Source organism: Xenopus laevis, chromosome 2L (assembly GCF_017654675.1).
Source record: "Xenopus laevis strain J_2021 chromosome 2L, Xenopus_laevis_v10.1, whole genome shotgun sequence".
Taxonomy (NCBI): domain Eukaryota; kingdom Metazoa; phylum Chordata; class Amphibia; order Anura; family Pipidae; genus Xenopus; species Xenopus laevis.
The window spans coordinates 158,354,059-158,477,081 of NC_054373.1; the positions used below are offsets into that span (position 1 = coordinate 158,354,059).

Sequence of the window (123,023 nt, forward strand, 5' to 3'; positions counted from 1 at the left end):
GAGGGATACAGTACGTTGCTCCATGATAAACCGTACAAGCACTTCTGTACTTTTCCACTGGCCCCTAACCTCACCCAACCCTAATCCACCACAAATTCTACCAATGTTTTAATTTCATTACTGGAAATTGGATTACATAATTGGTCTTGCAGAGATTATACATAGCTTGTTGGCAGCCTTATCTTATATAGTGGTTTTAACATCTATATCTGGATATTATAAACCAATATCAAAGCAGCCAAATTGCTGTCCACTGTTACACTTTCACCACCCTTTCAGCTCATGTTTCTAACAGTATTAGTGCCAGTAGGTTTGGCAGTGTTTCATCATTGCTAATTCCTCTCCAAGTAACAAAATTGTGGAACAAAAATTACAGTAACAAAATTGTGGAACGCATGAGGATTAGGTTGAATGTGGACAGTATGGCTTATTTATAAATGCACATGGCAAAAAGCAGTCACTAATTTATTTCCCCAGAATTCCAGTGTAATTTTGGGAAACCACTAAATAGCATACACTCAAATATGCTATTTACAACTGTGGGAACAAATTAGAATTACAGTGCCAGTAAGTTTATTTGTGCATGAATGCTGCAGACTCATTGCAACAGGAGTCACTAGTAATACAGACTTATTGCAGCAGTTATCGCTAGTAATATAGACTCATTACAGCAGAAATCAATAGTAACACAGACTCATCACATCAGGGGTCTAATACAAATACATTGCAGAAAAAGTCACTAGTAATACAGACTGATTGCAGCAATTATCACTAGTAATACAGACTGATTGCAGCAGGAATCAATAGTAATATGATTTTATAGCCGCAGAAGTCAATAGTAAAACAGATTCATCGCAGCAGGAGTCACTAGTAATACAGACTCATTGCAGCAGGAGTCACTAGTAATACAGACTCATTGCAGCAGGAGTCATTTGTAATACAGATATATTGCAGCAGGAGTCACTAGTAATATAGACTCATTACAGCAAGAATCAATAGAAATATAGATTTATCGCAGCAGGAGTCACAGGTAATACAGATACATTGCAGAAAAAGTCACTTGCAATGCAGAATTGTTTCAGCAGAAGTCCCTAGTAATATAGACTCATCACAGCAGGAATCACTAGTAATACAGACTCCTTGCAGCAGGAGTCACTAGTAATACAGACTTATTGCAGCAGTTATCACTAGTAATATAGACTCATTACAGCAGGAATCAATAGTAATACAGACTCATCACATCAGGGGTCTAAGGTAATACAAAAACATTGCAGAAAAAGTCACTAGTAATACAGACTGATTGCAGCAATTATCACTAGTAATACAGACTCATTGCAGCAGGAATCAATAGTAATATGATTTTATAGAAGCAGAAGTCACTAGTAATACAGATTCATTGCAGCAGGAGTCACTAGTAATACAGACTCATTGCAGCAGGAGCCACTAGTAATACAGACTCATTGCAGCAGGAGCCACTAGTAATACAGACTCATTGCAGAAGGAGTCATTTGTAATACAGATATATTGCCAGGCCCAGATTTGTGGCGAGGCCCCATAGGCCTGGGCCTAGGGCGGCAAAAAAATAGGGGTGGCATGCCGCCCAGCCGCATTATGGGGACGTGTGCATCCCCATTCAATTACACTAGGGCCGTCTGTGCTTTTTCGCAGGCGCGCCTAGAATGAGAAGTGTAGGCGGGCGCTAGGACCGCGCGGCCGCCTCATCGGACCGCGCGGCCTAGGGGCGGCAGCTGAAGCAATCCGGCACTGTATATTGCAGCAAGAGTCACTAGTAATATAGACTCATTACAGCAAGAATCAATAGAAATATAGATTTATCGCAGCAGGAGTCACTAGTAATACAGACTCATTGCAGCAGGAGTCACAGGTAATACAGATACATTAAAATGTCACTAGCAATGCAGACTTGTTTCAGCAGAAGTCACTAGTAATATAGACTCATCACAGCAGGAGTCACTAGTAATACAGACAAATTGCAGCAGGAATCACTAGTAATACAGACTCATCGCAGCAGGAGTCACTTGTAATACAGATACATTGCAGCAGGAGTTACTAGTAATATAGACTCATTGCAGCAGGAATCAATAGAAATATAGATTTATAGCAACAGGAATCACTAGTAATTCAGATTCATCGCAGCGGGGGTCTCAGGTAATACAAATACATTGCAGAAAAAGTCACTAGTAATACAGACTAATTGCAGCAGTTATGAATAGTAATATAGACTCATTGCATCAGGAATAAAAAGTAACATAATTTTATAGCAGCAGGAATCACTAGTAATACAGACCCATTATAGCAGAGGTCTCAGGTAATACAGACTTGTTGCAAAAACAGTGCAGAAAAAAATCACTAGTAATACAGACTGATTGCAGCAGGAATCAATAGTAAGAGTTTATAGCAGCAAGAATCACTAGTAACACATACCCATTATAGCAGGGGTCTCAGGTAAAACAGATACATTGCAAAAACAAAGTCACTAGTAATACAAACTTATTGCAGCAGGAGTCACTAGTTATACAGATAAATTGCAACAGTAGTCACTGGTAATACAGACTCATTGCAGCAGGAGCCATTAGTACTACAGACTTATTGCAGCAGGAGTCACTGGTAATTAGGGTTGCCACCTGCCTGGTAAAAATGCTGGTTGATCACAATGTTATAATAGATAGGAAGGCTGGTATTTTTTTCCAGAAAAGGTGGCAACCCTACTGGTAATACCGAATCATTGCAGCAGGAGTCACTAGTACAGGTATGGAACCTGTTATCCAGAATGCTCTGGACCTGGGGCTTTCTGGATAACGGATCTTTCCATAATTTAGATCTTAAGTCTACTAGAAAATCTTGTAAACATTAAATAAATGTTTTAGGGAGATGTCCTTTATGTAACTCGGAGCTTTCTGGATAACGGGTTTCCGTATAAGAGATCCTATACCTGTAATACAATGATTTTATACCAATATTATTAATTACGAAAAAGTATGAAATATAGGATGACGGTATTTTTTTCCAGAAACGGTGGCAACCCTAAGCAGGAGTGGCACGGTCAGACTGGGAGGCTGTGCCAGGGCCCCCATCCGCTGCACATTTGCGTCGATGTGTTTGTGCGCATGCATGCCACCATGAGTGTGCGCATGCACGCACTATGTTTTTACCGCGACGGCCCGAAAAAGGGAGGAAGCGACAGGAAAGAAGCCACCAGAACTGGGATATGGGTGCGGATCTGGGCTGGCGGGGCCCGCCGGGTTTTTTCCTGGTGTCCCGTCAGCCCAGTCCAACCCTTGTCAGTAGTGATACAGACTTGGAGCTGGTATTCACAGTCAGTGCACGTTTCTGCTTGCAGAGATGCATAATGTGACAAGAGAAAATCTCCTGCACATTATCTGCCACTAGTAGGGCACTATCTGTTTTATTTTTGCCAGGCATTGCCACCTCTGAGACTACAGCTCTTAGTCTGAAGGGGATGATTGTTACCAAAGAATTCTGGTATTGCTGGCTGCCATGGTCACTGTCAGTAGGGAATTCAGAGGATAGAGGCTTAATGGATATGTGCACTAAGTCTTCATGTACAGCAATGACAGCATACGAGTGTGTGTGTTTCTTTGACTGCACAGTAGATAAATGTAGGTGACTTATTGTAGCTACTATCATCATTATTATTACGCTTCACAATAGTAGGACCGCCAGGCTGGGCCTCTTAAACTATGGCTTGTCTTAAATTAGACATTTTTGGAGTAAGGTGGAGAGTTTTTTTGATTCATAAACTTAAAATACCATTAAAACTTTCTCCATGAGGGGCCCCTGAAATGGCGCCAATAAAGCAGAATACAATGGTGCTGGGAACACTCCCTAATGGGCCCAAACACTACCTGCACTGTTTCATAACCAAAGTAAAAATAACACCCCTAAAAGTGACTTTTAACAAAAGTTTATTTTCACACACGATTAAAGTCGAATTGTGGTGGAAATGATGACAGAAATTGTGCCCTGTTGGAGACCCCAGGAAAGTGACATTTAGCAGCTCAAACTCGCATAGTCGCATATGAGGAGCAATGGCATAATTAGTGTCTTGTTGTTGCACTGGCGAAGTTGGGGTTAAGCAATTTCATGACAGAAGTCGCTGCCCCCAGGGATTAAAAGATGCTGTTGCTGCTGAGGCTGTTGCTGCTGCTAATAAGAGGGGATGGAGCGAGAAGAGATTTCATTCAACGCCGGACACAAAGGTTGGGGGCGGGGCTGTGGCCACTGCAGCCGGAGAACCTGAGAAAAACAGTCGGGGGGAGGGACAGAGGGTCAGAAGGCGGCGAGAAGGAGGGTGCGGAGAGGTGGGAAAGTATCGGAGTATCCAGGAGTTGGCCGGGCAGGGAAGAATAACAGAGCTGAGGGGAGAGCTGCAGTGTGAGATGGGCCCTGAGCTGCGATATGGACAGGAAGGCAGGAGAGGATGACTGGGAGGACTCGGGAGCAGAAACAGGGGGGTAGGTACAGACATCTGCACATATTCCTCGCTGCTCAAAGTCTTGACTGTGTTTGTGTTTCACGTACTCGACTGTGTGTGTGTAGCATCGCTCTTTCTGATGTGTCTGTTACACTATACTTGTCTTGTACTTGTGTGTGCTTTACTTCTCCTGCACCCTATGTGACAGTGTTTCACTTGTCTTGTTGCACTCTCGTGTGTCTGTTCCACGTGTTCTGCACAGTGATGCGTCTTTCTCACGTTTTGCACTGTGACGTGGGTGTTTTGCACCGTGTGTTGCACTGACGCGTGTGTGTGCCTGTGACGCGTAGTGTGTTCAACTTGTGACGCGGTGGTGTGTTTTGCACCTGTGACGCGTGTGTCGTTTCACTGTGACGCGTGTGTGTTTCACTGTGACTGTGCGTTGCCTGTGACGTTTGGCACTGTGACGCGGTGTGGTGTTGCACTGTGACGTGTGTTGCACTGTGACGTGTGTTGCACTGTGACGCGTGTGTGTTGCACTGTGACGCGTGTGTGTTGCACTGTGACGTGTGTTGCACTGTGACGCGTGGTGTGTGTTGCACTGTTGACGTGTGTTGCACTGTGACGCGTGTGTGTTGCACTGTGACTGTGCACTGTGTGCACTGTGACGCGTGTGTGTTGCACTGTGACTGTGTGTGTGTTGTGTGTGACTGTGACGCGCGTGTGCGTTGCACTGGACGCGCGAATAAACAGTGCGTTGCACATCTAATATAGAACGCGCGTGCTGCGTTGCACATGTGACGCGCGTGTGCGTTGCACTGTGACGACCAGATGTGCGTTGCACCTGTGACGCGTGTGCGTTTGCACTTGTGAACGCGAATGGTGCGTTGCACTGTGACGCTGTGGCGTTGCACTGTGCGCGTGCTGCGGTTGCACTGTGACGCCGTGTGCGTTGCACTGTGACCGCCGTGTGCGTTGCACTGTGACGCGTGTGCGTTGCACTGTGACGGTGTGGTTGCCACTGTGACGCGTGTGGTTGCATGGACGTGTGCACCTGTGACGTGTGTTGCACTGTGACGCGTGTGTGTTGCACTGTGACGCGTGTGTTGCACTGTGACGTGTGTGTGTTGCACTGTGACGTGTGTTTCACTGACGCGTGTGTGTTGCACTGTGACGCGTGTGTGTTGCACTGTGATGTGTGTTTCACTGTGACGCGTGTGTGTTGCACTGTGACGTGTGTTGCACTGTGACGCGTGTGCGTTGCACTGTGACGCGCGTGTGCGTTGCACTGTGACACGCGTGTGCGTTGCACTGTGACACGCGTGTGCGTTGCACTGTGACGCGTGTGCGTTGCACTGTGACGCGTGTGCGTTGCACTGTGACACGCGTGTGCGTTGCACTGTGACGCGTGTGCGTTGCACTGTGACGCGTGTGCGTTGCACTGTGGTGTGTGTTGCACTGTGACGTGTGTTGCACTGTGACACGTGTGTGTTGCACTGTGACTGCACTGTGACGTGTGTGTTGCACTGCGAGGCGCGCGTGTTGCACTGCGAGGCGCGCGTGTTGCACTGCGAGGCGCGCGTGTTGCACTGCGAGGCGCGCGTGTTGCACTGCGAGGCGCGCGTGTTGCACTGCGAGGCGCGCGTGTTGCACTGCGAGGCGCGCGTGTTGCACTGCGAGGCGCGCGTGTTGCACTGCGAGGCGCGCGTGTTGCACTGCGAGGCGCGCGTGTTGCACTGCGAGGCGCGCGTGTTGCACTGCGACGCGCGTGCAACTGTGAGGCGTGTGTGTTGCAATGTGACGCATATGCGTTGCACTGTGACACACATGCGTCACAGTGCAACACACACGCCTCACAGTGCAACACACACAGGCGTCACAGAGCAACACACATGCGTCACAGTGCAACACACACAGGCGTCACAGAGCAACACACATGCGTCACAGTGCAACACACACAGGCGTCACACGCGACGGAGAGAAGCGGATCTGCTCCTTCTGCGTTTTTGGACCAATCTCCACTTCCTCTCCACTCTGTGTAGCTAGAAGCAGTGGAAGCTGTGATTGTCAGTATAGCTACAAGGAGATACAGAAGGGAGCGTTTCCACTTCTCTCAGCTTGCAGAAAAAATGCAGCCTGAGAGTAGCGGAGCCAACACCCTGTGTGCTTCATAGCTCCCGGATATTTTGGGAGACTCACCTCATACCACCCTTCCCCCCCCAGTCTCCCGACATTAAAGATGATTGCACTGCAACCCCCGCCCCCGCACCACAGCTTAGTTGTTGTGTGTGTGTTTCACTGTGACGCGTGTGTGTTGCAATGTGACGTGTGTTGCACTGTGACGTGTGTGTGTTTCACTGTGACGCGTGTGTGTTGCACTGTGATGTGTGTTGCACTGTGACGCGTGTGTGTTTCACTGTGACGCATGTGTGTTGCACTGTGACGTGTGTGTTGCGCTGTGACATGTGTGTTGCACTGTGACGTGTGTTGCACTGTGACGTGTGTTGCACTGTGACGTGTGTGTTTCACTGTGACGCGTGTGTTGCAATGTGACGTGTGTTGCACTGTGACGCGTGTGTGTTTCACTGTGACGCGTGTGTGTTTCACTGTGACGCGTGTGTGTTTCACTGTGACGCGTGTGTGTTTCACTGTGACGCGTGTGTGTTTCACTGTGACGCGTGTGTGTTTCACTGTGACGCGTGTGTGTTTCACTGATTTCTGTAACCATAGTAGGATGCAGAACACTGGGGTCGGCCAGAAACACCTGATGATTGGTCAGATCTTTAGGGGCTCGCTGCCCTTGTCTAGGCAATAAATGGGGCAGCCATTATAGATTGGGAGTATGATATGGTTTCAGCAACACTGCTATCAGTGTCAAACAATTTGCAGGCTATTAGTTGTTGTTGTACTACAAATTTCCTATCCTAAATCATTAAAGGGGTTTCAATAAATTTACCTTTAGTACAGGTTTGTGATCCGTTATCTGAAAACCCGTCATCCAGAATCCTTCGAGTTATGAAAAGGCTGTCTCCCATAGACTCCATTTTATTGAAATAATCCATATTTTCAGAAATGATTTCCTTTTTCTCTATGATAATAAAACAGTACCTTGTACAAACTAAGAAACAATAAATCCTTATTGGAAGCAAAACCAGCCTATTGGTTTAAATGATTTTCTAGTAGGTTTAAGGTATGAAGATCCAAATTATGGAAAAATCTGTTATCCAGAAAACCTCAGGTCCTGAGCATTCTGGGTAACAAGTCCTATACCTGTATGATGTAAAGAGTGATATTCTGAGACAATTTGCAATTGGTTTTATTTGTGGTTATTGAGTTATTTAGCTTTTTATTCAGCAGCTCTCCAGTTTGCAGTTTCAGAGGCTGAGTTACTATATAGGTGCTAAGTTGAACCAGTGCAGTTACCCATGGCAACCAGTTTGCAAAAAGCTTTGTATTACAAATTAGCACTTCTGTGTTAGTATATCCGCCCCCAGTGGCTTGTGCCATGTAAGTTGCAATAAGCATGGACCTGATACCTGTATGTGTAGGTATTAGCATGCAATCTGTATGTTTGAGATATGCGCCCTTCTGTTGTACAGCACTGCACAATATGTTGGTGCTTTATAAATGTGCATGATAATAACCAAGGGCAGTCTGTGAGTGCTAAGCTTTCTGAACAAATGCAAAGCAAGCACTCAAACACTGGCGACTCTTCCTTACCAAAATAAATATAAAATCACTGCTTGTATTAGTTTGAAAGCATTTCAGGACACATTAAGGGGCAGATTTATCAAGGGTCGAATTGAAAATTCATATTTGAATTTTCGTTTTTTTTTCTTCGTTTTTTTTTTATGGTCAAAACTGTCAAATTCTACTAGGCGGTTATTCGAATTTGATTCGAGTTTTTAAAAAGAACTCAAATTCGACTATTCGCCACCTAAAACTTGCCAAATTGCTGTTTAAGTCAATGGGAGACATCCAGGGAGTTGTTTGCAGCCTTCCTGACATTCAAGTTTTGTTTTCGGAGAAAAAAACTCGAATTTAATTTAATTTTCAGGGTCGATTTAACTCATCCGAGTTTGAAAAAGAGATTTTTTTAATACATTTCAATTGGTCGAATTCATGGGAGTTTAGGGGGAGTTTTTAAAACGCACATGAATTTGAAATTCGAATTTGATAAATGTGCCTCCAAGAGTAGGCCAGTGAATGAAGCCCTTGGTCTCCATGGAAAAGAAAAACACATTCATTTACATCAGGAAATCAGTGATTAATTGCTGGTCTCCAGGTGCCAGACCCGGGATAAAACCAGTAGTCAGGGCTTAACCTTCATGATCTGCGACGGAGCCAGGATATCCATTGCTAAACAACTGCTAATAAATATGTCTGAGGCAGCAGTGTAAATATTAGCAGCCAGCAGAGTAGAACATTTGCCGGAATACAGGAATGTGATCTATTATCTGAAAATCTGATATCCAGAATAAGTCTGCCACATTCCTAGTGTCTTTTATGACACGGTTGGAAATGATAAAGCTTTTGAACATTCCCGTCTTTGTTGTAGAGATGTAATTGTCATCCATAGTAATGGACATTTTAGCAGGCATAAAAAGCAGGGATGTATGTAGCAAACCCTTGAGTGTACTTTTGCTGTGTATTAAGGCTGTGTGTGACCAGGCTAAAACTGATTGTAGTGTGCACTGGACCCCCCAGCCAGACAAGTTTCTTTGCAGTAATATAAACTTGTTTATTAACGGAGAACTGTTGCAATGGAGTAGTTCACAGGTACTTAGATGTTCACAGACATAATAGGATAGCTTCAAACAGCAATATTCCCTCCAGGGGGTACAAGGTGCTCCAGGTCAGCTAATATCTAATATATCAAAGTAACAGCAATAATAGACTTAGAAGATAGTTACCACTCTCAATAGGCACTATCCCTCCGGATGAACACTAAAGCTTGGGTTTCTCAGCTTGGGGTCTTGCATCTTGGCACCGGACTTGGTCCTCAACTCACCCACTGTATTCAGCCTGGAGTCTTGGCACCCTATCTGGTCCTCAACTCACCCACTGTAGTCCCTGATCTAGTGGTTCACATACCACGGGGTCCTAACCCCACTATTTCTCCTCGTTGGTGCCACATCTGCTCACTAGCTGCCCTGTACTGACTCTCACTCTTAGAGTGACTATTACTGTATTCACTATTGTTAACTCACACTTATCTAGCTTCACCGGCAGACCTGGACCTGTAGTACCTCTGAGGCAAAGTCCTAGGACAGACCCAGACCACATGGTGCTAAACCCCTTTATAGTATCACATAGTGCCACCTAGGGAACAAACTCCGTGAACTAATGTGGACCCAGCAAGGGACATAGCTTCACTCACTGAGGCATCATCGAGCGACTATGGAAAACGCATCGCCGCGTGTGCATTAGCGCAGGCGACTTTTCATTATAGCCTATAGGTAAACACGCTGAGGCAGTTCGGGGATATAGTCGCTCAGAAGACGAGGCGATTAGTCGCCAGGTGACAAAATCTCCCCAAATCTCCTCGTGTGAACTAACCCTTAGGTGTCCAAATACTAAAGGGGAACTGCCTGAGTAATTTAACCCAAATCTGAGGGTCCCTAAACGTATTATCCAGAATGCTCAGGACCTGGGGTTTTCTGGATAATGGGTCTTAATGTAATTTGGATCTTCATGCCTTAAGTCTACTAGAAATAAACCCAACAGGATTTTTTTTTCTTACAATAAGAATTAATTATTTCTTCGTTTGGATCAAGTTTAAGGTACTGTTTTATTATTACTGAGAAAAAGAAAAAAACTTTTTCTTAAAAAAGTTGGATAAAATAGAGTCTATAGGAGTTGGCCTTTCCATACTTCAGAGCTTTCTGGATTCCATTATTTCAGTGGCATTTCAAAAATTTCAGCATATTACCTACATTCAGACAAATGTCTGTGACTTCTTCCTATTCTATTAGGCTGTCGATACACACAGGCCAACGGCATGTACAGTATGGGATCCGTTATCCAGAAACCCATTATCCAGAACGCTCCAAATTACTGAAAGGCTGTCTCCCATAAACTCCATTTTTTTCAAATGGTTTAAAAATGATTTATTTTTTCTCTGTAATAATAAAACAATAACTTGTACTTGATCCCAACTAAGATATTATTAATCTTTATTGGAAACAAAATCAGCCTTTTGGGTTTATTTTATATTAACATGATTTTGTAGAAATGAAGCTCTAAATTAGGGAAAGATCCTTTATCCGGAAAAAAACCAGGTCCCAAGCATTCTGGATAACAGGTCCCATACCTGTATTCGCTAATGAATCGCAAGCAGCTATTTGCACGGTTTCAAATGTTGCCGGTTAGCCCACTTACCATACTGAGCTGGCTGTGTTGTGTACTGTGTGCAAGAAAAAGCCACTATCAGAGTTAAAAGTGCTAAATAGCACCAGTCTGGTTCGCCTGCATTAATAATTAATATCCTGACTGTGATGTCAGTCACTGCAATCTGCACAGGACATCATATAAAGGCAGCCATCCTAACACCATGCAGCAAACATATTTAAATGTATTTAGAAAATCAATAGGAATATTAAAATATAAACTCAAATTTTCAAGATTTATCAACTGCAAAAACATTTTAATGCCTTGTAATACAATTTGGCAACTGTTAACTTCTATACCAGTCAGTGGGAGGTGTATTTTCAACATTTAGGGGCAGATTAACATAGGGTCGAATATCAAGGGTTAATTAACCCTCGATATTTGACTGCCGAATGTAAATCCTTCGACTTCGAACGATCGAAGGAATAATCGAACGATCGAACGATTAAATCCTTCGAATCGAACGATTAAATCCTTCGAATCGAACGATTCGAAGGATTTTAATCCATCGATCGAAGGATATTCCTTCGATCAGAAAATTGTTAGGAAGCCTATAGGGGCCTTCCCCATTGGCTAACATTGGCCTCGGTAGTTTTTAGGTGGCGAACTAGGGGGTCGAAGAATTTTTTAAAGAGACAGTACTTCAACGATCGAATGGTCGAATAGTTGAACAATTTTTAGTTCGAATCGTTCGATTCGAAGTAGTAGTCGAAGGCTGAAGTAGCCAATTAGATGATCGAAGTAGCCATATTCGACCATTCGAAATTCGAAGTATTTTTTCTTCTATTCCTTCACTCAAGCTAAGTAAATGGGCCCCCACGACATTTATTTATTTATTTTGCTGTCTTCTAACTCTTTCCAGCTTTCAAATGGCCCCATATAAAAACAAATGCTCTGTAAGGTTAAAAATGTATTGTTATTGCCCCTTTTATTACTCATCTTTCTATTCAGACCCTCCTCTCTTTATATTCCAGTCTCTCATTCAGATCAGTGCATGGTTGTGAGGTTGGATTGGACCCTAGCAACCAGATTACTGAAACTGCAAACTGTATAGTTGCTAAATAACTCAAAAACCATAAACATTTAAAACCAACTGCATATTGTCTCTCTACGTCATACTAGAAGTTAATTTTAAGGCGAACAACCCATTGAAAGATCCAAGATGCAAAAAAAAATAAAAGCACTATGATTTTGTTTGCCATAACTGGTTGTGGATAAATTATCCGGTTATATTAATGTTCTTCCCAAATTGTGCAGGCCAAAAAAAAAATCCTTTTTTTTTTTTTTTTTGATATTGCAATTTACACTAAATAGTAAGGGCTCTTACAGACGAGCGTTTGAAGCTGCGCTCCCCTGCGTTCCGATTTTATTAGTTCAGCCGCAGGGGAGCGCAGGAGTAGACGCATTGTTTTTTTCAATGGGGCTGTACTCACACAGGCGCATGTAGGCGCCAAACGCAGGTTGAGACGCAACATGCTGCATTTTTCCTGTGTTCTGGACCTACATGCGCCTGTGTGAGTACAGCCCCATTGAAAAAAACTGAATGCGTCTACTCCTACGCTCCCCTGCGGCTGAACGCATAAAAACGGAACGCAGGGGAGCACAGCTTCAAACGCTCATCTGTAAGAGCCCTAAGAGTTCAACCTGCTGACCCTATTAACGAGTAGCTGAACTTGGCTTTCCCCTGCTTCTGTTTTGCTCATACCAGGGGTGCTGACCTCAGGCCATCTGCTAGTATTTAATGATGGTCTAGACAAATCACAACCCATTCCTGCAGAATCAGCTCTCTTATTTAATCTCTGTGACATTTGGTGGTGTAACATATTAATGGACATTGCACAAAGAAAGGAACACATTTACATTTAAATAAGTACAAATGAGTTCCATATGAACAATGGGAAGGGACAGACCAGCTGCAATGAGTTGCATGAATTGGTGTGTTGCCTAATGTGTATTTTAGGAGCCCAAACATAGGGGCTAAAATGCCAAAAATCACCATTTATTATCCTAAATGACTTTTGCAAGAAATCACTTGTTCAAGCACTTATCAGAAGGTTCTTTTTGGATTTATAAACTGCTACGTGTTCTGGTAGGAATCAACCAGGCTTCTAACCCTTGCTGACAACAAATCCATGGGCACAGTTGACTTGTGGCTCCAGTGGTAATAACGTTATTGACACAGTGCATGTTGCTGTGCCAGAAGTGGGGCTGTCATTAGAGGGGTATAGGAGATACACAGTCAGGGACCATGTGGAAGAGGGGACCCCAGGAGAAATAAAAGTGCAATTTTTGGGCTACAAAGGGCCAGGCTTGTGCCAGTGGAAGGGGATTTTGTGAAATTGGACTTGATTTGGTGGATTATGGGTGTGGTTATGTGTCCATGGTTCAGGAAATGTTGATAAGCGGATGTTGTTGTGAGGGGCACAAATAAGTGGGCACCAAATATTCTGCTGGAATTCTAGAGAAGAATAAAACTATATTAATCCAGTCACAAGGTAGAATGGCAATACTCATTGATTTTTATATTTTTTACTGTTTTGACTGATTTTTGATTTTAAGAACACCACAATCGTCTCAATAAGGGAATCAGTGACCCTTTATATGTTGCTGAGTTGTAGTTTAACAACAACAGTACGGTCATGGGTTGGCCATCCATGATCATTGTAGAGGATTCTGTTTGCCTTTTCTGAAGAACGACTTGAGTTCATTTTTGCACACGCTAAGGCAGGTCTTTATTCTGCAACAATGATTCAGTTATATGTTAAATCCCTGTTTCTGCATTCATTGTAAAAATGACTTCATGCTGCCACAAGGCCATTTAGACGGTTAGAGTGGCAGGCGCATAATAGGCCCAGAATAGGGTGAGAATAATAAGAGAATCCTATGAAAGGATGAGCTGAGGAAAAGTACAAATAAGCCCATTAGATTCCGGAATGCTCATGGTAAATATATTATCAGTGCAGGGATGATCTCACTCTGGTTGGAATACTCCGTTACTCCTCTCCGAGGCCTGGTGTCTCGTGTCTTCACGTCATAGCGTTGGAAAGTCATTTAGGGAAAGTTGCAGAAGAAAATACAGTTGCCTGGAAAACAAATATCATTGCACAGCTTGGTGTGGGGTGAAAGATGTGTCAGTGCTGGGAGGAATCTCATCTTCCCAACTGCCAGACAGTGGTGGCCACGTTGCAGATACTGTAATTACATTAGGATTTCCGGTAGAAAGAGTAGAGACTGGTAACCTTTGGCCTTCATGATATTGTTACTACAGCTTCCAATTGGCTATGGGTGAATACTGGCAGTTGCCCCTGCACCACGTTTCCTCTTCATTTCTACAGCAGCAAAAAAAAAAACAAAAAAACATCTTTTTGTCCCTGGGCATACCAACCTTTAACCTCACAGCATATCATACAAAGGGATTAGAGCAAGTCGGACTGCCCTTCCAATGATACTGGACCTTATTTAACTTAAAGAAACCGTAACACCAAAAAAATGAAAGTGTTTTAAAGTAATGAAAATATAAAGTACTGTTGTGCTGCACTGGTGCAACTGGCGTGTTTGCTTCAGAAACTCTACTATTGCTTATAATACAGGTATGGGACCTGTTATCCAGAATGCTCGGGACCTGGGGTTTTCCAGATAATGGATCTTTACGTAATTTGGGTCTTTACGCCTTAAGTCTACTAGAAATTCATTTAAACATTAAATAAACCCAATAAGATGGTTTTGCTTCCAATTAGGATTAATTATATCTTAGTTGGGATCAAGTACAAGGTACTGTTTTATTATAACAGAGAAAAAGGAAATCATTTTAAAAAATTTGGATTATTTGGATAAAATGGAGTCTATGGGAGACAGCCATTCCGTAATTCTGAGCATTTTGGGTTTCCAGATAAGAGATCCTATACCTGTACAAGTTTCTGTGTAGCCATGGAGGTGGCCATTCAAAACAGAAAAAAGAGAAAAGGCACAGGACACACACGGTAGATACGTTCTGAAGCATTGAATTGCATACTACAAAGCTTATCTGTTATCTAGTAAGTATCCTGTGTTTGAATGGCTGCACCCATGGCTACACAGCAGCTTGTTAATATAAACTGTAGCTGTGTTTCTATAGCAAACACATCAGTTTTACTAGTGGAGAGCAGCAGTCAGGGCCGCCATCAGGGGGGAGAGTTTTAGGGGGCCCGGAGGGTAAGGGGGGCCCAGCCGCGACGCACTTACTTTATTAGCCCCCCTGCTTTCTGAGAACTGCCGACTTCGGGAAGGCAGGGCAGGCGCACAGGGGGGAGGTGTCTTCTGTCCATTCCTTTTCCTTATTGGTCACAGAGTTCAAGTCCCGATTGAGCTGCTCGGATTGGATAGCTGGGGTTTGAACTTCCCCTCCAGCTCATCCAATCACCATGCAGCTTTACCGGGACTTGAAATTCTGTGACCAATGAGGGAAGAAAATGCTGTCACTGGAAGAAGATGCAGCCACCTGTGCTCCTCTCCCCCCTTCTGAAATTGGCAGCTCACTGACAGCAGGTGGGCCACACTAATGAAGTAAGTGCAACATGGCAGGTAACCCTTTGTGGTCCCTGTTGTGTGTGGGGGGGCAATTTTTTTACATGGACGTTTAAGGGGGCCCTGGCCACCAATATTTTTAATGGGGGACCCTGACCACAAATGTTTTTTTTTATGGGGGTGCCCTGACCACCAATATTTTTTATTAACATGTGGGGACCCTAGCCACCAATGTTTTTGTTTGTTTTTTTACTGTGTGGTAGGGAGTGGACCTGTGGGGTGTGGAGGGTGGACTTGTGGGTGGGGCTTACAGTGGGCGCAGCTATGGAGCCTCACTAAAGGGAGAATGTCCGTTTGGGAAGCATGCACCCAAACTGTAGTGGCTGCTATATAATTATATTCATAGACTTTACTATGTTTCCCTTTAATTTTCAAAATATAAACACTATTAGTGTGATTCTTCAACCTAACGTTTTTCAAAGTGCAAAACACTCACCCATGCTGTGTGTCGCAGGTTTTTGCTGGAATCGGCCAATAAGAAACTTATCAGCAACTCCTAGCATGCGTGTTTTGGAAAAAATGTTAGGTTTGAGGTACTCCAAAAAAAAATTGCTACATACTGTATATTCTACTTGTAAACAAGAGTAGGAAAAAATGATCAAGACTATCTGTGAAAGAGAGATGATGACCGAGTCTTCCTTTGGCGTCTAGAAGAATTCACACTAAGGGCAGTTTTTGAGCATGTACATAATCAAAGGGCACCCTACTCTTATTAATGGTGACTGGATATGCATTTTGGTCACTCCAACCCTAATATGAGTTTCTAGTGTTGCAGGAAACATAGATATTGTACTTGTTACGTATATTTGATGAGGTTTTGCCAGCATGGATCATTCTCATGTAGCCTTGTGTTTGCATTACAGGTCAGACTACAGTCGCTTGTCCTCTACAAGTAGTAAGTATATCAAAGTGCTTCCTTGCCTCCATAGAAAAATGTGCAGATAAACATGCAATCAAGTGGGTTTAGTGTGTCATTAGTTAGTGTAATAATAGAAATTATGAGGTATGGTATCCCTTTTCCAAAAAATCCAATATCAAGAATGATCAGAATAACAGGAAGGCCATAGATTCCAATTTAAGCAAATAATTGTAACATTTAAAAATAAGTATTACTGATTAAAAGGAAATAAATCAAACAGTAACTTGTACTTGATGGTAACTAAGCTCCATGAATACATATTGGCAGCAAAATAATCCTGTTGGGTTCATTTAATGGGCCGAAATCAGCCCGCTGAAAAATGCAGGCTGATTTCAGCCCTTTAACGTGAGCAGTATTCTCTTCTACTTTTGCATCTGGAACCCTTGTGTCAGCTCCGGGGCGAACACACTTGCAGATTTCAGCGAAGAAACGCTAAGACTTTGTGCTGAAAGCCGCCAGGAGTTTTTGTGATGGAGCTGACACAAGGGTTCTGGGCGTGAAAGAAGAAGAGGATTCTGCTTGCGGTGAGGAGCTGACATCAACCTTTGGATTTCAGCAGGCATTCAGCATTGTATGGCCCTAGTCAAAAGATGGCCATAGACACATAGATATTATCATATCGTACGATATTCAGTGCATGTATGGGGGAGACAAACCAAATGATATCAGCAGAAGACTTAAGGCCCCCATACTTAAGTCCCCGATCGATATCTGCCCGAAAGTCGTCCAGATCTCGATCAGGCAGGTTAAAAAATCCCGTCGGATCTTGCCTGCATCTATGTGTGTATGCGGTCCCACGATTCGACTGCCGTTTCAGATGCATTGTGATCCGATCGTTGGACCCTAGGGCCCACCATAGGATCAGCCCAATATTGCCCACTTCAATGTGGGCATATCTGGGAGAGCTCCGCTCAATGTTGCCAAACGAGCGGATCTCTGCGTCTATGGCCACCTTTAGATATCGGTCAGCTCATTTATCGGGCAGGTTGGAAGGTGCCCTAACATTGGCCACTGTTTACTGCTGAATCGTGATATAGATGTAGATTTCTATTGTTTCTACCTGTATATCTGACAATTCAGCTCTAAATGTCTGTATTGAAAGCAGTCAATCTTTCTTGCAACCACTGATCGTAGAAAATATAATTGTTACGGCGATGGCTACCTTTAGGGGCACACAGAAGTTGAGGTGGGCAGGGCTGTGGCCTGGGTCTAGCCTGCTATCTGCTGGTGAGCAACACTAAAGGTGGCCATACACTATAAGATCTGCTCGTTTGGCGACATCGCCAAACGAGTGGATCTTTTCCCCGATGTGCCACTAACTGTAGGGCTATATCGGGGGTAATCTGAATGTTTGGCCCTAGGGCCGAACGATCGGATTACGACGAGCGCAATGGGCTCCGACGGGTCGGGAGAAAAATCAAACCTTCCCAATTGATATCGTGTCCAGATATCGATCGGAAAGACCCGTGGGAAGCCTCCATACACGGTCAAATTGGTCTAAACTACCAATATCAGCAGCTTTATCTGCCCGTGTATGGCCACCTTAACACAGTATGCTAAGAGCAGGTTTTATTCCTGAATTCATTAAAAAAATATCCCATCATGCTTAGGAGGCCCATGTGAAAATGATAGACAGGTTTGACTTCCCGGTATGTTGCCTACTTTGACTAGGGAAAGGGGTCTCAGTGGGATGTGGTCATTGCTGGGGACCTTTGGTTGGCATTATAGTCATGGTGACTACTCAACTTGCTGGTGTTCCTCAAAGAACAATGGTGATGTTGGCCTGTAAGTCTGACATCCATGCCTATCTATAGAATGTCAGAGAGGAATTCTAGGTTGCACTGTTCTAATGCTAATAACTATATATATATATATATATATATATATATATATATATATATATATATATATATATATATATATATATATATACTGACTTTTCCCAGTGGCACGTGTACAAGAGAAATCTTTTCTATTCTTCTTTTGGTTGTTAAGTAACAGGCTGCAAAGATAGTGTTTTTGTTACAGTTACAGGCGTCAGAATGATATATTCTTCTTTTGTTTGTGCCCTGTTAAACCTGAATAGAAATGATGAAGCGACGTGATGCTCAGAGCTGACAGTCTCCATTCAGTGACCCGCTGCCATGCTGACGCCTATGCTTTATACAGTCGGTGTTACACTCATGCACTCACGTTCCGCTCTGAATTATTTGTCAGGCATAAAGAGCCGCTGCTGTTCTGGCAAATTGCTGTCAGCAAAAGACTAAAGGACTTGCAGGCAGGAAAGTTACACATTGATTTTTCCATCACATCCAGAGAGCACATTTAGCTTGGCAGTTCTAGTATTATTTCTAGATGTCGGATGTAGGTGAATAGTCTGGGTACTGTTGGTATATATTGGAAGAAAGCTTTACCCTTTATCAGCCTTAACAATACATGTCTGTGGGTTATCTCCAGTTCTTCAGTCCGCTTAAAGGGGTGCTTCTCCTTTACATTAACTTTTAGTATGTTATAGAATGGCTAATTCTAACCAACCTTTCAGTTGACCTTCATTTTTTTCTTTTTTTATAGTTTTTGAATTATCTGCCTTCTTTTTCTGATTCTGTCCAGCTTTCATAGATCGCTAACCCCATCTGAAAACAAATGCTCTGTAAGCAACACATGTATTGTTATTCCTATGTTTTATTACTCATCTTTCTGTCCAGGCCCTCTCCTATTCCTATTGCAGCCTCTTATTCAAATCAGTGCTTGGTTGCTAAGGTAATTTGTACCCTATCCACCAAATTGCCAAAATTGGAGAGCTGAATAATAAGCTAAATAACTCAAAAAACACAGATATTAGAAAATGAAAAAACAATTTCAAATTGTCTCAGAATATCAATCTCTACATCATACTAAAAGTTATCTCAGAGGTGAACAAACCTTTTAGGGCAGGGGCACACGGGCCTTCCCCCTGCCTTCCGCCTGCTATAAAACGTCAGTGCCAATGCACTTGCGGCACTTCGATTTCCGCCTGAAGTTGCCTTACGAGGAAACTTCGGGCGACTCTGGAAATCGAAGCCCTGCAAGTGCATTGGGGCTGGCGTTTTCTCATTATAACAGGCGGAAGGCAGTTCGGGGAGTTTGTCACCCCACAGAAGAGGCGATTAGTCACCAGGCGACTAAATATCCCCGAATCTGCTTGTGTGCCCCTGCCCTTAAGGCTCAAGGGAGGAAGGTGTAGAATGATTTCTCCTATACATGTTCCATTGGGAAAGGTCTAAAAACTAAAAATAGTTTATATAAACAAGCTGCTGTGGTGTAGCTATGGGGGCAGCCATTCAGAGCTGAAAAAGGAGAAAAGTCGCATGATACACAACAGATATGCTCTGTAGTATACAATGGGATTCTTCAGAACTTAGCTGTTATCTACTGTGTATCCTGTGCTTGAATGGCTGCCCCCATGGCTACACAGCAGCTTGTTTATATGAACTATAGTCGTCTTTCTGAAGCAAACACATCAGTTTTACCAGTGCAGGACAACAGTACATTATATTGTCAATCCTTTAAAACACTTTAATTTTTTGGTGTTACTGTTCCTTTAACCTCAAGTGTTTCAGCCTCATTTTATTTTAAGTGTCTTTTCTATTGTCTTTGTTATTTGACACTGGTTAAACGGTATGTGATCTCTTCTCAAGAAACCTCTGAATTACATAAAGGCCATCTGCCATAGAGTTCATTTTAAGCAAATAATACCAATTTCTTAAAATGATTTCCCTTTTCCTCTGTATTAATAAAACAGTAGCTTATAATTGATGGTATCTAAACTGAATGAATTGATGGCAAAACAATCCTATTGGGTTAATTTAATGTTTCAGTGATTTTAAGCAGACTTATGAAAAGATCCCTTAGCATTGTGGTTAAAAGGTCCAATACCGTTAATTTATTTCTCCTGGCTGCTTATTTGGTTAAAATGCAACAGGATTATTCCTTTCCATAAATTGGTCCATTTCTGATAACCGTTACAACCAAGATATGAAAGTACCTTATTGGCAGAGTGTAGGTATTAGTGTGGGTCAGGCAGGCAAGGGCCAACATCCACACATTATTTGCAGGTCACTTTTGGGTTCAGACAGAGCTTTTCCTTTGGCCCACTCCACCCGAGATTTTACCAAGCCCCACGTCTGCGCCAGCAGCCAGTATTTTATAGGTGTGCTCTTGGTTCACCCCCTTCATCAGCGGTGGATGGGTGGATCTATAAATACCAGTGACTACATGGGTCAGGGTTATGGTTTGATGCAGGACAACTTTTTGTTGACTCACAGATCACTAGTAGGCAGATGTTGTTAGACTACAATTATATACTGACAGCTAGAATTCTTGGAGTTGTAGTGTAACAACTTCTATACTATAGCAATAGTATTTCAGCTATCATCAACTCTTCTCTATCTGCGAATTAGGGTGGCGGCACGGGGGGGGGGATAAGTTTCCAATTGACAAATCTTCGCTACTGCGGGCGACTAATCACCCCAAAATGCCTTCCCACCGGCTAAAATGTGAATCAACGGCTGAGTGATTCACCAAACGTGTGGTTTCGTTTTCTGAAGTCGTCCCAAGTTTCCTCGTGAGGCAACTTCGGTCGACCTTGGAAAACCGAAGCGATACGTATGCCATGCCACCGGCAATTCCCATTCTTGCTGGCGGTATTTCGGGGAAATTAGTCGCCCGCAGTAGCGCTTGGAGACTTATCCCCCCGTGTGCCACCACCCTTAGGGTCTGGCCACATGGGCAGATTCAGGGAGATTATTCGCCAGGCAACAAATCTCCTCTTCTTCGCGGCGAATAATCTCCCCGATCTGCCTTCCGCCGGCTGCCTGGGGGCAGGCATGCGGAGCATTTTGTTTTCCGATATCGCCCAAAGTTTCCTTGTAAGGCAATTAGGGGGGACTTCGGAAAATTAAGCGCTCCGTGTGCCTGCCCCCAGACGATTTGACTGCACTTGACTGAAATGCAGCCTTTCTCTATAGAATATCACATGCTGCTTGTGAATTGGTTGTGTGTTGTTTCTAGATATGTAACTGTTTGCCACTCATTAAGTCTGTGTTTGTCCATCATGCTCATCATTAGATAAGAGCTGCTGTTCTATTCCTACGGAAGCAACCATTTTCCCATGGGTACTGGGATGGAAATGTCTTCCTCTTAACAAAACCGTGTTATATACAGCAGCTTTCCTTCCGTGTATAAATATTGGATTAAGAATGTCTCAGCACAGCGGCGTTCTCTATACAAACTCACCCTTAGCTAATCTAGGTGGCCCTTGGATGCAGCCAATATATATTGAATACATCATTATACCTATCACATATCACCATACCTGCCATGGAAAATGCTGGATGTACTTTGTACAGTATGGTTAATATTAGCTTAATGTAGATAAGTACATAGAACTCGTCACTGGTGGGTTAGTATATTTGCATTCAATGAGAAACTGAATCAAGTTTAGACACAACTTGATGTTCTCCCCACATACCCAGTTTCATCTGTGTTTTCAGTTACAATAAGTTCTCTTTTGTTTAGTATACAGATATACTAAAGTATTTCCTAAAGGTCACATGGTTCTAGAAAGATAATAACCCATCTCCACCCCAAACATGGGCATCCACAGAAAAATTTTCAGGGTGGGGCAAGTAGCTAAAAGCATCACAAGCAAAATGTCTACAAATATTTTCAAGGCAAAGACACACATCTAGCAATGGAATTGTTAATAAACTTGAAAGAGAGAACTACTGGTGAGCTAAAATTCTCTGTGGTGCAGAGTCATAACTCTCAACCAATGTGGCCATCTTTATCCACTTTACAAGCAAATCATACCTTGGGCTCACACATATTAGCAGGTGAATCAGTGGATCAAATGCAGTGGCCAGTAACTGTAGTTTTACTTACACACTTGCATTGACTCACACACTTGAACAGTCTCGGACTAATGAGAAACAACTGATCTACTGGAGCCCACTCACTTTTGCCTCTACATTGACAGGCATGGTGTTGGCCTGGGTACATATACACAGAGCAGATTTTGGATTGAAAACATGCATTTGTGCTTAAACCCATTCTGTGTATATTTACCCAGGCTGAAACAGTGCCCTCTTATTGCTGAGATATCAGCAGAAGACTTGTTATCGGTCGGCTCGTCGATCGGGCTGGACGGAATATTATTGTCAGGTGCCTTTGAAGGCAGGCAAACATGGGCCATTGTTAGTGCTGAAACGTTATATACAAGTAGAATTCTATTGTTTCTATATGTATATCTGACGATTCAGCTCTACACGTGTGTATTGAAACAAACAATCTTTTTTTAAAGATCTTTTCCAAGAAGGATTGTAATTGTTATGTCTATGGCCACCTTTAGACACTGAGATCGTATTTACAGGCAGTGGCTTGAAACAGCTTCAGTTCAGGTCAAAGACTCCAAGGGGGGGCAAGTTCCCTCCCTTGCCCCTATTTGTGGACACCCACGACCCCAAATCTCATTTGCACCTAGGCCTCTCCTTCCACGGCATGGTTAAAGGAACAGAAACATCAAAAATTTGTTTCAAAGTAATACAAATATAATGCAGTGTTGCCTTGCACTGGTAAAACTGGTGTGTTTGCTTCAGAGACACTACTATTGTTTATATAAATAAGCTGCTGTGTAGCAATGGGGGCAGCCATTCAAAGGAGAAAAGGCTACACAGCAAATAAGCTCTGTAGAACATAATAGTGTTATGGGTTATCCACTATTTAACCTGTGCCATATAGCCTTTTTTCAATTTCTGCCATTGCTACACAGCAGCTTGTTTATATGAACTAGAGTAATGTTTCTGAAGCAAACACATCAGTTTTACCAGTGCAGGGCAACAGTACATGATATTTTTATTACTTTAAAACACTTTCATTTTTTGGTGTTACTGTTCCTTTTATTCTTCCTCCCTTTTGTTATATCATTGAAGAATCAGTAAAGTTGTGGGAAAACATCAGCCTTAAAATGAAAAAGTATGATATATACAGGTATAGGATACATTATCTGGAAACTCTTTATCCAGAAAGTTCCAAATTACATCTCCCACAGACATTTTATCCAAATAATCCATATATTTTTTTTTTTTTATTATTTCCTTTTTTCTGTAATAATAAAACTGTTCTTTGTTCAAACTAATATACAGTTAATCCTTAAATGAGGCAAAACCAGCCTATTAGGTTTATTTAATGTTTAAATTATTTTCTAGTAGACTTCAGGTATGAAGATCCAAATTACGGAGAGACCAGTTATCTAGAAACCCCCATATCCCAAGCATTCTGTATAATAGGTCCCATGCCTGTATTTATTCACAGACGGAGACACCTAACAGTGTTCCTAGAAATATTCAAATGTTGGCATTAATTCTTAACTGTGCACCATTATCCAGAAATGATCCCCATAGTGTTTAAGGTGGATCTTCATGATCTTCTAAGTTGTAACATGTCACTATAATAAGGTACAAATATCAGTCTTTACGTTATAAAGATAATTCTTCAACTTAATCTGGCCATAAACATAAATGTGCAGATTATAGAATAAAGTTGGAAGAAAGATCATCCGTGCCAATCTTCCGACCTGCAACTAACCATTCAGATAATATAAAGTAGTAAAGAGAAGAAATCACACAATTCTCTGGTCATTTATTGACAGGCAACAATCACACGAAAGTTATGTCCAACAAATAGTAGTGACAGTCTCCCATTGATATGATATTGATATGAATAGTGTTGGGACATGCCACAGACGGTCCAAAGTTCATAAGAATCTTCATTTTGTATGATAGTATCTTTGCGTCTATGGCCAGCTTTAATTTGGGTCCCCTGAATAAAAAGTTTTAAGGGGATCTAAACCCAAAAACTCATTCGGCGTAGATCATCTCATTCAGTGGTCAGTTCCAGTGACTGCATCTTGCCATTGATGCCCAAATTGAGAATGTCCACAATATTCAGTTTCCATAGATGCCATGTTTTAATTTTCTGTTGATAAATAAATCATTTCCCCACATTTTCTTTAATACTATTGACAGGACAATGAAAATCAATCTTATAATCCTCTTGATTCTATATTATGGTTAAATACCATTTCTAGCATCTTGTATTGGGTTCACCAACCTTTTTTTTACCAGTGAGCAACATTCAGCTTTAAACAGTGGGAGCGACACAAGCATGAAAAGTGTTCTTGGTGGTGCAAAATAAGTGCGTGATTGGCTATTTGGTAGCCACTATGTGGACTGGCAGACTACAGGAGGCTCTGTTTGACAGTACACCTGGTTTTTGTGCAACCAAAATTTGCCTCCAAGCCAGGAATTCTAAAATAAGCAACATGTTACTCACGAGCCACTGTTTGGGTATCACTGCTGTAGTGAATACTGGACTTAAGAATTAAAAGAATGTGCCCATAGGTCTCTGTCAAGCTAAACAATTTTATTACATATTAGTCACATTGTGGTACAAATGCACTGGAGTCATTTAATAAATATATCTGTGTTCTGCCTACAAATGACTCATTTCCAGGTACCCTTTAGTCTAATGCTGGGGGTGCCATGAATACTGTTTATTTTCTTCTGTTCAATACACAGTCGTTCTTAGAGATCAATGGGAAGTCACTTAATTGCAGGTGTAAGAGTGAAACCCAGAGCGGCAGCTGGGATTTTCTGAAGTGGACAGTACTGCTCTTGACAAACTGATTAGCTAAGCCGCTCTTTTATTTGACTTGGTTTTTCACTTAATGCCAAGCTCAACAAAGGCAGATTTTCCCTGCGGTATCGAAACTCGAGCTCCTAATGATGACTTTGTGCAGAGCACTGGTGGTCCTCCCAAACTATTTATTTTGCCATCTAGTCACAATGACACAATGGGTGAATAGCGATTCTGCTGGTGCATCTCACAAAGCTCCGCTTCTTATCCAGCCAGTAGAAAACTTACGTACAAGGACAGAGCTCTCGTTATGAATAATGTCTGTGTTCTACATCTGAGCCCTGCCTGGAGATAACTGGAAGGATCAGACTTGCTGATTCACGGGCTGCTTTGTTTGTAGCTTCAATTGTCACACTTCATTGTCCTGTTTATTCCTGTATACATTATTCTATTAGAGTATTGTCGTCATTGGTTGTGGCATGCTAAGCAAGAATATGGAGGAATGCCTTTTGGTTCAAGATAACCGACATGATTTGATAGTGGACTGTATTCAAAAGTAATTAGAGGTCATTTATGAAGACCACGAGCAGAGGCACCATGGAAACATGTAAGAACATGTTTTGCCTCTCGGTGCAGACACAGCAGTGAGCAGAGGCCAGTGGATAAGCTGGTTCTCTGCCGACATTTATCTGCAAGCCAAGATTCAGATCCGTGTGGCTGAAGCCTTAAAGGGATCCTGTCATCGAAAAACATTTTTTTTTTTTTTTAAACGCATCAGTTAATAGTGCTACTCCAGCAGACTTCTGCACTGAAATCCATTTCTCAAAAGAGCAAACAGATTTTTTTATATTCAATTTTTTAATCTGACATGGGGCTAGATATTTTGTCAATTTCCCAGCTGCCCCTGGTCATGTGACTTGTGTCTGCACTTTAGGAGAGGAATGCTTTCTGGCAGGCTGCTGTTTTTCCTTCTCAATGTAACTGAAGGAGTCTCAGTGGGACATGGGTTTTTACTATTGAGTGTTGTTCTTAGATCTACCAGGCAGCTGTTATCTTGTGTTAGGGAGCTGTTATCTGGTTACCTTCCCATTGTTCTTTTGTTTGGCTGGTGGGGGGGGAAAACGGAGGGGGGTGATATCACTCCAACTTGCAGTACAGCAGTAAAGAGTGATTGAAGTTTATCAGAGCACAAGTCACATGACTTGGGGCAGCTGGGAAATTGACAATATGTCTAGCCCCATGTCAGATTTCAAAATTGAATATAGAAAAATCTGTTTGCTCTTTTGAGAAATGGATTTCAGTGCAGAATTCTGCTGGAGCAGCACTATTAACTGATTCATTTAGAAAAAAAGAAATTTTCCCATGACAGTATCCCTTTAAGGGCAGTGGCCGATGGGGAGATTTGTCGCTCATAAAAAAAGATTTTATATCAGTAACTGCGGTGACAGATCACCTGAAAATGCTGCGGAGGAAACTTTGGTGATAAAACTAAAATTTTTTTGTGATATGTTGGTCATACCACCAGCAATTTCAAGTATTTGCCATGGAGAGGCATTTTCTGGAGATTTTCTCGCCCGCAGTCTCATAAAAAATCACTGCTGCAAATCTCCCCGTCAGCCACTGCCATTAGGGCACAAAAGCATTCCACTTAGTGCTCATGCAGAGAACAATTCTATATCACATGGGATAAAAAATTTAGTGTGAGGTGTAGAGAGCAGTATTGGTTGGCACAGGCAGTAAGTACAGGGCCCTGTTTCAGTCTGTGTCCACCACTCCCTAATTTGTGTGTTTAAATAAGTCACAAGTTAAGCTGGGCATAGATGCAAAGATCCAATCATTCGAATCCTCAAACAATCAGACTTCCCCATCTATTTGGTCAAGCTGTTTGTGGACAGTGTCTTGATATCTACTGATCACCAGCAAAAGGTCTACTGGTATATCCTGATCTACCTTTTGGACACTCCTGGTCTAGCTAAAGAAGCATTCTGACATTTTTCATTTTCATGATAGGTCTGTTTGATTTGATGAAACCAGTGTCAGGCTGGGCCTCCTAAGAGCCACCAGTGAACTTAACATGCAGGGCACACTGAGAGCAGTTAGATGGAGACAGTGCCAAATGGTATAGAGGTTATATGTGTGTGGTGGAAATAAGAAAGGGCTAATGAGAGTTTTCTAAGACTGGGTTCCACCAGGAAATCCAATGATAGTTTGGCATGTCAATCTGACCCTGGATGAAACAAAGCCTGCTATGACTACTCTTCAACCTGGGGACATTATCCTATGCAAACATATTTTTCTGCACACTTAAAGGGACATAATGTAGTAGTTGCCTCTACTTATAAATAAAGTATACAGATATGCCCAAATCTCACTACAAAGGTGGGACTTTTGTATAGCAGATCCAAAGTTTTATATCTGAAAGGGAAATATGTTTTTTCTATTTATGTGATGATTATGATTGCTTTATAATAAATAAATATATCCATATTTGATGTATTTTGAGCGGAAACTTCTTGCTGTGGTTATTTTAACAGGTGAACTGTCTGTAGATGACACCCAGGACCCATTCCTTGTAAGCATCCACGTTATCACTGACCCTGGAGAATCCAGGTGTCTTCAAGAAGCAATTGATCGACTCTTAGCCTGGATACATCCCGACCTGCAGCTGTTCCGTGTTTCAGAGAGACGGGTATCAAAGAAAAGGAAACCTGTCAAGAGCTTTGTCTCCCATCCTGCCCTTGCCATTATTCTCTTTCTACAGGAAGCCTATGGGGAAGATCAGATCCTACACCTACACAAGTGCTTTCAGAAACCACCTTGGCAGTTCCACCATACTGAGCGCGTGCACGGAAAGTTCCTTCCCTACATGCCTTGCAACCAGGACTTTTTCATCCTGGCAAACGGCACACCGCTGTGGGCCATCAGGCAGGTGCATTATGGGAAGGAAATTATCCGCTTTACCATCTACTGCAGTTACGAGAACTTTGCCGACATGATGAAAATGTATGAGCTGATCTTAAAGAAAAGAGTTTGGAGGAAAAAAACGGATTTTTGTGTCTTTCCAGTTTATTCAAATATGGATTTTGACATCGAGTTTTCTCTGAAAAGACTTGCAAAAGGACAAAAGCCAGTGCCCCTGGAATCCTCGCTGCTTGAATTCCGAGTCAGAGACTTTGGCCAGCTGATCCCTCTCTTGCCCAACCAGTGTAGCCCCATCAGCGAAGGCCGATGGAAGACTGAAGATCATGATGGGAATAAAATACTATTACAGGTAAATCTGCCTAGATAAACATTCTGTATGCACAGTTCTGTTTTGAACTTCACACCCCACTGCTGAGCCATGCTTTTGCTTCTGCTCATAATAACTGGATCTAAGCAGTTTAGCCCAAATGTACATGGCCACAAGTCTCTCTGTGCCTCTCTTGTACACACAATACACTCATTCACACCAAACAAGAACATTAGAACATTTATTTGGATATATTCATGTCTGAGAACAATGAAAAATGAATGGACGGAATACTTTTTATAAATGAGGGATAATCCCTGGTTTTATAGTAAAATATGAAGGCAGTCTGCACACAGAATTTTCCATCTTCAATATATTTACCTCTACTAAAACAATGGAAGCAGCCATGTTATTTTCGTTGGCGCTAGTACTTTCAAGAGGTGTCACCAGACCTGCCTGATAATGTCACCATGTCTCTACAGAGTCAAATGTTAACTCCAAAGGACATGGCATGTACAAAGTAGAAATGTTATTTGCAAGCTGCAGGGCTCATTTATTAAAGGAAAACATGTAGGTCTCTATAAAAAGATATTGCATAAAACAGCTCATATGTAAAATCCTGCTTCATGTAAATAAACCATTTTCATAATAATATACTTTTCTAGTGCCATTGGGTAATCATAAATAGAAAATTGCCATTTTAAAAAATAAGGGCCGCCCCCTGGGATCGTAGGATTCACTGTACTCACAAACATACCAACAAACCATACATGTTAGGTCACATGAGCCAATTAACAGACAGAGTTGTGTCTTTTGCTTCAACACTTCTTCCTGTTACAGTTAGAGTTGTAGTATTTCTGGTCAGGTGATCTCTGAGACAGCACAGAGACCATCACAAAATGGTGGCTCATGACAAGAGATGTAAAAGGGCAATATTTACTTAAATATATATTCCAGTTTGGTAAGATTCTTTAATATGCCACTTAATATGATATGAACTATCTGTTGCTTAAGTGTTCATTTTGGGGTATAGTTTTCCTTTAACATTTATTGACAAATTGCACGGTTACCCCTAGCAACCAATCAGGAATTAGTATGCTTAAAGCAGCATGGCAGCAGTAGTTTGGACATAGTAACATAGTACGTTAAATTGAAAAAAGACACGTCCATATATATATATATATATATATATATATATATATATATATATATATATATATATATATATATATATATATATATAACCTACCTAACGGCTAGTTGTTCCAGAGGAAGGCCAAGACCCCTTCTGAAGTCTCTCCGATTTGTCCCAGAGAGGAAAATTCCTTCCTGACTCCCAGTCCCTGGATCAACTTAACATAACCCTGTATTCAGTCACTTGCTAAAAAGCCATCCAACCCCTTTTTAAAGCTATCTAATGTATCAGCCTGTACCACTGATTCAGGGAGAGAATTCCACAATCCCTCCTAAATATTTAGATGGTGCCAGTTGTTCCATGGGCACTGATGCAGAAGGCTGTAGTGGAGTGAGATGAAGACCTATTAAACACGTCTCCCACCAGGGACTGTCTGGCTGATTGGCATTATGACTCAGTCCCATAATGATTTCTCCATTCCCTTTAATTACGAGAATGGCTGAGCCAACTGTGAGTTGACGTGTGGGCAGAGCCAAGGAGCAAGCCTCCGCACTCAAAGCTTGCTGAAGGTGCACTACGTTACCCTAATAAAAAGGATGAAGTTTCTTTACTGGCCACAGTTCTGGGACTGCTCAATTCTTATTAACTGCCTCCCCTGTGTGTGTGCAATTTTAGTAAAAAAAAACCAAAACCTGTAAATGGCCTGGGGTTAAAGCTACTTACCCCCGTAGCTGTACAGTGTGATTAAATTCACGGTACGTTTGCAGATCAGATGGGCAGCAGTTATTTTTCTTTTTGCCAATGACAAATACATCTGGTAATTTTCATGCATAGTGCTGTTTGCTATGGGGTTGAAAGTAATTGCAAATGGTCTAAATCCATTAGTATTGATATATCAGTTATTCCTATCTGGTACCTGTAACTCATGAATTTTATTGGAACATGTTACCTCCTATCTATAGACATCTTTACCCTAATTTAAATACAGCTCCCTTAAGCTTTAAGCCAGAGGAGCTCAGGAGCCCCCCAGCATATCTGGATGTAGTGTAGTTAGCCCCAGTGAGGAGCCAGCTTTATCATACAGAGTTAAAGGGGTTGTTCTCCTTAAAATAACTCATGATGTAGAGAGTGATATTCGGAGAAAATTTGTAACTTGTTTTCGAGTTTAGCTTTTTATACAGCTCTTCTACAGTTTCCATTTTCAGCTGTCTGGTTGCTAGGGTCCAATTACTCTAGCAACCATGCACTGATTTGAATAAGAGACTAGAATAGGAGAGGGCCTGAATAGAAAGATGAGTAATAAAAAGTAGCAATAACAATTGCTGTAGCCTTACAGAGCTTTTGTTTTTCAGATAAGGGCCGGGGAACCCCATTTAAAAGCCAGAAGAAGGCAAAAAATTCAAAAAAGTGCCATTTTATAACATACTAAAAATTAAAGGTGAACCACCGCTTTAAGTGCAGTTGGTTACATTACAGAGTATTATGTTTTTAATTAGCTCACAGTTGTGCTTTCATCACCCCAAAAAGTCCCCTGTGCGGGAAAAAATAAAGTCTGCAGTGCAGGGTCCAATCAGTGTGTCCTCCTTTAAAAGGGATAGGCTCCCAAAAACATCTATTGAAAAATCCCAGGCCAAAAGGCTCTAAAGGTAATCCAGAGTCTTCAGACTCATCTTCGCCCAAAGACCCTTGTATCCCCAACCACCAGGCCAAAAGGCACTAAAGGGCAAGGGTTTTCAGACCCACTTTGACTCACGGCTACGGGGAGTCCCACCAAAACTTCACCTGAGGAACTAGAGCCATACAGTCCTCTCTTAGATCTTTAGGGCAGAGACCAAAAGGCCTGTTCTGCACCGCAAATTCCCAAGTGAAAAAGACATGCATGGTGACAGGACAAATAGTAAAAAGTCCTTAAAAATAAGTTATATGAATTGTAGTACTTTCACTACTCATCTGCCAATATGATCAGCACTGGCATAGCAAGAACTAGACATAGGATAATCAGGGTTTCACTATTGAAAAGCAATAACCATTGGGGTGACGTTTAGTAGTGATTGTACTTTCCAAATTTTTTAGAATCAAGGCCCTTTTAGGCCACTCCTGCTAATCAGTCATGGCCTCTTCCCACTTCTTCTTGCACTTTCCAGTAAGAGCTTTCCCACTTTGGCTCTGTAAAGCTGGCCATAGATGTAAAGGTTTTTAAAAGATCTTTTCGTTATCGTAAGACCACGATTATCTCAAAACGATCGTTTAAATGTACGATTTGTCCATCAACTAAAAAGACAATTTCAAGCGATATTGCCAGGAAAACTGAGGGTAGCTGCCTGCTTGGCTCTGCAAACATAGATAGATTGCACTGGGGCCAATACATTTTTTTTAAGATGGCCGATCTATTTTCTGACAGATGTCAGTTGAAAAATCGTAAGATGCGCAATCGTTCGATTCCCACTAACTTCACGATAATTTGACGGATTGGTTGGATTGCACTGAAATCGATTGTTCATCAACGAAAGATCTTTGCGTCTATTGGGACCTTTAGGGGCACCATGCAGTGAATATAGGGACTTTTAGCAAATGAATGGCAAGTTTAACTTTATAGCTCTTTATAGAAGTCACAAGGTTCTGTTAGAAAGAGCCTGTTGCATTGTAGCCAGGTGCTAGTCATGTGGGAGGCAAATTAGAGCTGAAAATAAATAGGAGGGGAAAAGAAGCACATCTAGGACAAGAGCACATCTAGCCATTGGTACTTACTGCAGCACTTGCACTTAAACCAGCCTAATTGTGCACTTAAAGGTAAGTTACCATAATGCAATAAGGATGCCAATGTATTTCCTAGTAATAATCTTTCCTTTAACAAATATGGTTTTGTGCTAAGCAGATGTAGGATACCCAACTGGCAGCCCTCCAGTTGCTTCTCAACTAAGACTTATAGGGGCACAGGGAGTTGTAGTTCAGTAATGTTGACATAGGCTGGAAGGAAGGAATTATAAAATTGTTGGTGTTTAAATAATGTCTGACAATAACATGGTTCTGTTAATTACAAAATTGGTATTTTTAGTTTATATTTGGGCTTAGAGTAGTGATACTTGTATATTCCCAAAGACTATTATCCCCACTTTTACTATAGGCACCATCTCTTCCTACTATACCTGCTATCTCACAGTCACACTCCCTTCCCAGAGACTATTATCCACTGTTACTAAAGGCACCATCTCTCCCTACTATACCTGCTATCCCACAGTCACACTCCCTTCCCAGAGACTATTATCCCACTGTTACTATAGGCACCATCTCTCCCTACTATACCTGCTATCCCACAGTCCCACTCCCTTCCCAGAGACTATTATCCCACTGTTACTATAGACACCATCTCTCCCTACTATACCTGCTATCCCACAGTCACACTCCCTTCCCAGAGACTATTATCCCACTGTTACTATAGACACCATCTCTCCCTACTATACCTGCTATCCCACAACTACTACTCTCCATGCTGCCATAACAAGATGAAAGCATTTCTAGCTAAAATGAGGGCCACTGTCACATGTTAGTGATGTTGATGGGTTACCAGGGGACAAGAGGGCAGGAAAGATACAATAAATGTCCGAGCAATACAATGTATTGATTCCACAGACTCTGGATTAGACAATCCGCCCACCTGGTATTTGTATCATTGCAGAAATTGTTTGTCACACAAATCCCTTTCATGTCCATGTGTTGTGGGAGCTGCTATAGATATTATTGTCCGGCTGCTCAGGTTGCCTGGAATCTGCTGAATATATTCCGAAAATTGGAGAAATATCTATTCCTTGCAGCTAGAAGATTCCAACCGGCGAGTAAGTTACTAAGCAGAAGGGAGGGTTGCACTGAGGGCTTATTAAACTCTTTGTCTAAATTTATTAAACTCTTTGTTATTAGTAGATTTTTGGATTTCTTTAATTATCTCACTTTCCCTATTGATCTTCTACTTTGAAATTCTGCCTGGTTGTCGTGGATTGTTAATTTAAAGGAGAACTGCCTCTTGCAAAAAAAAAATACAGTGATGGTACTTGTGGTTCAGTCAGTTAAACATTAGAGCAGTGAAAGTCACGGACGCTGTACTGGGGATGGAGATTTTTTTTATATCCCCTGGAGTATCAAATTGTTGGGCACAGTGTAGCATAAGAACCCCTGTTTGTCTGGTGAAAGGAAGACATCCATGTGCAGCTCCCTGTAAATATATTTTCCAGGGCAAAATATGTTTGTTCCATTTTGCAGTATTACCCTTAGCTCATACCATGTTACATTCTAGCCGTTATAGCACCACCTACTGGAAGTCATACAGTAGGGCAGCCATTGTTTCAGTTTAAGGATTTATCTTTGTATTAGTGATTATTGTTATTGCTACTTTTTATTACTGATCTTTCTGTTCAGCCCCTCCCCTATTCATATTCCAGTCCGTTATTCAAATCAGTGCATGGTTGCCAGGGTAATTTGGGCCCTAGTTACCGGATTGCTTAAAATGCAAATTGAAGAGCTGCTGAATAAAAAGCTAAATAACTCAAAAACCTTCAATATTAAGAAATGAAAACCAATTGCTAATTATCTCAGAATATCACTCTCTACATCACACTAAACGTTAACTCAAAGGTGAACAGTTAACTTTTAGTATGTTAAATAATGGCCAATTCTAAGCAACATTTCAAATGGCCTTCATTATTTATTTCAAGTTTTTCAAGTATTTATTTGCCTTTCTCTTCTGATTCTCACTAGCCCCATCTAAAAAACAAATGCTCTGTAAAAAAAACTTTCAAATATATGTTGTTGTTACTTTTTTTTACTCTTATTTTTATGCAGACCCTCTCCTATTCATATTCCAGTCTCTTATTCAAATCAGTGCATGGTTGCTAGGGGAATTTGGACCCTAGCAACCAGATTGTTGAAATTGCAAACTTGAGAGCTGTTGAATAAAAAACGAAATAACTCAAAAACCCTAAATAATAAAAAATGAAAACCAATTGCAAATTGTCTCTACATCATACTAAAAGTTAACTCAAATATGCACACCCCCTTTAAAGAGTTATCAGCTGTAGTACCTTGCAGCTTTTATTTTATCCACAACTTTTGCAGCTGGAAAGCAGAGATTAGGTTTAACTTGACCTTGTCATTCAGCTGAACAAGAGACGCCCATATAGGATGTTGTAATGGAACCTTGGCATTATCTCCAGAACTCCCCCCTGTGATGACTCCATGTGTAGAGCTTGTGGTTTTATGAAGAATTGTTTGTCCTGTATAAAATCCCCATTTGTATGTGTGTTTCTGCATCTTGCAGTCATTCCTTCAGACCTTTTGAACTCCAAGGTCCCTTCAATAACATACCTCCCAACTGTCCAGTTTTTAGCGGGACAATCCCGATTTTGACAGCTCAACCTGCAGTCCCAGATTATTATTGAAATGTCCCAAGTTTCTCTTTGATCCCCTGCGTGGAACAGCCAGAAAAAGATACAATGTGTCTAAATCTTTATTAAATAAGAAGCTTTTGACAGAGAGCCCAAATCTTTTTGTCCCTTTTTCTATTTTCCAAATGTTGGGAGGTATGCAATAAGGAAAGGCTGTCAGTGGATGTTGGGGGTTGTAGTTCAGCAGGCTCTGCAGGTTACAATGCTTGCTAACATTAACAGATCCTTACTGAAGCATATTTATGTTTTGTCTACAGCAGGCGCAGTGTCTGGCCAGAAAGACAACCTGGAAGCATCAGAACTATTTGTCAAGGAACCCGGCAATGACCCAGCCCCTCAGCATCGCTCCCCGCAACCGCAAATTCAAATCCGGCAAACACAAAGGCCGCGCCGGCAATGGCCAGGTTCAGCACTTTGGTGGCTCTCAGATGGACTTCCCTAGAGGACAGACGGACACGTTGAGAAGTTTAAAGGTTCCCAGTGAAAGTGTACAGCCCTTTCAGCGCAGCAAGTCTCTGTATTGTTTGCCCACTACGAGCGATTTCCCCTCCTGCGACTCTTTTCCCATAAGTGAGACACATCTCTGTTTTGGGCAGGAGACGTATGAAACGCCAGTGTGGAGAAGCAGCCCCAGGATCAACATTGATGACCTTGAAGGGGTTGAAGAGACGGATGTAGATACAGGGATGAAGCTTTCCAGTTCTGATCTGTCCGTGATATCTGCTTACACCCCACTTAATGGTCTGTGTAGTGACTTGGAGGCCTCCCTACCTTCTCATGGAGCTCTGTCCCACAGCAATACATTACCCTATGATTCCCTACATTCCCTATCCCATATATCCTCCAGCTCCTGCTCCGTATTCCCCAGTGCTACGGGTGCAAGTACTCTAACACAGGCCCATATCCTTGGCCATTACCACCAGTCCTCGGAAACCACAAGCCATCTCTCAGAGACGCTGAACGTTCAAGAAGAAGAAGAAGAATTTTATATCTGAGCCTGACGTTCCAAGAACAATATTGCTATAAATATTAATTGTGCCACATTCTAAGGTAGAGAGACTGGAAAAAAAGCATAAATATATAGCCGTGTCCTTGAGCATTATTGCCTGTGATACAGGGACATAACTACAGACCCTGCTGCAGGGGGGCCCAGGAGGTATAGGGGCCCCATATGGCCCTAAATAATGAGCAATTTCAACATATTGGGGTATATTTATCAAAGAGTAAAGTTAGAGATCACCACAGTCCTCTAGAGTGAAATTCTACCACTCTCCATTCATTTCTATTGGATTTTTAAAGGCATATTTATCAAAGGATGAACTTTTACTTTCACCCATTGATAAATACTCTTTTAAAAATCCCCACTGCTGTGATACTAACCTGCACAAACGGTGGTCTCACAAGCAATATAAGCACAATACAGGTAGGGGATCCCTTATCCAGAAAGCTCCAAATTATGGGAAGGCCATCTCCCATATAGTCCATTTCAAGCAAATAATTAATTGTTTTAAAAATGATTCCCTTTTTCTCTGCAGTAATAAAAACAGTATCCTGTACTTGATCCCAACTAAGTTATAATTATTCATTATTGGAGGCAAAACCAGCCTATTGGGTTTATTTAGAGGCACATTTATGAAAGGTCGAATTTCGAATTCATGTGAGTTTTTAAAAACTTCCCTAAATTCCCATAAATTCGAAATTCGACCAATCGAAATTTATCAATGAAATTGAATTTTTTCAAACTCGGATGAATGGAATCGACCCAAAAACTATTCGAAATTTAAAAACTCGATTTGAGTTGTTTTTTCTGAAAAAAAAACTTGAGTGTCAGGAAGGCTGCAAACAACTCCAAATTGATCCCTGGACCGCTCCCATTGACTTAAACAGCAATTCAGCAGATTTTAGGTGAATAGTCGAATTTTGAGTTCTTAAAGGGCCAGAGAACTAATTCTAACTTTTTTTTTTTTAAAAAAAACTCAAATCGAATTTGAATAACTCCCTAGTTAAATTTGACAGTTTTGACCATGAAAAATTCTAATTTTCAGTTCGACCCTTGATAAATTTGCTCCTTAATGAATACATGATTTACGCATGGTGATCCAAATTACAGAAAGATTCCTTATCTGGAAGACCCCAGATCCCATAATAGATCCAATACCTGTACCAGCCTCCTGCATCCCGTCATTGCATTTATAATCTGTCTGTGCCGTCACAGAACCTCGCAATGCACAGAAGGATCTACTGACATTCATGTGGTTTCTTGAAATAGTGGGGAAAAAAGTGTAACACTAAATCCGTTCAGTATATTTTTGTATTGACGTAAGTCCTTTAGAGAATCTGTAGAAGCCAGAGATGCGTTTGGCTGTGGGTTTGTATCTGAGCAACAGCTGTTGGTTGAGCATCTGTTCTATAATATAAGCTGCTAATGAGACAAGAACAAGGGGGAGCCCCAATGATGGAGCCTTATTATACGTGTGTAATCTGGTGACTGATCCGGGGCAATGAATACGGACGGCTGCTTTAATGTTTTCTGGGGCATTTTCATGTTTACCTGTTCACTGCCAGCACTGATTGTAGTGTATTTCTGGCAGTGGAAAGGTTAAGACACTGTCGGCATTGTGTTGGTTAAAATAAAGTGCAAAAGCCAAGAGCTGCCTGTATACAAGCAATTGTATGTGTGTTGTATAGTATGGGGCAGATTTATCAAGGGTCGAATAGTGAATTTTAATTCAAATTCGAATTTTCAAGTGTCAAAATTCACACACCCTATTCAAATGTAAATTCAAATGTGAGATTTATCTCACCTCAACCGTGGAAACAGTCCTAATTCGATTAGTCACCACCTAAAACCTGTCAAGTTCATGTACAAGTCAATGGCAGAAGTCCGTTGAGCCATTTGGAGATGTTAATAGCCTTCCTGACATTGAAGTATTTTTTTTCAGGAGAAAAAAAATTGATTCATACTAATCGAATACGATTTGAATTTTAGGTCGGAATCATTCAATCGAATATTAAGACATTCAAATTATTTCCCAGTTGAATTGTGCGTATATTTGAATTTAAAAAAAATCGTGTGAATTCGAAATTTGACCTTGGGCACGCAATATGTTGGACCTTGGACTGGGCTACGCAATATGTTGGCGCTATATAAATAAATGTTAATAATGGGCCTCTGTGTTGTGTGCCCATGCTATAGGTATAATAGGTTTTCTGGATAAGGATCTTTATGATGCACAAGAAACAGCAGAGGTAACCGGACGAGGAATAAATATCTAATGTAAATATGGAGCAAACAAGGTTATGCACAGTTAATTGTGTCGGGCAATGCAAACCAGGGACCCGCCCTCTCTCCACCCGCGCCCGACTTCCCTTCCTTTTATAGACCTGCGCTATGAAGCCGGCAGTGTAAGGTTGCGGGCGGGGAGAACAGTCAGAAGAGCTCAACCCGGACCCGCCTGCGACCCGCAAATGGGGGAGCAAGTTCGGCCCAAACCTGCCCGACCCGTGGGTATCGTGCCGGCCCGCACATCACTACAAACCTGCTAAGGAAGCTTTGTTCATATGGTCCTGATACCTGTGGATTTGTATGTCACACCTCCTCCTATACATACACTTCTCCTATACATACGCACCTCCTCCTATACATACACTTTTCCTATAATTCACTTCTCCTATACATACACACCTCCCAGGTACCTGGGGAAAAAATAATAGTAAAAAGTGGTAGTTTGCACAAAATATATATTTGCATCTGTCTTTACCAGGATTAAAAGCTTATTGCATTGTCTATAACACCTTACCAATAGGCAAGACAACTTATCTTAACCACATGTGTGCCCCCTGCTCCTCTCGTTCACCCCCGCACCCCCGGGCATTGCTCTTATTGCTTCTGAGGATTCTAGTGGCACTTCAGTGCATTTCAGTGCTGAAGGTAGGTTACTGGGCTGCTTCTGTGGGTGCCTAGGTGAGGGGGTGCTGTAAAGAGGAGCTTCATCTTTATGGTAACTGTTTACTATATTATAGAATGGCTATTTCTAAGCAACTTTTCAATTGGCCTTCAATTGTTTATATTTTTTCAATTGTTTGCCTTTTTCTTCTGACTCTTTCCAGCTTTCAAATGGGGGTCACTGACCCCATCTAAAAACAAATGTTTTAAGGCTACAAATGTATTGTCATTGCTACTTTATATTACTGATCTTTCTATTCAGGCCTCTCCTATTTATATTCCAGTCTCTTATTCAAATCAGTGCATGGTTGCTAGGGGAATTTGAACTCTAGCTACAGATAGCTGAAAATGGAAACCGTAGAAGGGCTTTATTAAAAGCTAAACAACTTGAAAACCACAAATAATAAAAAATGAAAACCAGTTGCAAATTGTCTCCGAATATCACTCTCTACGTCATCTTAAAAGTTAACTCAAAGGTGAACAACCCCTTTAAATCAGGGAGAAAAATGGGGGTGAACAGAAATGACATAGAACTTGGTTACTAATAATACAAATTCAGGTTCAATATAAAGGAGGAGGTGTGGGTGCCTGAACTGATTAGTAGCAGACTATACGTAATAAATAAGTATGTAGCATTATTATTGAGTATATACAGTATTATTGTGTAATATAAACCTGGGCTTGGGACCACCCTAAAGAATACTTTAACCAGTCTATAATGCACAGCTCTGTTGTACTGTGTCTGTACACTGGATGCGAATAACCTTCGTAGGGATTCTTTAGAAGCAAGTTCTGCTGTGATACATCAATTTGTTGAACACTTTCCTGGCAGTCAGGAAAGTGTTTAGTAACTGTCATAAAATTCAATCTACAAGAAATCATTTAGCAGTTGGAATTCTAATAAATTGGTTCTGGTATCACTTGGAACTGTCAATATCTTTTGGATTGACACATACACCTTGATGGTCCTACTCGGTCAGGGATGGGTTGAAAAAAAACACTCCGGTTACCAGAAATCCTTCTTTTCTAGTGCAAGAGAGTGCAATTGTTCAGGCAACAGTTTTGTGCAGGGGGGCTGGCTACTGTTGGAGGAACAGGGTACTCACAATGATTTATAGGCACTTCAATCTGTGTAACTACAGGACAGAGCCTTTCATCCAACAATGTCTCCTGGCACTCTGCTTTGTATATTTCTACTTATTTATATATAAGTACAGTATGTCCGCCCTGTGTGTACTCTTCCAAGCTGTAAAATTGTACAGAGGTGTGTATCCCAGTAGTGTGTTATACATTAAGCTTTATATACATACAGTAATGGAAAGAACAAGGGGCCGATTCACTAACTTCGAGTGAAGGATTCTAAGTAAAAAAAACTTTGAATTTTTGTGCTCCTCGACTATCGAATTGACGTAAATTCACCTGAGTAGAATGATTCGAATAGATCGAGCGCAAAAACGCTGCGACTATTCGCCATTTGATAGTCGAAGTACTGGATCGAGCGCAAAAACGCTGCGACTATTCGCCCATTCGATAGTCGAAGTACTGTCTCTTTTAAAAATACTTTGACTGCCTACTTCGCCACCTAAAACCTACCGAATTGCTTTAAAAGCCTATGGGAAAGTCCCATAGGCTTGTTTTCCAAGTTTTTGATCGAATAAAAAGGCATTCGATCGAATGAAAATCCTTCGAGCGAATATTCGATTGAGCGCCTATTCGCCTGGCGAATATTCGGCAGTGCGTAAATTCGCCCAAATTGCCTATTCGATTCTATTCCCCAGTCGAATTTCGAGGGATTTAACCCCTCGAAATTCGACCCTTGATGAATTTGCCCCTAAGTGTTATTGCCCCAGTAAGTTACCAAAAAATGTCTTCCACATTTCCGTATTTTTTTAAAGGGATTCTGTCAAGGGAAAACATGTTTTTTTACAAAATGTATCAGTTAATAGTGCTTCTGCAGGAGAATTCTGCACTGAAATCAGTTTTTCAAAAGAGCAAACAGCTTTTTTTATATATTTAATTTTTAAATCTGACATGGGGCTAGACATCTTGTTAGTTTCTCATGTGCCATCAGTCTAACTAATCATCTTATGCAGGCCCTCTCCTATTGATATTCCTGTCTCTTGTTCAAACCACATAGAATTAGTAATGAATGGAGGGCACACCAAAACTTTCAAAAAGTAGTAAGAGGTGCAGAAACAAATGTTACCCCTACTGTAGGTAACCTATACCAATATATTATATCTGCATGTTTGCACACTCAAAACAAATACAATTTAGAGAGAGAGTGGTTCAAAAAAATCGTTTTTACTTTTATGCAAAGAAAAGCATTGTACATGAACAACGCCATACAACACATGGCATAATTTATACAATGTTAAAAATAGCATAGAATATCAACCACCCATTAGTTGTACATAGCAAGCAAGATATCAGCAAGGAGCGGATACACCTACCAGAAAAATGAGAGTGGCCCCAATGTTTCGGCACCAAGGCCTTTGTCAAGGGGATTCACTATCAGGTTCCTTCCTATATCTCACACTGTTTTCTAGCTATTTTCTTCCGAAACCATTTAATCTCTGATACAAACCCCAAGTCCACTTCTGTCTTCCCTGTTGGAGCAGTAAATATAGCTGGGCTTTTTAAATGGGCCAAGTTCAGAGCCAACAACACCAATATTCCAAAACTTGCAGTTACAGGGGGTACACACAGAGACATCTCAGCTGTCATAGGGTTGTTTTTATTTGCCGCCTTCTGACTCTTTCCAGTTTTCTAATGGGGGTCACTGACTCTATATTGTTATTGCTAAGTTTTATTACTCCACTCCGGTTATCCAGAGAGCTCTGAATTACAGAAAGGTCTTTCCCATCGTCCCCATTTAATTACATAATCCAATTTTGTAAAAATGATTTCTTTTTTTCTCTGTATTAATAAAACAGTAACTTGTAATTGATCCAAACTAAGGTATAAAGAATCCTTATTGGAGGCAAAACCAGCCTGTTGGGTTAATTTAATGTGTACATGATATTCTGGTAGACTTAAACTATGAAGATCTGAATTACAGAAAGATCCATTATCTGGAAACCCCTAGATCCTAAGCATTCTTGATAACAGGTCCCATACCTGCATTGGCCCGTTTTGAGTTATAGTAACTTTCATTATAGTTATATGAACTTTCATTGTATTATTTATTTCATTATTTGGATGGATATACCCTTTAAAGTGTTGATGTTTTATAAGGACGTCACAATGCATAGGGGCCTGTATAGTGCTATACAAAGAGTAGAGGAATAGAATGATTGCACTATGGAATGCAAACCAAATGAAATTATACTCATGGGTACAGCATTGGCACAAGCTTGTTACCGTTCATTCTTCCAGGTGATATTTACTGAGCACTTTCTGCCTCTGAGCCTTTGGCATGGATCTGTGCAACGGCTACGAGATCTTAACTCATTAGGCAAAGATTTCCCCTTGGAGCAGAGGAGGGAAAAACATGAAAGAGAAAAACTGGAACATCTTAGCATGCCTGCGCCAGCCACCAAACTCCAGATTAAAAGCTTGAAGCAGAATATGATTAGGCCGGGAGGGATATTGCGCTAAGTACTTCCCCGACACAACAAAATAATTGTTCTTGAAAGCAAAACAAATTCAGTTGGAAGTAGTTTTTTTTTATATATATACGTTGGTGGTTATTATATCATACACATAAATACATCGTATAGGCCCACCAGTATTGTAATAAAGAGAATGATTGTTATAATATACTATTGGTATCATATAGTGACATGTAGATGGTAAATCTGTTGTGTGTTTTCTTTCTGCATCACATAATAGGCTTAAAACGCAAATAGTTACATAGGTCATTTGAGTTGAAAAAAGTCCATCAAGTTCAAACCCTCCAAATAAACCCCAGTGACCTATCTATATACTGATATATATAAACTGTATATACAGATCTCTTTACTAAACCAACTGTACATTTTAGTATCACAATAGCCTTGGATATTATGTTTGACAAGAAATCATCCAAGCCCCTCTTAAAGGAGAAACAAACCCTTAATAAAAAAAACCCTACCCCCCCCCAACCTACATAGACCCCCCTCCCTCCTTCTGTCTCCGGAATGAGACCGGTGAAGCGGCGCATAGGTAGTTGGAGCAATTGTCTGTGAACTCCACTAGACAGAATCTGCACAGATGGGTAAGTAAAGAGTAAGGGCCATTTGCCTGGGGGGGCAGCTAGGCTGGGGGGTCTATGTAAGGTAGGGGGGTAGGGTTTATTTAATTAAGGGTTTGTTTCTCCTTTAAAGGCATTAACTGAATCAGCATCACAACATCACCCGGCAGTGCATTCCACAACCTCACTGTCCTGACTGTGAAGAACCCTCTACATTGCTTCAAATGAAAGTTCTTTTCTTCTAGTCTAAAGGGGTGGTGAATATGTAGTAGTTGTCCTAGATATTCTTGAACCTAAAATTGATACACCAACATTTTCCTGTATCTATACTCATATGACAAGCTAAGGGGGCCATGGCAAAGTTGACCTTCAAGTTGGGCTTGAACTTTAAAAGAAAAAAAACCTCACAAGCACAGTCTTAGATAGAGAGAATAGATCATATGGATCCCACCTTGAAGCTTTACATAACAACAAACATTGTCTGACCCAAACCTAGATGCAGTTACTTTTACTTACATTACTGAGCTTGCTGCTGGGCTTATAAGGGCAGTGATCCTGACCTAGTGAATGTACCGTCACTAACTAGACACTGCTGCATATCTAGCCCTTTCATGCCAGGCTCTTGTATCTTCTGACAGATCTTTAATATTCCACCATTATAGAGACTGTAAAGAAAATTCCCCCAAACCATCTTTCTATCCTGATAGATTCTACTCCAAGCCAAGCTACAGACCTATACAGTACTTTGCTACACAAATGCCATCATTCTGATCCAGATCTATACAAACAGGAATGAAAAGGACTCAATTGTCAGACATATTGCTCCATATGCCGCTGGATTATAAAAATGCTGTTTATGATTTCTGTAAGTGCTCTAAGCATTCTGCATACCCTTCATTCTTGTGTTATTACACAGACATACGTGTGCCTAACAGACAAGCTCTGTTGAAAGATAATACAGATTAGTGATGGGCGAATAAATTCACCAAGTGCAAATTTCCGCGTTTCGTCGCTGGCGAATAAATTTGCAAAATTGCCATGACGTGTGTCGGAAAAGTCACTCGCGTCAACATTATTTAGACTCGGGAGGCAAAATTCGAGTTGATTCGTAAATTTTAAAACATTTCACAAATTTTGCAGAAAATTCGCACATTTCTCGGCGAAACGGGACAAATTCGCCCATCACTAATCCAGATCAGTTTAGCTCAGGGTACCTGTCAGCTCACTCCTGTGCAACCTCCCAACATTAGTGGCTTGTTCATTAGGATCACATTAATCCAGGGCAACAGAGATGGGAAACTGTTAAGCATCTTTTTCTTTCTACCGAACAAAAATTTTATTAGAAAATCAAACTGAACATTTTCATTAGAACTTTCTGATTTGATGTAGTTAAAAGAGATAGTTCACCTTTAAATTAACTTTTAGTATGATGTAGAGAGAGACAATTTGCAATTGGTTTTCATTTTTTTTTATTATTTGTGGATTTTGAGTTATTCAGCTTTTTATTCAGCAGCTCTCCAGTTTGCAATTTCAGCAATCTGGTTGCTAGAGTCCAATTATCCTAGCAACCTTGCTCTGATTTGAAAAATAGACTGGAATATGACTATGAGAGGGGCTGAACAGAAAGACGAGTAATAAAAAGTAGCAATAACAATATATTTGTAGCCTTTGTGACTAGGAAAAGGTGGAAAAAGGTCATTCTAGCCTTTAGTTTCTCCCCAGGTACCGAGATAGGCTCCAGGAAGGGAGTTATTGAACGGAGAATTAGTGCTCTGTTTAAAGACTTTAGTAGCCAGGGACTCCATTCCATGAAGTAGAGGGAGCCTGTGACTCTCACAGAGATATTGTGAAGAGAGTGAGGAAGCCAGCAGGCTGAATATTACCTGGGAGAAAGTCCTGTGAGTACAGGGGTGAGCCAAACTATTTGTTGTGCTGGTTGTCCACAAGGGGCCCAGTCTAGTCAGGGACTGCTTCAAAGTGTGAAGATAGTGCCCAGTGGGCTAGGTTTTATTTTTATGATTTATGTTTTGTATGATACAATGGTCACCCCTGTGTCTGTGCATTATTGACAGTGTTTGTTGGAAAGTGGGAAAATAAACCTGTGTTTTCTTTGAAGAAGCTGTGTGTCCCTGTCTTTCTGCTCCTTTGTCCTATGCTGCCTGCCTACCATTGACTAATTCCCCTAAAAGTTACGTGTTCAAGCCGCCAGCTTGCCACAGCTTATAGAGCATTACTTTTTTAGATGGGGGTCAGTGACCCCCATTAAAAGCTGGAAAGCGTCAGAAGGCAAATAATTAAAAAGAACTTTCGCTAGGCACAAATGAACGATAGCTCATCTTCACTATGAAATACTCACACTGCTGAAGTAACAATAGCGAAAAGTCGCCAGCATTTGGCGCCCAGGGCACAAATTTGCATATTAGCGAATTAGCGCAGTGGTAACGAAATTTGCGCCTGGCGATGTGGTACGATGCGTGCAAAGCAGTCGCTGGTGACAATTCGCCCTAAAGTGAATCTGCCCCTAAGATAGAATGAAAGTTTTATTCAATGTGGCGCCAAATGTTAGGCACCCTCCCAGTCATTATAAATACCTGATACCCCAGGTGGTGCTCCTGTTAGCAGAAAACTGCACTAGGTAAAAAACTGGGTAATTTTGAGCGAGCACCACAAAGCTATTGTTTTCTTCCACTTCTCCTTTCTTCTGTTGCCCCAGGCCAGTGCATGTGCCATAGAGTAAAAAAGATGAATTTTTGCTCAAAGTTTGGTTTTTAGTAGGGATGCACCGAATCCACTATTTTGGATTCGGCCGAACCCCCGAATCCTTCGCGAAAGATTCGGCCAAATACCTAACTGAATCTGAATTTGCATATGCAAATTATGGGTAGGAAGGGAAAAACATTTTTTTACTTTCTTGTTTGGTGACAAAAGGTCACACGATTTCCCTCTCTGCCCCTAATTTGCATATGCAAATTAGGATTTGGATCCAGGCAGAAGGATTCAGATGAATCCGAATCCTGCTGAAAAAGGCCTAATCCTGGAAGAATTTAAAAGTCTAGCTCAAGCTAGGGAGTTGCAGAGACAGAAGCCAGAGAGAAATTGGGAATGAGATGAAGTGATGAGGTGAAGAGAGCGAAGGTCAGAAGCCCCCCAGGAGCCTAGTGGTTAAAAACCAAAACAGGCATTGTTAGACAAAGATCCTAATGGTTTCAGGTTCTGCATTAAAAAGAAACTTATTTCCAATATACATTCATTAGAAAAAATCTGTACCATTTTTATAAAAATTGTGACCCCCATGCATTTACTTCCCCCTTCACTCTACTAGCTCTGATCACTGACTGCACAAATCTTTATATGACTACTACTGCTACTGGATGGCAGGAGAGCTATGTGCATGTTTATTTCTGTCTAGCTAGTGAGAAGGCCAATCAGGGTTGGGGAAGGCTGGGCCAATCAGGGGTGGTGTGTGCCCAGGATCATCTAAGTGGGTGCAGCACAGCCAGGCTCCCCTTAAAGGAGAACCAAACCCTTTTTATTAAAATCCCCTACCCTACATTGACCTATCTCCAGCTCCCAAGCAGAGTCTGGCACACACAGGGAGCATAGGGCAGGCAGAGTATGGCACACGAAGGGAGCATAGGGCAGGCAGAATAGAGGAGGAGACAGGGAAATCCATCAGGACCAACAAGATAAACAGTTCATACTGTACTACATACAGTGATACAGTGCTGGTGCCCCTCCATCAGTTTGAATGAGGTGTGAACAGGTGAACAATGTGGGCAATTTCAGGCTGGATTTGAGATGTGAACATTACAGGGCTTTAGGGGTGTGAACAACTGAGGTGTTTCAAGTGTGAACAGTACAGGAGTTTATAGTCTGAATTTGATGTCTAAACAATGCAGGGGCCAGTTAATCTCACTTTTTAAATCTTACACAAGGTAAGTAGTCACAGCAGACAGACTTTCATGTGGGGGCCACACAAGGGGGGAGTTGTAGACGTCCAGTTGGACAGCCCTGACCTAGATAATGAATTGCTCAAGAACAGTTATGTTGGAACTGTAATAAAGACATGTCTATATGAGCTATGTCTCTACTTGATGACCACAAACCCATTTTCAATGCTTCTATGAGATGTGTCAGTGTTAAAGGGCGACTATCCAAAAATCCATTACAGACAAAGGTAGAACAAAACATAACTCAGCAGTAGCTCAAATAGCTGATATTTTTGTGCGCTAACAATGGGGCATGCATCCTCCCATTAGTTCTGACCCAATAAAAGAGTCTCTTCCTGACGCACTTAAGTGATAACATTCCAGACTATTTCCCATGGTGTCTTTCCCAGCAAACAAGGTCAGGTATTTTGATGGATTTTGCAAAGTATGTTCTTATGCAATTACTGCTAAAAAGGATTTCTGAATATTTCAGTATCACAGACGCACCCAGGAATGTTGAATCAAGCAAATACCATAAACTATTTTTACAGAATAATGAGCAAACACAATAGCTTATGTCTCACTTGGGTACATCTTCTGTTGTGGCCTTTCTACTAAATAAAACAAATGTAACTGTATAGCGAGTCAGTAGAAGGACATCTGCCATTGTGCCCTAAGTAAGATTTCCCAATCTATTATGTCAGCAGTCAACATCCCAACTACTGTTTAAATTTCTATTCAAGAATTATGAAATTTGCTCCACCTTGAATCCCTAAAAAAATCATTACTCATTATTGCCTTTTCTGTGGACCTCAGCATTAAATTTTAAAGGTGACAGTATGTTCTTTTTTTTCTATCACTCTTTAGACAATAATAAATAATATATTGGGACTGATTCATATTTGGGCTAAAAAGGATCATTATCTACTAATGCCTCTTAGTGTCCAGAAGCACAGTAGGATTTGGTTAGTCAATAACAGGTCTACTTTTACTCAAGGAAGATATACTAAAGTTCCTTGTCAGGTCATCTGAGTTACTGGCTGCCCACCTATGAGATGGGTAATGACTGGCATCCTACAGTGCCAAGTGCTGAGTGCCACCTTGAACATCCCAGGAAGGCAGCCATCAGAAAGTGGAATGGCATGACTATGTTAGCAAGGTGAGAACTTTTTTAGTACATAGTAATGTACTTATTTAAGACACGTCCATCGAGTTCAACTTTTTCATGTAAGACCTTTAAGAATTTTAAGATTGAACCTCCTTTCCTCTAATCTGAATGGTTGACCACATATCTGCTGGAAGGACCTGCTAAATAAAGCATCAGAGAATATTTTTTATGGTCTCCTTATATATTTATACATAGTTATCATACCTCCCCTTAAAGGAGAAGGAAATTTACGGAGGCATTTTATTGCCAATAGATTAGCTGCAATAGTGCAAGCTAGAATGCTATATTTATTCTGTAGAATGTTTTACCATACCTGAGTAAAAAGCTCTAGAAACTCTCTGTTTGTTTAGGATAGGAGCTGCAGTATTATTAACATGTTGTGACATCACTTCCTGCCTGAGTCACTCCCTGCTCTGGGCTCAGATTACAGTAGAGAAGGGAGGGGGGGGAGAAAGAGGAGCAAACTGAGCATGCTCTTGCCCAGGGCAATGAGGTTTAAGCTGAAGGCAGGAAGTCTGATACAGAAGCCCATGTGTACACAATAGAAGGAAAGAAATGCAGTGTTTCTTTTGACAGGGGACCCAGAGCAGCACCACTTTGGGGGTTTACTGGTATATTTAGATGGACCTTTCTGATAAGGCTTACTTAGTTTTAACCTTTCCTTCTCCTTTAAAGGAATAGTTCAGTGTGAAAATAAAAACTGGGTAAATAGATAGACTGTGCAAAATAAAATGTGTTTCTAATATAGTTAGTTAGCCAAATATGTAATATATAAAGGCTGGAGTGAACAGATGTCTAATAAAACAGCCAGAATCCAACTTCCTGCTTTTCAGCTCTATAACTCTGAGTTAGTCTGCGACTTGAAGGGGGGCCACATGGGGCATTTCTGTTCAGTGAGTTTGTAATTGATCCTCAGCATTCAGCTCAGATTCAAAAGCAACAGTTATGGCCCATGTGCCCCCCCCTCAAGTCTCTGATTGGTTACTTCCTGGTAACCAGGGTAACCAGTCAGTGTAAACCAAGAGAGCTGAAAAGCAGGAAGTAGTGTCCTGATTGACTTGTTATACATGAAATCACTCCAGCCTTTATACATTACATTTTTGGCTAACTAACTATATTAGAAACATGTTTTATTTTGCACAGCCTATCTATTTACCCAGTTTTTATTTTTACACTAAACAATTCCTTTAAGCGCCTCTTCTCCAGTGAACAACCCCAACTTGACCAGACTTTCCTCATAGCTAACACTTTCTATACCCTTTCCCAACTTAGTTGCCCTGGTTTGGACTCCATTCAATTCAGTTATGTCCTATTTGAGAGCTGGAGTCTAAAACTGCATGGCTTATTCTGGGTGGAGCATTTCCAGTACTTTCGTCTCCTTCTCCTCCCAAGAAAATATGCCCATTTTTTTTGCCAGCTCAAAACCTTATTTGCTCTTGCAGCTTGGCATTACTTGTTACAGCCAAGTTTATTATCTACAAAGAACCCTAGCCCCTTTTCCATTATAGAATTACCTAAAATAATCAATTTAAGCATATTGGATATTTTTACATCCCAGGTGCATGACTTTACATTTATCAACATTGATTCTCATCTGGCACTTAGCTGCCCAGATTGCCAGTTTGTCAAGATCCTGCTGCATCCTGGATAGAATTAATTGGGCTGCATAGTTTTGCATCATTTACACACATTGATACATTACTTACAATCGTCAGAATATGTAAAATTTAAATGCCATATTCCTTCTGTAAGTTGCCAACTTTGGGCAACTTCGGAAAACAAATGTACACAAATATTGTGTATTTTTTCCCACCAGCAATTTACGTTTTTTCCAATTGGAGAACATATTCAGAAGATTTACAACTCCTGCTACTGGTATCAGTTGACTAATGTACTGCTAGTGACTTGAGGGGGGCACATGGGCCATAACTGTTGCTTTTGAATCTGAGCTGAATGCTGAGGATCAATTGCAAATTCACTGAACAGATATGTACCATGTGCCCCCCTTCAAGTCGCTGACTAACTCAGAGTTAGAGAGCTGAAAAGCAGGAAGTAGTGTTCTGGCTGTTATGTTACACATCCAGTCACTCCAGCCTTCATACATTTTTTATTTTGCACAGCCTATCTATTTACCCAGTTTTTATTTTTACACTGAACTATTCCTTTAAAAGCCACAAGAAAGCTTGAGAACTTCAATGCCACCAGCCAGCAGCATTTTCATTTCAATTTTATACTTACCAAGCTTAAATAATAATTCAGAATTAACCATTGTAATTGGAATGTTATCATATAGGATATTACTCATGACATTGCTCCCCTATTGCAGATAAACCAGTGTGTGAGCAGTAACAGGTGGTGAGTACTCACAATGCCCATTGCTTGTATTAAATGCACATGAAACACACTACGTTCTACTGCCCTGCAGCCCAAAATTGGAAGAAAAAATGGTGTAGAAAGCTGTGTAAAATAAACGGCAAATTTATCAAGGTGTGTGTAATTTTACACCATGGGAACCTCAGATTTGCATTATTTTAAATTGCTTCCGGCGGAAATCACTGTAAGAAAAAATGTGTAAAAATGACACACTGTTTTTTACACGGTGAAGCTGCCGTATGGTGATGTGCAGATCTGTCCTATTTTGCTTTCCCGAAAAATTCAAGAAACGCAGTCAGTGGGCGTCAAAATTATTTTGACGTGTAACAATTTTGATGCGAGTGACAATTTCTATACGTGCGACTCTTTTGTCCAAATGCATTAAAGTCAATGGACGTCAAAATTATTTTTTGTTGCAGCGAATTCTTCCACAGCAGTTTAGTGAAAACGAAGTGCGGAAATTTGCTGCAAATCCACGGCTGGCTAATAAATTTGCGCATCACTACCGACGTATTATCCAGTTGTTTTTTTACACAGCATAATAAATATGCCCCTCAGGGTATACGAGTGGCACTTTCAACTTGTGTTTGGCAACTGCCAGTGGGCATAGCACAGCTGAAATACACACTCATAGCTTTGGCAGAGAAGAGGATAGTGGGATACCAAGGGACAGATTTACTAAAGGGTGAAGTGGCCGCCGCTAGCGAATATTCGCGAAAAATCCCATCCGCAGGAACATCACCAATTTACTAAGAGGTGTAGAGAACAATTCGCTAGTGAAAGAGACTGTAGCTAGTGCAGTTTCACGCCATTCCACCACGTGAATTTTTGCTCAGTCAGATGATCGTTAATCTGCAAATTCACTAAAGTGCGAATTTTACAGAAAGTTTTCTTTCGCCAGAGTTTCCTTCGCCAGCTTAGATCTAGCGAACTGATAAGATGAAGCTACATCCTCCTCAATCTTATGTCAGTGACATCATATCCTGTATGCCGAAAAGTCATAAAAGTTCTAAAAAATGCTGTTTTTTTCATATTTTAAAGCGGGGTTGTCTTTAAAAGTTGTAACTAATAAAAAAATGTTATTATAACTTTTTTTTTACACCATTTTAGGATCTCTTTTGTCTTTATTTTGCTTCCTTGGACATTTGTAATAATAAGCGGCCCCTTCAAGCATAAGAAATGATGTCTGGATATATAATTACAGATGCTGGTTTTATTTTTGTCCTTTAAAAGGATGACACGGCCGTACTGATGCTGTTGGTGGTCTTGGTCCCACATATGTGAATGATATTTTCTGTGTTTGACCCTCCAGGTGGGATACAGACAGTGGTACCCCGTGAAAACAAAGTTCTCTTTCACAGACACTCAGCCCCTGCCATTTATCAGCACTGATGGATCCACTATCAACGTTCCCATGATGCACCAAACCGCAAACGTCAATTATGGTGAGCAGCCATTACTGAGCCGTGCATTACGCTGAAGAGCATACATCAGTATCTGGATCAGCAATGAATGGTTAAAGGGGAACTATTGTGAAAATGAAAATTTAATACAAGCTTTTAACATACTGAAATAATAAACTTTCTACATACAATCAATATTCTGTACTGTTTCTGAAATAATCAAGTTTATCTTCACTATCCCTCTCTCAGCATCTGTTTCTCTTCATTCTGTCTTCATGCAGCAATTGGGTGTCAGATTTCCATTGACAGTTATATATTTTATAGGGGGGCTCCTTTTGCCTTGAAGATGTATTAGTGCTCACTCTATTAAATCACCAGACCTCATGTCTCTCTACATGCAGGATTTGTGCAAAAGGCAGTTATTTTGTTAGATTTTGTTTGTACTGGAATCAGTTATTTGGTGAGCGCTAATTCATCTGCTAGAAACAGAAGCACTCCCTATAAGATATATTGGATCTAACTGTCAATGAATATCTGAATATCAGCCCAACTGCTGCATGAAGACAGAATGAAGAGAAACAGATGCCGAGAGAAGAATAGTGAACATAAACTTGATTATTTGATTGTATTAAGAAAGTTTCTTATTTCAGTATGATGAAGCTTATATTCAATTTTCATTTTCACGATAGTTCCCCTTTAAAAGGGACATGTGTTCAAACAAAAGGCACATCCTTTTTTTGCAGTGAAACGGATTTAAAAAGTATCACATTCCCACCAGTATTTTTCCCACAGCGCTGCAATAAGAGAGAAACCCTCTAAATGACAGTCGATATAAACTCGTTGCTATTTTTCCTCATTACTTTGCTTGGCCAGTTTGAAACTCCTCCTCTGAAAAGGTTTACAGTGATGGAGCTGCCGTACATTAATGATACAGTCGGCATGTTTGTGGTACGGCCCTCTGACCGGAACATACCACTGTCCTGCACTGAGACAAACCTGACAGCCAATTGCATTATGGACCAGCAGCATGAAGAGGATACAAGTGGATGTTTTCCTTCCTAGGTAAGAAACCGGCCAATGTATTTATTTGCATTTTATTAGTACAGGTATGGGACCTGTTATCCAGAATGCTCGGGACCTGGGGTTTTCCGGATAATGGATCTTTCCATAATTTGAATCTCCATACCTTAAGTCTACTAGAAAATCATGTAAACATTAAATACACCCAATAGGCTGGTTTTGCTTCCAATAAGAATTAATTATATCTTAGTTGGGATCAAGTACAAGTTACTGTTTTATTATTACAGAGAAAAAAGAAATCATTTTTAAAGATGTGGATTATTTGATTATCTATGGGAGACAGCCTTTCAATCATTCGGAATTTTCTGAATAACTGGTTTCTGGATAAGGGATCCTATATGTGTAGTTGCCAAGTTGAAGTGTATAGTGGTTCAAAACATTGGTCTTTTAGCATTTTCACTCTGCATCTTGCACCTGAGACATGTAATAAATTACAATCCTATTGTACAGCTCATTTTAAGTTTTGAGTTAGAGATATGCAATTTACTATTTCATTCTTTTTTTTAACCATAATGTACAGGTATGGAACCGGTTCTCCAAAATGCTCAGTGCCTGGGGTTTGCCAGATATGGGATCTTTCCTTAACCTGGAACCCCATACTTTAAAGGTGATATTTGTTAAGGTTCAAGTTGGGTTTTCAACGAAAATTCACGTTTTCAAGGTTATTTTTTTGGTCAAAAACCAATTTTTCAGATAAAAAAAAAAAACTAAATTTTTCCCATGCTTTGGAACCATGTTTTGCTCTTGAGATTTCTATTGTCATGGAATAGCCTATAGGCTAATTAGACTTTTAAGGCACAGCCTGGTCAGCTGCTGATCATATCCAGCTACATATGTGCTCCCCAGAAACCCTTTACTACATGGACAAGCCCCAATAATAAGCACCAGATTTATTCCCAGAGTAGGCACAGCCTCAGTCCTGTCAAACACCCATCCAATCAATTGTGTAGGAGAGATCTACCACCGGTCCCACATACAATACTCCTTTCTATGGCAGGAAGGCCTGGTAAAGTGTATTTCCAAAAATGGTAGACTAAAACCTAAGAGTCCTCTTGATCTCTGGTCCCTTTCCCTGACATCTGATATAAAAGAGAAGTATTTAAAGAATTCTTTTTTTGTGGCTTCTTTTATGTATTTTTTGATCTAAATAATAAATCTAAAAAATAAATCATGAAACGGCTTGCTGGAAGCTCCGTGTAAATGCACGGCCCTCCAAGCTGATAATAGACAACTACAAGAAATGATTTATTCGGTTTCCTTCCCTGCAGGTTTAGACTACAGAGCCACAGTGATTTACATAATGTTTTGCCAGCCCTGGGGGCAGCAGATCTGTTCGACCCATGGAAAGCAAATTTTAAAGGAATATCTGTATTCAAAAAAATCTAAAGCAATAGAATGGCATTGGCAGTACAAGTATTGGACCTCGGACCTGCTTGGGATCTGGGGTTTCCCAAATAACAGATTTTTCCATAATTGGATCTTCATACCTTAAAGGGATACGGTCATGGGAAAAAAATATTTTTTTTCAAAATGAATCAGTTAATAGTGATGCTCCAGCAGAATTCTGCACTGAAATCCATTTCTCAAAAGAGCAAACAGATTTTTCTTATATTCAATTTTGAAATCTGACATGGGGCTAGACATTTTGTCAATTTCCCAGCTGCCCCTGGTCATGTGACTTGTGCTCTGATAAACTTCAATCACTCTTTACTGCTGTACTGCAAATTGGAGTGATATCACCCCCCTCCCCCCCCCCCAGCAGCCAAACAAAAGAACAATGGGAAGGTAACCAGATAGCAGCTCCCTAACACAAGATAACAGCTGCCTGGTAGATCTAAGAACAACACTCAATAGTAAAAACCCATGTCCCACTGAGACACATTCAGTTACATTGAGAAGGAAAAACAGCAGCCTGCCAGAAAGCATTTCTCTCCTAAAGTGCAGGCACAAGTCACATGACTTGGGGCAGCTGGGAAATTGACAAAATGTCTAGCCCCATGTCAGATTTCAAAATTGAATATAAAAAAATCTGTTTGCTCTTTTGAGAAATGGATTTCAGTGCAGAATTCTGCTGGAGTAGCACTATTAACTGATGCACTTTGAAAAAAACATGTTTTCCGATGACAGGATCGCTTTAAGTCTACTAGAAAATCATGAAAACATTAAATAAACCCAATAGGCTGGTTTTGCTTCCAATAAGGATTAATTATATTTGCATCAAGTACAAGGTTCTGTTTTCTTAGTACAGAGAAAAAGGAAATTATTTTTCAAAATTTGGATTATTTAGATAAAATGAAGTCTATTGGAAATGGCCATTCTGTAATTCAGAGCTTCCTAGATAAAGGGGTTTTCAGATAACAAATCCAATACCATTTTTAAAAATTTGGAGTCGATGGGAGATGGCCTTTCTGGAATTCAGAACTTTCTGGATAACTAGTTTCTGCATAATGGATCCCACACCTGTATTCACATAAATAAAGCACAAAGGATATTATATTGGAAGATTCATGCCCGGGACTGATTGCTCCCCAGTAAATAGGAAGGTTGGCCAATAAGTACAAAATGACCTGGTACTTGGCATGTGATTGCTGCAATCCCTTTACTCTGTTTGGGGAAACATCGACACATCTTGGGCAATTCCCTTTCACATGTGCTTTCTGCATGCCAGTGACCTAGTGTGACATTTATTTTTTGAATCCATATTCCTAAAAAGTAGTAACGAACAACATTTTTTTTGGCCCAGTTTCGCCTCGAAAATGACCCCCATACATTTCAATGGGTGAAAAAAATAGTTGTGTGTCCAAAACAATTTGTTTTGAATTTCGGTGAAGCGAAACGGGTCATATTCGCCATCACTACTAAAAATCCCTTTAAGGCACTAAACGGCTATTGAAAGCAAATTGCCTTACTAAAAAGAAAAAAAAAAAAAATCATAGAAATAGTGGTTTGACAAACAATAAAATAGAGCTTTTTTTATTGATGGAATAACAAAAGTGCCTCTGTTTAAATAGCTTTCAAAAAACGCCTGTACAACTTACAATAGTATATTCAAAATAACTATGTACAAAATATTACCTTGATAAACGGATGTGCTTCCTTATACTTAATTAGAAATGTGGAACTACATGTAAAGGTCTGTCCATGGCCGCAGCACGTCCAGTCCTATAAAATGCTTTGTCTCAGAAGAAATCTTTCAGTGAGCCCTTTTTTTTTTTCTTTCTTTCGTTTTGGCAAACTTTCTTTAGAGTCAGTGATTAATGTGAACGGTAGGTGAAGAAGATACACTGTAGAACCTGAGAATATCAACGGAGTTGACCAAAGACCGTCCAGATATTCTTAAAAGCCTCGTTATTTCATTGCATGTTAAAAAAACAAACAAAAAAAAAAACCCATATATTATATGCAGTTAGATATACAGTCACTCCATGGACCTGGTGGATTCGATTCTCCAATCACATGACTGCATGAGGAAAGTGTTCCGTATTGTACCTCCCAGCAGAGCAGCATAGAGATTTACTTAACAGCTACTTAAGTGGTTGACTTGACTGGCCCTTCTGTGAATTTCTTCCAAGAATCCTTCCAATTGCTCGATTAAGTTTCTTTTTTTAAACCTGCACACAAAACATAGTACAAACATTATTCATGCTCTGATGAGCATTTACGAACAAAATGTCAAAAAATTATTCATATGGGACACCTCTGCTCCCCATCTTTAATACGGATATTACATTTCATTAGTCTGTTGCACTAGTCCAAAAAAGTGAGTGCACTGGTGAATGACCAATTACGTGAATTAAATTACTTTTTAAATGTGTAAAAATGCAGCATAAAATATAGAAACCAACCCTTCTACAGGATCCAGATACAGATTTTAATAAAATCAAAAATGATGCAGCCCTTGATTTATGGGAACTTTCTATACAAACATGGAGCGTAAAATATGCAAGGGCCAAATGGATTAGCTTCTTAAAGGGATCCTGTCATCAGAAAACATGTTTTTTTTCAAAACACATCAGTTAATAGTGCTACTCCAGCAGAATTTTGCACTGAAATCCATTTCTCAAAAGAGCAAACAGATTTTTTTTTATTCAATTTTGAAATCTGACATGGGGCTAGACATTGTCGATTTCCCAGCTGCCCCGAGTCATGTGATTTGTGCCTGCACTTTAGGAGAGAAATGCTTTCTGGCAGGCTGCTGTTTTTCCTTCTCAATGTAACTGAATGTGGCTCAGTGAGACATGGGTTTTTACTATTGAGTGTTGTTCTTAGATCTACCAGGCAGCAAGCTGTTATCTTGTGTTAGGGAGCTGCTATCTCGTTACCTTCCCATTGTTCTTTTGTTTGGCTGCTGGGGGGAAAAGGGAGGGGGGTGATATCACTCTAACTTGCAGTACAGCAGTAAAGAGTGATTGAAGTTTATCAGAGCACAAGTCATATGAATTGGGGCAGCTGGGAAATTGACAATATGTCTAGCCCCATGTCAGATTTCAAAATTGAATATGAGAAAATCTGTTTGCTCTTTTGAGAAATGGATTTCAGTGCAGAATTCTGCTGGAGCAGCACTATTAACTTATGCATTTTGAAAAAAATTTTTTTCCCATGACAGTATCTCTTTAAAAATGAATCAGTAATTCTTAAAGGAGACATTTTGTGTAAAAAATAATAATGTACCAGTGCATTATACTCATTCAGATAAGGAAGAATTGTGCTTAAAAAAGTAAGTGTTTCCAGTTGATTTATCGAATATTTCTGCAAAAACCCTAATAATCCCTACATTCTATTCCACTTCCTGCTCCCTAAATTCCCAGGCTGTGCAGGGGAGCCGGCGGCACTCAGCTCACTGCACTGTAGGACAGGAACCAATCAGCTGCTAGTAAGACCTGATGGGGAACTAAAGCCTGTCTGCTTGTGTGACTGCAGGGCTGTGATTTGCTGTCCCCCTCCTACTGTGCTTCTGGCAGGGACTGTTAGGACACGCCCAGGGACAAGTGAACATCTATGGAGAGCTCCAATAAAGGGGCTATAATAATATTAATTTTTAGCTCCATGTAAAAGCAACACCATATATTACTTAGAATTGCCTACAAAATTAGGGGTTTTCATTTATCCTATAGGTCTCTTATAAAACTTTTATGAAAAAATGCAAAAAAACAGTAGCGGAACTAGCAGGGGAGCAAAGGGTGCGATTGCACCAGGGCCCACACCCCCTCGAAGCCCGCCAGTGGTTCGCACGCATGTGAATTTGCTGAGAAGATCATGCCAGGAGGAGGGAGGTCTGGCTGCACCTTTGTTACTGGCAAAAAAATATAAAATTGCAAGCATTTGCATAAAAAAAGGCATCGACGTAGGATTCTGTTTAACTTTATTGCAGTAGGAGAATAACTGTATGCACTAGACATTTGTCTGGACAGAAATATTGTGATTGCCACTTTGATGCAGAGGATAGCTTCTCCATAATAAGTGCCTTCTACTGAAAAATAGTTTCTGGCAGACAATCACAGGTGTAGAGTTATTCGTGGCTCTTCCTATTGGCTGTCAATGGGTATCCAGCTACAGAGATCCTCGGCACATTGAAAGAAGCAGTAAAGGTACAAAATGTGTAGCATGTCACAAGCCCTGAAGATTTGACATTTCTTACCTGGCTGCCTCTTTGATGACATTCTGCAGAAAAAGAAGGCGCGTTTGTAGATCACCTTGAACATCTTTCAGCAAAGTGAAAATGATTCCATATTCTAAAAACAAAATATACTGTTATTGCACTTAGCAGATACGATTTTCATTCAATGGAAAGACAGACCATACAGAACTTACTTCTCCCTGGCTTTCGAATTTCTTTTAGGATTTGTGCTTTGAGCTCAATGTTGGCCTCTTCATAGCTCCGGCATTGTTGTAACCGCCTTTTTCTGTGTGTAAATGCTGCGTTGTTGTTTGGTAAGCAGCTTTCATTATCGCCAGTCTCTTTTGTATTTTCAAGAAACACATCACTAGTGTCATTTGGCCTAAAGTTAGAGTCCTTCTCGGCTGCATAGCCTTCAGTTGCTTCTAAAGCAGCACTGGACAATGTTCCAAATGGCTCTGATTTAGTAATCAATAGGTCATCACAAAAATGGTCAGCAACATGATTTTCTGTAGCTTCATTTACTGTGGCATTGTTGCTCAGATCAGTATCTACAGTAAAGAAAGAATTTAATCAACATACATTTCTGACACAGACCACAAACAGCTGTATGAACTGCCATGGGCAATGTAAATCAAATAACCTACATGAGCTGGGACTACAGGCTATAGACGGAGCTTGGATATGGAGCTACACAATTAAAAATTGAAACCAATTACAGAAAAAACGACCTAAAATGCATATGTTGTTTAAAGTGGCAAAAGCAGAAAAAACCCAGTATGTCAACAAAAGATTAACTTTTAGGGTAAGTCCAGATGAGGAGATTCGGGGAGGTTTTGTCGCCTGGCGACTAATCGCCACGTCTTTTGCATGACTGTAGCCTATGGGGAAAACCGCTGAGGCAGTTTGGGGAGATAGTCGCGCAAAAGACGTGGCGATTAGTCGCCAGGCAACAAAACCTTCCCGAATCTCCTCGCGTGGCCTAACCCTTAAAGTGGCAAAAGCATAAAGAAACCCAGTATGTCAACAAAAGATTAACTTTTAAACTTTGCCCATTTAATTATTTAAATCTCAGTTTTGCCTAGTCTAGTAACCCATAGCAACTAATCAGCATTTCACTTTTAGGCCAGTGGTACATGGGTTGTTTTCTCCACTGATGTAAATAAGCCATTGAGAAAACTGCCTTCCGCCCCTCTATCTGTGTGTGCTGACAGGCACAGGATCTGTTTATTAGGGCAAGCACAAAGTGGATTTCAGCACAAATAAGCATGCTTTTGTTTTTCCACCACCAAATCTGTTCTGTGTGTGTGTTAACAGGCAGATCCTGCGTCTGTCCTTGCACACAGAGGAGAAGAAAGGCAGTGGATGGCTTTTCTCCACTTCCATTATTCAAAATTCATATTGTATTAAAAACAGAGGGGGAAAAAAAAGTCAAGAGCTTTTGCCAGGTTGTGTCAATCAAGCAGCCGCAATCAATGTTACAAAAGATCCCCTGCAGTTCTGCTTCCTGCCTTAATCCAGTTTGAAGTTGTGGCACTGCTGTGCTCAGAGTCCTCTGTGAATGAAAAGCTACTGTGTCAGACTTATTTCGGACCATTCTGCTACTCCGACATAAAAACACGCATACTACAAAGTTACACATCCATTCCAATTATCCAAATGGAAATAAATTTACTGACGTAACCATAATTCTTACTTTTATGTACAGCCACGGGTTTTGGCAGGTCAGGGGACACCTGGTTAACTGAAATGGGGGGATCTTTCCCTCCTATGTGGTTGTTTATAACTGCTGGAGATTGGGGTCTGCTGCGCAACAACGGGGACATACACCGCCTCCTCTTTGGGACTCCTTGCATGTTTGGTTCTCCTGTGCGCTTGTGTTTGTTCTGGTTCCCTGACACAAACTCATCAGCTTCATCAATCATCATCCCCTAAAAAGAAACAATAGTCGCATATATATGGAAGTTCTACAATGTCTTATTTTTGTGGTTCTTGAAGAATTCGCTGTTTAACTCGTGTTTACAGTTACCTGGCTACTGACCCCAACAGCTAATGTGCATATTACATTTCAGGATGCAGAAAAGATGAAAGAATAAACACTTTATGGGACAGCTGTAAAGTTACTTGAACTTATGCTGTTTTATGAGACGCAGATATTTTGATTTTTATTAGCTATGACTTACAAAAGAAAATGTTATTAGATTAACGTTTTCTTTGCATGCAAAGCCTCAACCAAGGGTCCAGTTTCTTGGATCAAATACCTTTTTGTCCAATTTAAATGGATTTCCAAAAGTGTGAAGTCTCCGGGGTTGGTCATAATCAAGCTCTCGTAAGGGTGATGGAATGTGCTTTAGGAATTCTTGGTAATTTCCCATCTGGACTATAGGAATGCTGTGCGCCTGATCTATGGGGGACCATAGAAAAATCTGTGTTATTTCAGACAAATCACATTTGTGCTACAACCAATGCATCTGCAATATCTTAGGCCTCATCTATGTTTACTTGCTCTTCTTGCATTGCTCCTAATGCACATGAACTAGACCGATATATGATAAAAAAGGAACCAATCAAACAAGTATCACATCCTCAAGTTCTCCAAATTTGAAAATGGCTTTTCTCCATCATTTCCTTATTTAACATACATACCAAAAATATTCTGCATTCAATTGTAACCATTATCAAAGGAGATTTACACTAGTGGAGCTGGAATCCAAAATAGGCAAATGTGAAAGGCGATTGGAATACTGCACCTTCATCTTGCCCTTTAAGGAATTGCCTTGTTGACCTAAGGAGGTTCACCCTCATTCTTGTTAGATGATCCAGAAGATTTGTTCGTGGGACGTCATAGGCATTTCTAAAAGTCTGCGGCTTTATGTCCTGTGGAGAAGAGAGAACAGTAACACTTCTGGAAAACATCACTTGAAGAGACACAAGTGAGCCAAGGATTAACATACTTTATTCAAAAGGGCTATCTGGAAGCCAGCAAACTCCTTCATATTAAGATCCATCGGTCTCTGTGGCACTTCCCCAGTGATTTCCTGAAGCAGTTGCTTGAAATCTTTCCTAAGGGCCAGCGACAAGGCATTTGAACCACTCCGCACTTTAATGCCAGTTTCTTGTGGGAATTTCTTTCCTATTGAGCCTATCACTCTGTCAGATTCAACTTTTGCCTACACAACGAAAAAGAAAAAAAAAATTAAAGAAACCACTCAAAAATGGCATCTGAAGAAGTTATTTCAGGAGTATAACAAAAAAACAAGATCCAGCGTCTGGTGTGGGGCCAAGGATGTATTGGGGCCCAATGGAACACAAACTGATTAGCATTAGTATATATTTATAAAAATGTCTTATTCTCAAACTTTATGGTAGTTACACAACTACGTTGTAAGTGAATCTCAACAAGAAGTCTTGCTGAAAGGAACAGTAACACCAAAAAATGAAAGTGTTTTAAAGTAATGAAAATATCATGTATTGTTGCCCTGCACTGGTAGAACAGATCTGTTTGTTTCAGAAACTCTACTATAGTTCATATAGCTTTTTCGTTTGTGTGATTTTGTGTACAGCTAAGAGACTGCCATAAAGGATCGGTAAGAGAAAACCTAAAGGACTAACCATTCTTTTTTTATATACTGTTTATTTATCGTTTGTATAGTTCATATAAACAAGCTGCTGTGTAGCAATGGTGGAAATTGAAAAGAGACTATATGGCACAGGTTAAATAGTGGATAACAGATATCACCATTATGTTCTACAGAGTTTATCCACTGTGTAACCCGAGCCTTTTCTCATTTGAATGGCTGCCCCCATTGCTACACAGCAGCTTATTTATATAAACAATAGTAATGTTTCGGAAGCAAACACAGCAGTTTTACCAGTGCAGGACAACACTACATTATTATTATATTTGTATTACTTTAAAACCCTTTCATTTATTTTATGTTACTGTTCCTTTAAGACTCATGCATATGCAATTAGTGATCCACTTGATTCTTATTCACTAAGCAAAATGTATTTCCTTTTCAGTCATTAAGGAAATAGATTCGGGAAGCTTGCATGTTAGCTGTAACAAGTGTATTGACATGTTCCGAAAACTGTACCTGCTGACTAAGCTTTTTGAGGTAAGAGACAACACTGTAACTCAGTCCATATTCCATACTGTCTGGCATGAGGTTTGGAGCTCCCATCATTCTTAGAGCTTTCTTTAGGGGCTGAACAAAAAAAAGAAAGAAACAATTACTAAATAACTGCACATTTGTGCTTATGGCTGTGCATAAAATAAAAAGTGTCTGTGTGTGTGTGCGCATGTGTATATATCTATGTGTGTGCATATACACACACACAAAATATATACACACAATAGATACACACACACACATATAATCCATCATTTACTTACTCCAATATAATAAGGTGGCATTGTTTTCAAATAGTTTTCAAACAGCTGTCTCCATTTTAAAGATGGTTTATTTTTGTGTATTTTAAACAAGTCATCTGGAAAGCAACAAAGGATTCAGTCAATTGATTAATTACAGGATATAATTACACACAGATGGATCACCTCAGCGGTTGCACATAACCCACCAACCATTTAAGTAAGAAAGAACGTAATGAAAGTAGTAGAACGTTAACAGCACAGTGAAGGATACCCTTCATTCTGTCCTACTAAAATATCAATAGTGTGTCTCGGACACTTTCCACAGCCAGTGGCCCTATTTCATAAAAAAACTGTTTTCCCCTTTTACACTTACCTTCTGAAATTAGTCATCTGTGGCCCTACTATTCAATATCAAGGTCTTGGCACTCGCTGCTTTGGGTGCAAGAATAATGAAAGTTTACACTTCATGCTTTAGGGTTATGCTTGTTACTTGCCCCAGAAGGAGGGCAAGGCTAGTGGAATCCTTGGGGATGGGCTTATTCTTGTGTAGCATATGGCTGCTGGTTGTGGGAAGTGGCGCAGGAGCCATATGTCATGAAAATAAATATAGGGGTAACTATTTCAGAGCTGTCCTTTATTGTTCAGAGAGCAGTACAGTACTTGGATTCACATAGATATGGATGACGTGTACTTTATTAATGTTAAATGTAACAGACATCATTATCACCTGGTAAAAAAACAAGATTAAAAAAAATAACAAGTCATACCCTTACATGCTTACCTAGCAGCGGAAGGAAAACAGGATAATTGTAAGGCAATACAAACAGGTTTACGCAGTTAAGTGCTGTGCTGGCTTTCAGGTATCCAAACGGATGTCCAAGTTCACTATACTTTGCACTGTTTGCCACAAACACCTTCGGAAATAAATCGTGAAATTAAACTTACTTTAGCAAAAAAGTGCAGAATGTTTTCTTCAATAAGTATTCTAAATGAAAGGATATACAATATGAATAACGCCGATCTAAAATGGCAGACAGATGGTGCAACGGACAACTGACAAAGAGCACAGTGTAAAGTAGAAGTTCACTATTCAAGTAAGTTTAACACTGCTGACACGTGTTGCACTTCACAACATGGAATATTTTGGGTATCGGCCGCTTTCAGCAGAAAACACATTTTCAAGCTGAAAAGGGCCAGTTTGGGAAACAGCAGGCAATTGCAGTTCAAATGTATAGAAGCAGATTAATATGGTATGTAAAATGCGCCTTCTAAGCCATAGTATGACACAGACAGCGGCATTCTAAAATAATTTGAGATTTATTTTCAGCAACTCTCATGCCTAAAATTAACACTTGCCTGATTTCCAGGATAATTAAATCCTAGCAAGCAGATAACTATCTTGAGAGTTGGGACATGAATAGAAAGGGTGAACTAAGAAACACATTTATTTTTGGTAGCCAAGGTCAGTCGATTTCCAGACGCCGAAAAGAGACAGAAAACAAAGACTAATAATTAATAAACCATCTAAAGTAAGTAATTGTAAAGGTTTCTCATAATGGGGACATACAGGTATGGGACCTTTTATCCAGCATGTTTGGGACGTGGGGTTTTCCGGATAACGGACAAAATAATGAAAACATTAAATAAACCCAATAGGCTGGTTTTGCTTCCAATATATCTGGATCAAGTACAAGGTGCTGTTTTATTATTACAGAGAAATAATTTTTAAAAATTTGGATTATTTGGATAAAATGGAGTCTACAGGAGAGTAATTCGAAAGCATTCGGGATAACGGATCCCATACCTGTACTATAATTAAATCTAAAGGGAACACTGTCCTTTCAGCTTGCAGTCTGCATTGTGGGAAGTTAGTGACACTTTCAGCTATTAAATTAAAACAACTTGCTTGTGTAACTGAGCTGACCTGGAGGTTTATATACAATGTTGTACTTACTGGCCAGCAGCTATGCGGAGCTTTTCTCTCTAGAATAAACTGCGTTAGCGGTGAAGGCTCCAATTCATATTTATCAAACGGTAGCTTGTCAATGATCATCGGCTCAGAGTCCGTACACGAGAACTTCACGACAGGATGAGAAGTACGAGGTGGCTGTTAATGAGGAGAGGACATGTATTTGACTTGCACCAAACAGTGTGTTGTTAGACAAGCCCCACTGCTCTGCTCCAACAGTATAGCACTAATCCCACATCATCCTATCTGTGGACAAACTCACTTCATGTTATATTGGGCCCTGCTGCACAATATAGTGGGGCTAGTGATTTTATATATAAAGCTGACCATAGACACAAAGATAAAGTCACATGAAAATGCATTTTGTACAATTTTCGGACCGTGTAGATTGTCATTTTTTGTTCCATGATGGTCAGATCAAACAGGTTAGAAATTTCTGTCGGCTAACGATAATATCTCTGCATGTATTTCCTATCTGACGATATCCATGGGTGACTGTCACTAGTATTTGTCAGATATAACTTTGGTATGATTGCCATCATGGCCAGACCATCATCTGATTTGTTCTTTTATTACAGTATTTAATCTGAATGACAAATTGCAGATCGGAAGATTGCAATGTACGATCGTTCACTGGATATTCGCACGTCAATGGCCATCTTAAGTCAATTTTGGCCCTTCTTCCTTCACTGAATAAAATAAACAGCAACTCAGTCGGATAAATTCACACCTCTGCAAGTGCTTCATCGAATGTTATTAAAAAATTAGTTGGAACAACAGGAAGCCAAGGATTAAACAAGTCCCATGACATAAATTAATTTATCAGAGTGTAAATAGTGAAAATGCTGCCAGAATAACTTCATAGAGTGAGACATGACTAAGGCTTCATCAGAACCAGTCACAACTTGTGTGTGTAATGCACATTTCATCCCACTGCAGTACAAGACCGGCAGCAGGAAAACATGCACTGACTGGTGAGGACTTAAGCTGAGGGCAGCAAAACCTACCCAATCTTGTCAATGTCAGCAAGAGCAACAATGCTTGTTCCCTACAGTGCTAAAGAAGCTTACTGATGGGAAACACTTCAACAGGAATAACACAAGGCAATTACACACATTAATGCAGCTTTTTGATTCCACCGAGCTAGGAAACAGGGCAGCTGCAACTCATTTCTAGAATGGCCAAGTTATTACACACACATATGCGCTGTATAAGGAATACTATTTGTTTTGGGTTTTTTTAAAGAAGGAAAAGGGCCTTTAAGTACTTCTCGTGCCTAATATTAATATTATTTTTTATTTTTCAGTTACATTCAATTAAATGCAATTAAAACACGCCGCCGTAAACACTAAACAACTAAAGTCAGCTCCTGTGACATCTCCTGTTCTTCGCGGTGACTAATCTCCCCGATCTGCCTTCTGCGGGCAGGCACACGGATCGCTTCCTTTTCCGAAGTCGCCCGTTATTGCCTCACGAGGAAACGTCGGGCGACTTCGGAAAACGAATCGATCCGTGTGCCTGCCCTCAGGAGATCTCATTTTAGCCGGCGGAAGGCAGTTCGGGGAGATTAGTCGCCACGAAGAAGAGGAGATTTGTCGCCTGGCAACTTACGAATCTGCCTGTGTGGCCAGACCCTAATGCAGTGATTCTGAAAGTGTGGGGCTTCAAGCAGTGGCTGAGGAAGCACAGCTTGAAGGCCAATTAGGGTGAGGAATTTGTAACTACTCTTCAAGAGAATGCAACGTAAAGGTGGATCGTTGGTGTTCGCACACACACTTATCTGGTCCCAGGCATACTCCCTCTCCCCCATAGCTTTGGGAAAATTATAACTACAACTTTACATTGACCTCCCAGACAAAATATATCCCTATAGCCCTCCCCCTACACAGAGGGATAGTAATTTAGTTACAAAAGTAAGACTGTGTTCGAGAAACCCTATGGGGGAAAGTTACTATATACAGTGTAGCCTCCCCCTCTAAACCCTTATACCCACTGTTAGATGGGTTAGTGGTAGAAGCAATGTAAAGAAGATTTTACGCGTCATTATTATCATGCGTATCATTTGATTACTTACTAGTGTTGGAGAATTCTGATCAGGCCAAAAGGATTCTGGAATAGGCCAGTGACCTAGAGGGACGCCTGTTTTCGGATTAGGCCTCACATATATGAGTTTGTGACAGTTGTGCCAGGGTTGGGATCCAACTGATCTGACTGGGTCTGTAAGTCCATCTGAAAGGAACAAATAAAAGGATTTTTATTAAGGTTAAACATTTTAATCAGAACCGTTCAGTTGGGCAAATGTTTTGCTAGTCTTAAATGGAAGTAGCAGACCGTAGCCTAGTTTCATGGTACTCCCAAGCATAGATGGCTGCCAGCATATTACTGACCTAATTACCCTGGCATGTGACTACAAGGCAAAAGACAAACAATAAAATGAGATGCTGAGCCAAAAATAAAAGGTTACCCTTTGAAAGAAAATGTACATAGGAAACTTACTAAAAATTACATCCATTAAAAAAATTTAATATAAATTAAATATAATTTATATTGAAACAGTATGGGCATATTTATCGAAGGTTGAAGTTAAAAAAAACTTTTAACTTCGAATTCAAAAAAACCAATTAAATGGAGGTCGAAGTTTTTTTTTTTTGAGGTCGAAGTGGGCCGAATTCCGCCTACGTCGAATCGTACTTCGAATCATACGATCGTACTTCGATACAAAGTATATTTTTAACTTCGACCTTCGATCTCCCAAACTCCCCAAATTGCCTCCATACAGGTTGTAGGAGGTCCCCCATAGGCTTAAACAGCACTTCGGCAGCTTTTAGGTGGTGAATGGTCAAAGTTGAAGTTTAACGAGACAGTACGTCAAAAAAAAATTAGACCGAATTCGAATCAAAGTATGACTATTCCCTAGCCGAAGTACACAAAAAATAGCTTAACATTCGACGTTTTTCACTTCGAAACTTCACCTCAACCTTTGATAAATCTGCTCCTATATGTCAGTCCCTTTCTACCCTCCTGGTTCTGACTCTTGAAACAATATAGAAGTAGTTAGCTCTCCTCCAGCCAAAACCAGTTTGCCACACACAAGAATTCTACTACATTGGTTCAAAAGTAAAAGTCACCAGGGCAAAGGTCAGTAAAGCATCACCTTTAACATTAGCATGATGCAGGCCGTGACATTCAGAGACGGTTTATTTTTAGCGGATGGTAAACGCCCGAATCCAGAGATGGACTTTCACGTTTTGTGTCAGGAATCCGCCTGGCGCAGACTTTGAAAGGCAGTTTTCAATATTAACAATGACAGACTCTTTTGCTGGGTTCTGTGCTTTTCAGCTAGCAGAGAATACATTGCATGTGCCATGAGCCTTATTGATGGTGAAATTGCCTTTATTTCGAATGTAAAGGATTACCTCTGTACATTTGTCAAAGAGATGAAGTCTGTACGGACTGACAATATTAGTCTGGGGCATTTCGGCCTCCGCTGCAGCCGACCATCTCCCCTCCCACAGCTTAACTCTATAGCAATTGCACTAGATTCTGATTTAACCATTTAAATTTCGACAGGAGAGGCTTTTTGTGGCTTTTTTGCACTGTTCGACAAGATGAGTTCAACCTGGTATCTGGCATTTATTATTTTGTTTCTTTCAGCCAACCCAACTTACAAACCACTTAGACTGTAAGCTCTACAGGGTAGGGACCTCCTTCCTACGGTCTCTCTCACCACATATTACTTAAAAGGATACCGTCATGGGAAAACATTTCAAAATGCATCAGATAATAGTCTTGCTCCAGCAGACTTTGCACTGAAATCTGTTTTTCAAAAGAGCAAATGGATTTTTCTTTATATTTAATTTTGAAATCTGACATGGAGCTAGACATATTTAGCTTCCCAGGTGCTCCTAGTCATGTGACTTGTGCTCTGATAAACTTCAGTCAATCTTTAATGTTGCACAGTAGGAGTGATACCCCTCCCCCATCCAGACTCTCATCAGCTGAACAATGGTAAGGTAACCAGATAACAGCTCCCTGGTAGATCTAAGAACAGCATTCAATAGTAAAAATCTATGTGCCATTGTGACCCCATTCAGTTACATTGAGTAGGAGAAACAATAGCCTGTCAGAAAGCAGTTCCATGCTAAAGTGCTGGCTCTTTCTGAAAGCACATGACCAAGCAAAATGACCTGAGATGGCGCCTACACACCAATATTACAACTAAAAAATACACTTGTTGGGTTAGGAATGAAATTTTATATGGTAGAGTGCAGTTCCATTTAATGTATAATCGACATTCATGTTTTTTTTTTTGTCTAAATGCTTAACCTCGTGTTATCTATTTCGAACATGACTTTCCATTTAGCCAAGTAGTCCCCTTATTTATTCAAATCCCAATGGAAACATCCTGTGTGGTTCTTATTTTGCACAACTTTGTATCACAAGTAAACACAGAAATAGAACTAACAGTGTTAATGTCAAGGTTAAATGACTACAGTGAGCAGCTTCTCCATAAAATTACACAATTTCACAAGCCATATTTTAAAGATCCCCTTGTTTATAATTAATAGGGTTGGAAAGTGGGAGTTTCAAATGATAAATAGATGAAGAAAATAAGTCTTTAAAGGAAAACTATACCCCCCAAACAATGTAGGTCTCTATAAAAAGACGTTGCATAAAACAGCTCATATGTAAAACCCTGCTTCATGTAAATAAACCATTTTCATAAAAATATACTTTTCTAGTAGTATGTGCCATTGGCTAAGCATAAATAGAAAATTGCCATTTTAAAAAATAAGGGCCACCCCCTGGGATCGTAGGATTCACTGTGCACACAAACATACCAACAAACCATACTTGTTAGGTCACATGAGCCAATTAACAGACAGAGTTGTGTCTTTTGCTTCCACACTTCTTCCTGTTACAGTTAGAGTTGTAGTATTTCTGGATCTCTGAGGCAGCACACAGACCATCATGAAATGGTGGCTCAAGGCAAGAGATGTAAAAGGGCAAGATTTACTTAAATATATATTCCAGTTTGGTAAGATTCTTTAATATGCCGCTTAATATGATGTGAACTATCTGTTGCTTAAGTGTTCATTTTGGGGGTATAGTTTTCCTTTAAGATTCACAACGGCTCCTTAATCTTACACAAAGTTGGCAAGAAAGCACCACTGCAGTAAACTGTATGCAGCCTTATGAAGGATGTCGCATGCCCAGAATACTATACAAGCAATAGTTTCTAACTTGAAAAGTGAAGCAGTGACTACTATGGGCCAACACTCCTACCTGACAATATTGTCCTTTATTAAATTCCATCACAAGTGGCAATTGGACGGTCTATATAAAGCTCAACCTTTACAGACATTTATAACAGTTGCAAAATGTCAATCTGTAATATGTTAAAAGTATCGAATCCCTTTTCTGGAAATCTAGAGAGCTCAGAATTCCAGGAAGGCCATCCCCATTTTAACAATAATAATAATAATGTTGTTTTTTTTAAATGATTTTCTTTTTTCTCTGCAATAATAAAACAGTAGCTTGTACTGAATTCATATTGGTGGCAAAACAATAGGATTTTTAGCAGACTTAGGGGCAGATTTATCAAAAGTCGAGGTGAATTTTCGAATTCAAAAAATTTGAATTTCGAGCCATTTTTTGTGTACTTCGACTAGGGAATGGTCGAAATTCAATTCAAATTTGAAAAAAAATAGAAAATTTGAATATCGAAATTTATCATGTATGGTCTCTTTATAAATTCGACCATTCGCCATCTAAAACCTGTCGAATTGCTGTTTTAGCCTATGGGGGACGTCCTAGAACCTATTTGGAGTCAATTGGTGGACTGAAAATCAAAGTTTTTTTTGGGAAAAACTTTGATACGAATTCAATCTAATGCGTTATTACTTCGATTAGTACTATTCGAATTTGGCCGATTACGGACCTATTCAATCGAAAACTGACCTATTAGGACAAATAAAAAAAAACCTTCGACTTAATTTCGGTTGGTCTTTTTGAATTAGAATTTCAACGTTTTTAAAATTCGACCCTTGATAAATATGGCCCTTAAGGTCCAGTAATCTAATTATGAAAGATCCCAGAAAACCTCAGGTCCTGAGCATTCCGTATAATAGATCTTATAATTGTATATGTATTGGAACTATTATCCAGAATGCTCGGGGCCTGGGGTTTTAGAGATAATGGATCTTTCTGTAATTTGGATCTTCATTCCTTTAGTCTACTAGAAAATCATGTAAACATTAAATAAGCCCAATAGGCTGGGATTAATGATATTTTAGTTTGGATCAAGTACAAGGTACTGTTTTATTATTACAGAGAAAAAGGAAATGATTTTTAAAAATTTGTATTATTTGTATAAAATGAAGTCTATGGGAGATGGCCTTTCTGTAATTTGGAGCTTTCTGGATCAATTCCTATTTTTTGCATACAAGGTACGCTAACTAGGTCATGTGGTATTTGCAAGGTAAGTGTAATAAACCCTTTTTTAATTGCTTTTTCTTTTGCGGTACAATTTGAGGCGTTTTTAAAAGTAGCTTATTTCTATGAAAGGTATAAGCTCAATTGATCTGAACACACTAAAGGGAGTATATCACAATCGTGTTATTTTTTTGTACCCAAGATGGCGTGAATTTAAACACAGCCAAATAAGACACCCTGAAAGATGGCACTGCCTTATGATATGGAAATGGGCAGCCAATTGTAGCTCACCAAGAGCAAATACCATTTAATCCTACTTGCTACCATTATACTTGAGAACAGGTATAATTCTCAGTTTTGAAACTATACAAACCATGAAGCCTTCATTTGGACAAAACTTTTTTTGTGAGATTCTGTCTCAGAAAATGGAATTTGGAATTTTTTTTTTTTTTATTCTAAATGTACACAGAAACGTAGACATGGTTCCCATCGAGGTAGTACAGGGACAACCACTGTATCCAGTCAAATTTTGACCATAAGGGGAGTACAATCTATCATACATTTTTAACTTCATATGAACTTTCAGGATGTAGCATTTATACTTAAAGGGGACCTGTCACATTAAGAAATAATTCCAAATCCTATTTTATGTTGTTAGTCAAGCAGAATAAACTTTACTTAGCCTAATTCTACACTAAGTAATGCAAATTTCAAAAGTAAAAGTAGTAACCTCCGCTGTATGCTGGCAAATGCACAGAGTTTATCAGGTAAAATGGGAGACCTAGAATTAATTGCATGCTCTAAAAATTATGATATAATTGGTATCACTGAGACCTGGTGGGATGAAACATGTGACTGGATTGTGAATTTAAATGGTTACACGCTTTTTAGGAGGGACAGAGGGATTAAAAAGGGTGGAGGAGTGCGTTTGTATGTAAAGCCTGAATTAAAGCCATGCACTAAAGAAATAACAATAGCTGGCACTGGTGAGGGTGAGGGTGTAGAATCACTCTGGGTAGAGATTTTGACTGGACAAAAGGTAACAAAAAGAATTATCATTGGTGTATGCTATAAACCACCTCGTATAAGTGTCGCGTATGAAGCCCAGCTACTCTTGCAGATACAAGCAGCTTCACAGCTGGGTCAAGTTGTTGCTATAGGTGACTTCAATTATCCAGACATTGACTGGGGTAATGGGGTTGCTAAAACACAAAAAGCTGGTAGGTTTGTAAATATGCTGAATGACAACTTTTTATTCCAGCTCGTTCAAGAACCTACTAGGAATAACTCTCTTTTGGACCTTTAATAACTAATAATACTGAACTCATCTCTAACATTTGTGTGGGTGAGCATTTAGGGAATAGTGATCATAACATGGTCTCATTTGAGATTCTGTTGCAGAAGCAATTCTATAAGGGAGTAACTAAAACACAATTTCAGACGTGCAAACTTTGACAGTATAAGGACATCTCTGCAACATATTAAGTGGGAAATGCTTTTCACAGGGTTAAACACAGAACAAAAATGGGAAGTCTTTAAAATGCTGCTTAATAAATATACTTGTCAATATATTCCACTTGTAAGCAAGGAACGTCGTTGCAAAGCAAAACTTTTTTGGTTCAATAGAAGTGTTGGTGTTGAGGTGGGTAAGAAAAGACGTGCTTTTAAGGCTTTCAAGTTAGCTGGTACAGCCGAAACATTTATAAGGTACAAGGAGGCCAATAAATCATGCAAAGAAGCTATAAGGCAAGCTAAAATTGCTATAGAAAAGGATATTGCAGCAAGCAGTAAAAAAAATCCAAAATTATTTTTTAAATATGTTAATAGTAAAAAAAATGAAGCAGGAAGGGGTGGGACCCTTACTATCAGAGGGGGGTTAGCTGGTAGATGAAAACAAAATAAAAGCGCAGATTCTGAACTCATATTTTTCATCTGTCTACACAAATGAGGAACCAGTAAGTGAAGGTTTCCTTCTTAACAGTCCCAATTCTAGTAATACAACTAATGATGCATGGTTCACACATGAGGAAATTCAAAAGACTAGAACATGTTAAGATTAACAAAGGTCCAGGGCCAGATGGTATTCATCCCAGGGTAATTAGCGAGCTTAGCTCTGTGATTGCCAAACCTCTTTACTTAATTTTTCAGGATTCATTGAGATCTGGCATAGTGCCAAGAGACTGGCGAATTGCTAATGTGGTGCATCTATTCAAAAAAGGATCCCGTTCTCAGCCTAAAAACTATAGGCCAGTTAGTCTGACGTCAGTGGTAGGAAAGCTTTTCGAAGGGTTAATAAAGGATAAGATACTGGACTTCATAGCAAATCATAATACTATGAGTTTGTGCCAGCATGGTTTTATGCGTAATAGATCTTGCCAGACTAACTTAATTTATTTTTATGAGAATGTAAGTATACTGAGAACGGGATCCTTTTTTGAATAGAGGCACCACATTGAAAAACACACATCCATCAAGGTCAACCTAACTTGCCAGTTGATGTTTTGTGTAGCCTATAAATGTTTGTACTATGCACTTTTTGTTAATGGAACAGTTCAGTGTAAAAATAAAAACTGGATAAATAGATAGGCTGTGCAAAATAAATGTTTCTAATATAGTTAGTTAGCTAAAAATGTAATGTATAAAGGCTGGAGTGACTGGATATCTAACATAATAGCCAGAATCCAACTTCCTGCTGTTCAGCTAACTCGGAGTTAGTCAGCAACTTGAGGGGGGACCGCATGGGACAAAACTGTTCAGTGAGTTTGCAATTGATCCTCAGCATTCAGCTCAGATTCAAAAGCAATAGTTAAGTCCCATGTGCCCCCCTAAAGTCACTGATTGGTTACTACTTGGTCACCAGGGTAACCAGTCAGCGGAAACCAAGAGTGCTGAACAGCAGGAAGTAGTGTTCTGGCTATTATGTTAGACATCCAGACACTTCAGACTTTATACATTACATTTTTGGCTAACTATATTAGAAACATTTTTTTATTTTGCACAGCCTATCCATTTATGCAGTTTTTATTTTTATACTGAACTGTTCCTTTAAGTTTTTGGCAAGGAGGCCAGATAATTAATTTGTCTGGGGCCACAAGATTTCTGATGCCAGTCCAGAATGTGTGACCCACCAAATGTGGAGTATATATATAGAAATGCTTTGGGTGTCCGCACTCGATCTCCAGTAGTCCCACCTGGGGACCTTTCTCAAGGAAAGGAGTGTGCTGATCCATTACTACTGTGTATGTATGTATGTATGTATGTATGTATGTATGTATGTATGTATGTATGTATGTATATATATATATATATGATCCCCCACAGGGATCTTCATCAGGAGAAAAAACAAACAACATTTTCTTGTTTTTTCACTAAAACCCTGTGAGTGCCGCAATCCTTTTTCACTGCTTATTTCCCATGCTGGCACCCAGGTATTAATTTTGTCTACGGAGTGCACCATTCATATATATATATCAAAATGTTACGGTTATAGAATATAAGTTTGGCATGATGCTTTTGACAAACATAAGATTTAGAAAAGTTTCATGGTTTAACTGGCCACAGTAATACAGGGTATAGCTTCCAGCTGAAGAGCAGGTGAACACTGTAGGAGAAAACCCTGTAGCGTTAAAATCTTAATTATGCTTACTAATAATATCGCCATTTGCAAAGTATTTCATTTGTATTTTTTTATACTAAAATAAAAAAGAAAATGTTAAAACACAATTAAAAAGCATAACATTTTTAACAGATCTATAATTACCCTCTAGAATGGGAGGATCTGGTCCAGACTTTTCAAAGTGAATAACCACTCCACTTTGAACCTTTTGCACTAATGACTCGAGACATTGGTTAAGAATCCGCTGTGAAGTAACACTATAGGATCGCCCTAGAGAGAAAGTAAATATTTACATGAAGATTTTCAACGTAAAGCAGGAAAAACATCATTGCCAGTTGCCTTTGAATGGGGTCCTGTGTCACATAAGCAAGTAAACCAGTCACTGAGATTCCAGATATACACTAGACGCACATTTATCAAAGGTAGAAATTCAAATTCATGTGAATTTTTTAAAACTGTAACAAATAGGGTTGCACCGAATCCAGGATTCAGTTCGGGATTCAGCCTTTTTCAGTAGGATTCGGATTCGGCCGAATCCTTCTGCCTGGCCGAACCCGAATCCTAATTTGCATATGCAAATTAGGGACAGGGAGAGAAATTGTGTGACTTTTTGTCACAAAACAAGGAAGTAAAAAATGTTTTCACCTTCTCACCCCTAATTTGCGTATGCAAATTAGGGTTCGGATTCGGTTCAGCCGAATCTTTTGAGAAGGATTCGGGGGTTCGGCCGAATCCAAATAAGAGGATTTGGTGCATCCCTAGTAACAAGTTTAGAATCTACTTGAAATTCAATTGGAGGGTTATTTAATGAAAAAAATTAAATATCTAAAACTCAAACTATTATTACCGACTAGAAAACTCGAATTGAATTCTAATTGAACTAAACTCGAATCTAGTTTTTCCTCAAAAAACTCAAATGTCAGGAAGGCTAGTAACATCTTCAAACTGGTCACTGGATGTCTCCCATGGACTTAAATATGAAACTGGCAGGTTTTAGGTCGTGAATTGTGAAATTAGAATTTTTAAAGGAGTATGGTTTGATAAATCTCGAAATTAAAATTCGAATCGAATTCGGATTGTTCACAATTAGAATTTGAGAGTTTTGACCATAAAATAAATTTGAAAATTCAACCCTTAATAAATCCGCCCCATAATCATTGCTTATCAAGACAATATTTTTTATATTAAATTATGTTGCCATCTACATCCAACTGCACACACACTAATTACAAAAAATTATAGCAGCACATGCTCCTCAATCAACAGTTACACGTCACTTCTTAGGTACACACTTCAATTTGGTATATCTACCAGTATCCAAAGGTTATATAGATCAATTGATAGGAAAGTCAATTGCAAAACTCGCTTTTGCTTATTTTTCAGGAACTTTGGAGACTAAAGGCAGCTGTACATGGGCAATTGTTAGGGTTTCCTGACTGAACTCGTGTCCCAGATGTGAGAGGGAGCTGCTGAGGAACAGCAGTCCATTTAGGATCCATTTATTGTGAATAATATAGTGAATAAAGTACCCCCTCTTGTAAAATATAAGGATATTATAAGTTACCGAGGAGTTTCATGACCATGCCGAGTGTTTTTATACAGGTCATGAAACTCCGAGGTTACTTCTAATAGCCTCATATTTTGCAACTGTGGGTACTTTATTATAATACACAACTTTTAGTGAGTCATGTGACAGAAATGACATCAGAACTCACCGTTTATAAGGATATAATTTACAGGATATTCATGGCTTTTGTGTATTATAAGAAGATAAAATATGGAAGCTACACATATATCACAAGTAACCACTTCTGCCATCATTCACTTTAGGCAAATTTATGGCAGCACGTAAACACACCAAGAACTTCATAGCTCCTGATTTCAACGCAAGTAAATTTACATGAACCTACCTCCAGTCACATCACACATAGCAGTGATAGGGGACTCATCAAACTGAACGGCGGGTGGCTGCTCTTGCTCTACCAATGAGGCTCCGGGCAGACGAAGCACCAGAGCAAAAAGCCTCTGATCCCAGCGAAATGGCTCTTTTGTCAGTTCACTCCCAGGTAACGGAGAATATAAAGGCAAGTGGAGCTAAATGAGAAACAAGTTGTCATACATTTATAGGACAGAGTTGCTGGGTTTTACAGAAGTCGTACTACTGGAACTCTCCTCACTTTGCAAATAATGACCTATTGGTCTGCCTGATGTCTCTGCTCCCTCTAGATGAATGTGGATTTAAACTACATGTAGGCCTCAATGAATTATGTTACACTGCCATAATGACTTACCTGGTCCAGGCAGGGGTAACCAGGTACACATATATACTTATGTCTGTTTTACTGGTAATTTCGTTCCTCAGTGAATCTTACAGTTCAAAGTGAAACAAGTATTGTATATGAAGGTCTAGAAAGCCCTTGTTTATTTACATGGTATTTGTGAGCAGCAAATGTCCTCATAGGCATTTTACTATGGGTTAGTTGGTATAATTACAAACCTTCCATTGCAGGCTAACACACCTTCATACTTCCATAAACTTGAAAAATACAAAGAAAGTAGTGCAACACTGTGGTACATAGGAATTACACCATACTATAAATAACGTAGGACAAGAATCATACAAGAAACAAATTGATATTTACATTATTTTCACTGAAGTCAAATTATGTGGTTTCTTCACAGCAGTGGTGGGAAACCTGCGGCCCTTGAAGGGTCGACCTTTGGCCTGTTCAGCCTACAAGACAAACATCATAACTTGATGTTGCTCACTTGGCTCAGCACTCACACTAGACAGGTTATCTAGATTTCTATTTGGCTCCTACATCTTCATTTCTGGATAATGACATATCTATTTATTATTGGTGGAAAGCATGCAAACTTACTAACACAGTAAGCCACCATACACAATACTATTTATAACCATCTATACACACAGAGACATTTTTTTTCTATACAGCAGGTGCAAATTAGAACTTGGAAATGGAGATTAAGTGTCGGAAATTAAACAATAGTGAAGATGATCATGGACTTACTTCATCCTGTACTCCATTGGCTGTGGTTAACTTGCTTCCATCAGTTATAACAATGATGATCGATGGCTCCAAGAAAAAGGGATTTCTTCCCTGCAATGTCACAAAAATGTTGAGTTTAAAGCCCATCTTTAACATTTAATAGGTGCCATCATTACTTAAATACCCTTTGTATGTCCTTAAAGGAGAAGAAAAGCTACCGAATCAGTTTATTGCCAATAGATGAGTGCAAGCTATTACACTATATTTATTCTGAAGAATGCTTTGCCATACCTGAGTAAACAGCTCTAGAAGCTGTTTGTTTAGGATAGCAGCTGCCGTAGTAGCTTGTCTTGACATCCCTTCTGGCCTGAGTCTCTCCCTGCTCACTCAAAGCTCTGGGCTCAGATTAAAGCAGGGAGGGGGTAAAGGAGCAAACTGAGCATGCTCAAGCCCTAGCCCTGATAGTTTATGCTGAAAACAGGAAGTCTAATATAGTAGAACAATAGAAGGAAAGAAAAACACTTTCTTTTGACAAAGGACTGAGAGCAGCATTACTGAGAGTTCACTGGTGTATTTACGAACAATAGCTCTTCTGATAAAGCTTACTTAATTTTAGCCTTTCCTTCTCCTTTAAAACAAGCGGGAAAGGCTACAGTTATTGAGCATGTTTTACTACTAACAAATATTCTCCAATAGCGGTAAAAATAATAATACTTCTCTGTTTGATATCAATGAGAATTGGAGTGTGTCCTAATGATCCTTACATCTGAAGCACAGTAGGAAGTATGTAGCAATGGCATCACAAAAATGAACTTTAGCCCCCTGTCAGGTCCAACTATCTGCTGGCAGCAGACTCAAGATGGTGAATGGTTGCATTCTACAATGCAATATTACACAGCCTGAGAAAGCAGTCAGCTGGATGGTGCTATTACATTTTTTGGGGAAATTTCCATTGACGTAGTACCAAAGGCAGCATTATGTTTTAGTGGTGTATAATGCAATGGCAAATACTTGCCCTGGGGACCATATGATCATTTTCAACATCAGTGTAAGCCAAGACTTTAAACACAGAGCAGGGGAAGTATTTTGACCTTTGCCTTTACATACCTGTTAGTGCTTGCTCTAGACTAGACTCTGGAAAGGCAGCAATCACAAATCTGAACACCCCTGATATGAAAAATGTGCTGCAGGTAGGGGAAGCACTAACAGGTATGTAGATCGCATTGGTTAAAAAGAGTAAACCCACTAGACAAAATAAACCCATTTGTGGTGTATTATAGCACCACTCAATGCTATAGTCTCCTATGGGTGAGCTCATGATGTTTCTATTTCCGTCTGGCTAAGAACAGTCATGATCACTACATGCTGAGACATGCAAATTCAGCAGCTGAGACCCCACTGCTAACACTGTCTAGCTTTCAGCATCTGTTGCTATTTTAACACAGAATAAGCCATTTGCCTTAATGGGAAATATATATATATGTGGGTGTGAATGAAAAATATTCTTCATTACAATTGTGAAACAAGAATGTGCAAATTAAACAGAAGGGAAGATAATACCATTACTGATTTATATGCGAATGTTCAAAGATGCTAAAAAACATGCAATGTGATATTAAGTATATGCTTCTGCATACATACAAATTAGGGAGACGGAGATTAAAATTGTTATTCTCAGCTCAGGACACTAATGACAATGAATAACATGCTGTCAAAAGCCTTTCAAATTCACAGTACAGTGATCTGGAGACATTGACAGGCTGAAGCACAAAGAGGCAGTTCCCTGGCCTGCTACAAAACATGACACATATCGAAGAATGAAATATCTTTATCATTCACTGGGGACCCTGATCCAAAGACCACCGCAAGCCAAAAGATAGGTACCAAGCTGCTAATGTGCCTGTCCATTTACAAGCAGACCTCACACATGGTAAAAAGTACCAAACTGCAAATCAACAAGTTAATTACCATACAGGGTTTTGGAAACATAAGAGAAAATATTTTGGAGGGTTCTGCATTCTGCCTAAATTTTTAACCAAACCTGAAACATAATGCTACTTTAGCTTTTTATTCAGCAGTGTAAATATGCAATAAATATTGCTTTGCCAGTTTACCTGCATACTGAGCTGTTTTTATACACTCAGAGCCCATACATTTGTGTAGAAGTACTAGGATTTCAGCATTAAATGGTAGTACGCAAGGGCTTTAAACATAATTAGGAGCGTATGGTATCATGGTAACTTTATGGAAAGACAAGGTAAACAAGATAAAAGGGCTCATTTAACAATGTAGTGTGCAAAATAGAATCAAACAGAGCATGTACACAAAGTTTCTTGCTTTCACATATTCTCCTTCACAAGTTGTGCCATTCAATCCTCCTCGAATGAATGCACTCAAACATCCGAGGGAAACTTTACAGTAACTGGCTATAGTGGATTTGCATCAAATGTATTGGGCCCAAATGCAGTTAGTGACGCTTGTGCGTTGGTGTACTGTAAGTAGAGATGCACCGAATCCAGGATTCTCTTCGGGATGCGGCCTTTTTCAGCAAGATTCGGATTCGGCCGAATCATTCTGTCCGGCCAAACCGAATCCGAATTTGCATATACAAATTAGAGGTGGGGAGGGAAATCTTGTGACTTTTTGTCACAAAACAAGTAAATGTTTTCCCCTTGCCACCCCTAATTTGCATATGCACATTAGGGTTCAGATTAGGTTCGGTATTCGGCCAAATCTTTAACTAAGGATTCGGGTTCAGCCGAATCCAAGACAGTGGATTTGGTGCATCCCTAACTGTAAGCAATTCTCCTAATCCTGAAAAACATGCACCATGACAAGCACAATTTGCATCTGCAGTGTTGCAATTGAACCTGCAGAGAACACTATTTGACAGCAACTATTATTCAATGTTTTAAAGGGGTTGTTCACCTTCAAACACCTAGTTGTTTTTATACAGTTGACCAGAAATAGACTTTTCCCATTCACTTTCTATTTGTGACTGTTTTTCTAATATTGAATTGTAAAATGGAATTTTTCACCTTCTAAAGCAGCTTGGAGGGGGGGGGGGCACTGACACTGTTCTAAATTGATACATTTAGTTGATACATTTCTTATATTTGTCCCTGCTGAGCAGAATCCCAAAGTATCAATAAATGCAGCTGTTAGAATTGATACAATAGTTGCTAATACTCCACAGATGCTGCTGAGAAATGTATCAACCAAATGTTGCAAAATCGCAAGGGTAGGACTACACGGTCGACTTTGATGCGATCCGACGCTGGGCGACAAAACGCACGCGTCGAGTCGGATGTGACGGGAACAAGGTAAGAAATATAAAGTCGGACAGTGTCGCAACGGTAATCCGACGCAACAGGACTGTCTGATGCAAACGCAGCTTGCAGCGTTTGCATGAGACAGTTGTGTCGCATGCGTTTTGTCGTCGGATCGCATCAAAGTCGGCCGTGTAGTCCTACCCTAAGAGTTTAGAGTCTGCACCTGAATAACGGAGCTGCCAGACTGAAACACCAGAGACCGGGACATTAAACTTAGATTTTAGGAAAAAAAGTAAAAAGTAACTGAAAAAAGTAAATTTTTGAATTGAACTGAAAAAAGTGTTTGGAAGGTAAACAACCCTTTTAAGGAAAAATCACTGCATTTCAGGTAGAAAAACATGGCAATTTGTATCCTGTTGATGCACTTTGCACTAATGTAAATAAGTCTTTAAACCTGATCAAACACAAGTAACTGATGTTTAAATACACAGAGATATGCTATAACTGTCATCGAGAAATACTGCAGTCATTTTTATACAATGTAAGCAGGTTGCTGCTATTATTCCTCTACCTGATGTAACAGTTTGTATTCAGAGGAAAATATTTAATGTACAAATGCCATATTACATGAATTATACAGCAAGACTGCATCATTTATTTCTTTTTAAACAGTGTACCATAAACATTTATCATTTATAAATTTCACTCCAAGAATTCTGTTACAAACAAACATTAAAAATAACAAAAGCAATGCTGTCTGTATTCTTATTCCATGCGATGTGTGCATGCTGGTGTCACCAAATGTCTGTATTGTAGGGACTTTATGTTACCAGGGGGGGGGGAAATTAGTCTGCGGGACCAAGGGATGTCCTTAATAAGGCATGTATTTTCCACCTTGTTTTATTTTTAGCTCCAACTTAGCATTAACTCCATATTTAGCCATTTCTTTTACTTTGACGTGAAAAACACACTTCTAAAGATGCCTACTTGCCCATGAAAAAATCATGAAAAAGAAACAATGTTTAATTAAAGCTCATAGGCTTCCTTAGCAGTGGTATGTGATTCTTCTTATAACATATTAAATATATTTTGTGCAAAGAGGAAGCTCAATCCAAACAGTCCATCAAGACTGAAGGACTAAGTATTTTTAAGCAATTATACAAAGCCATGGATAAGAACTGCTTCACAGCACATGGGACCTTAGATCCCCTGCTGCTTTATGGCATATGGAATTTTTCATCTCCATGGTCACAAGAGAAAAAAGTAGCCTCTTCTGCTGGTAAAACAAATACCTAAGGCCCAATGTATTGCAGCTGTATTGAGATTTATCTCTGCTTCAGCTTGGGTCATCGAATACGGAGAGCAAAGTGAATAAAGAAGAGGGCAAAGCTACAAGGGAGGAAGCCTAACAGTAACTCACAGGAGAATTATAATGTAGTGATCGAAACTTTGGAATTGTGTGGAATATTTTTGGTATTGTTTAAAAAGACTTCATAATCACATCTGTATGTACTGGTATTGGATCCATTATCCAGAAAGCTCCTAATTATGGAAAGGCTGTCTCCCGTAGACCCCATTTTATCCAAATAATGAAAATTTTAAAAATAATTTCCTTTTTCTGCGTAATTATAAAACAGTACCTTGTACTTTATCCAAACTAAGATAAAATTAATCCTTATTGGAAGCAAAATCAGGATTTGGGTTTATTTAATGTTTACATGATTTTCTAGTAGACTTAAGGTATGAAGATCCAAATTACGGAAAGATCTATTATGTGGAAAACCCCAGGTCCCAAGCATTCTGGATAACAGTCCCATACCTGTATGTATTTGTGTGTGTGTGTGTATTTGTAAATAGATATACACACCATTCGTGACTATTAATTAGGTGGATCTATATTTGGAAATATATAACCCCAGAAAAAATGGTGTAGAAATCCAGGAAAATATAAAATCAGGGTAATGTATTATGCATAATTTATAACTGGGACCACAAAACAACAATGTAAAATCAGGGAAATCTTAAACTCAGGATGTAAAATTGAGGTTTCACTATATATATCTATATATCTATATCTCTATATATATCTATATCTCTATATATATCTATATATATCTATATATATCTATATCTCTATATATATCTATATATATCTATATATATATAGATATATATATATATAAACAAATTAACCGTACTCTGGGTCTTTTCCAAGTGAAAAACTTGCTGTTTATTCCAACATTTCAGCTCCTAACTCAAGCCTCTCCCTGACGACGACTTGAGTTAGAAGCCGAAACGTTGGAATAAACAGCAATTTTTTCACTTGGAAAAGACCCAGAGTACGGTTCATTTGTTATTTTTGTATTTACTATATAACCTGCACCTAGGCATTTGATACATATAAGGAGTGCTCCAGGTCGATAATTTGTGTGTGTATATAGTCAAATACAAGAGTATTAAGTACTAAGTTACAGGTAAAACCTAGTCCCTTTGTAAAATGTATAATGAAGCAATAGAATTCTTAATGAATCAGATGAAAATTAAGCATAGGACTGGCCAGATATGGGATGACTTTGACGTAGTTGGCCAGCTTAAATATATTGCAATATATGGACAAACAATCCCTGTTTTGTTTAAAGGGTAAGGCATTTTTTAGTAGCTGTATGCACAAAATGTCTTAAATATATTGATAATGGGTTGAGTGCAGAGGACTCTTGTATTTGACTATATGTATTTTGTGGTCACACCCTCATTGCACCCCCGCCTAATGGTTTTAAAAAATAGTGGTGAGCACAACTTTTCCTTGTTTATATATATATATATATATATATATATATATATATACACACACACACACACACATTTATAACATATAGGTACTTGCATGGCACCCATATACTATAAACTGAGGTTGTACAAGTCTCCTCTAATTGATTGCAGCTGAATCGTCCACCCTGCACGCTTACTGCTAGTTGAAATTAATTTTTTTTCTATATTTCTGTTACTGGCAAGAATATTGAGAAATGTAATACAGATACTAAAATAAACTGCATGTAGTTGCCCAGAAAGAAACGCTTTCTGCTACTGGATCTGAAAGGCTTTTACCACAACCCTTTTCATATAAACAAGGCTACAACATAATCCTTAAGTCTCTTATTTTTGTCTTTAGCAGCTTGAATGTAACTTAATAAGGGGCTATTTGCAGTTCACCGTTGCCTGCTATGCAAGCAGCATTGTCCTTTTACAGTAAGCACCACGTCTTACAACTGGCTGACATCTTTGTTCTCGGTCTCTACATGAAACACAAATTTAACTTAAAACATTACCAATCAACGTGTATTTTCCTTATGAAAATGAGTGAACATTGGAAACACAATCCAAAAGACTGCAGATTTTAACTTGCTAACATAAGACTTAATTTTTAAATACGCTACATGGACAGGTAAAATTATGACCCCCCCCCACCATAAGCAGTTAACTGATATCAACTATGCCTGTGTGACGATGAGGATAATCCACAAAGGGTAAGCAATGGATGGATGCATACAGGCAGATTTAGCACAAAGTGAATAAACATTCTCTATTTTTTTTATCAGCTGATCTTGCCAATATGAAATTCTATATCGGTTTTACATGTTTTACCTAGTGGCATAAGTTGAAAGGGCTGGAACCCTCCGCAAATATGCTCAATTCCTCCTCATTTTATTCCTCCTGAGGGACTAACATAGAGCAGACACCGCCATCTGGGTCTCCCCCATGCTGTATGGTAGTTATGCTATCGGGTTCATTTATCTGTTATGCCAATTTTCTATGGTGTGAAGATGCCCTTGAGAAGGTACAAGCCAATAGAGCCCACAATGCAGTTGAGAAAAACTATTGAAAAAAAAAAAATGGTAACGAAATCTCCCCCACCTTCCCAAGCACAAAGCCACAGGCACTGGGAGGTAGCTATTAGGGATGCACCGAATCCCGGATTTGGTTCTGGATTCGGCCTTTTTAAGCAGGATTCGGATTCACCCGAATCCTTCTGCCCAGCCGAACCCGAATTTGCATATGCAAATTAGGGGTGGGGAGGGAAATCGCGTGACTTTTTGTCACAAAACAAGGAAGTAAAAAATGCTTTCCCCTTACCACCCCTAATTTGCACATGCAAATTAGGGTTTGGAATTCGGCCGAATCTTTTGTGAAGGATTCAGGGGTTTGCCGAATCCAAAATTGTGGATTCAGTGCATCCCTAGTAGCTATACACACTATATGCATGAAAGCGATGTTGCACGCATGCACATAATGAACAAGCAGAGACTGGGAGCTCCCTGCCGTGGGGGGGGGGTGGCTTAACACTAGCAGGGCTCTAAGCTAATAGCCTGTGCTACTGTTGGGGAAAATATTGTCTCCTCCAACTGGAGTGCAAGATCTATTAGCCTGCATCTCCTGTGGGGGAAACCTTATTATGAAGACTGGGGCCCTTTAAGTGGAGTGATAGAAATATTTTAATGCAAACTCATTCTGATGTGCTTATTGGTTTGGTGGATCTCCGAAATTATGAGTTTGCGAAATGTTTTGGTAAGCAGATGCATAAAAACGTAATACACATACTGTATAAGAAAAGCTGATCTTCAAGACATCAAACTCAACAGAAATCTTGACAATTGATAAAACTGCACTACAGTGTCAGACCTGGAAACTTTGGCCAAAAGGAAACATGCTCTAACACGCTGCTAGCAAAAGAGTGGTTATCTGCGCCTCAAAGAAAGAGAAGGTAAAAACTAGCCCATACAAATTAAGATTATGGCAGTGCCCTTTTTAAATAATGTGTATCTTTTATATTAAGCCCGTTGGTGATGACACTCACTTGATAAAGCCACAAGGGGCTTATTTATAAACACTGGGCAAATGTGCAGTAACCCATAGCAACCAACCAGTGACTAGCTTTTTACAGGCAGCTGCAGCAATGATAGCAAAAAAAAAAAAATTTGTTGCCAAGGGTTACCGCCCAGGTGCAAAATTGTCCAGTGCTTGCAAACTCATTTAAACCCTCTAAACAAAGCACATCATTGCGAAAATAGTGACTGGTGACATGTGACCCCAACTACAGCATGCAATCAAATTCATTTTACTCACCTGACCAATCAGTGCCAACGTCTCCTGCACGTTTTACGGTCAGAAAATACAACTTACTCTTCATTTCATACGCCCAGTCCTCTAGTTATTGAGGTGGTATAGGCTTTCTTGGCATCTATGAATTTCATTTCCCCCATGAGGTGGAGATACTTGGTTAATAAATAAGCCATAGCTCACATGGGTATTATTGGGGTGGTTTTATAAATGGTGCAAAGTTTGCTATAGGTCTAGTTTAAAAGCAGACATCTGATTGATTGCAATGGCTTACTGCACCTGGGCAAACATAGTGTCTTATTACATATGGAGGCATAACTCTTATTTAAATAGCAACCGTCCTGGTATTTTCTCTTTCCATTATATAGTCATTCGTGTAATTCTCGAGCACTCCAATGAATATTCAGGGGTGAAAGTAAGCAGAGCCGGTTTAAAATGGACAAGGACTGCAGAGGGCGCTCAGAGCTGTGTAAAACAGGAATCTTTTCTTTAGTGACATTACTAGAATGTTCTACAGTGGTCTGAGTGATCCTCAGTGTGAGGAATGCCTCTTCAAGGTACCCACCTGACAAGTAACACTTGACTCTATACACATCTATATAAAAATTAGACTGTTGCTGCAAAGACCTTTAAAAGTAAATACAGTGCTTTCACATTCTGGCATTGCTTGCCCTTTAGAAGGAGACAACAAGGCAAGCAAACATCAAAAGTGCAGATAGCTGAAAGAATGAAAGGGGGTGTGGGCTTACTGCACTCTCCAACTTGTACCACAGCTGCAAACACAAAGAGCAAGAGCCTCTGTAATGTCAAGGTCTCTTTTTCATGGAACCTAAGGACACCCAGCAATTACTTGGAAGGTGTTACATGAACAGTTACAGAGTGTGAATGTCGTCTTTGGCATGCCTCCATTATCCAGCCTATAGCTTAAAATGGATAATGAGCATTACAGTTCAGAAAATGCTAAAGGTAGACCTTAATAAATTACTAAATAAAGATGCTCAAGGGCCGACCGTGTATAAAGGTTTACTGCTACTTACAAGGTTAATCAAAGTATGTTGAAATAAAAGTTGCAGTGAGGAAGAGGCGAATCATACAGCAAGCCTAGTTTGGAGATGTTCAGGTGTCAGCACAATAGATAATACAAAAAAGGGAGGTTGTGGGTACACTCCTAAGGCTAAATTATAATATGTTTAAAGGACCAGTAACATAAAAAATATTTCAGAAACGCAATAGGGCAACTATCCATCATGCGGCGCTCGATTTTACCTCCCTGGCTATCTGCTATAGAAGGCAGGAAGGAGAATTCAAGCACGGCATGATGGAGCGTCGCCCTGTTTTCTGAAGAGGAGCACCAGCGGGGGAATTTGTAAGTTATTTTTTAATAAAGACTTTGCGAATTTAAAGTTAAATGTGTCTTGGTGGTTTTTTTCGTTACGTAGAAACTAATTTTAAAAAAAAAAAAATTATGTTACTGGTCTTTTGAGTATTATGGAAGTGCTACTGACCTGGCCAATAAATCATTGTACATTCCCTGGTCCCAATTAATCATTGCACATTCCCTGGTCCCCTGTCCAAGAAATGCAATAAATATGCAAGTTCATGTATTTTAAAAAACAGGGTTTTTTTGGTTACAAAGTTATGATCATAAAATTGATAAGCCACCATACCACTTCAATGTAAACCCCACACGGTGGTCCCTAACTTGTTTACCTCTGGTCATAGCATAAAAGGTCTTTTACCTCTCTGCTTAATAGCATTACTTGGAGTAAATGTCTCCTGAACCTTGATTTCAACCCGTGTGCTAGATCCTCCCCTGCCACCTGCTTTTGTGGCTTTTAAGAGAGAGAGACTGCCCAAACCAACGCCTATTTACAAAAATGTGATAATGGAGAGACAATGATGAAGGCAAAGTAAAATGATTTAGACAGGGGACCAGCGACTGTGCATTGATTAACAGGCCAGGTCAGTAGCAATTCCATTGTACCTATGAACATATAATAATTTAGCCTTAGGAGCGCACCCACAACAACTCTTTTTTGTATCAGCACAATAGATACCCTGTAATGTTTGAAGGTGTTAAAGGAATAGTTCAGCGTGAAAATAAAAACTGGGTAAATAGACAGGCTGTGCAAAATAAAAATGTTTGTAATATAGTTAGTTAGCCAAAAATGCAAGGTATAAAGACTGGAGTGACTGGATGTCTAACATAACAGAACACAACTTCCTGCTTTTCAGCTTTCTAACTCTGAGTTAGTCAGCGAATTGAAGGGGGGCCACATGGTACATATCTGTCCAATGAGTTTGCAATTGATCTTCAGCATTCAGCTCAGATTCAAAAGCAACAGATATGACCCATGATGCCCCCCTTCAAGTCTCTGATTGGTTACTGCCTGGTAACCAGGGTAACCAGTCAGTGAAACCATGAGAGTTGAAAATCATGAAGTTGGGCTATGTTCTGTTATGTTAGACATCCAGTCACTCCAGTCTTTATACATATTAGGCTAGCTAACTATTTTACAAAAAATGTTTTTATTTTGCACAGCCTATTTTTTTTTTTTTTATTATTATTTACACTGAACAATATATGGGGGGAGGGGTTTTGCGCCAAAAGGGCTTCCTTTTCCTCTAAAGTAATGTCTCACTACTAGAATGTGAGCACCAACTGTTTTTTTTTTTTTTGCCCCATATCTTTATGTGCAACTGACAGAAATAGGCAGAGATAAAGGGGTTGGTCACTGATTGGTTACTGCTTGGTCACCAGGGTAACCAGTCAGTGGAAACCAAGAGAGCTAAAAAGCAGGAAGTAGTGTTCTGGCTATTATGTTACACATCCAGTCACTCCAGCCTTTATACATTACATTTTGGCTAACTAACTATATGAGAAACATTTTTTTTTTTTTTTGCACAGCCTATCCATTTACCATTTTTATCATGAACAATTCCTTTAATGGGCACCCGAAAATATATCCCCCCCCCACCACCAAAAGATGCAGGCTAATAGAGCCCACACTCCAGTTATGGGTAACCCAGAGCTCACTCCCGGTACAAGTGGCCATGTTGGGCATGAGGGGCCGACGTCACTCACACGAGCAAGTTGCTGCATTCAATCATTTGTCGTATGCGGCTCAAACCGAGATCTCCCTTCTGGTGCAGGTGTCCTAGCGCTGGCCAGGGGCAAGTTTTTTAAAAATAACTACTGTTAACCCCAACCGGAGTGTGGACCTTTGGTGGGGGGGGGGGGACATATTTCTGGGTAACCAGTGCCCTTTAGCTTTTACCCAGAAGCCTGCCACCATTAGATAATGGGGCACTTATTGACAGGAATAAATGACTTCAGAGCCAGATCAGCTTCTGCTCATTTGTTTATAACAGACTGCACCTGCTTACAATTCTCACCGTAGTTGTGCTAAACCAACATAAGCATATAATCTGACAAGAAGAAGGATCCAGCTACAGGACTACTAACCAGGTCATAGACTGCAATTAGATTTATGCCTGTCTTGAAGGAGCAGTAGAAATACATTTCCGCAGCCATGGAAAGTTCAGGAATAGTTGTATTCCTACCCAGAGCATGCTGCCACTAACAAAGGGTAATTTAAGTGGAAGTAGGGATGGGGAAAGGAAAAAATAAGAGTTTTACCTTTAAAACACTAATTTTACATTACATTATGATGTCTTTGTATATCCTATATATTTCACCCATACTTCCACTTTAACCTCACCATTTTAATTACAGTTGCTTTCTGCCATGATCTAGAAATTAAACTGGATAAAATAATATTGAAGCTAACATGGACATTGGAAGTTTTATAAAAAAAAAAAAAACAGTATCCTTCCTTTTGTAAAAAAAAAAAAAAAAAAGTATGAGCTAGAAAATGTAATATTTTCTGGAAATTGAATAGTTTATTCCTGTAAATTTCAACCTACCTGCCCATAATTGTCTATGCCAGTTACTAATCTATTTAAATTTAACAAGTCAAACGCTGTCCTTAGGGATTGACCGAGAGTGGTGAGTCCTACAGCCTGAAGGTTTTTCAGTTCATTCATAAAGGTTGCGTGATTTTCTTTCCATCCAGCCTGTAAGCAGAAAGGACAGGTATATGTCAGATTCAGCTTATAAATAAAGAAATCAGACCTACCAGCAGAGAATTTATTTTAATGTATGCATTAAACAAAATAGAAACTTCTATTGTTATTAACATAAAGGGGGTTATTTATCAATGGTTGAATGTTAAGAGTTTTACCTCGAATGGTATCTTATTTAAAGGAGAACTAAGGCTTAACTTAAGAAGTAGTGCAGAAATGATGTACATTATGCTTTGGGCTTCAGTACCAGCCCAAGGCAACCACAGACCTTTAGCAGTAAAGATCTGTGTCTCCAAAGATGCCCCAGTAGCTCCCCATCTTCTTTTCAGTGCACATGCTCTGTGCTGCTGTCACTTACTGAGCTTAGGGACCCACAATATACAGTACACTTAGAATAAAAATCACATATAAGGGTGATTAGTAATGAATACAGATAATTACTACATGGCAGCACAGAAACCAGTACAAGTAGCATCAGAATTTAATAATCAGCCCGGTAGCATCATCTTATATTACAGGTCAACCTCATTTTCTCCTTGGTAATTTGTGACGACCTCTAAGCTTAGCTTCTCAAAAGCTGCTCAGAGCCCACTGAGCATGTGAGTGTCGCAGACCATTTGAATACCTGGATCAGTGCGGCTATTGAGAAGCTAAAACTTTAGGCAGAAGCAATAAGCTCAGTACTGTATCGCATATGTCATTTTAATTTTCCGATGGGAAAAAAAGACTCGAATTGCGCTAATTTTGAAAACCCTCAGAGAAAAACAAACATCATGCAGGCTGTTAAAATCTACAAATGGTTCAAGGGTCCTCTGCCATTGACTCTTACATGAGCTTGACAGGTTTTAAATATATATTTATTATCCATACGCTGCGCACCGCAAGAGCTTGATGCTGACTATTTCCTGTCCAAACTGTAATTAAAAAATAATTCCCGTATGTCTCCTTAGCTCCCAGATGCCTCGAATCTGATTGGCTGGGGGGCGTGGGCATAAGGGCAATGAATAGCCTGAAAAAAGAGTGACGTCACCCGAGTCACATCATACACTATTTTTCATTGGCATGTGCACTGCCATAATGTACAAAACTACCTCCAGTAATATCACCAAATCCCTGTACCTGGCATCCATCTATATCTCATGCACATAGAAAATCCCTTTGTGCGTGTAGCAAATGCATTTTAAATCTGTTACCTATGAATTATATTTCCCTTTTTTTCATATTTTCATTTACAAATGAAATCATGAACAGGAACTGTAAAATACAACATACTGGTCAAAAAAGTGGTTGCCAACATGTATGGTTCTCAGAACTACAACAAACATTGTAGAAAGTTCTAGTTCCTCTACAAATGTATCAAAGCAAAAAATATAAAAAAAATTGCAGGAACTGTTGTGAGAGAGGAATTCCCGGCACCGCTGACCAGAGTCTGGCATCACACAATTTAACATCAAAGTACCATGGGCAATGAAGGGTATACATTCTAAGTAATGGGCATATAACTGCAATAGTAACACAATGTGAAATTGTACATATGCCAGAGCCTGAAAAATAATAACTGATAACAGAACTGTAAAGGAAATAGAAAAAGAACCAAAAGAAGCAATAAAAAATATATTGTTATGGTATGGTAGTAAAAGGAACATATAAAATGTTGCTACATTTCTAGGTTTAAGAACCCATCCATGCAGTTATATGACAATCTTGTAATTTTTAAGCTATGACCCCATAAAATGCAAATCTCTGCAAAATCCCCTATAGGATTGCAAATCAGAGTACACCTCATCATCTTGGAAGATACAGGGGAATTTGTACCCAAAATAAATATCACTACTTACGACATATATTGATAGGGAACCAATACATAGAAATACACTGTCAATGTAAGAATCCTACAGAGGTGCTCAACTAACAAACTTAAATATGCTGTGTTATGCAATGTGGCACTTCCAACTAGACTGATGTCATGCAAGTGGACAAGGGCTGGTTATTTAAGAACATACGGATACAGAACTCAGGGTGATCACACAGGCTTTTTCAGGCAAAAAAACAACTAAAAATAAAACATTTTGTTCACAGGAAAGAAAAAAATGGCAGGAACAGTAATACACAGTACTTGAACAGATGCCGGTACTGTGATTACAAGAACCAGAATACCATAATACATCTAGCAGTACCATGCTCATCAATACTAATCATAATAAAGTGACAGCAAATGAACGCAGTGCTCTATAATGAAATGTCAGCAAACATGGCTGTGCCAAACATGATGAATGCCTGCCTTTTTTCTTTGTTTTTTGTGCCCCTGAGGAAGACCAATATGGTCGAAACGCGTTGGGCTCGCTTTTCATTTTTATAATTTTTGTATTTTTTTTTCTCTTCTGTAATAAATATAGGATTTAATTTTTCTAAATTGAGTGTGCAATCCTTCCCAGATTTTCTAAACATGATGAATATGGCGCTAAATGTATGTATGTATGTTTTTATTTGTAAAGTGCTCCTTGAGAGCAAAGCACTGTACAGCAAAACCATTCATTAGTAGTAACAAACATGGGGTCACTGCAATAATAACTAATAATAAGTACATTTTTAGAAATACAAGTCACATAAATATTAAATATTATTACAATACAGATTAAGTGCTCAGTGTCAAGGAGACAAAAGGATGGAGGTCCCTGCCCCATAGGGTTTACAGTCTATATGGGAGGGTAAATCAACACAGAGTAGGAAGAAAGGAGAATGCAAGGCACCTCCTCAAATTCTTACAATGTACAGAAAAAGAAATCAGTGGGTGCTTTGCAAAAATAACAGATGTTGCTAAAAAAACTTTGAGGGTGGTGGCAGACGTGGCTACTGTGAGAGATTAGTCACCCAGCAACAAATCGCCACTTTTTGGGTGATTAACCTCTCCTAAACCTGTAGCCTTCCAGTTGTTGCTGGACTACAAGAGAACGCCAATTGCCTACTCCATGAGGAAGCGGACCGGAGAGTCGGTGAAACGCGTAGGAAAGGACAGTGTGGCACCAATTGCTACTCCCTGAACACCCCCATATCTCCAAGCAGCTGAGCCTTCTGAGGAGTCTGGACTTTTACTTTGGAATGTGATGTGCTTTTGATGCTGAACTGTAGGCAATTGGCGTTCTGTGATTGCTTTTAAAATACTTATTAAACGGAATTATACTATTATTGTTTTCTCTTTTATCTCCACTTCATGTATGGAGTAATGAATTAACTGCGGAACACATAAAAATATATATGACATATATATTTCGGCCAAACCACTTTGAGAAAGGCCTTGGGTTTGGCCGAAACGTCAGTCTTTAGTTCTGCAAGAAAACATTTTTTTTCAAGTTTAAGACCTGTGAGTGCGGATCATTCGGAGTGAATGGATTGGATATATAGAGAGAGGGCCAGAATGTTATGTTGATATATATATATTATCAATTGTAAACAGTAGACACAATTCTATATCCCTGTGTGTAATTGCACAATACTTTCAGTGACAGAAAAAAATGATCAACATTAAAATCACGAGTCCTTGAAAGCAGACTAAGTGAGGTCAGGATAATATTTCACACACAACTTATTGTGGTTATAGTGCTGAAAGCTTGTCTGTTTAGCATTAGGCAGATATATGTGAGACACTAATGAAAATACATTGTTTTTATCAGGAGAATCACTGGGGCCCACAATAGTCTGACACAAACAGCGACGCTGACACTCCAGGGGCCCCTATCGTGATCTACTAACTTCCCCTTGGGGATGTTGTCACTTTTAACTTGAGTCTCCATCTCCCACAGTTCCTCGCGGCTGAGCTGGATACGAGGGGGGAGGAGTGGGGGATGTCGGCCATGTTTCTGTCAGCTCCTGGATGTGTGTGTGAGTGTGTGTGTGTGGTGGTAGTTAAAGGGATACACGCCAGCAGGGCTGACACAGACATGGCACAGGGAGGGAGGGAGGGGGTGCAGTGGTGCCTGATACAAGATGCTTATTAGAATAGTGATTACCTTGATCCCATAAGGAGGCTCTTCCACAGTGACCAGCATGTACCTGTCTCCTCTGCTAGCAGGATCTCGGGATCTGAGCTGAGAAACAAGACAGAGAGGAGCAGATGGGGTCAGTAGGAGGGAAGGACAGAGAGGAAGAGATCAGAGAGAGAGGAGCGTTAAGCAGGCAGCCTACAAGCAGCGCCCAACAGTGGGGGTAACCCTAGTAGAAGAGGGGCTAGTGGGGCTGGCACTCTGGCTGCTGCTCAGTGGAAGGACGAGGGTACTACTATACCTTCATGAAAGTCTCTACTGCGCCTTTAGCTATGTCCAGGTAGGTAGTGCCCAGGTGGCTGCGCTGGTTCATTGAAGCGGACGTATCTAGCAGGAAAAGTAAAATGGGCATAGTGCTGCCGCTGCTGGTACAGGCGAGGCGCTGCTACATGGGCACTCACATTGGCCCAGCACGGGAAACACAAGGGGAGCTAAGCAGCAGGGTGTGGGGGAAGCTGCAGGAGCGTCTCTGCTAGCTGGGTGCCCACAGCCCCATCTCCTCTTTGTATGACGGCTCGTGGCCTTCAGTCCCACAACAGGGAAGGTGGTTTAAGGGGCTATTATTGATGGGGGTGGTTTTGAGCAGTTTGTGACCCTTCTGAGAAATCCTCCTGTATTATATCATGTTTCTGGCTGGAAGGGAAGCTGCCTTGGCTAAGTTGGATTGTTTATGCCCCCCGTGGATGTGACAGAAGTTTGAATGAGTTCAGCACTACTTCCCCCTGCCACAAGCTCTGTCTCCCTCTACTGAGCGCTTCCTTTCGCACTCGCAGCTTTTAAAGCGAGGAGGCGGGGTTAGACGGCTCCTAGGGCCGCTCCGTCACGATCCCATGTGACGCGGGACAGGCGTGCCGTATTGGCCGGCATGTGCTCCTTCTTATGCATATTCATGATGAGCTTGCGTAACGCGCGAGGTTTAACCCTTTTGGCGGCTGAGAGCATGGCGAAAGCATTGGGGAACGCGCGTTTCTGCAGTCGCCCCGGCGGACGTGAGGGGTTAAAAAGGAGGTAGCACGGCAATGGGAAGTGTCATCCTCGCTCATGGAAGTGGGCGGGGAAAAAAGTGAGGTTGCGCGCACGTACGCGCGTGTTGTGCCGCGCGCTTTGCCTTGTCTATAACGGGCGTCGTCGTTGTGTTTTTTCCTCAGTCGTCAGCAGAGCAGCCGACAGCATGGTGGATGCGGGCTCAGAGGAAGGAAACGCATTCCTTTTCTTTTACGTGCCTGCCCAATATCTCCTTTGTTTACACACTCTGTAAAAAGCGGCCACTTTCTGTCGCCCTATAGTCCTTTAATGGTGAATGTCGTGCTTTTCATGGGCTCGAAAAATGCCTGAGCCGCTGGGAATGCTGGTAGTTTTAGTTTAACCGCGGAGTGCAATGCTTTCTCCTTGTCCAGACAGTTGGACTGCAATTCCCAGCGTCCCCCGTAAATAAGGGGGAGGACAGTCCATTCGAGTTCCAAGTTAGGGTGCAATGTAACATATAAATGTAAATACACGACAGGAAAGAGTAGCAAGTCCCTGGGTGACCTAGTGGCTGGGGCTCAGTCTGTAGCCTGTACATATCAAGTGACAAATATAAACAGGCCGTGTCCTGTGTGAGATGAGCTAATACTAGAGGAGATGAGCAGGGCACAGGCTATGCAGCTGGGATATAAATGGCATGAGGTAAAATCACATTATGCAGCAGTAGGGAAGAGTAAACTTCGCTCAGCCTGGTCACATGTGCTGCTCTTACACACCAGCCACTAGATCATCTAGAAGCCTTTGCCATTATCTAATGCGCTTTATACAGCTCTGTGCCTGAGGGTCCTCTTGAGCAATACCAGCGCTTCTCGCAATAGTCTGATAAGGTTACGGGGGAGTAACAGTAACCCCAGAAGTGTAAGGGGAGCCGTATTTCGAAATATGTTCAGGATCCATTAGTACGCCACTGCATGTAAAGCTGGCCATACAAATCTCCGTTTCATACGGTTTTTGGGCCATGTGTGGAGTGTCCCGACATTTTTCGTGAGATCAGTCGTTCAGTTGGTGATCGGTCGTTCAGTTGGTGATCGCTTCTGTCCACGAAACGCGTCAATCGTTAATTTGTTGTGTGCTCCATTCATGCTTCTTACGATTTTTTAAATAAAGCGATGGTTTTAACAGCGCTGGTGCTCCGTGATCGAGGATATTCTTGCAGTTGATCGGACAGGTTAGAACATTTCTGACGGCTACCATTAATATCTCTGCATGTATTGCCGAGCTGACGATATCGGTGGGAGGCTGCCAACAGCTTTTGACGGACATAACTTTCGTACGATTGCTGTCGGGGGCAGAACATCGTCTGATCTGGTCTTTTACTACTTTATTTGATCTGAATTGTTAGTGGCAGGTTGACAGATGGCACAGAACGATCGTTCATCCGATATGAAGGTAAATCTGCACGTCTATGGCCAGCTTAAGACTGGGCTTGTAATATCATAGTTGAAAAACTTGGCAGCAAATTGGGTTAGTTGCAGCTTATGTTGTTAGGTTATAAAGCAGAGGTCTTCAGACGTTTGAGGTTTGGGACCTCCAGCATTTTATTGATGTCTACTTTACTGATATATGAAAATGTGGCCGCAAAAGTCTCTTAAACAGAAGCCCAAATAGCTTCCCACCAGCCCCATTAAATAGTGAGTGTTTATGGCATTTACAGCAGCCCTTCTGGCATTTACAAATAGCTCCTATAAATTTAAATATGGGTTCAATAAGCCCAAGAGGCCCCCACACAAGGCCATAAAGCCCATTAAATTTTCCAAACAAGGGCTTGCACAAAAAAAGACATACAAGGTTTTGGCAATCAGTCTTTTTCAAGGGGAATTCTGTGTCTAGCTAAGTGAGTGCTCTAAATAGCCTGAAGAATTGAGCAAGGAATAGCTCAGTTTTCACACGATTTGCTTTTCCTGGTGTGTGACGTCACATCCGCGGCCAACGCGTCCAGCGGAATGACGTAGCAACCTACTCTGGCATTCAGAATCCACAGTTGCTGGTCTGGGCCTGATGTCCAGTACCCTAACTTAAAGGAGAAACACACCACTTATTAAAAAAACCCTACCCCACATAGACCCCCTCCTCCCCCACAGCCTAGCTGCTACCCCTGGCAAATGCCCCTAACTTTTTACTTACCACTGGGTGCAGATTCAGGGATCGGAGTTCACTGCAGCCATCTTCCTGGATTTTGTGTCTTCTTCCGGCGATTCTGCAATTCCCGTCAATTTCACAGCATGCACAGTTGTTGTGAAAATGCTCCAACTGCGCATGCGCCGACACACTGGTCTCATTGTCAGATTACCAAAGACCCGGAAGATCTGTTTTTCCGGAAATTTTTTTTTTGACGCCGCGAATTCACGCCTGGTGAATAAATTCGCCCATCACTACTCCCGTGAACTCTGATCCCTGAATCTGTACCAAGGGGGTAAGTAAAAAGTTAGGGGCTAGGCTGGGGGGGAGCATGTAGGTGGGTCTATGGGGGGTAGGTTTTTTTTTTTTTAATAATAAGGGGTTTGTTTCTCCTTTAAGAATTCACCCTTACTATATTCAGTTCCACTCTTTTTCAAAAGCTGCTTTAAAATGTCTGTTTAAGAAAAAAAATCTTGCCGCTTGTTCTTTCAATAGTCCAAGTAACGTTTCCCTGGCTACAGTGTTGGACTTGGGCGTTCTGGAGCCCATGGGCCTGGTTCTTCCCGCATACACTCCCCCCCCAGCCACAACTCCACTCCTTTTCCCTGGGCCCCCCGCCCAAGCTGCAACCCTCCTCCTCCTCCTCCCTGGGCCCCCAGCTACAACCTCCCTCCTCCTCCCTGGGCCCCCAGCCACAACCCCCCTCTGCCCCTCGTTCGTACCTTATTCTTATTGAGGCCGTGAATGGGGCCATGTGAGGAGGTCAGCGGGGTAGCACCCAGGGTTTCCAGCCAGGTCTGGGTCAGCGGGGGCTGAGACACACCAAATTTTTCCTGGTGTCCCTCTGGCTTTGATAATTAACTGAATTTTTTTTATATGTCAATGCAGAATTCTCCAATTTTAGCTAACCCAATAAATACCTATGTTTTACCTGTACCTGCTACTGTAAATTCTCTGAAATTGAAGTGGTGGTTGACAAGCCTGTCAATCTTTTGGCAGACTGACAAAAAATAGTGCACTGAGCTGCCACTGAGAAAAATGATGAGCTTCAGTTATGCAGCAGCAGATTCTTGTTCCATTGCAGCTATGGGTAAAATATATCAGTACTTTAGAAATGGTTCTCCCTGCAGAAAATTTGAAATTTGTTAGGCATCCCGAGAGTCTATCACTCGGCTCCCTTTCCTAACTGGGGCTCCACTTCAGTATGGGTAGGGACACACACTGTGATTCGGGGAAATTAGTCATTTTCTTCAGGGCGACTAACCTCCCCGAACTGCCTTTCCACCGGCTAGAAAGAAAATCGCCGATGGGATGGCACTCGGAGTGCTTAGTTTTCCGAAGTTTCCTCGTGAAGTTCTCCCCTAGTCGCAGCGTGTGCTGCACAGGCACAAGGTGGTGTGGGGGTTATATGAGAACCTGGAACCATTGTACACCAAAGTACCTCATCATGGTGCATTTTTTAAAAGGGAGAATGACTGACTGGGGTATGATTTTAGAGATTCAAGTCACTAGGGGGGCCTAACATTGGCAATCTGCCAAAACTGGGCCACTTTCCTAACATATTGCCACCACCCAGTGATTTTATATTTCTTTCTGTAGGTTGGCCATACACTAGTAACTCCATGCTATCCAATATCTTGTACCATAAGACAGGCCACCTTCTATTCTGTTAATTTTTGGATGACAGTAAGGGGCAGATTTATCTATTGAAAATTCGAATTTTCAAGTTTTTTTTATAGTCAAAACTGTCAAATTTGACTAGGGAGTTATTCAAATTAGATTCGAGTTTCTTTTCTGGCCCTTTAAGAACTCAAATTTGACATTTGGCCACCTAAAACTTGCTGCTTTAAACTTGCTGTTTAAAGGAGAATTCAACCTGTTATGAAAAACTCTGTACCCCCCTCCCTCCTCCCCCCAGGCTAACTACTCCCCCGGGGAAATGCCCCATACTACATACTTTCCCCTCGCTGCAGATTCTTCCAGCGAAGTTGCACGCATCCATTTCCCGAAATCTCTGTAAGCTGAATGAGAGATCTGTATTTTTGCATATGCGCAGTTGGAGCAGTTTGTCGGTTTGCGACAACTAAGCATGCGCGGAATTACAGGGAAATTGCAGATCTCTGTCAGCTTACAGAGGTCACGGAAGATGGATGTATGCAACTCCGCTGGAAGAATCTGCGGCGAGGGGTAAGTATGGAGTATGGTGCATTTCCCTGGGGGGGTAGTTAGCCAGGAGGGAGGGGGGTCTACCTGGGGTGGGGGGGTACAGGTTTTTTCAGAACAGGTTGAATTCTCCTTTAAAGCAATACTGACATGTTCCTATAAAAATCATAGGAACGTGTCAGTATCAAGTAAATGCTGCAACATGACTGTAAAGCACATAGTAGGAGGGTAACGTTTTTGGCATTAATCAGTTAATGTTTCCATCTCAAATCAGATGGTATACACTCTATCACAAGCATAGTGTTTGCAACATGCATAGTTATTACTGCCTTGGTGAACAATCCCCAGCAGTAGGTGAATCTCTCAGAGGTATATTATTCAAGGTATTCATCTGCTCCTGAGACTGACTGCTTGAATCCCTATACTGGCAACACTGACACTGCAGGGTACTAAGCATTACTAGCATCCCCATTGGAGCATATGACTGCTCTACTAACTACTCTGATCCTGCCTCTCACTCCCAGAGTGAACTATTACAATTATAACCTTGCACTTCACCTACTAGAACCTACCTCCATTCTACCACACCTCCTCCAGCAAGTGGAGAAACCAAAAGACAAAGAGTGAATTTGTGCTTCCCTTTTTATAACCTAGGGGAAACCTGACACCTTACACTTCCCTCCTAACTGTAATAAATTGCCCAGTCTAGCTGGCTAAGAGCCCACCTTGCAAACTAAGGGGGTTATGTAAGAAAAAGCACAGTTTGCCAGGAGCAGTGACCCATAGCAAACAATCAGCAGGTAGCATTTACTGGTCACTTGTTTAAAAGCAAACATCTTATTGGTTGCTATGGGTTACTGCTCCAGGGCAAACTTAGTGCCAAAAACGTTACCCTCCTACTATGTGCTTTACAGTCATGTTCAGATTTGGATTCAAAAGAACACTTAGGCTTTGTCCCAGTTCTGCAAAAAGTTCTAGCATTCTGTCATATCCAAATCCTGGATTCAGTGAATATCTAGTTAGTAATATATATTTACAACCATACAGGCCTGGACTGTGGGTTCTGGCAAATGCCAGAGGGGCTGCTGTACAATGCCATAGACACTATAGTCACTATTTATCAGGCTGGTGGGGGGCTTTTTGGGGCTCTATGTGGGCTGTTTGGGTCTTTGTTTTCTTGAGCCAGACCTGCAACCATCTGTGGTCTTGGGGGTATTGCACCATAGATCTGGACAATCAGGTTCAGGTTTGTCCTGTGCTGAGTGTGAGAACTGAAAGGGAGTATGGAGAGATAGGTGGAATGAAGATTCTGCCAGGCCAACTAGTAGGAGACAGCAATAGCCTTATCCTGAAGAGCATAAGAACCTAGTGTCTTGGCTGTGAAATATAAGAGGAAAGGATGTATTTTTGTCATGTTTTTGAGAAAGAATGACGGTGAGGTGGTCGTGTGGGCTAAGAAAGTGGAGGGAGAGGTCTAAAGCAACCAATACACGCCTGCCTTGGAAGCTGGTTGTAGGGTGTTGTTGTTGATTGTATTGCTAAATGGAGGGAATGGGATAGGTTAGGTTGGAAATTAAAGCAGTTCAGTCTTTGACTAATGCTGGCCATAGATGCAAAGATCCGATCATACGAATCATCGTACGATCGGACTTCCCCATCTCCCGACCTGCCACTAACCATTCAGATCAAAGTCGTACCAGTCAGATCCAATAAAGTAGTTAAAGAACAGATCAGCCAATGTTCTGCCCCTGACAGCAATCGTACGATATCTATGTCAAACGACCGATCTCCGCCGGACGAAAAATGTCAGGACTCTCCACACACGGTCTGAAAATCGTATGAATCCTTGATTCGTACAATCGGATCTTTGTGTCTTTGGCCAGCTTTAGTCAATTTCAGGTGTCAAGCAGCAATCCAGGATGCTATTATGGTAAGGCATTGTGTAAATTTAGCCTGAATAACGAGATTCTGGTCAGGGCAAGAAAATGAGGTGTGTGAAGAATGTGATGAGGTCACAGTGAAAGAGAATGTAAAAATAGAAGTGGCCCAATGACAGACCCTTGAGTAACAGCAACAAATAGATCAACATCTGAAGAAATTATAAATATTTACACTGAGGGTGCACATAGAGAGATTGGAAAAGAAAACCACAATAGAGTAGAATCACTGATGCCACGCATTTGGAGGTTATTTAAAAAGGCAAAATGTCCACTTGCCTAAAATGCTGCAGAAAAATCAAAGAGGAAGATTATGGTGAGACAGTCTGACTGTTGAACAATAAATTGCGCTATAAAGAAAGTTATCAGGGGTTAGATTTCTGCATATGAATGTCATGAAGAAAATCTGAAGGTGCATGAGAATTTTTCCATAGAAAAGGATCACAAAACCATTGTTAAAGGAACAGTAACATCAACAAATGAAAGTTGTAATGCAATGACAGTATAACGTACTATTGAGCTGCCCTACTACAACTGGTGTGTTTGCTTTAGAACATCTAAAATAGTTTATATAAACAAGCTGCTGTGTAGCCATGGAGGCAGCCATTCAAAGCTGAAAAAGGAGGAAAGGCCCAGGTTACAAAGCAGATAACAGATATACTCTGCAGTTTACAATGGAATTCTACTGTTATCTACCATGTATCCTGTGCTTATATGGCTGCCCTCATTGCTATAAAGCAGTTTGTGTAGTTGTGTTTCTGAAGCAAAAACATACATTTTACCAGTGTAGGGCAACAGTACATTATTGTCACGCCTTTAAAACACTTTCATTTTTGGATGTTACTGTTCCTTTAATGTCAAGCTGCAGTCAGGCACAGTACACAAAGGGCAATGCATCAAAATAAAAGCAATTATGCATACATGTTTTAGTAAATTGGGTGTACATTTTTAGAGTGGGGAAGGGGTTTGGGGGCCATGGTGGGTACTGAGCCTTCCAGTTCGATGCTGGAAGCAATGGCGCTCAGCACAAATATGATGGACACAAGTAATGAATGGCATCAATTCATGTATTTGCATCCAATTTAGCGCAATGGCATGTGTTTCATGTATCAACCAAATGGTGCCCTAGTCTCTTTTAGTAAGGGCTTCTTTCTGAGTTTGTAGGGGTGGGCATTTTTGGTTGCATGGATACTCAGTCGTAAAAGGTGTCGCAGGTGCAGAATATTTTAAAATATACATAGGATATAAGATACATGAGTATTGATGATATTGAGTAAATAAGTGATGGGCAGCTTCTATTCATGTGAGTGGTGGGCAACATAGAGAGGGCATTGAGCACTTCTTAGCTGGCAAATTCCGTATGTGACAGTATTTCTTCTTGTACACTCACAATATCCCCCCTTCTGCTGTGAGCAGGCAAGTCTGTTAGCTGATCCTCACAACTTCAAAGAACTGACAGTGTCAACTGATTACAAAGTAACGTATGAAAATCTGGATTACAGCACAAAATGCACATCTTTAGGCTAAAAAAAAGCCTTTCGCTGGCAGTGACGGGCAGTTTCCATTCATGTAAATGACACGTAGAATTTGGGTTTTGAGCTTTTCTAGCTGTAGCATTAGCCTACATCAGTGGTAACTGGGACAGGTGAAATGAAAGTAAAGGTTACGGCTGCAGATACATCATTAATGTAGTGCCCCATTAGTGGGAAATCATTACAGTACATTGTACCAGGAATTCTGTTTCCACTATAACTATAATCATATTCATTTTATACTCAAAACTGTATATAGCTAGGAACTTTTTAAACGTGACTTTGCTTTTCTGAAGAGCAACTTAAAGACTGATGTTTATTTATAATTTCTGAATTGATGGCAAGAACTTTTCATAATTGGTTCATGAACTTTTGGGCAAGGCATTTCATATACCAACTTACAAATGCTACATTTTGGAGATTGCTGGAAATATCACTGGGTGTTTAAACAGCATCCAATATTAATGAATGTATTGTTTTATTGTAATTGATCATTTATTAAATGGCTGCTGTTCATAAATCCTAAAGACCATTTGCAGAATTGTATAATACTGTTCTCAAGCTATATTTAATAGGTAATAATAATAATAATAAAAGGGTAACAATCTCACAAGTAAAATAGCACAGCTCTAACTGTAACAGGAAGAAGTGTGGAAGCAAAAGACAGAACTCTGTCTGCTAATTGGCTCACGTGACTTAACAAGTATGGTTTGTTAGTATGTTTGTGTGCACAGTGAATCCTACGATCCCAGGGGACGGCCCTTATTTTTTAAAATGGCAATTTTCTATTTATGATTACCCAATGGCACATACTACTAGAAAAGTATATTATTATGTAAATGGTTTATTTACATGAAGCAGGGTTTGACATATGAGCTGTTTTATGCAATATATTTTTATAGAGACCTACATTGTTTGGGGGGTATAGTTTTCCTTTGAAAAACTCAATTAACAAATTTGCTTGAATGTTGAAAATGTTGTTCCTGTTAACTTCTATGGCATCTCAACAGGTTTTAGGTGGCAAGAAGAAGTCCCCATGTATCTCATATCAGCTGCTCTGCACCACCCTCATACAGGGAGCAATGGTCTGCAGAATGAAAGGAGGCTGGTTGCAGATCATCTCCATTGCATTGGATGTCAGAGCTTCTTCACCCGGCTGACCCATACCCTTTAAGGTGATGTAATAAGATATAATAGCTAATTATGATTTACTTTTTGTTCCTGTTTTTTCCATGTCAAATGGTACATTAGTGATTGAGAGACATATATTTTACAGGCAGTTGGATCAGCACATATATACTTGTCAGAGACAACACATACTGATTCATTGTAAGTAAAGGATTATCAAATAGATCTGTGTAATTAGCTTGGCCAATAACTCCACTGATTCCCAAGCACAGTGACAGTAATTACACTATGGATACGAGTATCTGTCGCTAGATGGCATTAGTACACTATAAAAATGTTCGCTAAACTCTAGAGACACCTAGTGGTTAAATGTATAATTTTTTTTTTGAGACTGACCAAATGCCATTGTTGGATTTAGCCTGAGTTTGTTTTGTTTATACAGTAGAACCCCCATTTACACTTTTCAGGGGACCATAAAAAAGGGTGTCAAATCCAGGAAAACGTATAATCAGGGAAATGCATTATGCGTTATATACTAGTGGAACCACGAAAAAAGGTGTTAAATGAGGGGAAATTTTAAATCAGGGTATGTAAAATTAAGGTTTCACTATAAATGTATAATACAAGTAAGTGTGAGTGTAAATAATGCACCAGAAGGGTATGAAATATAAATGGTTTATTATACAGGCTAGTTCCTATAGATAGGAGATGTGTATAAGCCTGAAAATGAAGGACATCTGACTATGCCTTAAAGAATAAGTAAACCTTTAAAATAAGTGAATCTAAAAATGATGAAAGTGCTATTCTAAACAGTTTCACAATTTATATTCATTGTTTGTTTTTATTTAAAAATATTAAGGGATGCATGTCCTGTTAATAAAAAGGAAGTTGAAATAAAGAGGGCTGGTCTTATGATGTTCTTCTGGTTAGCTTGTGGTATAATACAATGGGAAGGGGAGAAACAATAGCTTTCTCAGAGCAGTTCCATCCTGAAGTTCTGGCTCCTTCTCAAAGCTCAGAATCAGGCACATTGCAATGAGATGGCTGCCTCCACACCAATATTACAGCTAAAACAGTACTTCTGTTGGTTCAAGAATAACATTTAAATATGTGAATTATTTGCAATGTAAACAGTGTAATTTAAAAATAAAAAGTAAACCATAAAAATGATGACAGAATCCCTTTAAACACTTTGCACCCTGATTTTCAGCTTCAGTGCATTTCTATCGGTCTCTGCACTCTGCTTCAAAGCACAGAGGTCCACAGCAGCACCCATGGGCAAAAGTGGGGAGGCATATAGTCATCATGGGTGCTCCTTTGCTATCCCCATCTGGAGCTGTGCTTCCATTCCATAACTGGCTACAGTCTCAGTTATAACCTTACTCAGGCCCAATATCTTGCAAGGTCGCTCCTACCACGAGGCAAGGTGAGCAGCCAGTTACCAGGGGCTGCAAAAAGCTGTCTCTAGTAACTTTAAGAGCAGAATTTACTTTTTTTTAAATTAGAAATTCATCTTTGAGAACTCAATAGTGCTCTCTGCACTATCTATGCGGCCCTCCCGCATCTTCGGTTTTCTTAGAAAATGGACCGCCAACACTGAGCTATTTGGCGCGTGCTTATTTGGAGCCATTTCGGTATTCGTGGCAACTGCGCATGCACCTGAAAGCTCCATAAATTATGTATTTTCTTTCATAATATTTTTGTCTTCTTTCTCCTCTTTGGCAATTTCCATCTCTTTGGGTGCATGCGCAGTTGTTGCGAACTGGAAGATTGCTCCAACTGCGCATTTGCCAATAGGCCACTTACTTTACGAAGATTACCGAAGAGAAGAAGATGGCACCCATGAGCTCCGCTGCGTTCACTATTTCTAGAGGGGACAGAATTCAGGGGTAATACTGTGCAGGGGGGAGACAGGGAGGGGGGCCAGCAGAAAGGGGGCCAGTGTGGACTTATCACAGTGGGGGGTTGAATTCTCCTTTAACTACCACTGTCTTCTTAACATTATATAACATATGTCTGAGAAGATTACCTTGGAAGCCTTCACCCTCAACTTTTCACCTAAATCATTCTTGAGGACTTCACCACCTCCTAACTTTGTCATTGGTACCCACTGTATGTGTACCAAGACTGCAGGGTCTTCTCCATCCCCTCCCAATAATCTGTCCAATCGCTCGACCACAAGCAGAAAAGGACTGGGTGAGGGCAGCCGTGCTCCCCAGGCAACCCGGCCGGTTGTAACACCCCCTCTCAAACGAGCGCACACATGAGTGAATAAACGTGGATCTGTTTGCTTTCACTTCAGAGAGGGGTACTCGCTCAGCACTATTCAGTGAGGGGAAACTTGGCAGATTAGGGGTAGGCAACAAGGAAGGTATGTGCCTGGCTCCTCCCAAACTTTGCGCCCTTGACATGTGCCACTTCTGCCTACCCCTAGTTCCAACCCTGATGCCAAACCCTAGCACCAGGCAAGCAGCAGACAGATTACCCTATCCACCATTCTAATAATTGAATCCTCTATAACTAATACCTGCATTTCCTTTCTCGCACTCCTCCCACCGCCCATATTAAAGATACTGCCTCGCAGGGTGCTCTGAGAGTCAGCCTGCTCCATACACACCAGAGCTGTCCTCCCCAGCATCTTCACCCAAAATGGCAAATCCGTTGCTGTGGCCCAGCCCCTCTACCCTTCCATCCCCAACTACCCCTCTTGTCTGTCACAAACCTATGTAGGGGCCAGAGAAATCCTTCCCCTGTTTTTCTGTCTGTGACATCATCCAGCCCAATTACAGGCTGGAGAGCCATCCTATTGGCTGGGCGCCCCAGTGCATCCTTGGGAGAGAGTGTGTGCCTGACTTTGGAGCATTTTGCATAGGGTCTCCAGCAGAGCTTAACAGGGGTTGTACGTTGAAACATCCAGCCAGAATCAGTTTGTGTGAGACTGTCCAAGTTGTTGAAGTACAGAGAGAGTCCATCCTGTTCCCTGCCAAGCTGCTAGAGACTCAGGAGGAGAAAGGTGAGATTGATCGTGCTGCAGAGCTGCCTGTAATCTCCTGTGTGACTACCTTTGAGAGCACCCTGCTGAGTGTGCCACCCAAGGGAGGATATTGGCAAGGATACAAACTTTGGGCTCCAATTTGGGGACAGGTCTTGTGCATTTTTATGCTGCTTGGGAGCGGCTGCTAAGTTTTAAAGAGAGAGGTAATTTTGGGAAAGGTAGAGCTACCTGGGGTATAAGAGCTCTGGGAAAGGGACATTGCAATTGAACTGTGGTTTTTAACCCCTTCCAGAGGATTGGGACTTTGATAAATAAAAGGACTGTGTAGGAGAAACAGTCAGGTACCTAATAGTGAGTTAGGTAGGTCTCACGTGTAACCCATGCTCTAGTGCACTAGCTGGTAATTAACCCCATTGGCCTGTATAGCCCAAAATAGCGTTACACCTATCTCCCTCATTAGCCTCTGCTGCCTCTTCTCTAAACCCCACTACACTAGCCCCTGCCAGTGGTTGCTCTTCGAGCCTCCTTTCCTCCCCTATGTTTGCCGCTGCCCTCAGCGCTGCCAGTTCCACTTTAAGGTGGCCATCGAGGATTCGTACGATTTTCGGATTGTGTGTGGCGTGTGCCGACATCTTTCGTCCGGCGGAGATCGGTCGTTTGGTCAGGTTTGATTTTGACCTGACCGATCCTGCCGGAGCCCACGGCACATCATAATCGCATCGTTAGGCCATACGGCCGAACAATCAGATTACCCCCGATATAGCCATGTTTGTTAATGGCATATCGGGGAAAGATCTGCTCGTTTGGCGATGTGGCCAAACGAGCGGATCTTTGCATCTATGGCCACCTTTAGAGTCTACAGTTCAGATTCCAAGATGAGTAAATACTGCATGGAACTGCTGCTCCAACACCACATACATGTGACACACACTGAGTAATACCAGCAAACCCACTTGCACTCATATTTACACTGGGTACAGTCTCCCAAGTGCAATTCCTCAAAAACACCCTTTTAAGGAAAATGTAATGGCTGCAGTTATAAACAGTGACACTTGTGCTTGATGCTTTATAACAGAATGTTGATGGCACCTAATGAACCTCATTTTTCCCAGTAGCACTATAAGGGCAGTGGCACCAGTGCTCATAGTGGCAATAATGGCAAGCAGCGGGCTCATATACTTAGTTGTTTGGAAGCAAGCAGCGACGGCACAACATTCTAAATACCCATTCAACAGTGTATATTACCTTTACATGACTAAAGGGTTTGTGTATAGAGAGAAGGGATTTTAGTGCCTCCCCAGGCACCTTTTATGGGCTCATTAGAGCAAGGCATCCAACACTGCAGTAAGCAGCTATTTCATGCTGAAATCAGCACTACTCTGAGAGGCAATTCCTACATGTTCTGCACAGCATTCAGCCAGGTTACTTATCATCTGTAATGCACAGTATCTTGTGCTGGAAACATTCATTATTTCCTGTGTTGTTGTTCCTAATATAATTTAGCAGTGGCATCCACTGGATATGAAGGACTGGGAAATGTGCATTTCTGTAAAAGGAAACCAATGTCTGAGACAGGCATACAATTCAGGGCTTGCTTGTGTGAGCTGTACAGTTTGCACTTGCACTGGCACAGATTTGATTGTGGCCTTTATGGGTCCTTTGCAATGTAAAACCTGTACCCATGGGAAATGTGCCCTTTTGTGTTCATGTGATCAAATGGCACTACAAGCACCATTGAGGCAGGGCCTGATGTGAAGCACTGTATGTCAACACTAAATAAATAAAGAATAATAGCAATACAATCTGAGGGGTAGGTCAGAAAGCAACACATGAAGACTAGGCAGAGAATGTATGAACAGACGTAGTCACTGCCCTCTTGTGGTACATGCATAGTAGTGATTACTAATAACTAAAATGTCACGTTGGCTGTAAATGCTCATATAAATATAATGGTTTTGTCTTGCAAAAAATCCCAGTGCTGGTGTCCTTTTTGAATGCTGAATGTTATTTTACTGTGTACCTGGGTATGAAATAGAAGCGGCCACCCTCCCAGCTATATATATATATATATATATATATATATATATATATATATATATATATATATATATATATATATATATATATATATATATATATATATATATATATATTGTTTAAGTGCCCGTTTCCAGTGACCTATGCTAAAAAGGCAACAATAAAGTTATTTTGAGAGTAGGAAAAATGAAACAGTGATAAGTTGACCCTATAATAAATGGATGCCAAAGGTTCTTTATCCTTGCCCTAACAGCTGCTCAAAGTCACTCTGTTTTGAAATTATATATCTCTAATTCCGGATAGAACTGTAGATTGGTACACTATACACTGGCTGTGAAGATCAGACTCCTATTCTCCCTCTGATGGTGTGTTGCTTGGTACTGTAGTTTGACAACAGTCAGAATAGCACCCTTTGTCTGTCCCTACAAACACTGAGCATAAACCTATTAGTAGTATCACCAGACACTCTTCTGGCCAGGGATTAGATCCATTAAGTAAGTGTTAATTCACCCACCAGTTGAGGACTGTTGTTGCATTCCTCTCCCCCTATTATGATCCTATCATGGGCTAGGGTCAAACAACTGGATCAGTGACATGGCCCTCCTTCCTAGCTGCAGGCAGAAAAAAATAACTTTTTGTGTATGGATAGCTATAGGGCTCTTCTAGATTGGCGTTATGTTGCGTTCCCATTGCATTCGGAGGTTCCCAGTGATACAGTGAGTGCAAAAGATCCCTTTGCATTCCTGGCCTGATACATGTAGCTTGATATATGTCTGTTCTCTGCCCTGGTGGCTCAGACTGTTGATACAATGTAAGACAAGGCAGCTGATTAACAGACCCAGGGTCGGACTGGGCCGGCAGGGCACCAGGAAAAAACCCGGTGGGCCCCGCCAGCCCAGTCCTGTTCCCTGCGCTAATCTTCTTGCCGTAGATTGCTGCAAATACAAGGTGCGCGCACGTGCATGTGCGGGAGTTGGCTCAGCCGGGGGAACCCCAGTGGCAGGCGACCTGGAGGGGGGCTCTGCGACAGCAGCCCTGGTGGGCCCCGAGCCCCCCAGTCCGACCCTGAAGAGACCTGACTTTGCTGGGGAATAAAGACTTTTGCATCATTGTTTAAAATGTAACAACCAGGAGTAAAAGGGCACCTGTTGGGCGAACCAACCAAAGGTAACAGTAGTTTTTTTTTAAAAAAAATTGCTCCCCACCAGCGTGAGGACATCCACACTGGGAGTGAGCTCTCGGTACAAGCGGCCATGTTGGGGCAGCGTATATAAGCTAATGCAGCAACTTGCTCATTATGCATATGCACATGCGAGTGATTATGCACATGCTCATTTAGCGCATGAGCTCTGCATAACATGGCCACTCGGGTGCCCTGGTGGGGGGCAATTTTTTTTAAAAATACTACTGTTACCCCCAACCAGAGTGTGGGCTCTATTAGCCCACACCTTTGGTTGGGGAAAATATTTTCGCCCAACAAGTGCCCATTAAGCAAATATTGTTTTCAATAGCAATTGTTTTTACAAATAACATTAAAAGCACTGGACATTTTTAATAAATGTATATTGAAAAGTCGCTTACAAGTATGTTTTATTTTATTAGGCAAATTTTAATTGGGGCTGATTTGCCCTTTAAACATATTAAACCATATTAAAGTCAAAGGCAAAAAATGATCAATATGTTAGTGCTTGTTCCACAGAGGGACCAAATAATAAGTTAGTTGTCAGAGGAGGCAGCATACGCTTTTTAGGAAGAAGTTCTGCAATATTTAAGAGTTAACAAATCTATTTATAAATGAAGACATTGTTTTAAATCTTGTAAACTAAGTTAATCTTTCAATCTCTGCATTTGTAGCTTAGATCTAGGACTTCGTTCCAAAAATCATAGCAAGGCAGTGAGCCACAAAGTAGGCAAGAGAGAGTCTGGCATGGGACCCCCAAAACAGCAGTGTGATATGCCTGCCCCTAATCATATGCACCAAACCATAAGGCAAAGAAATACTCATAAAGAAAGAAATCCATTTGCTGCTGAGTGGGATTTTAGCCGGCGCTGGAACTGATTCTAAAATAACTGAGATGCTCTTGTTACTGCTGCTTGTCAGCAAATCTTTGTACTTGGTGACTTGCAAAAATATAACTGGGGAAAAGCAGGTCTGCATCATTGCTAATCAGCCAGGCGGGAAGGGGCATGTGCATTTATCCTTCATATTCCTAATACACCCTCATTTACCCTCCCAAATGCTGGGAATTCTCTCACTACTGGGACACATATAAATCACCTCCTTCTCCCAGGGAACCTGCTTCATGAACTCTCATTAACCTGTATGAAGATGATCCCAATCTTTAACGCATTATTAATGTTATTACTTTCCATCAAATCATTTATCGTGCTGTACATAACATGCTGTCAGTATGTGGCAGACTAAAGAGGAAACATTACCTCCTTATTAAACCTGAATATTTTCATGGGCCGTTATGTAAGGATCGCAGACACCCTCCCCACCTTTACATTTTTGTTAAAAAATCAACCAGAAAATCTTTTATTGATGTGAATGAATATCACGTGAATAAACCTTAAATCTCAATGAAAGGTCATCTTCTCACAACTGAGCCTATCCTGAAGATTGTCCTCCTACACCTTGTTCTTGACCAGCCTGGACTCCATCTCTCTCTTTCCTTCCTTTGCCAGTGTCAGCCTTGATACAAATTCTCTACCTCTGCTGAATGACTTGTGTCTGGGTTTTCCATAGTGTCCCTGTTTCTTTGCTGCCCAGCAAGGAAGGCAGTTGAGGTGATTTCTGTGGTCTTAGAATTCAAAAATACCTTTTATCTAGCCAACTACGGAACTCTAAACTATGGTGCCAGGATGTTGTTTATGTCCAGGGTAAGTTCCCAGCACTTTATGCTGAAGGGCATATTTTCTATTATTAAAGGGGTTGTTCTCCTTTAAACAAACTTTTAGTATGAAATGGAGAGTGATATTCTGAGACAATTTTCCATTGATTTTCATTGTTTATTATTTGTGTTTTTTTAATTATTTAGCTTTTTATCCAGCAGCTCTCCAGTTTGAAATTTCAGCAATCTGGTTGTTAGGGCTCAAATTACCCTAGCAACCATGCATTGATTTGACTGTAAAAAATATAAATAGGAGAGGACTGAATAGAAAGAGGTGTAATAAAAAGTAGCAGTAACAATATATTTGTAGCCTTACAGAGCATTCGTTCTTTAGACGGGGTCCTGCATTTGCAAGCTGGAAAGAGTCGAAAGGGGAAGGCAAATAATGAAGACTAATTGAATAGTTTCTTAGAATTGGCCACTCTATAACATGCTAAAAGTTAACTTAAAGGTGAACCACCCATTTAATGTCCTAGAGAAGGCCATCTGTGGAATGATACACATCTGGCCAAAGGCAGGACAAACAAATCAGGTCACAACAGGTAACAATAAGGTAAAACAGAAGTATTGTAGTAGAGTGCAGGACAAATCCAAGGCAGTAACTTAGACAGCATAAGTGCTTTTATTGGGAAAATACTCCACTGCATGTTTCATGCTAAGCTATTTATCAAGTGTCTAATTTTTCGTAAAGCCTGGAACAGGCCAAAGTCAGGGCAGGTAGCAAACTAGCAGAATCTTGAACAGGCCAAAGTCAGGGCAGGTGGCAATTTAGCAGAGTCTGGAACAGGCCACAGTCAGGACAAGTAGCAATCAAGCAGAGGCTGGAATAGGCCAAAATCAGGGCAGGTAGCAAACTAACAGAATCTGGAACAGGCCACAGTCAGGGCAGGTAGAAAACTAGCAGAATCCAGAACAGGACAAAGTCAGGGCAGGTAGCAATCTAGCAGAGTCTGGAATAGGCCAAAGTCAGGGCAGGTAGCAAAAAACTTGGCAAGTGCAAGGCGGCCCTATCCTTGTTGTCTGCCATGGGGCTGAATGATGCATTAATTAGTGGGTGAGATGGGGAACACTGGCAATGCTGAATTTGTGGGAAGAACACAAATTCTCTTCACTTTGCAAATGACCCCTAAAATCTCTTTAGATGATTAACTTGCATTAAGCCATTTTTTTAAATATTACTCTTCTGCAGGAGGCTACAGGTACGAGGATCAATCAATTAATTTTCCCCTGCTTGTTTTTAATAGACAATTATACCACTTTCAGTTAGCACCACATAGTCTGTAGCAGTGGGAATAATAAGTCTCTGGGAAGGGACTTTGGCTCTGGAATAGAAGGTATAGTAGGAAAGGATGGTGCCTATAGTAACAGTGGGATAATAGTCTCTGGGAAGGGAGTGTGGCTGTGGGATAGCAGGTATAGTAGGGAGAGATGGTGCCTATAGTAACAGTGGGATAATAGTCTCTGGGAAGGGGGTGTGACTGTGGGATAGCAGGTATAGTAGAGAGAGATGGTGCCTATAGTAACAGTGGGATAATAGTCTCTGGGAAGGGAGTGTGACTGTGGGATAGCAGGTATAGTAGGGAGAGATGGTGCCTATAGTAACAGTGGGATAATAGTCTCTGGGAAGGGAGTGTGACTGTGGGATAGCAGGTATAGTAGGGAGAGATGGTGCCTATAGTAACAGTGGGATAATAGTCTCTGGGAAGGGACTGTGGGATAGCAGGTATAGTAGGGAGAGATGGTGCCTATAGTAACAGTGGGATAATAGTCTCTGGGAAGGGGGTGTGACTGTGGGATAGCAGGTATAGTAGAGAGAGATGGTGCCTATAGTAACAGTGGGATAATAGTCTCTGGGAAGGGAGTGTGACTGTGGGATAGCAGGTATAGTAGGGAGAGATGGTGCCTATAGTAACAGTGGGATAATAGTCTCTGGGAAGGGACTGTGGGATAGCAGGTATAGTAGGGAGAGATGGTGCCTATAGTAACAGTGGGATAATAGTCTCTGGGAAGGGACTGTGGGATAGCAGGTATAGTAGGGAGAGATGGTGCCTATAGTAACAGTGGGATAATAGTCTCTGGGAAGGGACTGTGGGATAGTAGGGAGAGATGGTGCCTATAGTAACAGCGGGATAATAGTCTCTGGGAAGGGACTGTGGGATAGCAGGTATAGTAGGGAGAGATGGTGCCTATAGTAACAGTGGGATAATAGTCTCTGGGAAGGGAGTGTGACTGTGGGATAGCAGGTATAGTAGGGAGAGATGGTGCCTATAGTAGCAGTGGGATAATAGTCTCTGGGAAGGGACTGTGGCTGTGGGATAGCAGGTATAGTAGGGAGAGATGGTGCCTATAGTAACAGTGGGATACTAGTCTCTGGGAAGGGAGTGTGACTGTGGGATAGCAGGTATAGTAGGGAGAGATGGTGCCTATAGTAACAGTGGGATAATAGTCTCTGGGAAGGGAGTGTGACTGTGGGATAGCAGGTATAGTAGAGAGAGATGGTGCCTATAATAACAGTGGGATAATAGTCTCTGGGAAGGGACTGTGGCTGTGGGATAGCAGGTATAGTAGGGAGAGATGGTGTCTATAGTAACAGTGGGATAATAGTCTCTGGGAAGGGAGTGTGACTGTGGGATAGCAGGTATAGTAGGGAGAGATGGTGTCTATAGTAACAGTGGGATAATAGTCTCTGGGAAGGGAGTGTGACTGTGGGATAGCAGGTATAGTAGGGAGATATGTAGCCTATACTAGCAGTGGGATAATACACTCTGGGAAGGGACTGTGGCTGTGGGATAGCAGGTATAGTAGGGAGAGATGGTGTCTATAGTAACAGTGGATAATAGTCTCTGGGAAGGGAGTGTGACTGTGGGATAGCAGGTATAGTAGGGAGATATGTAGCCTATACTAGCAGTGGGATAATACACTCTGGGAAGGGACTGTGGCTGTGGGATAGCAGGTATAGTAGGGAGAGATGGTGTCTATAGTAACAGTGGATAATAGTCTCTGGGAAGGGAGTGTGACTGTGGGATAGCAGGTATAGTAGGGAGATATGTAGCCTATACTAGCAGTGGGATAATACACTCTGGGAAGGGACTGTGGCTGTGGGAATAGGTTTAGTACATACTATATAATATTTTTTAGTTAGGGTTTCATGATTAAGCTGTATGTTATTACATTTGAATATTTCGTTTATATTCTACTTTTATTGTATAGTTCAGGCTAACACACTGGCACCTAACAATAAAATAAAAATCAATTATTCTGGTCTTTGTGCAGGCAGACTAATATACTGTAGTATCAGACCGTCAGACAGACAGTGTCAAACACTACAGTAGATATCTAGTGACTTATTAACAGCTGAAATTGGCAGACGAGGAGGAATGGCAGCAATAGGCAATTGTTCAGTAGCTGACTGCTTCCCTGTGCCAGTTGTAAATGTCACCAGATTCAATTAAAAAGTTATTATTTCAGGAAAGTGAGTGCATAAAGGTCTCTCAGGCATGGGGAGAATGAGTTTGGAGCTGATTTATGCACAGCCAGGAGCACAGTACTCAGTAGTTAATACAGAATTGCACTTTGTCACAGTAAAGATACGGGCGAGTGCATTTACCCCCTGCAGAGCATTCAGGGAGCTGCAGCTTCTGTGTCAGTTGCTGATTGTACTGGCTAAATATAGTGTCACCTCTAAATAACTTTGCAGCATTTAGCACTGTAACTTATGTAAAATTAATTAGATTCTGCAAATGTATTGAAGGTTGGGATGTGTGGCACACGGCTCACTCTCCTATACGGTGTTAGCTGCAGTTCCAAAACAGCTGGAGGGTTGCAGGTTGGGCATCTCTGCTTTCTCCGAACAATTATTGGTTGCAAATCTGGCTGTTGCTAGCAGAGGTAATAACTGTGAAATAGTATTTATGCAGGAGGGTGCCCATGCTCTCTAGTTCTAAAATATATTTATGTTTTTGCACTTGTAAGCATATTTATGGGCCATGGGGAAGGTCAAATCACCCCCTCCAGGCATATATTTACAGGGCCGGATTTACATAGTGGGCGCCCCTAGGCCCACTACCGTTCGTCGCCCCTGTCCCTCCAGGGGGACAGGAGCAATGAGGATTGGTGCACAGGAAATTTAAAAAATTATTGTATCTCAAGCGCATCCCCAGTATTTTTGAACGAATGTGGGTGTGATTGGGCAGCATGCCGCCCCCCAAATACCTGCTTTCCTAGGCCCGGGCCTAGGTGGCCTTTCCACAAATCCGGGCCTGTATATTTAGGCTCAATTGTGTTCACTACTGCATACCTACCAACATTTGAGAAATGTAAAAGTTCTGCCGTATGAAGTCTCGGTTCCCCCAAAAGACCGTCTTATTAGTTACTAGGGATGCACCGAATCCACTATTTTGGATTCGGCCGAACCCCCGAATCCTTTGCTAAAGATTCGACCGAACCGAATCCGAACCCTTATTTGCATATGCAAATTAGGGGTGGGAAGGGGAAACCAATTTTTACTTCCTTGTTTTCTGACGTGATTTCCCACCCTAATTTGTATATGCAAATTAGTATTCCGATTCGATTCGGCTGGGCAGAAGGATTCGGCCGAATCCTGCTGAAAAAGGCCGAATACTGGCTGAATCCCGAACCGAATCCTGGATTCGGTGCATCCCTATTAGTTACGCTTGTATCTTGTAATAGGGGCTGAGTACTCTGGTCTCTCTGCCAAAACTCCCCTTATTTAATTATGTTTTGGAAATGTTGTATCTTTTTCTGGCATCAGTGCAGGAGATTAAAAGGACTCGAGCTTAGCTGTCAAAATCGGGACTGTCCTGCAAAAAATGCGACAATTGGAAGGTATGCTACTGCAGTTACGTACGCGTAAGTTTCCCCAAAGTCAGTTGTGCATAAAACCCATTCTTTAAAGGTACTTGTGTCAAAATGTTCTCTTTCTACTTCCATATGGCTGCGCTCGGTGACATTCAGTCCTTCCTTCCTCCAGCTCAAATTGAGCACAGTTGCACCTGTTGATGCATAGGCAGGCCTCAACTGGGATTAAAATAGGCCCTGGCATTTCAAGTACGGAGAGACCCAAAAAGCCCCCAGAGGCCGAATAAATAGTAACTGTCTATGACATCTTACAGCAGCCCCTCTGGTATTTGCCAGAATCCACAGATTGCCAGTTGGGCCTGTGCAAAGGAACCCTGGAGCTACTGCCACCTTCAGACCAAGCAGTAGCTCCAGGGTTCCCTCAGCATCATTCATTGGGTGCAGCAGCATACCTCCCAATTGTCCCGTTTTTCGCGGGGCAGTTCCGATTTTAACAGCTTAGTCCGCAGTCCCTGGTTTGTCATTGAAATATCCTGACTTTCTCTTTGATCTCCTGCTCTGAACAGCCAGAAAAAGACACAACTTAATTGGCTTTTGGCAGAGAGCCCAGAATAGATACTTAGATACTTTTGTAACAGTTTAAGATAAGAAATCTCTTGGAAGACTCACAGCTTAAAGGACAATTCACCTTCATTTGCAAAACTGTAACACATAAAAACTACAGAAATGTGTTTTCTGTTTCCAAAATGTTGGGAGGTATGCAGCAGTCTTGCATCCACAGAATCTGGCGCACGCATCACTCTTGTGACAAACAATATGACATCAACAGCACTTGAAAAAAATTCTGCATAAATGTGTCTGATTTACGCTGACGTGCAAGCATTAATAATGGTGCATTGGCTAAATCCCCCTTGCAAAAACAATGACATAGGATTTCTGGCGGAAAAAACACTGCATAATGGTGAAAAACATGGTAATTGCACTTAAAATTGCACTTTGCTCTCTGCACTTGTGGATGTAAAGAGCCCAATTGTATTTTAATCCACAGGGCTGTCCCCTTTGCTTGGTACTGATATATATACTATATAGATATATATAGATATATATCAGTATATATAGGAATACAAAAAATCTACGTATTCGACCTACACTTGATTTCATCCCCAAAATAAAAAAGTACAGTAGTGTCCCATAGTTTTAGGGGTGATGATCTGGGTGTCTGTGGGCCAGATTGAGTTCTACAGTGCATTTCAATGGCCTCCCGTCTGGCTGTAGGCTCCACCGATTTGCATTGCCGATCTGGGTGACTACAAAAACGAATGTGGCAGTTGCTGTGCCGGCAGTTCTTCAGCATGACACAAATGTTAAAATAATAAGAGATTCTGGCAAATGATCTAAGGCACGAGGTAAGGTGTTTATTTATGTGGGGCCAGGGCTAAGTGACTCAACCTGTTACTAAATTTTAGTTAACCCACTCTCTATGTGAAATAGGGCTAGTCTAGGTAAATATATTTAGCATTTATCTTGTAGAATCTACAGGATAGTATGTAAACTGCGGGGCTTTTAAATGTGTTTACTTTAGAAAATCCTGTGCTGAAATTGAGGAAAGAGGAATACAACACAGGCCCAGGAAAGAGACACAAGGAAGCATTAAGTGCAATGGGTTTTTTGTTGAGAAAATGTGGAAATGAGTAATCAATGAAGACGTTTACTGGCCCTGAGTGCGGTGCACTTAATGCTGCAATTTGTAGCGGCATCTTCAAGCTGGCGGGAATTGCGAGAATCCCTTGCATCGGTGTGTGATTTTGCTCATAATTCATCAGAATGACCTAGACAGACACATTAACCTAGACAGACACATTAGCACTTTCAGGGTCAGACTGGGCCTTAGGGATACCGGGAATAACCTTTTGTGGGCCCCTCTAACCCAGACCCACTCCCCTCCTGAAATCTTCTGTGCTGACCTCCCTCCCAGTCCTGATTGTAAATAAGGTATGCATCGGCAGGGGGATTCTGCTGCTGGGGTGGGCGGCCAGAGGGGGTTGCGGCTGGGGCAGTGTCCCGCTGAGCACTTTGCATCCATTGAGGCTTTTTATTATTTCAAACATTAAGGACAAATGAAGGTGCTGATTTTGTTCATGGAGAGGGATGATGTTTGTTTTGCTTTAATTGTTAAGATCCTGTTCGTCTAGTTGCTGTGTTGCCTTCTGGTAGTATGATCTATGTAAACAAAGTATAGCAATATTTTCATATCATCCTGAGGCCCTAAATGAGGAAAATAGAAACAAAGAGAGACAAGAACTCTCTGTTAGATCTAATGCCTCATTTACAACACCCCCCTCCTTTCCAGTGAAAGAGCAATAAGGGCACAAGAGAATATAACTGTCATGGCTTACATTTTTTGTTGGAATGAAATGCCTGAACGGTGCATCACTACTTTGGAGGGGTACAATGGTTATTAGCTGGTTTTATTTTAATTTAGATTATAGATTAGCGCGTGACAGACAACGACATGATTCCCCCCATACTGACAGGGGGGTGAATTGTACTCAGTGGAATTAGGCAAGTATGGTCATGAGCTTTCTCTGTTATGGAGACAAACAGGGAGGATATTTTGCAATACAAATAGGGGCAAATTCACTAAGTGCCAAAAATGCGCTAGCGTCGCCTTCGCCAGGGCACCGCTAATTCACTAAAATCCAAAGTTGCGCTCAGGGAGGTGAAAGGTAGCGAAGTTGCGCTAGCGAAAGCAAAGTTACGCTAGAGATGCCTAATATGCATACGGCGCCAAGTTCAAATACAATGGACGTATATGCTGCAAAAAGTACATTACATTACACAAGCCTGGGAATCCTTTCTAAAATAAAATAATGTTGTTCTATTGCCCTACACATGTGGCCACTGTATAGTTTAGGTGCCATATGTTAGGAAATGTAGGGGGGAAGGAGGGTACCCCAAAAAAAGTTTACAATCATATCAGCCTATCACCCTTTAAAAAGTAAAAAACTTTTAGAAGAAACTCCTATCTACTCTATTGCACTTCGCCTGGTCTGAGGTGACGAAGGCAAGTCTGGCGCAAGTTTGTGAATTGACGTAGTTACGTCTCTTCGCCAAAACGCAACTTCGCCTGGCGTAAGGGTGCGAAGTAGCGCTAGAGTAGGTCCACTTCGCTAGCGAATTTACGCCAGCACCCATTAGTAAATCAGCAAAGTGGCAAAATGACATCACACTGGCGAATTTTCGCTAGCGTTAGCCACTTCGCCCTTTAGTAAATTTGCCCTATAGTGTTCCCCACAGCCCTCCACTGGGAACTCCCCTGCTCACCTGTGTGAGAATAATGAAGATTTAATGAAGATTTAATGAAGATTTTTTTTCAAAATGAATCAGTTAATAGTGCTGCTCCAGCAGAATTCTGCATTGAAATCCATTTCTCAAAAGAGCAAACAGATTTTTTTATATTCAATTTTGAATTATATTATTATTGCTACCCCTCTCACCTGAGGTGACCAGGGGTAGCAAGATGATTCATTATGGTCCTTACCGTGGTCGCACACTCAAGACAAGAGAGAAGCCTCCAGAGTCCAACTGCAGCAGGTGCGAGGGCTATAGACATGGATGTGACGCATATTTTAATGACTCTACAGCCCTTACCTTTAAACAGATGAGAACACTAGCATTTAATAGGGCTATTCAGTGTTTAATTTATTTCAAAGTAGGCCTGTACATTGCACTTTTGTTGTTGTAACAGTTAAAATTAAAAAAAAGGTTAAAACTTTTAAAAGTTTATAAGCGGTGTTATGTTTTGCGGCTCCTGACTATTTTTCCTTAGTGGAAGGGGGGGGGGGGCAATATGGCTCTTTTGATAGTAAAGGTTGCTGACCCCTGGGCTAGACATATTGTCAATTTCCCAGCTGCCCCAAGTCATGTGACTTGTGCTCTGATAAACTTCAATTACTCTTTACTGCTGTACTGCAAGTTGGAGTGATATCACCCCCTCCCTTTTTCCCCCCAGCAGCCAAACAAAAGAACAATGGGAAGGTAACCAGATAGCAGCTCCCTAACACAAGATAACAGCTGCCTGGTAGATCTAAGAACAACACTCAATAGTAAAAATCCATGTCCCACTGAGACTCCTTCAGTTACATTGAGAAGGAAAAACAGCAGCCTGCCAGAAAGCATTTCTCTCCTAAAGTGCAGGCACAAGACACATGGCTGGGGGCAGCTGGGAAATTGACAAAATGTCTAGCCCCATGTCAGATTTCAAAATTGAATATAAAAAAATCTGTTTGCTCTTTTGAGAAATGGATTTCAGTGCAGAATTCTGCTGGAGTAGCACTATTAACTGATGTGTTTTGAACAAAAACATGTTTTCCGATGACAGGATCCTTTTAAAGGAGAAGGAAATTCCCTGGGCGCAAAAACCCTCCCGTGTGTTGCCCCCCCTCCTCCTCCCCCCTGGCCTACCTGTCCCCCCGGGCAAATGCCCCTAACTTGTTACTCACCTCTCTGCGCAGGTCCTGTCCACGGAGTTCACAGACGCCATCTTCTCCCCAACGGTCTTCTTCCTGCTTTGACCCGCGTTTTTGGCACATGCGCAGTAGGAGCATTTACCGGTACGGATCTACTGCGCATGCGCCAAAAGTCATGAAGTTTTCCGATTTCACTTTGTGACATTCAGCGCATGCACAGTAGATCCGTACCGGTAAATGCTCCTACTGCGCATTCGCCAGAAGATGCCGATTAATCCAGGAAGAAGACTTGGGAGAAGATGGCGTCTGTGAACTCCGTGGACTGGACCTGCGCAAAGAGGTGAGTAACAAGTTAGGGGCATTTGCCCGGGGGGGGGGGACATGTAGGCCAGGGGGGAGGAGGGAGGGGGGCAACACAGGGGAGGGGGAGGGATTATTGCGCCCAGGGGGTTTCCTTCTCCTTTAAGGGAAACCCTCAAAAGAAAGTTCTGCTAAGCACTTTGCAAGTTTACATTATGTCCTCCCCCTGGTATTCAAGATATTAGCAGTTTTTAAATGAAGGCAAATAATTAATGTAAAACAACAACTTCAGTTGTTTGTGATTCTGGCTCATAAACAGGGTGTGGTGTATTAAAAAGTGCCATGAGCAGTACTAATGGTCTTGCTGAAAGCCAGAAGGAGCTGGTCTAGGAGAATGGCTTCTTTTCAAAGGGTGAGAATAGAGTTCAACATAGGGTAACTCTTCAGCTCCCAATTGACTTGTATAGGAAGTTTAGGGGTATATTGATCAAAGGGTTAAATCAGAGTTCACTTTAGATCTTCGGGAAACCATCCTACATAAGTAAATCAAGAGCTGTGATATTTCTCTCTGGCAATGTGTTCTCTCTGTATTTTTACCCTGAGAAATTGACCTCATGGTATGTTTCCTAGACACGAGCTGCTCTTTGGGATTTACACCATCTCTGTGGTTAAAATAAAGTTCAACTCAGTTCACCAGAGCAGAACTGCCCCTGCTCCTGCGATATAACGACTTAAAGGGGTGGTAAACCTTCAAGTTAACTCGTAGTATGTTATAGAATGGCCAGTTCTAAGCAACTTTTCAATTGGTCTTCAATGTTTATTTTTTTATAGTTCTTTAGTCAGCTTTTTCTGACTGTTTTACAGAGGAAGTGCTCTGTAAGGCCACAAATGTATTGTTATTGCCTACTTTTTATTATTCAGGTTTCTCCTATTTATTTCCAGTCTCTTATTTAAATAAGTGAATGGTTGCTAGGGGAATCTGGACCCTAACAACCAGATTGGTGCAAACCGGAGAGTTGCTGAATAAAAAGCTAAATAACTCAAAAAAGACAAATAATAAAAAATGAAAAGCAATTGCAAATTCTGTCAGAAAATATCAGTCTGTATATTATACTAATAGTTAATGGAAATGTGAACAATCAATCAATAATAAACGTAAATGCTACAAAAAGGGAATGTAGCGCTAGGGAGTTATTT

At 40.8% G+C, this 123,023-nt stretch overlaps 2 protein-coding genes and 1 long non-coding RNA gene across 4 annotated transcripts; 1 reads left to right on the plus strand and 2 right to left on the minus strand.

The window, feature by feature from the left end:
* The first annotated feature begins 4,236 nt into the window (after nt 1-4,236).
* fam124a.L (family with sequence similarity 124 member A L homeolog) lies at nt 4,237-37,465 on the plus strand. Of its 2 annotated transcripts, NM_001092077.1 has the most exon segments (4): nt 4,237-4,496; nt 16,273-16,304; nt 27,536-28,272; nt 35,058-37,465. In NM_001092077.1, coding segments are annotated over 4 exon segments (1,563 nt in total). In that variant the 5' UTR covers nt 4,237-4,440; the 3' UTR covers nt 35,796-37,465.
* LOC121400058 lies at nt 12,602-15,181 on the minus strand. The gene is made up of 2 exons (XR_005965517.1): nt 15,068-15,181; nt 12,602-14,175 (listed from the first exon to the last, which is right to left on the minus strand). It is a non-coding gene; the product is annotated as an uncharacterized LOC121400058 (long non-coding RNA).
* Nucleotides 37,466-56,093: 18,628 nt separating the features above from the next.
* ints6.L (integrator complex subunit 6 L homeolog) lies at nt 56,094-95,146 on the minus strand. The gene is given in 18 exon segments (NM_001096482.1): nt 56,094-56,484; nt 58,512-58,605; nt 58,685-59,041; nt 60,187-60,421; nt 60,752-60,894; nt 61,241-61,367; nt 61,445-61,660; nt 62,588-62,698; nt 62,887-62,981; nt 63,647-63,779; nt 64,820-64,972; nt 66,909-67,063; nt 75,030-75,155; nt 76,796-76,979; nt 77,918-78,007; nt 90,211-90,360; nt 94,377-94,454; nt 94,651-95,146. Coding segments are annotated over 18 exon segments (2,652 nt in total). The 5' UTR covers nt 94,762-95,146; the 3' UTR covers nt 56,094-56,390.
* Nucleotides 95,147-123,023: the final 27,877 nt, after the last annotated feature.

Coding starts and splice junctions, on each gene's coding strand:
- fam124a.L (XM_018245031.2), top strand. CDS start 4,463: ATGACTGGGAGGACTCGGGAGCAGAAACAGGGGG. Junction 4,497..27,535: donor TCGGGAGCAGAAACAGGGGG/GTAGGTACAGAC, acceptor TTATTTTAACAG/GTGAACTGTCTGTAGATGAC. Junction 28,273..35,057: donor GGAATAAAATACTATTACAG/GTAAATCTGCCT, acceptor TTTTGTCTACAG/CAGGCGCAGTGTCTGGCCAG.